Source organism: Lethenteron reissneri, chromosome 61, assembly GCF_015708825.2.
Source record: "Lethenteron reissneri isolate LAM-NWPU_2019-01 chromosome 61, ASM1570882v1, whole genome shotgun sequence".
Taxonomy (NCBI): Eukaryota; Metazoa; Chordata; class Hyperoartia; order Petromyzontiformes; family Petromyzontidae; genus Lethenteron; species Lethenteron reissneri.
In genome coordinates this window covers 4532591-4676769 of record NC_083839.1, presented here as the reverse complement: position 1 = coordinate 4676769, position 144179 = coordinate 4532591, and the positions used below count along the sequence as shown (strand labels likewise).

Sequence of the window (144179 nt, the reverse complement as noted above, 5' to 3'; positions counted from 1 at the left end):
TGCCGGCGAACTACCCAGATGTGTCTTCTTGGTTATTTCGGTAAAGTCACGTAGAAGAGAAGTAATAAAATAATAAAAATAAAACAATAAAATAATTCTCACGACGTTTCGGCCACAACGCAAGCAGCCGTCTTCAGGTGGAGAACACGTCTGTCGAGAAGGCAGTCTGAAAGACAGACCTGTTTTCCACCTGAAGACGGCTGCTTGCGTTGTGGCCGAAACGTCGTGAGAATTATTTTATTATGTTTTATTTTATTACTTTATTACTTTCCTTCTACGTGACTTTACCGAAAGAACCAAGAAGATGAATCCCTGCAGTCACGAAAGCTTTAAATCGAAATGCCCAGATGTGTGTTGGCAAGGACCGGTTTTGACATGCAGTGTCTCATCAGCTGCACGGTCAGGCTTTGCTTGAACCAGTCCTGGTGAACGGCCCAGATGTGTGTTGGCAAGGATCCTCTCTGTTGGACGGCGGGTCCGAGCGAGACACCGAACTGGGTCCTGGCACGCGAACGCAAAACAGTAATCGAGTGTCCTTGTGGAGAATACTTAACTCAACTGTTAAACTGATGGGGTTTTTTTGACCAGGTAAGGCTCCAACTGAGCTGTGTAGGTCTTTTTCAGAAGTCTCCTGCCCAGATATGACAGCCCGACGAAGTGGCTTATCGTCATCACGTGGACATTTATAGCAGCAGCCAAATAATTCTAAACGCGTGGTGGTGATGCTGATTCTCAATGTGGAGGGAAAAGCCGGAGGACCCCGCAGAAAAATCCACGCGACCACGGGGAGAGAGAGAGACGCAAACTCCACATATACAGCAGCAGGCATCAGGGTCGAGATCGAACCCACGACCTCCTGTATACCAGGCGAGGTAGTTAACATCACCTAGCCACCGTGATGATGATGATGAGAGAGACACGCAAACTCCAAATACACAGCAGCAGGCGTCAGGGTCGAGATCGAACCCACGACCACCTGTATACCAGGCGAGGTGGTTAACATCTGCTAGCCACCGTGATGATGATGAGAGAGAGAGACACGCAAACTCCACATATACAGCAGCAGGTATCAGGGGTCGGAATCGAACCCACGACCTCCTGTATACCAGGCGAGGTAGTTAACATCTCCTAGCCACCGTGATGATGATGATGATGAGAGACACGCAAACTCCAAATACACAGCAGCAGGCGTCAGGGTCGAGATCGATCCCACGACCACCTGTATACCAGGCGAGGTGGTTAACATCTCCTAGCCACCGTGATGATGATGAGAGAGAGAGACACGCAAACTCCACATATACAGCAGCAGGTATCAGGGGTCGGGATCGAACCCACGACCTCCTGTATACCAGGCGAGGTAGTTAACATCTCCTAGCCACCGTGATGATGATGATGAGAGACACGCAAACTCCAAATACACAGCAGCAGGCGTCAGGGTCGAGATCGATCCCACGACCACCTGTATACCAGGCGAGGTGGTTAACATCTCCTAGCAACCGTGATGATGATGAGAGAGAGAGACACGCAAACTCCACATATACAGCAGCAGGTGTCAGGGGTCGGGATCGAACCCACGACCTCCTGTATACCAGGCGAGGTAGTTAACATCTCCTAGCCACCGTGATGATGATGATGAGAGAGACAAGCAAAATTCAAATATACAGCAGGCGTCAGGGTCTGAATCGAACCCACGACCTCCTGTATGCCAGGCGAGGTAGTTAACATCTCCCCACATCTCTTGTTGCGTGTAGTCACTTTAAGATGTTTCTTGTTCATGTTTTTTTGTTTTGTTGCGGTTGCACCCGAGTCAAGAGCCGCATGGCTCACAGGGTTATATACCTAATAAATGAAACTGAAAAAAACCCACCGTGGCCACCCGCGTGCAATGCGGGTGTCTCCTGACGTCAGCTACGGGAGAGACGTTTTTTTTTAAACGTCTCTGCAACGTTACCCGCCGCGACGGGCTGAACGTGCGGGGCTTCGTCGGGTGCGACAGCTGAGAGACATACTCTTAGTTTTTTTCGGTAAAGTCACGTAGGTAAAAAATTGTAATTAATAAAAGTAAAATAAAACAAATGAAAAAAAATTCACGACGTTTCGGAAACAACACAAGCCTCCGTCTTCAGGTGGTACCGTCACTGAGAGACAGCTGATGATCAAAGCAGGGTCGAGAACCCCTCTCGGTTCCTCGTCATCGCCCCCCTACCCCCGTGATTGGCTGCCGGGTTTGCCAAACAGTAGCCAATCAGAGATGCCAAAATGCATTTTTGAAATTCAAACGGGGGGGGGAGGGGGGTCCGTTCTTAACACCCCCCCCACCCCCCCATCTGCACCCCCCCCCCAACCTCTCCCCGACCCCATCTGAACCCTGTTTCCACATCCCCCCAGAAATCAGTGCATAATTCGTCATGACCTCTGACCCCCACCCCCCTCCTGCTCAAGTGGTTCGCTCCAGACTCCCTGGCGACCACAATGGGCCGGTCCGTCCTCAGCTCCACGCCAAGCCCCACGTCTGTCTGTGGTTGTCTGTCTGTGGTTGTCTTGTCTGTGGTTGTCCGTCTAGTGTGTCTGTCCGCTGGGGGTCTGCCATCGTGCGTCGCTTGGATGTTGACTGCGGTGTCTGTCCGGCTGTCCCACCCTCTGCATGTCCCGCTAGTTAGACCTATTAACTACTTTTTATTTTACCAGGTAAGACCACACTAAACAGCTGTGTAGTTACTCTTTGGTTCTTTCGGTAAAGTCACGTATAAAGATAAAATAATAAACTAAATAATAGCATACGACGTTTCGATTGCAACACACGCAATCATCATCAGGTATAAATGAAATAGAAACAAAAATCTAACCAGAAACATATAGACAGACATATAAGCAGACAAATATCACAGAGATACATAGAGAGAGAACAAAACATAGGCACACAGAGAAAGAACGTCTCTGTGACGAGGCCTTATTATTTTATCTTTATACGTGACTTTACCGAAAGAACCAAAGAGTAATTCCTGCAGTCACGAAAGCTCCAAATTAAGCTGTGTAGTTCTTATTCAGAAGCGACCTGCCCGTCACAAAGGACGGCTCGACGAAGTGGGATTATCATCTCGTGCAAATTTACAGCAGCCAAATACTCTACATGCCTGATTCTGAATGTGGAGGGAAACAAAAACAGAGGACCCGGATAAAAGTCCACGCGACCACGGGAATAATATGTAAACTTCAAATATATAGCGGGCGTGAGGGTCGGGATCGAACCCACGACCTCCTTCCTGTGTACCAGGCGAGGTAGTTAACATCTCCTAGCCACCTTGATGATGATGAGAGAGAGACACGCAAACTCCAAATATACAGCAGGCGTGGTCAGGCTCAGGATCGAACCCACGACCTCCTGTGTACCAGGCGAGGTAGTTAACATCTCCTAGCCACCTTGATGATGATGAGACAGACACAAACTCCAAATATACAGCAGGCGTCGTCAGGCTCAGGATCGAACCCACGAACTCCTGTGTACCAGGCGAGGTAGCTAACATCTCCTAGCCACTTTGATAATGATGAAACAGACACAAACTCCAAATACACAGCAGACATCGTCAGATTTAGGATCGAACCCACGACCTCCTGTGTACCAGGCGAGGTAGTTAACATCTCCTAGCCACCGTGATGATGATGAGACAGACACAAACTCCAAATACACAGCAGACATCGTCAGGTTTAGGATCGAACCCACGACCTCCTGTGTACCAGGCGAGGTAGCTAACATCTCCTAACCACCGTGATAATGATGAGACAGACACAAACTCCAAATACACAGCAGACATCGTCAGGTTTAGGATCGAACCCACGACCTCCTGTGTACCAGGCGAGGTAGCTAACATCTCCTAACCACCGTGATAATGATGAGACAGACACAAACTCCAAATACACAGCAGACATCGTCAGGTTTAGGATCGAACCCACGACTTCCTGTGTACCAGGCGAGGTAGTTAACATCTCCTAGCCACCGTGATGATGATGAGACAGACACAAACTCCAAATACACAGCAGACATCGTCAGGTTTAGGATCGAACCCACGACCTCCTGTGTACCAGGCGAGGTAGCTAACATCTCCTAGCCACCGTGATGATGATGAGACAGACACAAACTCCAAATACACAGCAGACATCGTCAGGCTCAGGATCGAACCCACGACCTCCTGTGTACCAGGCGAGGTAGCTAACATCTCCTAGCCACCGTGATGATGATGAGACAGACACAAACTCCAAATACACAGCAGACATCGTCAGGCTCAGGATCGAACCCACGACCTCCTGTGTACCAGGCGAGGTAGTTAACATCTCCTAGCCACCGTGATGATGATGAGACAGACACAAACTCCAAATACACAGCAGACATCGTCAGGTTTAGGATCGAACCCACGACCTCCTGTGTACCAGGCGAGGTAGCTAACATCTCCTAACCACCGTGATAATGATGAGACAGACACAAACTCCAAATACACAGCAGACATCGTCAGGTTTAGGATCGAACCCACGACCTCCTGTGTACCAGGCGAGGTAGCTAACATCTCCTAACCACCGTGATAATGATGAGACAGACACAAACCTCAAATACACAGCAGACATCGTCAGGTTTAGGATCGAACCCACGACCTCCTGTGTACCAGGCGAGGTAGCTAACATCTCCTAGCCACCGTGATGATGATGAGACAGACACAAACTCCAAATACACAGCAGACATCGTCAGGTTTAGGATCGAACCCACGACCTCCTGTGTACCAGGCGAGGTAGCTAACATCTCACCACTCCCCGTTCTTGGTAAGGACGTGGGTCGCCGGTTGCGTGAATGCAGGGAGGGGTCAGAAGCCCTTTTCCTTACTGAGTGATGAACCCAAGTCAAACAAAACAATACCCTGGTCTCCGGGGTTATCAGCTGGTCAAACAAATACATTTGGCGGACAGCCACACGCACACATTAGTTGATTGGCTCAAATTGTAAACGTTGTTGATTTACTCTCCAACACACCGGTGGGTTAAAGTAGTAAACTTATTGGCGTTTTGTTTACGTGGCAAATCCCTGACTGATTGGCTTTTTCGGGTGGTGGAGGGTCACGACACGACATTTATACTTCTCTTCTTGGTTCTTTCGGTAAAGTCACGTAGAAGGGAAATAATAAAATAATTAAAATAAAACAATAAAATAATTCTCACGACGTTTCGGCCACAACGCAAGCTGCCGTCCTCAGGTGAAGAACAGGTCTGTCGGAAAGACAGCGTCTGAAGGCAGACCTGTTCTTCAGCTGAGGACGGCTGCTTGCGTTGTGGCCGAAACGTCGTGAGAATTATTTTATTCTGTTTTATTTTTATTATTTTATTTCTTCCCTTCTACGTGACTTTACCGAAAGAATCGAGAAGATGAATCCCTGCAGTCACGAAAGCTTTAAATCGAAACATTCAAGTATTATTCAAGCGGACTACATTTTATTTGCGCACGACCTGATTGCGTTGAACGTGGTGGCCGGGCAAGCGTGCAACCTCGATTCCAGCGGAACCCAAAAAAGTTTCCGGTGCGCCGCACTCAAAGCAGTTGGCGCGCGGTGGCGAGGTCGCCGGATGACTTTCACCGTGACGACCTCTTGACCTCTTGACCTTCAGTGAACTTTCGTGGGTGCGTTGTTTTTTCTTTCTCTCGCAGCAGCAAAAAAAATTAAACAACCCCCCCCCCCCCACATACGACGGCATTGTTTTAGGCTTTTAAATGATCAACTTTGCACCACCCTGTTTGAATTCCTTGATCGGGAGTCAATTGACCTTTCAACAATCCATGGACGGCTCGATCTTGGACGAAGCAAAGGTGGGAGCGACGTCAACATTCGAGTTTAATTTTCCATCAGGGATTAATTTCTCACGGGATATTTTCTAGGGCCCCCCAAATCCCATCCCATTCTCTCTCCCCCCCCCCCCCCCGCCTGCCGGTGCCATTCGAGAAACCTGGCAGGGGGAAATTTTCTGGAGCTCAGCCCTGGACAGCTCCGGGTGAAATGAAGCCCTGGTGTTTTAACAATCAATTAGGAGTTTTAACCGAAGCAGTTGTTACTTCAACGCTAACCGGAACCACGTGTGTCGCCTGTAGACTCGTCTGTTTTTATTATAATCGTTGGTTAATGTTCGCGATGGTTTATCACAGAGTAGTTTGTGTGATGTTACGATTGTTTTTTTGCCAGTGGGGCTTCTGCGGTAGGAGGTCATGGATCGCCAACTCCACCACCATCGGCACGCACACCATCACCAGTCGCGTCACCACCACCACTATCACCACCATCACCACCATCACCACCACCACCACAATCACCACCATCATTAGTACAACCATCACCACCAGCACCACCACCACTATCACCACTATCACCACTATCTCCACCATCACCACCAGCACCACCATCACCACCACCACAATCACCACCATCATTAGTACAACCATCACCACCAGCACCACCACCACCACTCCCATCACCTTCAGCAGCAGCAGCAGCACCATCGCTGCCTGTAAAATACCATCACGGGCACCGACCACCAGTACCGCCACGACCAACCAACAGCGGCCACCTTCATCGCTTGCTTGGTACTTGGACAGGTGACCACCAGGGCTTGCCAGGGGTCGTAGGCTCGGGGTTACCAGGTGGCAACCGGGAGATGTGTCAGCGGTGTCACCCCCTCTCTCCCAATGCATGCTGGGTTTCCTCCAGCCCTCCTGCGGTGTCCTCCCACAGGAAGCCAAACTCTCAACTGGAAAGCAATTCGCCAAATATCCTAAGGTAGCAGTACCCTTATTAAAAAAAAGATTCTTTTGAGACTCATTGAAAGCTGTGTTGGACAAAAAAAAATTTGGCACCATTATTTGGTATCATAATCGCCACCTACTGGTCCTAACCGCGTCAGTGGTTTCATGCATGGTCGGCACGGTTTAAACAATAAATAATGATGGTGATGAGAGGTGGTGATGCCACCACGAGTTTGTGACGGTGGTGGTGGTGGCGGCTGCGGTGTGCATCAGCGTGCGTTGGGTTCGTGAAGAGGTCGATGGAAGGGAAATGTTGGAAGCGCAGGGCGTGGGGGTGGAGCGGTGTGGTTGGGTTGATAATAGTCATAAATGTCTTCTTGGTTCTTTCGGTAAAGTCACGTAGAAGGGAAGTAATAAAAAATAAAACATAATCAAATAATAAAATAAAATTATATTACTTCCCTTCTACGTGACTTTACCGAAAGAACCAAGAAGATGAATTCCTGCAGTCGCGAAAACTTTAAATCGAAAAAAATCATAAATGTGTCGTAACCCTCCACCACCCGACACGGCCAATCAGAAAAAAAGTGTCACGTTGACAAAAGACAAATTAGTTCACCGCTTTAGCCCACCGGTGTGTTGAAGCGTGAAACCACAACATTTACAATTTGAGTAGTACGACGTTTCGCTGGTAATTGCATCCAGCATCATCGGGCAATTCGCCAGAATGGTGAGGCTCTGCTGTGTCTCCCGTTCTTATATAGAGCAGCAGCAGGAGGGTGACGTCATCATTAATTAATGATGACGTCACCCTGCTGCTTATATAGAGCAGCAGCAGCAGGGTGACGTCATCATTAATTAATGATGACGTCACCCTGCTGCTTATATAGAGCAGCAGCAGTAGGGTGACGTCATCATTAAATAATGATGACGTCACCCTGCTGCTTATATAGAGCAGCAGCAGCAGGGTGACGTCATCATTAATTAATGATGACGTCACCCTGCTGTTTATATAGAGCAGCAGCAGCAGGGTGACGTCATCATTAACTCATCAGGTGCAACGATTTGAGGGGGGGGGGAGGGTTATTGTAATTATATACTAGATTAGTAATCGGGCAGTTGTTACAATGCGATCTAAACCCAAAAACGTTGATTATGAATAATATTTGTCGCGAAAGCTTGCGTGTTAAACTAAATAATCATAAAACATGTGAAACGTTGCCCTCTGCCCCCAATCGGCCCGCGCCACCGAATTTTGCCATAACACGCGGCCGTCACTGCCGAGTCGTCGGTGTGCGCCAACGCGACGTGAGTTCGACTTCTTTCGCGCCGTACGTAGCCAACCGTGGTCATCGGAGGTGCCGGGGATAGCGGAGGACGACGAACTAACACGCGCAAAGTTTTTTTTAAATCCTTTATATTAAGTTCGCTTGCTTGCTTGCTTAGGACCGTGCAAATCTTTCGGTCGTTTTTTAACCCACTTCCCGTGATCCAATCGAGCTGACATGTTCCACACAGACTCGTTGTGCGTGACAATTAATGTTCGTGAAAAATGTTTTTTCAAAATTTTACACTTTTTAGGACAAAAATATTATATTTCATTACCAATTGCTTAATGCTGCCATGCAATCGTCTGACCCATAGGTGGCAGCCATCTCAAGTCAGAGAACGAGAGGACTCTAGCCGCCACGCATATAAAGGATTTATAGTGAAAAACTTTGTTTTTACGGGTTATACTTATTTTAAATGTCCCGACGTTTCACTCTGCGTTGTTACGGAAGCTGCCGGAACAACGCGAAGAGCATGAACCACCATCACGCGACCCCCCCTCCCCCCCCCCCCCGGTCATCCCCGCAGCAGTAGCAGCGGCAGCAGCAGCGACGACGGCTTCTGTGCCTGAGCCATCGAACAAAGTTGGCGGTCACCGCATCATCATCATCATCATCGCGCGGCGCTTTTAGATGCGCCGCTTCTGCGGCCATCTGGAACGCTCTCCCCTCGCCGATGTTAGGAAGCCGCTGGGAGCTGCGCACTTTTAAATCATCATCTTGTCTTCTTGGTTCTTTCGGTAAAGTCACGTAGAAGGGAAATAATACAATAATAAAAATAAAACATAATAAGATAACATTCTCACGACGTTTCGGCCACAACGCAAGCGGCCGTCCTCAGGTGAAGAACAGGTCTGTCGGAAAGACCTGGTCTGTCGGAAGATCTGTCGGAAAGACCTGTTCTTCATCTGAGGACGGCTGCTTGCGTTGTGACCGAAACGTCGTGAGAATGGTATTTTATTATGATTTATTTTTATTATTTTACTATTTCCCTTCTACGTGACTTTACCGAAAGAACCAAGAAGATAAATCACGACGTTTCGGTCGCAACACAAGCAATCTTCATCAGGTATCAGGTGGAACAACCACGTCGTGAGAATGGTATTTTATTATGATCTATTTTTATTATTTTATTATTTCCCTTCTACGTGACTTTACCGAAAGAACCACGAAGATGAATCCCTGCAGTCACGAAAGCTTTAAATCGAAATCATCATCTTGGTTGACAAACTCGTCTCTTCAGAACTCCCTTCACGTGTTTGGCGTGTCGCCCTTTCACCCCCGCACCTCCGATAACCATTCGCACGGTTGGTTACGTACGGTGCGAAAGAAGTCGCACGCACGCGCGTACACACAGCGCGGCAACATCACTCCCCCGCTCGCCCTCGCTGGGACGCGGTGGTCACAAATCCACGGCGGGGGTCACGTGGGCAGAATGCCACGTGGGGTGGGGGTAGTGGGCAGAGGTCGCAATCGGGTACCCGATACCCGTACCCTACCCGATACCCGTACCCTACCCGATACCCGGCTACCCGTACCCGGCCGGGTACGGGTAGCCGTTTGCGACCCTGGTGCGGCCGGGTACGGGTAGTCCGTGAGTCACTGGTGAGTCACCGTTTGTCACTCATTTCCCAACGTCTTGTCTCTTCTCACAATTCAAGTTCCTAGAATCAACCCACCCGCGCCTGCAACGTGGCTTCATCCCAGAGGTCGCAATCGGGTACACGATACCCGTACCCTACCCGATACCCGGCCGGGTACAGGTAGCCGGGTATCGGGTAGGGTACGGGTACCCGTTTGCGACCCTGGTGCGGCCGGGTACGGAAAAGGAATCAAAACCCGTTTGCGACCTCTGGTAGTGGGGTCGGAGGTGGGGGGGCTCTCCCCTATGCACTAGGGACAACAATAAAGTGGTCATCTGTTGGGGGGGCCCCCTCCTCGTCTGTGCCCCCCCTTCCTCGTTAGTGGGGGGGGGGGCTCGTCTGTGCCCCCCCCCCCCCCACGCTCTGCCTCCGCTCCGGCAGTACAAATACTAAAATTGGAACGATACAGAGAAGATTTGCATGCTCCCCTGCGTAAGGATGACACGCAAATTCGCGAAGCGTTCCTCTCGTGCGCTCTCGAGTCGCAGCGTTCAGCGAGATAGAAAAGAAAGCCAGCCAGCCCGAGCGGGCGGGCGATCTTAGTCGTCGTGTTATTTTCTCTCTCTCTGTCGTTCTCGAAAGTTGATACCGAGTGCGTTACTGCACAGCCAAGTACTTTAAGTTCACTAGCCTCATCCTACGTACGCAGTTTTGTCCGCCGTGTACCTTCAAGAGACGAAACGGTGTTCGATTATTATATTTTTTGTACTATTACGTTTCGAATTGTCTCGTGCGTGTGTGTTTGTGTGTTTTTTAAAGTACAATATACGGAATGTTGATTTCTCCTGAACGTTCATGTATTTATTTTACCGTGTGTGCGTACACCACGTGTGTCCCCACCACGCGTGTGTATTCAGTCAGTGTTGTGTGTACACCACGTGTGTGTGTACACCACGTGTGTATACAGTCAGTGTTGTGTGTACACCACGTGTGTGTGTACACCACGTGTGTATACAGTCAGTGTTGTGTGTACACACACCACGTGTGTATACAGCCAGTGTTGTGTGTACACCACGTGTGTGTGTACACCACGTGTGTATACAGTCAGTGTTGTGTGTACACCACGTGTGTGTGTACACCACGTGTGTATACAGTCAGTGTTGTGTGTACACACACCACGTGTGTATACAGTCAGTGTTGTGTGTACACCACGTGTGTATACAGCCAGTGTTGTGTGTACACACACCACGTGTGTATACAGTCAGTGTTGTGTGTACACCACGTGTGTATACAGTCAGTGTTGTGTGTACACCACGTGTGTATACAGTCAGTGTTGTGTGTACACCACGTGTGTATACAGTCAGTGTTGTGTGTACACACACCACGTGTGTGTGTATACCACGTGTGTGTGTACCACGTGTGTGTGTGTGTACACCGCCAGTGTTGTCGATTTGTCGTTGCGCAGTAAAACTACGGCAGGTGAGATGTGATGGTGTGGGGGTTGGTTGTGGGGGTTGGGGTTTGGGCTCTTAATTGATCTGTAAATTGGGGGTGTGGGCTCTTAATTGATCTGTTAATTGGGGGGGAGGGGGCACTTGTGACTTGACGGCTCACGACCACGGACAGCTCGTCACGTGAGCACGTGACATTCTCCGCTGTTGATTGCGTTACGGAACGTGACAGTATTTCTTTTTTGTAAAACACGAGAATTGAACACACGGAATGGACGGTAATAAATTTGAAATGGCTTTGACACAGAGTGGTCCCCGTGTCTCCGTTGTCTGTCTCTCTCTCTCTCTCTGCGTTTTATGCCAAATGGATCCGCGAACGCGACACCAATTCCTGACTGTGAGCTAATGGCTCACCCAGAACTCTGACCCTTATCGCTCATCTGACGCTCACCCCGCAACCTCCGATCGGCTCGATTGGCTACGTACGATGTGCGAAAGACCTTCAACTTACATGCGTATGTTGTGTAACACGTACATAACCCTAACTATAACCCCACCTAAGCTCCAAGCCTAACTCTGACCCTAAACATGACAATATGACAGCCAAATTACGCTAACAATGCACTACGCCTAACCGTATCCCATGCCTAACATTGACTGTACCCTAACAATAACTTATGCCAATGCATGAACTTCTTTCGCACCGTACGTAGCCAAGCGCTCCAATCGGAGGTGAGGGGGGGGGACAACAGCACTAAACACATCAAGCAGTCCGAAATAAATTAGTTTTCAATCTAGAGGTGGAAAAGTGCATCACAGCTCTCGGTGACTTCCTAATACCGGGAGGGAAGAACGTTCCAGACGGCCGCAGAAGCGCGTCTGACGATGCGGTCACCGCCGCTTTTGTTCGATGGCCAGTTCGCGTGAGGTTTTCTACTAAGCTCCTTGAGAAACCTTCATGCTGCACGTGCTAATAATCCGATATGTCCTGACTTGTGAGCAAACCTCTATAATAATAACAACAACCCTATGTGTCCTGACATTTCAGCCACTCTGTGTAAATATACCCCAAAAAAAACCTCATTCATTCATTTGTTTCATGACCGATAATTTTCGCCTTTTGGCGTCATCTTGTCCAACACCATGTGAGACTGGGCTCTAAGGAAAGCTGTCTCGGGTGTGGACCAATCAACTTCAAGGACAGTGCATACATTATCAGAGTTGTGTTTTTTGTTTGCATTACGACTGCAGGTATTGTGGTCTATGCAAACATGACTCCTTGTAAAAAAAGGTGTCAGTTTTGTTGCCAGATTAAAGGGTAAAAAAACAATTATCATATTTTTTACTGGCAAATGAGATACCAATGGTGTTTCATGACCCTTCACGAAAGCGGTCGATCCTTCTGTCGGACCGAATCCGCCGGCGGAGGTCGTCTGAGACGTCTCCACTCCACTCTCTCCCCTGCGGTACTCCCACGTCACTGGAGATTGGACAGGAGGGGGGTGGGTGGGTTTTCCACAATTGCGTGGAGAGAGAGAGAGAGGGGGGGAGATATTGAATGTTCTCGTCACCTTCAGAGGCAGAGCCAGTACTAAAAAATGCATGGCAATTCCGCTTCATAAACCAGCCTTATAGATCGGAGTGCACCGGGAGGACCCATGCCACATTTCGAATAGGCGCGGGCAAGCCCGACTGCTACTGATGATATCGAGGCACTGAATGTTGAACCATTGGTGCTGAAACAACAGAAATGCACTCCTTGAATGTCGCGTGGGCTGCTGATAGGATATTCTTAGGTTTTTCCGGTAAAGTCACGTAGGTAAAACATCAAAATTAATGAAAATAAAATAAAAAATCACGAAGTTTCGGAGGCAACACAAACGTCGTGATTTTTATTTTATTTTATTTTCATTAATTTTGATGTTTTACCTACGTGACTTTACCGAAAAAACCTAAGAATATGAATCCTTGCAGTCACGAAAGCTTCAAATCTAGAATTTGCTGATAGGATGTGTAGAAAAATAAGAAATCTTGTACGTGGAGGGACAGGCGTGTGTGCCCCGTGACCTCCTGACACAGCGGGCGTTCGACACTTCACGTGGCCTCAACGTGCACCTAGCCTGGCACAAGCGTCGTGGTGACGTAACCGCCACTTAGTGGCGAATGGCGGTTGTTGTTTCGTTACAATGTGTCATGGTCAGCACGTTGGGCTTGCAGTCCAGAGGTCATCCGTTCGACCTCCCTGCGTTGCATTTGGAACAGTGGTCAAGTTTCTTAAATCCACCCCACTGGCCCAAAAGTCAGGACACATGGTTATACTGGTAGGAACCTCCTGGTTACACCAGCCCACAGGGGATTATTGTGTCCGTCCGTTGTGCAGGGACGGGCTGGGTGGGGAGGGAGGGGCTGGGTGGGGAGGGTGGGGCTGGGTGGGGGGTGGGAGGGGTGGGGCTGGGTGGGGAGGGGCTGGGTGGGTAGGGAGGGGCTGGGTGGGGGGTGGGAGGGGTGGGGCTGGGTGGGGAGGGGCTGGTCACCCCGTGGTGCCCTTATAAAACTCAACGTTTCACCTACTCACGCCGGCTTGTGCCCGCCCTCACAGTCGGCCATATTTGCGGAATACACCACGCCGCCGTTGACCCTGCAGGCCATTGACCGAGCAACCCGACGTTCCTACCAGCTCCCTCCGCAGGAATGTGTTTACACAGGGTAGCCCAAAAATGAGGACACGTAGTTTTTAGTTGCAGTTTAACACACGTCCGCACACACCGTCGGTATAAATGACATCCGTGATGTGTTTGTATGCCTGCATATACGCGTGTGTACCAGTGACGTGTGGTGAGGTCAATGGCTGGGGGGAGGCACTGGCTCGTGTCGCAGCCAGATTCACACGCTGAGGGGGCGTGGCCTCACTGAGGGGGGCGTGGCCTCACTGAGGGGGCGTGGCTTCACCGAGGGGGGCGTGGCCTCACGGAGGGGGGCGTGGCCTCACTGGGGGGCGTGGCCTCACTGAGGGGGGCGTGGCCTCACTGAGGGGGCGTGGCCTCACTGGGGGGGCGTGTCCTCACTGGGGGGGCGTGTCCTCACGGAGGGGGCGTGTCCTCACTGAGGGGGGCGTGTCCTCACTGAGGGGGCGTGTCCTCACTGAGGGGGCGTGTCCTCACTGAGGGAGGCGTGTCCTCACTGAGGGGGGCGTGTCCTCACTGAGGGGGCGTGTCCTCACTGAGGGGGCGGGTCCTCACTGAGGGAGGCGTGTCCTCACTGAGGGGGGCGTGTCCTCCCTGAGGGGGGCGTGGCTTCACTGAAGGGGGCGTGTCCTCACTGAGGGGGCGTGTTAGACACGTCCCCCTCAGTGAGGACACGCCCCCTCAGTGAGGAGACGCCCCCTCAGTGAGGCAGATGTGATAGCTGCCTCCCCTGGTGCTTTTTCATTGCAGTTTCATGACGAGACCAGCGAGCCTACATATCTTCATACACATACGTGAAATAAGTTACCTGGAGTATGGAAGGCGAAGACATGAAATGAAGGGGTCTACAAACATTACATTGGTGACATACTGAGATAGTAACAGGCACGCGCTTATTGCCCGCGCTCCATCCAGTTACGGAGGGGTTGCGCAATCAGAGGGGAGGCTGAGCTCGTCGCTGCCTCACCTCTCGTCTCTTCCTGCATTTGCAGCGGAGCTCCACAAATTTGGCGATTTTGACGATACAAATGATTGGAATCGTACAGAAATGACATTTATAACACAGATCAGTGGAAAAATCTTAATATTTATTTCAGTTAATTCTTTTTTTTCGTAACAGCTATTTCCATTGGAGTATGACCGCACGTCCTTGACGTGTACAGCTCCTTGTTTAGGAAACCCACTGCCAGACGAGTGCCTTCTTTGTCCATCACGGGGGTCTGTTTGACCATACCTCCCCACGCCGGTCTAGGGATTGAACCCAGGTAGCCGGCTTCACGTGGCGGTGTGGAATTGGAGTTGCAGTACGGCACTGGGACAAAGACAACCAAAGACAAATTTAAATTTTTGTTCAATTCATTCCAAGCTTTAAACGTGTTCAAATATCCAATAAATGTGAATTTCAGCAAAACAATCTAACGGCAACACCCCATGCATACTCTTGATTCTTTCGGTAAAGTCACGTAGAAGGGAAATAATTAAAAAAATATATAAAACAAAAAAAAATTCTCACGACATTTCCACTGCCATACAAGCAATCATCATCAGGTGTGAAATCCACAGAAAGAAAATTTGAAAAAAGTTAATGTTCACATTTTCAGGAAATGAACATTGAATTGAGCGTCAGACACAGTAGCTGTACGTGTTTAGCCAGTTGTGGAAACTCCACATTCCTATGACCAGGTCCAAGCCCTTCCACAAGCTTCAGGGCCTCGTCGACCACAATGCACCGCTGGCTACGGGCAGGGAGACAAAGTTGTTGTGCTGCACTTCTATGCTCCCACGTCTATGCTCGCCGCCTTCACAAACCCAACTCCTGTGTCCAGTGCGGTGAAGTGTGGGGCCGTCCATAAATGACGTCACGCACCTAGGGGGGGGGGGGGGCAGACATTTGTGACGATGTGTGACGAGGGGGGGGGGTGAGAAATGTGACGTCACATCAAAATGCGCAAATAAATATAGACAACACGTTCTACTTAATTAAATAGACTTTTAAATAAATGTTTTCTCCTACAACATCAGAGTGCAGCGCCACATTAAATACGCACTACAATGACAATAGTTGAAAGCGATTTGAAGCATGTTTTATTTTTTAAATAAAAATATGGTTTGGGGGGGGGGGCAGAGCTTTGTGACGTCATATTTGAGGGGGGGGGCAGAGCTTTGTGACGTCATATTTGAGGGGGGGGGTCTGACTTTTTGTGACGCCGTGTGACGATGGGGGGGGGGGGGGGGGGTAAAAAATCGTCTAAAATCGCGTGACGTCATTTATGGACGGCCCCTATGGTGAAGCAACCTCGACATCACCCATTTAATTGACCAAATGGCAGCGAATTATTCTAAATAAAAATTTAATTTAAATTATTATAATAATTATAAATATGAATAATATTATTATATTTATTATAATTATAATAATTACATGGGTAATGTGGAGGTTGCGTAACCATTTATTGATAAATAATATTAATCATATTATATTTATAAATAGTTCTTTATAAATATAATAATTATTATTGAGCAACATTATGACGGACGCTTGTGTTGCGGCCGAAACGTCGTGATTTAATTAGTTATTATCATTTTTATTTTATTATTTTTATTTTCTACCCACGTGACTTTACCGAAAGAACCAAAGAGTATATGGATTGCTGCAGTCAAGTTCAAGTTCATGTATTAGGTATAGCCCCGTGAGCCATTCGGCTCTTGAATCGGGTGCAACCGCAACAAACAAAAAACATGAACAAAAAACATCTTCAAGTGAATATGTGACTGAGTACAAACAGAAAATCCAAGAAAAGACAGCAAAATATTGCAGAAAAAAATCACCGTACACCAACGCTGTGTGCAAAAATCCTAGTGGGATGCAAGTCAAACAATAACAACAACCACAAGACAACTTAGATCAAGGCCATCAGTCTAACTCTGTACTACAACAAATAAACATGGCTAAACCAATACACTTTTCGAAAATCACCAAAATAAAGCCATAAAAGTCAAACAACAACAACCACAAGACAACTTAGATTAAGGCCGTCAGTCTAACTCTGTACTACAACAAACAACAACAACAACCACAAGACAACATAGATTAAGGCCATCAGTCTAACTCTGTACTACAACAAACATGGCTAAACCAATACACTTTTCAAAATCACCAAAATAAAGCCATAAAAGTCAACCAACAACAACCACAAGACAACATAGATTAAGGCCATCAGTCTAACTCTGTACTACAGTCACGAAAGCTTCCAATCATTATTGAACACATCGAAGCTACATTATTCCACAATAATTAAACGTCACTCAGTGTATGATGATGCGACCCACAGTACTTTGTCCGCGTGCACGTACGGATGGGGGGCCACTATGTGTCAGTGCGACGTGGTGCAAGCTGAGAGCATAGAGCCATCGATTCGGGAGCGTAGAAGTACAGCACAACTAATTTACACTATGAGATCTATTTTACCAGTGGCAAAATATAGGTTTTTACCCTTTTAAACTGGTACACAACTGACATCTTCATTCAAGGCATCATGTTTGCAATAACCACAACACAAGTAGTCAAAAAAGCAAACAAAATGATGATGATGATGATGATGTGCACTGTCCTTGAAGTTGATTGGTCCACACCCGAGACAGCTTTCTTTAGAGCCTAGTCCCCATTGGTGTTGGACCAGATGACACCAGAAGGCGTACAACTCAAACACAGTGCACTATCAGAGTATTGAGAGCTCGGGGTAAGCATTTACACTATGAGACATCTCTTTTACCAGTGGAAAAATATAGTAGTAGGTGTTTAAAAGGGTAAAAACCTACTACTAGATTTGAAGCTTTCGTGACTGCAAGGATTCATAATCTTAGGTTTTTTCGGTAAAGTCACGTAGGTAAAACATCAAAATTAATAAAAAATAAAATAAAGATCACGACGTTTGTGTTGCCTCCGAAACGTCGTGATCTTTATTTTATTTTAATTAATTTTGATGTTTTACCTACGTGACTTTACCGAAAAAACCTAAGATTATAAAAACCTACCACTAGCACAACGGCTTTCCCAGTACAGTACACCTCGTGAGTGATTAATGTGGATATTGCACGTGGGGGCTTTGTTATTGTGAGTGAGCAAGACAACGTCTCATTATCATTCGGTCACCGAAAGCTTCGTTAATTGATTAAGCTGAAATGATGAAAACTAATCACTTCGATTGGCCTAGTCTCCTCGCACTGATTGGACAATAACGCGTCACGTGCTCGGTGACCGTTGTTACCACGGTAACGGGGGCAGGGGGGAGATGGTAAATTAGCATACGGGTGTGACGTCACGCATGTCATTACACCGCGCGTCAATCATCTGTGGGATGATGTCATCGCGTGTGACGTCACGCGACCTCCACCACGCCCATCTCGCTGTCTATTATGACCACGCCCCATTGCAATGGCTCTGGACCAATCAGAACGCAATGTAATTTCGCTACGCACATAAGTATGGGAGTTTCAATTTCATACATCTGTTAGGAATTCTTCCCAACCCTAACAACAGTATGAAGGAATCGATTCGAGGAGTCGGTATTTTTTTTGGGGGGGGGAATCGGTTAATCGATGAGTTTGAATTCATAGGCGACTAAATTTCGATGTAAAGCTTTCGTGACTGCAGGGATTCATCTTCTTGGTTCTTTCGGTAAAGTCACGTGGAATGGAAATAATAAAATAATAAAAATAAAACATTATAAAATATTTTATTATGTTTTATATTTTATTAATAAAATATTTTATTACGTTTTATATTTTATTATGTTTTATCTTTATTATTTTATTATTACAATTCTACGTGACATTACCGAAAGAACCAAGAAGATTCATAGGCGACGTTTCGGGCAATCGCCCTTCTTCACAGCACGCGTGTAGAGAGGCCATTCGAGAGAGAGACAGCGGATAAGAGTTTGAGACTGCCCCTTATTTATACCATGGGGGCCTGATAAGAAATGACACTAAAATAATTACTATTAAATCAACGTTAAATTATAACAAAATACCTTGATCGATTCCCGTGTATTTTTTGTGTTATGGCAGTGCGCGATAAATTATTTGAAGCGAACGCCATCAATTGACTCGGTGCACATCATCAGCGGTCGATAAATTGGGGAACCAATTAGTGGGGAAGCCAGCATTGGGTTTACCCATGGGAGGGTGGGACTTGCCCCCCGCCATAGCAACGTGGAATTTCCAGTTTGAGCAGAGAGGCAATCTGCCTTTAGGCATAATGGCAACACGATTTGAGTGTCATCAGCCGTGACAAATCCACTGCTGGATAGTCGGTGGGTGAAGGCGGCGGAGGGAGCATAGATGTTTGAACAGAGTGCAGTACAACAATTATATTTTTTCCCTCCACTCATACCGTCGCAACGGCCCTTGTGTTAATCCACTGCTGGATGAGGGCGTGCCGACCCCGTGACCATAGGGGCCGTCCATAAATGACGTCACACGTCGTCACAAAAAATCAGACCCCCCCCCCTCAAATATGACTTCACAAAGCTCTGCCCCCCCCCCCCAAAATAAAACATGCTTCAAATCGCTTTAAGCTATTGTCATTGTAGTGCGTATTTAATGTGGCGCTGCACTCTGATGTTGTAGGAGAAAACATTTATTACAACGTCTATTTAATTAAGTAGAACGTGTTGTCTATATTTATTTAAAGTTGCGCATTTTGATGTGACGTCACATTTCTCAAACCCCCCCCCCCCTCGTCACACATCGTCACAAATGTCTGACCCCCCCCTAGGTGCGTGACGTCATTTATGGACGGCCCCATACCTCACCACACTGGCCAGCATAGACGGGGGACGTGGGGAGGAGGAGGAGGTGGGAGGGGGGGACACATTAATACTAATAAATAATAATACAACTTCACTCTTGTGCACTTGCTTAATTGCTGTACTCTTAAATAATCTATTAGCGCTATTGACATTTGAGTGAACCCAGGTCACCCTTGCTGCTCACCTGCCTCGACAACAAACACGTGACCTTGAAACTCGACTGCTCCGACAACCACCAAATACGTGGCACGAACGCGATAATGGCATCATCGTCATCATCAGAATATGTAAACTGGAGGAATCCGGTGAGCTATGAAGCTCTTGTTTACCACACTCACGTGAGGGTTAGTGGGTCACGTGGAGGTTGGGGGGTCACGTGAGGGTTAGTGGGTCACGTGGAGGTTGGGGGGTCACGTGGGGGTTGGGGGGTCACGTGAGGGTTAGTGGGTCACGTGGGGGTTGATGGGTCACGTGAGGGTTAGTGGGTCACGTGGGGGTTGGGGGGTCACGTGGGGGTTGGGGGGTCACGTGGAGGTTGGGGGGTCACGTGGGGGTTGGTGGGTCACGTGGGGGTTGATGGGTCACGTGAGGGTTAGTGGGTCACGTGGGGGTTGGTGGGTCACGTGGGGGTTGGGGGGTCACGTGGGGGTTGGGGGGTCACGTGGGGGTTGATGGGTCACGTGAGGGTTAGTGGGTCACGTGGGGGTTGGGGGGTCACGTGGGGGTTGGTTGGGTCACGTGGGGGTTGGGGGGTCACGTGGGGGTTGGTGGGTCACGTGGGGGTTGGTGGGTCACGTGGAGGTTGGGGGGTCACGTGGGGGTTGGTTGGTCACGTGGGGGTTGGGGGGTCACGTGGGGGTTAGGGGGTCACGTGGGGGTTGGGGGGTCACGTGGGGGTTAGTGGGTCACGTGGGGGTTAGTGGGTCACGTGGGGGTTGGGGGGTCACGTGGGGGTTGGGGGGTCACGTGGGGGTTGGGGGGTCACGTGGGGGTTGGTGGGTCACGTGGGGGTTGGGGGGTCACGTGGGGGTTGGGGGGTCACGTGGGGGTTAGTGGGTCACGTGGGGGTTGGGGGGTCACGTGGGGGTTGGGGGGTCACGTGGGGGTTAGTGGGTCACGTGGGCGTTAGTGGGTCACGTGGGGGTTGGTGGGTCACGTGGGGGTTGGTGGGTCACGTGAGGGTTGGTGGGTCACGTGGAGGTTGGTGGGTCAAGTTGAGGATTCGTGAAACTCCCCAAACGCCCACTGGGCTGTGTGTGGGGGAGGTGGCAAAGAAGACGGCAGTACAGCAAGTGGGTTCAAGTCGTGGGCCATTGAGCGGCGTCAGCCCCTCGTACGCAGCGCGCTGTTGGACCGTCTCCAGCTTCTGTGCTCTCGTCCCAAACGCATCCCAGACACTCATCCACTTAGGCGACGGGAGTTGGCCAAACATCCGATTAATGCTTGCAAGGCACTCCTGCAAAAAGAAAATATGAATAATAAATTCAGTACTCGGTTGGGGATTTTCGTGATACATGAATGCGGTTCCTGAGATCTTAAGATCGCCTTCTGCTATGTTCATTTGTGAATGTTGAACTTCTTCCGCACCGTACGTAGCCAACCGTGCTATTCGGAGGTGCAGGACAACAAACTATAGGTCTGTGTGTGAGTCTATGGGTCTCTGTGCGAGTCTGTGGGCCTCTGTGTGAGTCTCTGTGTCTCTGTTTGAGTTTATGGGCCTCTGTGCGAGTCTATGGGCCTATGTGTGTGTCTATGGGTCTCTGTGTGAGTCTATGGGTTTCTGAGGGAATCTATGGGTCTCTGTGTGAATCTATGGGTCTCTGTGTGAGTCTATGGGTCTCTGTAAGTCTCTGGGTCTCTGTGTGAATCTATGGGCCTCTGTGTGAGTCTATGGGTCTCTGTAAGTCTCTGGGTCTCTGTGTGAATCTATGGACCTCTGTGTGAGTCTATGGGTCTCTATGTGAATCTATGGACCGTTGTATGAGTCTATGTATGGTGAACTTCTTTCGCACCGTACGCAACCAACCGTGCTAATCGGAGGTGCGGAGAAAGGACAACAAAGGTTCTGCTTCCGCAGGAGCCGGTGGGGCTTTTGCCACAGTGCAGATACCAAACTTTTTGTCTTTGCGAATGTTAATACTGGTAGGAACCTCTGGTTACACCAGCCCACAGGGGATTATTGTGTCCGTCCGTCGTGCAGGGAGGGGCTGCGTGAAGAGGGGAGGGTGGGGAGGGGCTGGGTGGGGAGGGTGTGGAGGGGCTGGGTGGGAAGGGTGGGGCTGGGTGGGGAGGGGCTGCGTGAAGAGGGGAGGGTGGGGAGGGGCTGGGTGGGGAGGGTGTGGAGGGGCTGGGTGGGAAGGGTGGGGCTGGGTGGGGAGGGGCTGGTCACCCCGTGGTGCCCTTATAAAACTCAACGTTTCACCTACTCACGCCGGCTTGTGCCCGCCCTCACAGTCGGCCATATTTGCGGAATACACCACGCCGCCGTTGACACTGCAGGCCATTGACCGAGCAACCCAACGTTCCTACCAGCTCCCTCCGCAGGAATGTGTTGACCGAGACAACTGACCGCTCACGTGACAAACGTGTACGGGTCAGACAAATCAATCAGGAAATAGGGCCAAGGCCTCCCATTGGTGCAGAGAGGCCTCCACGGTGATTGGTCGGCAGGCGAAGATCGAAAGGGATTGGCGTAAAAGACTTGAAAGGTAAAAAAGGCAAGAAGCGAACGGCGTGACTGAAGAAGGATGGTTGCGAAACGTCGTTGGGGAAGGCTCAGGATTGGCCGAAGGGAAGTGGGGTGATGGAAGCTTCCAGAGATGGGGGGGGGGGGGGGCTTAGGAGGTTACAAAAGGAGACAGCGCGAGGAGAGAGGGGAAGTTGGAGAGGAGACGGAGCTCAATTCTCAAGAAGCAGCCCTGGGCAGCCGTTAGTGCTGTGTCTGAATAAAGGCTCTGAAATGTCGCCGCTTGTGTCGGCGTCACTACACCAATAAGACATTCAGAGCATACTCTTGGTTCTTTCGGTAAAGTCACGTAGGTAAAGAAAAATAAATAAATAAAAACTAAATATAAATAAAAGATAACTTTTTTCAATTAATTTTTTTATCTTTTTTCCTTTTTTTCTTTAACTACGCGACTTTACCGAAAGAAGCAAGAGTATACTACAAATGTAGCTACTTGTGCTGCTAGGGAGCCGTCCATAAATGACGTCACGCACCTAGAGGGTGGGGGGGGGGTCAGACATTTGTGACGATGTGTGACGACGGGGGGGGGAGGGGGGTTTGAGAAATGTGACGTCACATCAAAATGCACAACTTTAAATAAATATAGACAACACGTTCTACTTAATTAAATAGACGCTTTAATAAATGTTTTCTCCTACAACATCAGAGTGCAGCGCCACATTAAATACGCACTACAATGTCAATAGTTTAAAGCGATTTGAAGCATGTTTTATTTTTTTTGGGGGGGGGGGCAGATCTTTGTGACGTCATATATGAGGGGGGGTTTGACTTTTTGTGACGCCGTGTGACGAGAGGGGGGGGGGGGGGGGTCAAAAATCGTCCAAAATCGCGTGACGTCATTTATGGACGGCCCCTAATAGCCACGGCACTGGATTGTATTCTCGTCTATGGGTTTTGTATGCGAGTCTGTGGGTCCCTAAGTAAACCTATATGTGAGTTCATAGGGTCCTTATGTAAGCCTATATACGAGTCTATGGGCCTCTATGTGGGTCTACGGGTCTCTATGTAAATCTATACGTCTGCGTGTAAGTCTATGGGTCTATCTTCTTGGTTTTTTCGGTAAAGTCACGTAGAAGGGAAGTAATAAAATAATAAAAACAAAACATAATAAAATAATTCTCGCGACAGCTTATATATTAGCTCCTAGCTTGGCAGTGTCTCATTCTTCACCTGAAGACGGCTGCTTGCGTTGTAGCCGAAACGTCGTGAGAATTACTTTGTTAGGTTTTATTTTTATTATTTTATTACTTCCCTTCTACGTGACTTTACCGAAAAAACCAAGAAGATGAATCCCTGCAGTCACGAAAGCTTTAAATCGAAATCTATGGGTCTATATGCGAGTCCAAAGGTCACGGTAAATGTGTGGGTCTCTTTATAAATCAGCGGAGCTTCTACACAAATCGACCTTTCTCCATATCAATGCATGGGTCTCAATACAAGTCTATGGGTCTCTATATGAGCCTGTGGGGGTCACGGTAGTGTGTATAGTGGTGGAAACAGCTCCTGGCATCCCCACCCCACCCCCACCCCCCTCTGGGCCCCCACGAGCTGCGACGCAGTTGCACCGCCTGCGCACTCACGAGTCAAGCCACGCTCACTGTGGCAGATGTCTCTACCCGATTCCCCGTGCGCCGTCTCAGCGGCGACGGGGCCATGGCGACAGTGATGGAGGCCGGGGGAGTTCCACCTCGTGGTGGTGGGGGTCACGCACGGGGTGGGATGGTGGGATGGTGGGGTTCATAATGTAGATGTTGCGTGTTGAACTTCTTTCGCACCGTACGTAGTCAATCGTGCTCATCGGAACTGCGGGGGGAGGGACAGCAAACGATGGGTCTCTGTGTGAGTCTGTGGGTCTCTGTGTGAGTCTGTGGGTCTCTGTGTGAGTCTATGGGTCTTTGTGTGAGTCTGTGGGTCTGTGTGAGTCTATGGGTCTCTGTGTGAGTCTTTGGGTCTCTGTGTGAGTCTGTGGGTCTCTGTGTGAGTCTATGGGTCTCTGTGTGAGTCTATGGGTCTCTGTGTAAATCTATGGGTCTATGTGTGAGTCTATGGGTCTCTGTGTGAGTCTGTGGGTCTCTGTGTGAGTCTATGGGTCTCTGTGTGTGTCTATGGGTCTCTGTGCGTCTATGGGTCTCTGTGTGAGTCTATGGGTCTCTGTGAGTCTATGGATCTCTGTGTGAGTCTATGGGTCTCTGTGTGAGTCTATGGGTCTCTGTGTGGGTCTGTGGGTCTCTGTGTGAGTTTAGGGTCAACACACGAAACTCACAACAAGCAGTTCTCAAGAGATGAGTTTGTCAATCTCGACGATGATGATTTAAAAGTGCGCAGCTCCCAGCGGCTTCCTAACATCGGACGGGAAGAGCGTTCCAGACGGACGCAGAAGCAGCGCACCTGCAAGCGCGATGACCGGAGTGTCGCGTGATGATGGTTCACGCTCCTTGACGAAATGACCAAGGTGAAATCATGACGATGACCAGTGATGTGTCAAATGAATCACGGCGTGGAGAGGACCAGTGCAGATGTTTATCACCTGTCACTGATGTGAGCCGGGAGTCGAACTCTCACCGTGCCTGGCTCCGCGTACCCTTGCAGCTATCTCGCCTGGTTCAGCATTTTCTTGCTGTGGTTGTTCCACCTGATGAAGATTGCTTGTGTTGCGACCGAAATGTCGTGATTTATCTTCTTGGTTCTTTCGGTAAAGTCACGTAGAAGGGAAATAATAAAGTAATAAAAATCAAACATTATAAATATTTCTCACGACGTTTCGGCCACAACGCAAGCAGCCGTCCTCAGGTGGAGAACAGGTCTGTCAGAAAGACAGCGTCTGAATGCTTGCTTTGTGTCCGAAACGTCGTGAGAATTATTTTATTATGTTTTATTTTTATTATTTTATTATTTCCCTTCTACGTGACTTTACCGAAAGAACCAAGAAGATGAATCCCTGCAGTCACGAAAGCTTTAAATCGAAATTTTACGTCGTGATTTGTTTGATTTTATTTCTACCTACGTGACTTTACCGAAAGAACCAAAGAGTATGATGATATCTGTAATATATAGACAATGCCGTGCCATGTGAATACGGTTTGCTCGATCGATACCAATCATCACAGGGCACGCTCTGAATGATACTGAGAGATGGCACGAGGAAGGAAGAGCACGTGGATTAGGGGGCAAACGCAAGGCAAAGTCATCACTCGAACTGTTCGAGTGGCCAACACCACGCCCGGTCGTCTTTGTCTCTCCGGTTCGCGATGTTTTACACCACACCGCACCAGGTACTCATTTGAGGCTGAGTCGACCTAGGGGAGGCCCAGGAGCGGCTCAGGTAGTCGCTGTGGTGTTGGTGGTGGTCGTTAGCGGGAATCCATCCCGCGACAATCACCACTGCCCTCAATAATCACATACAGTGCGTTATTCTATTTTACATATGCCACAAAATATTTTAGACATTTCCAAAAAATATATAATTTACTGAACATGTTTGCGCAAATAACGTGCACCGCTTCGTGCTGTAAACAAAAAAAATGCGAATAATCGTTCGAATTCTAATTTTGTGCCCAACATTTGTGCTTCAGCAAGATTTAGTCGCAATTATTCCCGGCATTCTACGCGATATTTTTTGCTGCATCTCCCCGCTCCTCCCCAGCATCATCATGGGCATCTTTAGCTCCACCCAGCACCACCACCATCATCATCACCACCACCACCCACCCACACCACCCACCCACACCACCCCCCCCTCCTCCCATCCCCATCGCGTCTTGCGCAAAGATCCGCCGCACAGCACACCCGGCAGACAGAGAGAGAGACGCAGAGGAGACACGGAGACCCACAGAGTCACGTACAATTATTGTCTTGCAGATAATAATTGTATTTAGGCATCATGTTATATGCGGTTGGAGGTAGCTGATTAATTGCCCGGAAATTGCTTGCGTGTTCATTTATTGTTTTTATATTATTATTTCTACAATATTGCTGTTGTTTTTTTGCAGCGTTTTGGTAGCGTAGAGAGAAGGGTAGGGAGAGAGAGAGGCGAAGACGAGAGGCGCTCACAATGGCTGACGCGTCAGAATGCAGCATCAAGGTGATGTGCAGGATCCGTCCGCTCAACGAATCCGAGAAGGTTCGAGGCGACAAATTCATCCCGAAATTCCAGGGTGACGACACCCTCTCCATCGCGGTGAGGACAGAGCGAGCGCGACGCGACGCGACACGACGCGACACACGGATCGGCAGGGCAGGGCGGGCAGGGCATCCTGCAGGGAGACACAAACCCGCACGGATGGGGCTGAAGGGATTAGGGGGCAGGGGGGGGGGATTGGGGGAGATGGGATGGGTGGGAGAGGGATGGGGAGAGAGATGGGTGGGAGAGAGATGGGGAGAGAGATGGGGAAAGAGATGGGTGGGAGATGGAGAGAGGGATGGGGAGAGAGATGGTAGAGAGAGGGATGGGGAGAGAGATGATGGGAGAGGGATGGGTGGGAGATGGGTGGGTGGGAGATGGGTGGGAGAGAGATGATGGGAGAGAGATGGAGAGAGAGATGGATGGGAGAGGGATTGGGGGATGGATGGGGAGATGCAAGGCGAGATTTATATTTGAGGGCTTGGGAGAGGGATGCAGGGAGATAAACGTACGGGGGGGGGGGGGAGGGGGAGAGATGTGGATGGGGAGTGGGGTGGGAAACGATTTAATGGAAACATGAATGTATGGAGAAATGGGATTGAACAGAGGGATGTTAAAAGGATGGAGACAAACGCGAGAGGGGTGGGGAGGCAAGGAGGGAGGGGGATTGGATAGAGATGCAGAGAAGAGGTAATCAGGGAGGGGAGGGATGTGGGCCGAATGGATGGCTGGATAGGTCGCTAGAGTCGGTGGGGTGGGGGAATGATTCACAGGTGAGTGAATGAATGAAGAGGTGACGTAAAGATGCACAAATGAATGAATCAATGATGGGCTCACTGTAGAGAATGTGGAGGGGGAAACAGGGAGGGATGTAGAGCGGTCGAATTGATGGGTGGGGTGGGGAACGACGCAAGAATGAGCGAATGACGTGGAGGACAAAATGGGATTGATGAATAGTGGTAGGCAGAGAGGATGGATGGATGTGGTGGGCTGGTCAGGGGTACGATGAATCAATGTTTAAAAGAGAGAGTAGATTGATTTATGGGTGCACGAATGAAGGAATGAATGAATGAATGGCCGGAGATGCGGGAGTGAACGTAGAGAGGAACGGATGATGCGGGTGGGGTCCGAGAACGGTGAATGAATTAATGGAGTGACTCGATTGATTTTGGCGTGCAAGGATGAATGAATGAATGAACGAGGGGGTCATTGTCGATACGAGAATGGAGGGAGGGATGTGGAGAGTGTGGACGGCTGGGATGGGGGTGGAGAACGATGAAATGGATGAATATATGAAACAATAAGAGGGGGGATGTCATTGAGAGGGCTGGAGTGAGATGACGAGAGCGAAATGAGCGGATGGATGTGGTGATTGGTAGCGATGCATGAAGGAATCAAACAACGGATGTTGTTAGATTCAACGGAGGCAGTGAGGGAGGGATGAGATGGGCGGGTGGGGAGTGAGGCATCGACTCCGAAATGAACGTTGAGACGGAATTAGCGGGTGAGGGAGGTTGGGGAGTGGTGCATAATTTAATTTTTGATTGGCACGAGTTGATTAAGTTGAAGGGATGTATGTAAATTAGACAGATGGGAGGATTAAAGAGAGAGGTGGGGGTGGGGGGGAGAGAATGAAGAAGGATGGATGAAGAACGGAGGATTGATGCACGGGGAGGAATGAATATATGAATTAGGATAAGGGTGGATGGGGAAAGTGGATTGGGTGGAGGGAGAGAGGTACAGATGATTGTAAATAAGGGAGGGGAGGGAGGGGATGTGCTTTTGCAAGGAATGAATGCATGGACGTAGGGATGCACGAATGAATTAATGAACGAATGAGGATGTCACTGTAGAGATGGGAGGGAGGGGAAACTGGTGGATGGGTGGTAAAAAATGATTTAACGAAATGTTAAAAAAAAAAATTACGAAATGATGAACGAAGCAAAGTGCTGAATACACCGAGCATCTTCTTGTTTCCACTGATCGTTTAAAAAAAAGAGAGAGAGATCGCAATAGGAGAGATGGGGTGGATGCAAACGAGACGGGTGATAGCGATGCACACGTTGAGGGAAAACGGTGAATCGAGAGGCGACGTGGAGGATGGGAGGAGATGGATGGATGGATGGAGGCGGATGGAGATGTCAGCGTAAGGATGGACGCCAATTTAGAGGCAGCGATGGAGGGAGTTAACGTGGCACTTCACGAAGAGAAAATACGGAGGGATAGAGGAAGGAAGGGAGGCTGGGATGGAAGAGAGGGATGGATAAATTAGAGGATGGGGGAGGGTGGATGGTGGATTGGTGAATGGTAGAGGTGGCAAGCGGATTGATGGATGGGTGAGTCGAGGGTGGCTGTACCCGCCACCGTAGCCACCATTAAGCAGAAACGTCACGAGCATCATCATCATCATCACCACCATCACCACCACCCATCATCACCACCACCCATCACCACCCATCATCACCATCATTCACTACCACCATCACCACCCATCACCATCACCACCACCATCATCACCACCACCCATCACCACCCATCATCACCATCATGCACTACCACCATCACCACCCATCACCATCATCACCATCATTCACCACCACCCATCATCACCATCACCACCACCATCACCACCATCACAACCATCACCACCATCACCACCACCCATCACCACCCATCGCCATAACCACCCATCATCACCATCACCACCACCATCATCACCACCACCCACCACCACCCATCATCACCATCATTCACCACCACCATCACCACCCATCACCATCACCACCCATCACCATCACCACCACCATCACCACCCATCATCATCACCACCCATCACCATCACCACCCATCATCACCACCACCACCCACCACCATCACCACCCATAACCACCAACCACCACCACCCATCACTACCACCATCACCACCCATCACCACCCATCATCACCACCACCCACCACCATCACCACCCATCATCATCACCACCCATCACCACCCATCATCACCACCACCCACCACCATGAACACCCATCACCATCACCACCAACCACCACCCATCATTATCACCACCACCACCACCCATCACCACCACCATCACCACCCATCACCACCACTCATCACCACCACCATCACCACCATCACCACCCATCATCACCACCATCACCACCATCACCACCACCATCACCACCCATCACCACCCATCATCACCACCACCCACCACCATCACCACCCATCATCATCACCACCCATCACCACCCATCATCACCACCACCCACCACCATGACACCCATCACCATCACCACCAACCACCACCCATCATTATCACCACCACCACCACCCATCACCACCACCATCACCACCCATCACCACCACTCATCACCACCACCATCACCACCATCACCACCCATCATCACCACCATCACCACCATCACCACCACCATCACCACCCATCACCACCACCACTCATCACCACCACCATCACCACCTATCACCACCACCACCACCCATCACCACCATCACCACCCATCACCACCACCACGACTACCACCAATCACCACCACCATCACCACCCATCACCACCATCACCACCCACCATCACCACCATCACCACCATCACCCATCACCACCACCATCACCACCCATCACCACCATCACCACCATCACCACCCATCATCACCACCATCACCACCACCACCCATCACCACCACCATCACCACTACCACCACTCATCACCACCACCATCACCACCACCACCACCCATCATCACCACCCATCACCACCACCATCACCACCACCACCACCCATCATCACCACCCATCACCACCACCATCACCACCACCACCCACCATCACCACCATCACCACCATCACCATCACCACCCATCATCACCACCATCACCACCATCACCACCCATCACCACCATCACCACCACCACCACCCATCACCATCACCACCCATCATCACCACCACCATCACCACCACGATGTTATACTCGGAGACGACTTCGGATATTCGTTACCGGCGTCGGCTGTGAACGGAAAACGAACCTCGGGTCGCCGGGTTCATAGTGCAACCCGCTCACCGATGCGCCACCGCTCCCCAAACACGTAACAAAGACAAAGATCCCCCGTGTAGCCTTGACAGACTGTTGGGGCAAGTGCTGTTAGCGAGCAGCACCTATGAAGGCCGGCACGGCACACGAGGGGGTGGGTGGCCAGCGACACGCCCGGCCGCCTTTGTCTCCCCAGTGGCGATGTTTACTGCACCCCGCACCAGCTACTCGTTTGAGTCGACAAAGACGACATGCGCACACACGTGGTGTACACAGTTACGTACACACTAGAGCTGAACGATTAATCGATTTCAAATCGAAATCGCAATTTGAAACAATGCGATTATCAAATCGCAAAGGCTGCGATTTTTAGCGATTTCAAAAGTCCTATTACTTATTGGAATTGTTTTATTATTGTATTATTACAACTGTATTTATTTAACTTTACAATTGTTCTATGTTTGATTGTTCTATTTCAATTAAACCATTTTTATAAATACATGTTGGGAGCAATTAATATATTTTAAGTTCTCATCGATGCGTTAGAATATATAGAGCAGTTCATATTGAGATGGTATCATGTGGTAATGCTCCATCACATGTTTTAAATCTATTACACGGTGGATATTGAACTGAAGCTTGACTTTAAAAAATCTAATCGTAAATCAAATCTCGATATCTGTCAGAAAATTCGCAATTAGATATCTTCACCAAATCGTTCAGCCCTAGTACACACACACATACACAACAGCCACCACCACAACAACAACCACCACAACAACGATCGTCGTTCAGCTACTAGGCGACGGTGACGTCACCGCACCACTTAGCGGTGACCTCAGCACGGTGCTTGTGCCAGGCTAAGTGCACTTTAAGGTCACGTGGCAGTGTAGAAGGTGACGGGAGAGGCGTCACCGGCCGGCTGACCGAGATGTCTTGAAGATGCCTCCAGAGATGAAGTGAAAAGTTTAATTTCGATGTAAAGCTTTCGTGACTGCAGGGATTCATCTTCTTGGTTCTTTCGGTAAAGTCACGTAGAAGGAATATAATAAAATAGTAAAAATAAAACGTAATAAAATAAAATAATAATATAATAAAATAAAATTATTTCATTATGTTTTGTTTTTATTACTTTATTACTTCCCTTCTACGTGACTTTACCGAAAGAACCAAGATGAAGTGAAGAGTGATTTAATAACGCTGAATTTTATTTGTTGTTAGCCTTGTAAAAATACACATTTTTTCCCTTCAATTTTGTTTTCCTCGTGAAAATATTACTGGGGGAGGCCTCACAGTGTCTGTAGCCCAGGGGCCTACACAATCTGAATCTGGCCCTGGGTGTCCACCTTACCAGGCTGTTTGGGGCAAAGCCTGTGAGCGAGTGGCAGCACCACCACGAGAACCACCACGGACAGTACGTCCGGCCGCCTTTGTCTCCCCAGTGGCGATGTTCGGACACAGCACCGGGTACTCATTTAAAGCCGAGTCGACCTAGGGGAGGGCCCAGGGCGCGTTCAGATGATCGTCACTGGGTGTTGGTGGCCGTGAGCGGGAATCGAACTCGGACACGTGTACACAAATAGACAGACATGCGTACATACAGGGACACGTTGCACACAGAGACACAGAAACTCCTTCACGAATACACAGAGACTCATAGACAAAGCCACACAATCTAGAGGCGTACGGTGTGAGCGTCCTTGGAAGGGGAGTCCTGGGGATAGATAACACAAAGATAACATAAAGATAACACAAAGATAACACAAAGATAACACAAAGATAACATAAAGATAACACACAGATTACACAAATGTGACATAAATATGCCATAAAGATGACACAAATATAACACAAAGATAACACAAATATAACATAAAGATAGCATAACGACAACATAAAGATAACATAAAGATAACACAACGATAACACAAATCCCGTTCTCCTCCTCTTTCGCCTCAATGCTGGACGTCTGTAAAACAACAACAAAGTGCTTTATAGCGCATCGGATTCCTCCAGAATAAATAAATATTCTGATTCTTGGACGCTCCCAAGGTCACGCTGCTCCCATTTTCCTATCTGCCAGGCGCGCGCTTCGACCCCTCTTCGTGCTCATCAGCAACGCCGTAGCCGCTCACACAGCGGCCACGCGTACGGGATGTTCGTGTGTACCGGTGGTGTACATTGCATCGGGGGGGGGGGGGGGGGGGGAGCGGTGGTGCAGTGGTTAGCGCGCTGCGCTCACGACCAACCCGGCGAGCCGAGTTCGATTCCCGCTCACGACAAAAGTATAAATCGGTGTTGATCGTCCGAAACGGGTTTAGACCACCACACCCCCTCGACGCAGCCTTAACATGAATATCCCTACCTGGTACGGCGTGCAAACATCGGCACCCGGGGGGAGACAAAGGCGGTCGGGCGTGGTCGCTGGCCACACCTCTGCGCCGTTCAAGCCTCCTTCACGCGTTCTCGCCAACAGCCTTTGTAGGCTACACGGGGGGCCTTTGTCTTTGGTTTGCAATGCTGTGGTCCTTGCACCAGCACCGCCCAATTAATTCCATTATAAGAGGGCAGCTTTGACTTGAACGGCTCGTTCATTAGACGCCCGGACCTTCCTATGCAATCAGGATGAACGTTTTCTCCTTATTCAAGCTCATCGGTGAGTCGTACCCAGACAGCCACAAGACCGTCAAGTACAGCTCGGATTGATTGCTGTAGCCGTCTTTAATTTAACACATTAGGCTTTCGCCACCAATATCATTCACGACAAAGTGTGTTTGTTGTTGTTGTTGTTGTGTTAGATCTGGTCAATGTGTCGTTACCACCCTCCTCCACCCGACGCAGCCACATTGAGTGTGGTTCGTCACGCTGTGAACAGAACGCGCCCGTGATTTCCCACTTCAGCACCACCGCTGCGATGGAGAGCAACTCCCCCCAGACAGAGAGAGAGAGAGTCAACACCAACTACTACTACGACTACAGCCTTACTTTTCACTACTCTCATACTGGCAACAACAAAACAACGGTCTCCACGATAACCCCACACCCGTTTACTATTCTGGCCAATCGCCTGACCATGCTGCTGCTGGTGGAAGAGGAGCGCCTTGACAAAAGAATTTGCAAGGCGCTCTTCTTCCACCTCCAACCCAGCTTAAATATACGCTCCAAGCTTGGCAGTGTTTCATTCTTCACCTGAGGACGGCTGCTTGCGTTGTGGCCGAAACGTCGTGAGAATTATTTTATTATGTTTTATTTTTATTATTTTTTTACTTCCCTTCTACGCGACTTTACCGAAAGAACCAAGAAGATGGAATCCCTGCAGTCACGAAAGCTTTAAATCGAAAAATACAAGGCATCATGTTTGCAATAACCACAACACAAGCAGTCAAAATGCAAACAAAAAGAAACAACTCTGATAATGATAATGCTATGCACTGTCCTTGAAGTTGATTGGTCCACACCCGAGACAGCTTTTCTTAGAGCCTAGTCTCCATTGGTGTTGGACCAGATGACGCCAAAAGGCGTACATTCAAGGACAGTGCATATCATTATCAGAGTTGTTTCTTTTGGTTTGCATTTTGACTGCTTGTGTTGTGGTTATTGCAAACATGATGCCTTGTATAAAGGTGTCAGTTTTTGTACCAGTTGAAAAGGGTAAACACCTATTACTACTTCGATTTAAAGCTTCTTTCGTGACTGCAGGGATTCATCTTCTTGGTTCTTTCGGTAAAGTCACGTAGAAGGAAAATAATAAAATAATAAAAATAAAACATAATAAAATAATTCTCACGACGTTTCGGCCACAACGCAAGCAGCCGTCCTCAGGTGAAGACCAGGTCTGTCGGGGAGACAGCGTCTGAATGAAACAGCACCTATTACTATATTTTGCCACTAGTAAAGGAGATGTCTCAAAATGTAAAACTTGTATGGGACTGTCGTTTTTAATGGAACGGATAATCATAATAATAATACTGTGACGTCACCGAGTCTCCCACGTGTTCACCATCGTCATCAACACGTGGCCTGGAATCATCTCCAGGTGGTCTCCAGAGCCAGGAGGCGGCTCGTTTCCCGCGGCGTCGTTGCAAATTCCCAGAAGCATTAAACACGTTTTGAAGCACCCTGTCTATGCTACGAAGAAGGGTCATTGCCCGAAACGTCGGGAAATGACCCTTCTCTTTAAGGGCCATGCGGTGATTATTGACGAGCGCGCGTGGTGTTGTTTCGGGCAATGTGCCTTCTGCACGGCGCACAAGAGAAGCCAGACAGAGAGAGAGATGTGGAGTGCACGAGAAATGGTTTTGGGAGGCGAAGCCCTGGGAAACGCATCCGATGGACACATTTCCGATAAGAGTATTTGTTCCATGACAATGCAGATGCAGTGCCACCCCCTCCCTCCCCCCCGGAATAAATGGGCTTACGTCACCCCTGCAGGCACGAAGCTGCACTATCATCAAAGAACAATGATGCCCCCCCCCCGTTTAGACTTAACGCAACCTTTGGGAGGGGAGGGGGTGAGCGAACACCCAACGAAGGCTGGCACCTTGCCACACGAGGGGGTGGGTGGTCAGCACCGCCGTTGTCTCCCCAGTGGCGATGTTCACACACCGCGCGCTGCACTGCACACCGGGCCAGGTACACATTTGAGGCCGGGTCGACCTAGGCGAGGTCCAGGAGCGGTTCAGATCAAGGCTGTAGCCATGGAGACAACATTGGGGGGGACGAAATCTTCCAGGGTGTCTGGGGGTCCCAACCCAGAAAAAAAATATCTAAATTTGAAAACTCATTTCCTGCCTCAAATATTAAAAAAATTACTAACGCATGAGATGGACTTTTTATTTATTTTTTACAATGTGGAATAGTGTATTGTATTATACTCTTAGGTTTTTTCGGTAAAGTCGCGTAGGTAAAAAATGAAATTAAAATTAATAAAAGTAATAATAGAAATAAAATAATACAAAATCACGACGTTTCGGAGGCAACACAAGTCTCCGTCATCAGGTGGGACCGTCACATCTAAATTTGCTGTATCAAGTTAATTTTTTACCTACGTGACTTTACCGAAAAAACCTTAGAGTATGAATCCTTGCAGTCACGAAAGCTTCAAATCTAGAATGTATTGTATTACATTGCTCTAGTTTTTTTTCTTTTTTACCACTTCTTGTTTCATTGTATGTAATGGCAGAGATTAGGGATTAATAAAGTACAACCATAACCTCAATCATATAAACAGAAATCTACGCATTGATTTATATGAAGACGAGTCCAGATATTGTGGCCAAGGTTAAGCAAATTGCTGTTTTCATTTACATAGCATAGCAATTTTTTTAAAGCAATATATTGGAGGGGACATTTATTATAATTACGGCCTTGGTTCAGATGATCGCCACGTGGCGTTTGGTGGCGTTAGTTGTACAGTACCGTGTGTGCCCCCACACCTAAGTGCATGAATAACAACGCCACACGAGGCGAGCCATCTGCTCCACCAGAGCAGCTCGCTGGGAGTGCGAAATCGATCTTGCCAGCAGCCAGGCATCGACTGCAAGCCAACACCACTGGGCCGGTTTTGACATCCAGTGTCTCATCAGCTGCACAGTCAGGCTTGGCCTGAACCAGTGCACGTGATCTTCCCAGAAGTTTGTAGGCGTGGCCTGGTTTTGACATCCAGTGTCTCATCAGCTGCACAGTCAGGCTTGGAGTGAACCAGTGCAGGAGATCTTCCCAGATGTTTGTAGGCGTGGCCTGGTTTTGACATCCAGTGTCTCATCAGCTGCACAGTCAGGCTTGGCCTTAACCAGTGCACGTGATCTTCCCAGAAGTTTGTAGGCGTGGCCTGGTTTTGACATCCAGTGTCTCATCAGCTGCACAGTCAGGCTTGGCCTTAACCAGTGCAGATCTTCCCAGATGTTCGTAGGCGTGGCCTGGTTTTGACATCCAGTGTCTCATCAGCTGCACAGTCAGGCTTGGCCTGAACCAGTGCACATGATCTTCCCAGAAGTTTGTAGGCGTGGCCTGGTTTTGACATCCAGTGTCTCATCAGCTGCACAGTCAGGCTTGGAGTGAACCAGTGCAGGAGATCTTCCCAGATGTTTGTAGGCGTGGCCTGGTTTTGACATCCAGTGTCTCATCAGCTGCACAGTCAGGCTTGGAGTGAACCAGTGCAGGAGATCTTCCCAGATGTTTGTAGGCGTGGCCTGGTTTTGACATCCAGTGTCTCATCAGCTGCACAGTCAGGCTTGGCCTGAACCAGTGCACGTGATCTTCCCAGAAGTTTGTAGACGTGGCCTGGTTTTGACATCCAGTGTCTCATCAGCTGCACAGTCAGGCTTGGCCTGAACCAGTGCACGTGATCTTCCCAGAAGTTTGTAGGCGTGGCCTGGTTTTGACATCCAGTGTCTCATCAGCTGCACAGTCAGGCTTGGCCTGAACCAGTGCAGATCTTCCCAGATGTTCGTAGGCGTGGCCTGGTTTTGACATCCAGTGTCTCATCAGCTGCACAGTCAGGCTTTGCCTTAACCAGTCCTGGTGATCTTCCCAGATGTTTGTAGGCGTGGGCCGGTTTTGACATTTCGTGTTTCATCAGCAAGGACCTTCTGTTAGTTGCGTGTCCTTGGTGCGACGTTGAATTATATAGTAATATACACGATACAGTTATATGGTAATACACGCTACAATAGCCACTGTCGTTATGGAGAATAGTAATGACGAAAGAGATCACCATTATACAGGACAGCAGTGTAATACTTTAAATTTAATACACAAAATCGATTTAAGAATCGATTTGCAACTTTAAACCGATCAAAGGTGTGTGCCCTGCAGACCTCCACAGATGATAGGTGGTGCTACTCGCTAGCAGCACTTGCCCCAGCGCGCCTGTTGGAGGCTATACGGGGGACCTTTGTCTTGGTTACGGGCGCGCACCACCACTGCTGCTGTGGCCGCAATGCTGGCCTCAATAGGTGCTCGCTAACACTGCCCCACTTGTGTTGCGTCTCTGTGGTTGTGTGTGTGGTGTGTGTGCAGGGAAAGCCGTACATCTTTGACCGCGTGTTTCCACCCAACACCACTCAGGAGCAAGTGTACAACGCGTGTGCACGGCAGATCGTGAAAGGTACGTGCGCATACACACACATACACACACATACACACACATACACACAACACACACATCGACAACAACAACCGCCATTCGCCACTAAGTGGCGGTGACGTCACCACGACGCTTGTGCCAGGCCATGTGCACCTTGAGGCCACGTGAAGTGTCGAACGCCCGCTGGCAGGAGGTCACGGGGCAGACCCAGCAGGTGCCACGGGTTGACTGACCGAGATGACTGGCTGATGCACCACCTGTGCCCCCTACTGTACCAACTTGCTGTGCTTTAGCCACCCGGCGCTCCGCTCGTTGTTGTGATCATCGCTCCTCCGCCCTCCGTTGTTGTTGGAGGGCGACTGCCTCCAACTGACCAGTAGCAGCGTCCTTCACGAGCCTCCTCCACAGAGGCCGATCTTGACACCGCTGGTACCAGTCATCGGCAAGTCCACTCAGCTCCACGTCCTCCTGTACCACATCACTCCATCTCTTCTCTAGCCCATGCCGCGCCCGTTTAGCCCCCTCGATCCGGCCGAACAAAAGCTGTTTAGGCATGCGGTGGCTGGGCATGCGGGCTACATGACCCAGCCAACGCAGCCTTGCCTGCCGGAGGAGCTCACCGATGGGACTTTGCTCAGATCTTTCAAGGATTTGTGAGCTCCTCACACAATCCAGCCTGGTTAAACCCAGGATGGATCGTAGGCAGGCCAGCCTAAATGTTTCCAACCGGCGAAGATACATACACACATACACACACATACACATACATAAACATACATAAAAGATCCCCCGTATAGCCTTAACAGACTGTAGGGGCAAGTGCTGTCAGCGAGCACCTATGAAGGCCGGAACGGTACACGAGGGGGTGGGTGGCCAGCACCACGCCCGACCGCCTTTGTCTCCCTAGTGGCGATGTTTACACACCGCACCAGGTACTCATTTGAGGCTGAGTCGACCTAGGAGAGGCCCGGGACCGGTTCAGATAATCTTCACTGGTGTTGCCAGTGAGCGGGAATCGAACCCGTGTCGCCGGGTTCATAGCGCAGCGCGCTAACCGCTACACCACCGCTCCCCACTGTGTACACTCATACACGTGTCTACACGTGTATGAGTGTACACAGACACACACACATACTCACGCATAACTAGAATTACATTTCGATTTAAAGCTTTCGTGACTGCAGGGATTAATATTCTTGGTTCTTTCGGTAAAGTCATCACGTAGGAAAAAAAACCAATTAAAATTCTCACGACGTTTCGATTGCAACACAAGCAATCATCATCAAGTGTGAAAACTACAGCAAGAACATTTTAGCTGAATTACATGTACACTCACACACGTGTACACGCACCTGTGCAGTACACGTACCTACAACAGTATTCACCATCAAGTGGTGGTGACGTCGCGCACAGCGCCCCTGCCAGGCTAGGTGCACTTTAACCTCTGCGGGTGAATGGGACAGGCCCTGACAGACGCGTGTCCGCCTGTGGCTCTGTGTCTATGCTCTTCATTGTCCGTGTCTCTGCTTGCCTGTCCCATGTTGTCTCGTAGCGTCTTTTGTCTCTCTGCCAGTATCTCTGTCTCTCACCACGTGTCTCCTGCCCATTGTCTCTGTCTCTCACCACGTGTCTCCTGCCCATTGTCACTGTCTCTCACCACGTGTCTCCTGCCCATTGTCTCTGTCTCTCACCACGTGTCTCACCACGTGTCTCCTGCCCATTGTCTCTGTCTCTCACCACGTGTCTCCTGCCCATTGTCTCTGTCTCTCACCACGTGTCTCACCACGTGTCTCCTGCCCATTGTCTCTGTCTCTCACCACGTGTCTCCTGCCCATTGTCTCTGTCTCTCACCACGTGTCTCCTGCCCATTGTCTCTGTCTCTCACCACGTGTCTCCTGCCCATTGTCTCTGTCTCTCACCACGTGTCTCACCACGTGTCTCCTGCCCATTGTCTCTGTCTCTCACCACGTGTCTCCTGCCCATTGTCTCTGTCTCTCACCACGTGTCTCCTGCCCATTGTCTCTGTCTCTCACCACGTGTCTCCTGCCCATTGTCTCTGTCTCTCACCACGTGTCTCACCACGTGTCTCCTGCCCATTGTCTCTGTCTCTCACCACGTGTCTCGTCCTCCTGCCCATTGTCTCAGTCCACCCGTGTGTCCGCCGAGTCTGCCTGTCGCTATTTGTCCAAGCGGCCACGGCACCCATCCGTCCATGCTCCCCCCGCCTGTCTGTCCGTCACTCGTCGTCCGTCCGCCTTTGTCTTTCTTTGTCCGTATCCCGTCACATCGGGAGACCTCACCCACCACCCCGGTGGAGGGACAGACACGAGCACAGATTCCCCCTCCCCCCATGCCCCCTCCATCCCCCATTACCCCCCCCTCCATCCCCTCCATCCCCCATTCCCCCTCCCCTCCACCCCCCCTCCACCCCCCCTCCATCCCCCATTACCCCCCCCTCCATCCCCTCCATCCCCCATTACCCCTCCCCTCCACCCTCCCTCCATCCCCCAACACCCCCTCCCCCCTCCCCATCCTAGCTCATTAGCAACATCTCTTCAGAGACCCTGACGTCGCCATGGCAACCCAAAGAGCTCCCACTAATGGACGATTTGGGAGGCACCACTTATTTATTTATTTGCTTTTATGCAGCCCGTCGCGTGGTCGCCACGGTGACGGCGATGGTTTCGGGAGGGTGGGGGGGAGGTTTCGCAGGGGTCACGGGGGTCACGGGGGTGGCTGGCATTGGACCCAAGCCGTCACAGGCGAGGTCGTGCGTTTGAGTTCGAATCGCGTTCTCGAACGTAACGCGAACAGGCCCACACTCGCGCAGAGACCCGTAGACTCACACAGAGACACACAGACTCACATAGAGACCCGGAGACTCGCACAGAGACACACAGACTCACATAGAGACCCGTAGACACGCACAGAGACACATAGACTCACACAGAGACCCATAGACTCACACAGAGACCCATAGACTCACACAGAGACACATAGACTCACACAGAGACCCATAGACTCACACAGAGACCCATAGACACGCACAGAGACACATAGACTCACATAGAGACCCATAGACTCACACAGAGACCCATAGACTCACACAGAGACCCATAGACTCACACAGAGACACATAGACTCACACAGAGACCCATAGACTCACACAGAGACCCATAGACTCACACAGAGACCCATAGACTCACACAGAGACCCATAGACTCACACAGAGACCCATAGACTCACACAGAGACCCATAGACTCACACAGAGACACATAGACTCACACAGAGACCCATAGACTCACACAGAGACCCATAAACCCGCACAGAGACTCATAGACTCACACAGAGTCTCATAAACTCACACAGACCCATACTCACACAGAGACCCATAGACTCACACAGAGACCCATAGACTCACACAGAGACCCATAGACTCACACAGAGACCCATAGACTCACACAGAGACTCATAGACTCACACAGAGACACATAGACTCACACAGAGACCCATAGACTCACACAGAGACCCATAGACTCATACAGAGACCCATAAACTCACACAGACCCATACTCACACAGAGACCCATAGACTCACACAGAGACCCATAGACTCACACAGAGACACATAGACTCACACAGAGACCCACAGACTCACACAGAGACCCATAGACTCACACAGAGACCCATAGACTCACACAGAGACCCACAGACTCACACAGAGACCCATAGACTCACACAGAGACCCATAGACTCACACAGAGACCCATAGACTCATACAGAGACCCATAAACTCACACAGACCCATACTCACACAGAGACCCATAGACTCACACAGAGACCCACAGACTCACACAGAGACCCATAGACTCACACAGAGACCCATAGACTCACACAGAGACCCACAGACTCACACAGAGACCCATAGACTCACACAGAGACCCATAGACTCACACAGAGACCCATAGACTCACACAGAGACCCATAGACTCACACAGAGACCCATAGACTCACACAGAGACCCATAGACTTGCATAAACTGGGTTGTGCTTAATTTGCCAAATTTCTGGCTCTCTGAGAACGAAACTATCGCTGGTGACGGGCACCCCTCTCGTACGGCAGAGCGGGTGAGGCAGTGCTGCCCGATACTGTGTGTGTGTGTGAACTAGAGTGTCACGTGTAGAAGGGATCTCGGAGCTAACTCTGTGATGTCCACTTCCGCGGGCCGTTCTCTGCTCACGCGGAGGCGTCCACGCCGCTTCTTTGTCGTCGTGATGCCATGACGACGATGACGACGACGATTGTGATGGCGACAATGACGACGACGATGATGACGACAATGATGACGATGATGACTGATGAAGACGACGATGATGACGGCAATGATGACGATGATGACGACGACGACAACGATGATGACGACGATGACGATGATGACGACGACAATGATGACGATTTCGATTTAAAGCTTTCGTGACTGCAGGGATTCATATTCTTGGTTCTTTCGGTAAAGTCACGTAGAAGGGAAATAATAAAATAAAACAATAACAATTCTCACGACGTTTCGATTGCAACACAAGCAATCGAAACGTCGTGAGAATTTTATATTTTTGATTTTCATTATGACGATCATGACGACGACGACGATTATGATGATGATGACGACGATGACGACGACAACGATTATGATGATGACGACGATGACGACGATTGTGATGACGATGACGAGGACGATGACAACGATTATGATGACGACGACGATGATTATGATGACGACAACAGCGGCGATCCGGGGATCAAAGCCCGGAGATTAAAAAACAAAATTGTCTTTAAATTAAAAAAGAGGTGGCGGCGGTGGTTAGGCTGATGGCGATAGTGATGGCGGTTCGTGTGTGATGTCGTGATGGTGTTTAGTCGGTGTGGCTTTGTGGCTGTTAGCTCAGCCTCAACACGAGTACCCGGTGCGGTGTGTGGTAAACATCGCCACTGGGGAGACAAAGGCGGCCGGGCGTGGTGCTGGCCATCCACCCCCTCGTGTGCCACAGTGCCGGTAGCCTTCATAGGTGCTGCTCGCTGACAGCACTTGCCCCTACAGTCTGTTGAAGGCTACGTGGCCGGGGGGAATCTTTATCTTTGTGGCTGTCACCATCACTTAGCGGTGAACGGTGGATGTTGTCGTGCGTCTGCCTCTTGGCGCGTACATTGTCTGTGTGTGGCTGCTGGCGTGTGTGTGTGTCAAGTTCAAGTTCATTTATTTGGTGTAGCCCTGTGAGCCATTCGGCTCTTGAATCGGGTGCAACCGCAACAAACAGAAAACTAAAACATGAACAAAAAACATCTTAAAGTGACTATGTGCAAACAGAAAATTCAAGAAAAGACAGCAAAATATTGCAGAAAAAAAAATCACCGTACACCAACGCTGTGTGCAATAATCCCAGTGGGATGCAAGTCAAACAACAACAACAACCACAAGACAACTTAGATTAAGGCCATCAGTCTAACTCTGTACTACAACAAACAAACATGGCTGCGGGTGTCTGTGTGCAGATGTCCTTGAGGGATACAATGGAACAATCTTCGCGTACGGACAGACGTCGTCGGGCAAGACGCACACGATGGAGGTGAGAGTCACAATCCCCTTGACTGCAATCGGATTAGCGTCTGAAAGGTTCCTGTAAGCCCCCGCATCTTCGTGCTCCGGTAGGAAGTGTAATCTGATTCGTATGTACGTGTGTGTGTGTGTACATGTGTGTGCGTGTACATGTGTGTGTGTATGTGGGGAGTGGTGGTGTAGTGGTTAGCGCGCTGCGCTATGAACCTGGCGACCCGGGTTCGATTCCCGCTCACGGCTAACACCAGTGACGATTATCTGAACCGGTCCTGGGCTTCCCCTAGGTCGACTCAGCCTTAAACGAGTACCTGGTGCAGTGTGTAAACATCGCCACTAGGGCGACAAAGGCGGTCGTGCGTGGTGCTGGCTACCCACCCCCTCGTGTACCGTTCTGGCCTTCATAGGTGCTCGCTAACAGCACTTGCCCCTACAGTCTGTTAAGGCTACACGGGGGATCTTTGTCTTTTGTTGTTGTGTAGAGTGAGTAGGTTTAATCGAACTGTTCAATCGAGCTTACAATGTATGAATCTTGCGCACCCGTGATAACCTAAGAGTTGTGCATTTATAAATATACTCGCTGAGTGTAACGTGCAGATTCATAAACCGTGAATCCAGTTGTTTTTTCTTATAATTTTGAACATGCAATCACTGACTCATGGAATAATGTCAACTTTTAACGCTGCCCTGATGATGATGGTGCTGATGATGATGGCGCTGATGATGCTGGTGCTGATGACGGCGATGATGACGGTGCTGATGATGATGATGGCACTGATGATGATAGTGTTGATCATGATGGCGCTGATGATGACGCTGATGAAGATGGCGCTGATAATGATGGTGCTGATTATAATGGCGCTGATAATGATGATGGCGCTGATGATGATGGCACTGCTTATAATGGCACTGATGATAATGATGGTGCTGATGATGATAGCACTGATGATGGTAGCGCCGATGATTATGGTGCCGATGATGACGATGCTGATGTTGATTGTGCTGATGATGATGGCGCTGCTGCTGATGATGACGCTGATGATGATGATGGCACTGCTGATGATGATGGTGTGCAGGGCAAGCTGCACGATGGGCACCTGATGGGCATCATTCCCCGCATCGTCCAGGACGTCTTCAACTACATCTACTCGATGGATGAGAATCTCGAGTTCCACATCAAGGTACAGAGATAAAGATCCCCCGTGTAACCTTCACAGACTGTAGGGGCAAGTGCTGTTAGCGAGCAGCACCTATGAAGGCCGGCACGGCACACGAGGGGATGGGTGGCCTAGCAACTACGCACGCCCGGCCGCCTTTGTCTCCCCGGTGGCGATGTTTACACACCGCACCAGCTACTCATTTGAGGCTGAGTCGACCTAGGGGAAGCCCAGGACCGGTTCAGATAATCGTCACCGGGGTTGGCGGCCGCCGTGAGCGGGAATCGAACTCGGGTCGCCGTGTTCGTAGCGCAAAGCGCGCTAACCGCTGCGCTAACCGCTGCGCCACCACTCCTCACAAACAACACAGACACGCATGCACGCAGACTACACACCGTGTCAACCCATCACGGTTCACTCCGTATTCCTGTGCAGGCGAATCGAGTTTTCAGGTCCACACGGCGCACAGCCGTTTCAATACGGGCAACAGAAATAAGTTTGTGTCTTTGTTTGTGTTTCTCCCTTGTGGTGATGGGACTTTGTAGGATGAACGTTGAGATGTATAAGGGGCACGGGGTGACCACTAAGGTGTGAATTGGTTTGTAATAAGGCAGGGCACTGACAAGGGGTTGACAGGTATGAGACTACCCAGTGGACGAGCTCATCACCGTCACGTGACCTCTTGCCCCCCCCCCCGTACAGGTCTCCTACTTTGAGATCTACATGGACAAGATTCGCGATCTCCTTGACGGTGAGAACGTCATGCGGTGGTGCCGGTGGTCGTCGTCGTGCTGATGGTGATTGTGGTGGTCGTGCTGATGATTGTGGTGGTGCTTCTGCTGATGGTTGTGCCGCTCATACTGCTGCTGATGGTGATTGTGGTGGTCGTGCTGATGATTGTGGTGGTGCTTCTGCTGATGGTTGTGCTGCTCATGCTGCTGCTGATGGTGATTGTAGTGGTCGTGCTGATGATTGTGGTGGTGCTTCTGCTGATGGTTGTGGTGCTCATACTGCTGCTGATGGTGATTGTAGTGGTCGTGCTGATGGTGATTGTGGTGGTCGTGCTGATGATTGTGGTGGTGCTTCTGCTGATGGTTGTGCCGCTCATACTGCTGCTGATGGTGATTGTGGTGGTCGTGCTGATGATTGTGGTGGTGCTTCTGCTGATGGTTGTGCTGCTCATGCTGCTGCTGATGGTGATTGTAGTGGTCGTGCTGATGATTGTGGTGGTGCTTCTGCTGATGATTGTGGTGGTGCTTCTGCTGATGATTGTGGTGGTGCTTCTACTGATGATTGTGTCGCTCATGCTGCTGCTGATGATGATTGTGGTGGTGGCTACGCTGCTGCACGCGGCTGCCTGTAAGCGCAGATGGGACGTGAAACTCCCTTGCCGTGGGCGTCGAAGAGGCGGTGTGGACTAACCTCCATCTCTAATCGTCGAGGTTGTTTTTGGGTCAGGTCACGTATATAAATATATAATCGTGTTATCATTAAACCCACCACTACCCCGACACAGACAACCACGAATGGTTCGTCACGTAAACAGAACGTGGTCAATTCGTCACTAGTATAGCACGCGCCGGTTGTGTGCTGGAGAGCAAATCCACAACATTTACAATCTCAAGTACCATATTTCGCCAGTAATTACAGCTAGCATCATCATTACTATGATTACTGGCGAAACGTCGTACGCAGATCGTAAATGTTGTGGATTGGCTCTCAAACTCACAACCGTTTAGTGCTGTACTAGTATACTACATTATACACGACACTACTATACACTACACTATACACTACACGACTATACACTACACTATACACTACACTATACACTAGTGCTGTACTAGTGACAAATCAGCCACGTTCTGTTTACGTGACAACCCTTACTAGTTGGCTGTGTCGGGTGGTGCAGGGGTTTAACGACACATTCATATATTTACATGATCTAACCCAACATAATTACTCTTTGGTTCTTTCGTTAAATAATAGCATACGTATGCTATTATTTAATTTATTATTTTATCTTTATACGTGACTTTACCGAAAGAACCAAAGAGTTATAACCTTTATTATGGATGATATTGGTCGCGAAAGCCGACTAGCACGTGTTCTCCATCTGTTCCCCATCGCCCGCTCGGGGTTTCCTCCGTGTGCTCCAGATTGCTGCCACCTGTAACGTCTCGTTCATTAGCGATGGGGGAGGGGGGGGGGCGGTGAGGGTTGTGTGGAGGCTGGAGAGGAGCGGTAGTCGCGTCAAGCGTGTTCATGTGCATGTGCTGTACGTGTGTGAACAGGTGGGTGCGTGAACGTGTGCTGTGTGTGAACGTGTGTTGTGTGTGAACGTGTGTGTGTGAACGTGTGTGTGTGAACGTGCGTGTGTGTGTGTGTTCCCGCTCACGGCCAACACCAGTGACGATTATCTAAACCGTTCCTGGGCCTCCCCTAGGTCGACTCAGCCCTAAATGAGTACCTGGTGCGGTGTGTAAACATCGCCACTAGGGAGACAAAGGCGGTCGGGCGTGGTGCTGGCCACCCACCCCCTCGTGTACCGTTCCGGCCTTCATAGGTGCTCGCTAACAGCACTTGCCCCTACAGTCTGTTCAGGCTATACGGGGGATCTTTGTTTTTTTTTGTGTGTGTGAACGTGTGTTGTGTGTGAACATGTGTTGTACTCATTGGTTTTTTCGGTAAAGTCACGTATGTAGAACTAAAATAAAATAATTAAAATAAATCACGACGTTTCGAACGCAACACAAGCACTCATCGTCAGGTGGAAATGGGGTGAAACACACAGCAAGGGAACACACAGAGGAGGGACACCACGTGCACAGCACACAGAGAACGTCAAACTGCACGTGAGCATCACGTGACGCAAACCAGTCGGCCAACAACACAGTGAGACACTAACCTGGTTGACCACGTATTTCACAAAGACTGCCGAATCTCTCGTGTTCATCATCCGGGCTGAACATGCCAACGTAAAACAGAGGACAGGGACTCGTGAACAGACACGAGGTACATACACAGAGAAGACACACAGGGAACGTGCATTGCGTGTGAACATGCAAGTGCGTGAATGTGCGTGTGTGTAAACGCGAGTGTGAACACGCGTGTAAACGTGCGAGTGTGAGCGTACGTGCGTGTGTGCGTTTTTCAGTTTCCAAGACGAACCTCTCCGTTCACGAGGACAAGAACCGCGTGCCGTACGTCAAGGTACGGAGCGCTGTGTCACTGTGCCGCTGTGCCACGCAGCCCGCGAGCGTTGTGACGTCGCAGCCAATCACAGCCCGCGAGCGTTGTGACGTTGCAGCCAATCACAGCCCGCGAGCGTTGTGACGTTGCAGCCAATCACAGCCCGCAGAGTGTTGTGACGTTGCAGCCAATTACAGCCCGCGAGCGTTCTGACGTTGCAGCCAATCACAGCCCGCAGAGTGTTGTGACGTTGCAGCCAATCACAGCCCGCGAGCGTTGTGACGTTGCAGCCAATCACAGCCCGCAGAGTGTTGTGACGTTGCAGCCAATTGCAGCCCGCGAGCGTTGTGACGTCGCTGCCAATCACAGCCCGCGAGCGTTGTGACGTCGCTGCCAATCACACTCCCGCAGAGCGTTTCTCTCTCACAGTGCTCGTGTCGGGTGTAGCATTTGGTGCGATGTGGCGATGTGATGCTGTGTTCACGCGGTATGTTGACGCGTGGCCGTGGCGATGGCGATGTGTCGCTGTGTTCAGGTGGTGTGTTTGTGCATCTCGAGTCACTATTTCGATGTGTCACCGTATCACCGTGTCACCGTATCACCGTGTCACCGTATCACCGTGTCACCGTATCACCATGTCACCGTATCACCGTGTCACCGTGTCACCGTATCACCGTGTCACCGTATCACCGTGTCACCGTATCACCGTGTCACCGTATCACCGTGTCACCGTGTCACCGTGTCACCGTGTCACCGTATCACCGTGTCACCGTATCACCGTGTCACCGTATCACCGTGTCACCGTATCACCGTGTCACCGTATCACCGTGTCACCGTGTCACCGTGTCACCGTATCACCGTGTCACCGTATCACCGTATCACCGTGTCATCGTATCACCGTGTCACCCTATCACGGTGTCACCGTGTCACCGTGTCACCGTGTCACCGTGTCATCGTGTCACCGTATCACCGTGTCACCGTATCACCGTGTCACCGTATCACCGTGTCACCGTGTCACCGTGTCACCGTATCACCGTGTCACCGTATCACCGTATCACCGTGTCATCGTATCACCGTGTCACCCTATCACGGTGTCACCGTGTCACCGTGTCACCGTGTCACCGTGTCACCGTGTCACCGTATCACCGTGTCACCGTATCACCGTGTCACCGTATCACCGTGTCACCGTATCACCGTGTCACCGCGTCGACGTCTAGGGCTGCACGGAGCGCTTCGTGTCGAGCCCCGAGGAGGTGATGGACGTCATCGACGAGGGGAAGTCCAACCGGCACGTCGCCGTGACGAGTACGCGACACGCACACACGCATGCACGCACATGCACGCACACACACGCACGCACACACACGCACGTGCACACACACACACCACACACGCACACACACGTACACACTCACATGCAAACCCACACACACACACACGTGCACACACGTACACACACACGCACGTACACACACACACGCACACACATGCAAACCCACGCGCACACACACACACGTGCAAACGCACGCACACACGCGCGCGCAGATCCCCAGTGTAGCCTTTCTCAAGCCTGTTGAGGGATCCGTGGGTGGCCTGGTGTCTCTGTGCGCCGTGGCAGACATGAACGAGCACAGCTCGCGCAGCCACAGCATCTTCCTCATCAACGTGAAGCAGGAGAACGTCGAGACGGAGCAGAAGCTCAGTGGCAAGCTCTACCTCGTCGACCTGGCTGGCAGCGAGAAGGTGAGATGGCGTCGTCGTCGGGATCGGTGTCATCGTCGTCGTCGTCATTGTTGTCATCGTCGTCATCGTCGTCATCATCATTGATAATTGGTTTTTTACCCTTCTATCTCGCAACAAAACTGACAACTTTTTTTACAAGGAGTCATGTTTGCATATACCACAATACCTGCAGTCAATGCAAACAAAAAACATAACTCTAATAATGTATGCACTGTCCTTGAAGTTGATTGTTGAATCAACTTCAAGGACGGGACAGACCCAGGTGCCATGAGTTGACTAACTGAGATGACTGGCTGATGCATGAACTGTGCTCCTCACTGTGCCAACTCGCTTTATCCGCCCGACACTCCGCTCATTGTTGTGAGCGTCGCTCCTTTGCCCTGCATTGTTGTTGGAGGGCGACTGCCTCCAACTGGCCAGTAGCAGCGTCCTTCACGAGCCTCCTCCATAGAGACCGATCTTGACATCGCTGGTACCGGTCATTAGCAAGTCCACTCAGCTTCACATCCTCCAGTACCACATCACTCCATCTCTTCTCCAACCCTTGTCATGCCCGTTTAGCCCCCTCGATCCAGCCAAACAGAAGCTGTTGGGCATGTGGTGGCTGGGCATGCAGGCTACGTGACCCAGCCAGAGGAGCTCACTAACAGAACGGTGGAGATCTTTCAAGGATCTTTGAGTTCCACACACAATCCAGTCTGCAGGTTAAACTCAGCATGGCTCGTAGGCAGCTGGCCCAGCCTGAATGTGTCAAATCGGCGCAGATGTTCCTTCAACGGGGTCCACATTTCGCAAGCGTAGAGACGGGGAGGGCAATGGCCGTGGCCGAGAAGACCCGGAGCTTCGCGTGGAGCGGTAGGCCAGGTAGCAGCTGATGTGAAGACAATGGAGAATGGGAACGCCTCCACTCTCTCCACAACTACGGGGAGTGAAGGGAGCGGGAAAATATCACTGGTCAACACACTTTTTCTGACATAAGGTATTCCAACGGTTTTAAGGTAATTTTGGGGTGCTGATTCCAAATCTGGCATCAGTTTTTGAGATATCAAATATTGCATGTTCAATAAAAACTGCAGAAGAAAAATATTAAATAAATGTGGATATCTACATAAAATGATATTATAAACACACTATCCTAAAATACAGCACCATATTTTAACACTAAAGCAGTCACTGACTCGCAACAACTTGCAATCATAAGTGACAGAGGTAATTTCGGGTAAAATCAATGAAAATGGGGTATGCCGATTGTATAAAAAATAGAGCAAATCTGAGATCAGATTTGGAATCAGCACCCTGAAATTAGTCTAAAACGGCTGCAAAAGTCCAGGCCAGAAAAAAAAAGTTTTTTTGTTTTTGACCAGTGTATTTAATGACATAACATACCCGGGCATGAGCTTTGTGGTGTTCTGTTTTGTGTGGGGCTGATGGGTGAAGGCCCCATCTCACGCTCCGTAGAGCGGAGCAGCAACGGCATCGCCTCCGGGTCGTAGGGGTCGCCGCTCGCTCACGGCGGCACTTGCCCCGGCGGTCTGTTTGAGGCTACGCAGGTGACCTTTGCCTCTGTGCGCTCCCTGCCGTGTGTTGTCCGCGCCAGGTGAGCAAGACGGGAGCGGAGGGATCCGTCCTGGACGAGGCAAAGAACATCAACAAGTCGCTCTCCTCGCTCGGCAACGTCATCTCGGCCCTCGCCGAGGGCACGGTGAGCTCAGCTCTGCACGGGGTCACTGTCAGGGGTTAGGGGTTAGCGATAGAGCTGGGGTCAAGGGTTAGGGATAGAGCTGGGGTCAAGGGTTAGGGATAGAGCTGGGGTCAAGGGTTAGGGATAGAGCTGGGGTCAAGGGTTAGGGATAGAGCTAGGGTCAAGGGTTAGGAATAGAGCTGGGGTCAAGGGTTAGGGATAGAGCTAGGGTCAAGGGTTAGGAATAGAGCTGGGGTCAAGGGTTAGGGATAGAGCTGGGGTCAAGGGTCAGGGCTAGAGTAAGGGAGGAGTGATATTGCTAAAGTTAGGGTTGGTGCTAAGGTTATGGCGAGGGTGAGGGTCAGGACCGGGTGTTTTAAGATCACTGGGCATGGTTGCTGGCCACCCACCCCTCCCTCACACGCCGTGCCGGACTTCATAGGCGCTCGCTAACAGCCGCTTGCCCCAACAGTCTGTTGAGGCTACACGCTGGGCGGGGCGGGGGGTGGTGACGACCGTTGTCTTTGCGTCGTCTTTGTCTGCAGAAGACGCACGTGCCCTACCGCGACAGCAAGATGACGCGCATCCTGCAGGACTCGCTGGGCGGCAACTGCCGCACGACGATCGTCATCTGCTGCTCGCCCTCGGCCTACAACGAGGCCGAGTCCAAGTCCACGCTCATGTTCGGCCAGCGGTGAGGCACACACAAAGACAAAGAGTCCGCCCCGTGTAGCCTCAGCAGACTGTTGGGGCAAGTGGCTGTCGGAGAGTAGCAGCACACGAGGGGGTGGGTGGCCGGCGGCAGCACGCCCGGCCGCCTTTGTCTCCCCAGCGTCGATGTTTACGTGACACACCGCACCGGGGAGTTGTTTGAGGCTGAGTGGACCTAGGGGAGGCTGAGGAGCGGTTCAGATAATCGTGATCGGTCGTGATGGCCGTGAGCGGGAATCGAACTCGGGTCGCCAGGTTCGCAGCGCAGCGTAGCGCTGACCGCTGCACTGCTCACACACAAAGACAAAGACCCCGCCGTGTATAGCCTTAACAGTCTGCTGTGGCAAGTGCCGTTAGCAAGCAGCACCTATGAAGGCGCGCACACACACACACGCGTACAGCTGTGAGGGGCGACACCTGCACACACACACGTACAGCTGTGAGGGGCGACACCTGCACACACACACACACGCACAGCTGTGAGGGGCGACACCTGCACACACACACACGCGTACAGCTGTGAGGGGCGACACCTGCACACACACACACGCGTACAGCTGTGAGGGGCGACACCTGCACACACACACACACGCACAGCTGTGAGGGGCGACACCTGCACACACACACACGCGTACAGCTGTGAGGGGCGACACCTGCACACACACACACGCGTACAGCTGTGAGGGGCGACACCTGCACACACACACACACGCACAGCTGTGAGGGGCGACACCTGCACACACACACACGCGTACAGCTGTGAGGGGCGACACCTGCACACACACACACACGTACAGCTGTGAGGGGCGACACCTGCACACACACACACACGCACAGCTGTGAGGGGCGACACCTGCACACACACACACGCGTACAGCTGTGAGGGGCGACACCTGCACACACACACACGCGTACAGCTGTGAGGGGCGACACCTGCACACACACACACATACACGCTATAGCGGGCCGCGTGGGCTGTGTGCGCAGGGCGAAGACCATCAAGAACCAGGTGAGCGTGAACCTGGAGCTCACGGCCGAGGAGTGGAAGAAGAAGTTCGAGAAGGAGAAGGACAAGAACAAGGGGCTCAAGATGGCCGTGACGAGGCTGGAGGCCGAGCTCCTGCGCTGGCGCAACGGTGCGTGACGGCTCGTGACGTCGTGACGACGACTCGTGACGTCGTGACGACGACTCGTGACGTCGTGACGACGACTCGTGACGTCGTGACGACGACTCGTGACGTCGTGACGACGACTCGTGACGTCGTGACGACGACTCGTGACGTCGTGACGACGACTCGTGACGTCGTGACGACGACTCGTGACGTCGTGACGACGACTCGTGACGTCGTGACGACGACTCGTGACGTCGTGACGACGACTCGTGACGTCGTGACGACGACTCGTGACGTCGTGACGACGACTCGTGACGACGACTCGTGACGACGACTCGTGACGACGACTCGTGACGTCGTGACTACGACTCGTGACGACGACTCGTGACGACGACTTGTGATGACTCATAACTGCAAATGACGACGCCGTGACCTCTCCCCGCGACCTCTCCCCGCGACCTCTCCCCGCGACCTCTCCCCGCGACCTCTCCCCACGAGCTCTCCCCGCGACCTCTCCCCGCGACCTCTCCCCATGACCCCTCCCCGCTACCTCTCCCCACAACCTCTCCCCGCGACCTCTCCCCGCGACCTCTCCCCACGACCTCTCCCAACGACTTCTCTCCTCTAACCCCTCCCCGCAGGCGAGTCGGTGCCCGAGAGCGAGCAGCTGGACGCCAAGGAGCGCCGCAGCCTGGAGGCCATGACGGTGGACAACGCGCCGGCGTCCGGGGGCGGCGGCGGCGGCGGCGCCGACACCCCCACCGCGCCGGCGGCCCCCGCGCCGCGCATCGGCGACGCCGAGCGGATCAAGTACGACGACGACATCCGCCACCTCTACAAGCAGCTCGACGACAAGGTGAGGGGTGGGGGGGGGGTGCTGTGGGGGGTTGGGGTGGCGGGCCAACGGGGGGGAGCGGTGGTTGGATATAGGTCGGGGGGCACGGGAACACGCGGGAATGACGTCACGCCCATGTGGGAATGACGTCACGTTCACGCTGGAATGACGTCACGCCCACGCTGGAATGACGTTACACACACGCGGGAATGACGTCACGCATGCGAGAACGACATCACCGGTGAAAAGTTTTGTTTTTATTATTGTGTTTATAATCATCATAATATCTCGTTATTTATTTATACTACAAGAGCCGGGTACAGAGCACGAATGACGGGGAGTCGTCGCGGGGTCTTTAACATCACCATCATTGACGATAACAATGACGGTGATGATGATGATGACGACGACGATGACGACGATGATGACGACGATGATGACGATGACGATGATGACGACAATGATGACGATGATGATGATGATGATGTCGCCCGCTCTGCTCAGGATGATGAGATCAACCAGCAGAGCCAGCTGGCCGAGAAACTCAAGCAGCAGATGCTGGATCAGGAGGAGGTGAGAGCCGTGGGCACACAAGTGGCGGTGGTGTCTTCGATGACAATGATGGTGACGATGCTGACGATGGTGACGATGGGGATGATGATAGTGATGACAATGGTAATGGTGACGATGTTGATTGCGATGGTGATGACGATGGTGACAGTGATGCTGACGATGCTGATGACGATGCTGACGATGACGATGGTGATAACGATACTGGTGCTGATGGTGATCGTGATGACGAGGATAATGATGGGGATGATGATAGTGATGATAATGGTGATGATGCTGACGATGGTGATGATGATGACTATGCCGATGACGATGCTGATGACGATGGCGATGATGCTGATGACGATGGCGATGACAATGCTGGTGAAATTGGCGATGACTACGGTGATGGTGATGACGATGCTGATGACGATGCTGATGACGATGACGACGATGCTGATGACGATGCTGACGACGATGGTGATGACGATGGCGATGATGCTGATGACGATGGCGATGACAATGCTGGTGAAATTGGCGATGACTACGGTGATGGTGATGACGATGCTGATGACGATGCTGATGACGATGGTGATGACGATGCTGATCATGGTGGCGGTGTTGTCTGGGCCGCGTCTCAGCTGATCGCATCGACGCGCCGCGACCACGAGGGCGTCCAGGAGGAGCTGTCGCGGCTGCAGGCAGAGAACGAGGCGGCCAAGGAGGAGGTGAAGGAGGTGCTGCAGGCCCTAGAGGAGCTCGCCGTCAACTACGACCAGAAGTCGCAGGAGGCCGAGGATCGCGGCCGCGACTACGCGGCACTCAGCGAGGAGCTCGCCCAGAAGATCGTGCGTCGACGCGCCGTGACGACGATGATGATGATGATGATGAGCATGATGATGACGACGACGATGATGACGATGAAGACGATGATGGCGATAATAAAATAATAAAAATAAAACATAATAAAATAATTCTCACGACGTTTCGGCCACAACGCAAGCAGCCGTCCTCAGGTGAAGAACAGGTCTGTCGAGGAACGTCGTGAGAATTATTTTATTATGTTTTATTTTTATTATTTAATTATTTCCCTTCTACGTGACTTTACCGAAAGAACCAAGAAGATGAATCCCTGCAGTCACGAAAGCTTTAAATCGAAAGATAATGACGATGTTGATGATAATGTTGATGACGATGACGATGATGATAACGACGTGATAACGACGTGATGATAATGACGTGATGATAATGACGATGTTGATGATGATGACGATGTTTAATGACAATGACGACGAAGATGACGATGATGATGTGATGGTAATGACGATGTTGATGATGATGACGATGTTTAATGACAATGACGACGAAGATGACGATGATGATGTGATGGTAATGACGATGTTGATGATGATGACGATGATGACGTGATGATGAAGTTAATGATGATAACGACAATGATGCAATGACACGACGACACGATGTTACGCGATAAGATGACATGATGATGATGACGATGGTGGTGATGACAACGGTGACCATGACGACGGTGGTGATGACGACGGTGACGACGGTGACGACGGTGATGATGACGACGGTGACGACGGTGACTATGACGACGGTGGTGATGACGACGGTGACGACGGTGATGATGACGACGGTGACGACGGTGACTATGACGACGGTGGTGATGACGACGGTGACGACGGTGATGATGACGACGGTGACGACGGTGATGATGACGACGGTGACGACGGTGACTATGACGACGGTGGTGATGACGACGGTGACGACGGTGACGACGGTGATGATGACGACGGTGACGATGACGATGGTGACCATGACAACGGTGACCATTATGACGGTGACCATGACGACGGTGATGATGACGACGACGGTGATGATGACGACGGTGATGATGACGACGGTGATGATAACGACGGTGACCATGACGACGACGGTGACGACGACGGTGACGATGACGACGGTGACCATGACGACGACGGTGATGACGACGATGGTGACGATGACGACGGTGATGATGACGACGGTGACGATGACGACGGTGATGATGACGTCGGTGACGATGACGTCGGTGATGATGACGACGGTGATGATGACGGTGACCATGACGTCGGTGATGATGACGTCGGTGATGATGACGACGGTGACCATGACGACGGTGACCATGACGACGGTGACGATGACGTCGGTTACGATGACGTCGGTGTGCGCAGAGCTCCCTGGCGTCGAGCGAGGCCGAGGTGCAGCGGCTCCAGGAGACGAGCAGCCACCACAAGAAGCGTGTCACCGAGATGCTGTCGTCGCTGCTCAAGGACCTGGGGGAGATCGGCACGGCCGTGGGCAACAGCGACATCAAGGTCCACGACCCCCCCCCTCACTCACTCACTCCTCACCACCCCCCCCCCTGCTCACCACGCCCTGCTCACCATGCTCTGCTCACCCCCCCCCCCCTCCTCACCCCCCCTCCTCACCTCTCCCCTCCTCACCTCCCCCTTCCTTCTCACCCCCACCCCCTCCTCACCACACCCTGCTCACCCCTCTCTCCTCACCCCTCTCTCCTCACCCCCCCCCCCTGCTCACCACGCCCTGCTCACCCCCCCTCCTCACCCCCCCTCCTCACCCGCCCCCCCACCTCCTCACCCCCCTCCTCACCCCTCCCTCCTCACCCCCCCTCCTCACCACGCCCCCCCCACCTCCTCACCTTCCTCTTACCGTGCCGTACCCTCTGCTTGTCCTGTCTTCACTGCCCCCTCTGACTCGGTCTGACTTGGCCTCACCCCTCCTGCCCTCGGTGCTGCCCTCCGCGCATCCGCACGCGTCCGTGTGAGCACGTGTGTGCCGTGTCTGTGTGTGCCGTGTCTGTGTGCCGTGTCCGCGTGTGCCGTGTCCGCGTGTGCCGTGTCCGCGTGTGCCGTGTGTGCCGTGTGCCGCCTTCGCGTGCGCGCCCCCGGCGGTGTTGACGGTCCCCAGCGTCCCCGGCGTCCCCGGCGCTAACCGGTGCCCGCGTCGCCGTGGCCCGCAGGCGGCGGACGCGAGCGGCATGATCGAGGAGGAGTTCACGGTGGCGCGCCTCTACGTGAGCAAGATGAAGTCGGAGGTGAAGTCTCTGGTGAAGCGTAGCCGCCAGCTGGAGGCCACGCAGGGCGAGTGCAGCCGCAAGGCCGAGGCGTCCGAGCGCGAGCTCGCCGCCTGCCAGCTGCTCATCTCGCAGGTGACGCACCCGCACCGCCGCCGTCGTCGTCGTCGTCGTCATTATCGTGCCGCCATCGGCCTCACCGCCACCATCACTGCCACCATCACCGTCGCAATCACCATCGCCGTCACCACCACCATCGCCATCACTGCCACCATCGCCGTGACAATCACCATCGCCGTGACAATCACCATCGGCCTCACCATCACCATCACTGCCACCATCGCCGTGACAATCACCATCGGCCTCACCGCCACCATCGCCGTCACCACCACCAGCCATCGTCATCCAACTCGTACACGCAATTGGGCTGAACCTTTCACCGCGCTTGTACCCCCCTCCCTCCCCCCTCTGCCCCCCCCCTCTCCCCCCCCTGACCCCCCCCCAACCCCACAGCACGAGGCTAAGATCCGCTCGCTCAGCGAGTACATGCAGAGCGTGGAGCTGAAGAAGCGGCAGCTGGAGGACGCCTACGACACGCTCAGCGAGGAGCTCGCTCAACTGCGCGCTCAGGGTCGGTCCACCGAGCCCGTCACCGCGGACACTCGTTGCCGCGGAGACCTGTCGCCGCGGAGACTCGTTGCCGCGGCGACCAGTCGCTGCAATGCATTGTTGTCCTTCCCCCGCGCAGCCGATTAGCGCGGTTTGCTACGTACGGTGCGAAAGAAGTTCCACCTACATATGTTCAATTATGTTCAGAATGGTGCCTGGTTGCCACGGCACCCGGTTGATGTGATGTCGGTTGCCATGGCACCTGGTTGCCATGGCATTGTATTGTCATGACGACTGGTCACCGCAATGCCCTGCGGTTAATGGCACGTATGTTGAACTTCTTTTGCACTGTACGTAGCCTTAAAGCCTTGTTGCCATAGCAACTTGTTACCTTGGTACCCAATAGCCAAAATGGCTCATTGCCATGGCAGTAAGTTGCTGTCGCGCCTTTTCACTATGGCCCATAGTTATCATTCTACTTGGTTGCCATGGTTTCTTTGTGGCAACGACACCTTGGTTCCACCACACCCGGTTACCGTGACACCTTGTTGCCACGGTCACTGTAACGATCGCGTTCCCATGACCACCAGTAGCCATGCCGTCATGTTTCTATGACTACTGGTTGACATGACTTCCAGTCGCCATGGTGTCTCGTTACCAGGAGGCATCGTGTTCTGATGATGGTTTTAATCACACCCTCCTCCTCACCCTCCTCCTCACCCTCCTCTCCCTCACCCACCTCCTCACCCTCCTCCTCACCCTCCTCTCCCTCACCCTCCTCCTCACCCTCCTCCTCACCCTCCTCCTCACCCTCCTCCTCACCCATCTCACCCTCCTCACCCTCCTCCTCACCCTCCTCCTCACCCTCCTCCTCACCCTCCTCCTCACCCTCCTCCTCACCCTCCTCCTCACCCTCCTCCTCACCCTCCTCCTCACCCTCCTCTTCACCCTCCTCCTCACCCTGCTCCTCACCCACCTCACCCTCCTCACCCTCCTCCTCACCCTCCTCACCCTCCTCCTCACCCTCCTCCTCACCCTCCTCACCCACCTCACCCTACTCACCCTCCTCACCCTCCTCCTCACCCTCCTCACCCTCCTCCCCCTCCTCACCCTCCTCCTCACCCACCTCCTCACCCACCTGACCCTCCTCACCCTCCTCACCCTCCTCCTCACCCTCCTCACCCTCCTCCTCACCCTCCTCACCCTCCTCCTCACCCTCCTCACCCTCCTCACCCTCCTTCTCACCCACCTCCTCACCCTCCTCCTCACCCTCCTCACCCCCCTCACCCTCCTTCTCACCCACCTCCTCACCCTCCTCCTCACCCTCCTCACCCTCCTCCTCACCCACCTCACCCTCCTCCTCACCCTCCTCACCCTCCTCACCCTCCTCACCCACCTCACCCTCCTCCCCACCCTCCTCACCCTCCTCACCCTCCTCACCCACCTCACCCTCCTCCTCACCCTCCTCACCCACCTCACCCTCCTCCCCACCCTCCTCACCCTCCTCACCCTCCTCACCCTCCTCACCCACCTCACCCTCCTCCCCACCCTCTTCACCCACCTCACCCTCCTCACCCTCCTCCTCACCCTCCTCACCCACCTCACCCTCCTCACCCTCCTCCCCACCCTCCTCACCCACCTCACCCTCCTCCCCACCCTCCTCACCCTCCTCACCCTCCTCCTCACCCTCCTCCTCACCCTCCTCCTCACCCTCCTCCTCACCCTCCTCACCCTCCTCACCCTCCTCCTCACCCACCTCACCCACCTCACCCTCCTCACCCTCCTCACCCTCCTCCTCACCCACCTCACCCACCTCACTCTCCTCACCCTCCTCACCCTCCTCACCCTCCTCCTCACCCACCTCACCCTCCTCACCTCCTCACCCTCCTCACCCTCCTCCTCACCCACCTCACCCACCTCACCCTCCTCACCCTCCTCACCCTCCTCCTCACCCACCTCCTCACCACCCTCCTCCTCCTCACCCTCCTCACCCTCCTCCTCACCCTCCTCCTCACCCTCCTCCTCACCCTCCTCCTCACCACCCTCCTCCTCCTCACCCACCTCCTCACCCACCTCACCCTCCTCCTCACCCACCTCCTCACCCTCCTCCTCACCCTCCTCACCCTCCTCCTCACCCTCCTCACCCTCCTCCTCCTCACCCTCCTCCTCCTCACCCTCCTCCTCACCCTCCTCACCCTCCTCCTCGTCACAGAGAAAATGCACGAAGTGTCGTTCAAGGACAAGGAAAAGGAGCATCTGGACAAACTGCAGGACGCTCACGAGATGAAGGTGGGCTCCTCAACCTCTACCCCTACCCCCCCTAGGTCGACTCAGCCTTAAACGAGTACCTGGTGCGGTGTGTAATCATCAGCACTGGGGAGACAAAGGCGGCCGGGCGTGGTGCTGGCCACCCCCCCCCCCCCCGTGTGCCTCACCAGACCTTCACAGGTGCTCGCTAGCAGCACTTGCCCCAGCAGTTGGTGAAGGTTACACGGGGGATCTTTATCTCTGTACCTTGATGTGGAACTCGAGATTCTCATCCATCGAGTAGATGTAGTTGAGACGTCCTGGACGATGCGGGGGATGATGCCCATCAGGTGCCCATCGTGCAGCTTGCCCTGCACACCATCATCAGCAGCGTCATCATCGGCACCATCATCAGCAGCAGCAGCAGCGCCATCATCATCATCAGCACCATCTTCATCAGCATCGTCATCATCGGCACCATCATCATCAGCGCCATCAGCAGCACCATCATCAGTGCCATCATCATTAGCGCCATCTTCATCAGCGGCATCATCAACGCCATCATTATCAGCTCCATCATCATCAGCGCCATCATCATCAGTATCATCATCAGCTCCATCATCAGCGCCATCATCATCAGAGATATCATCAGCACCATCATCATCAGCGCCATCATCATCAGAGATATTATCAGCATCATCATCAGCGCCATCATCATAATCATCAGCACCATCATCAGCGCCATCATCATAATCATCAGCACCATCATCAGCGCCATCACCATAATCATCAGCACCATCATCAGCACCATCATTATCAGAGATATCATCAGCACCATCATCAGCGCCATCATCATCAGCACCATCAGCACCATCATCATCGGCGCCATCATCATAATCATCAGCACCATCATTGGCACCATCATCATCGGCGCCATCGTGAGCACCATCGAGGGATCGTCGTCTTTGCTTGCTTGTGGCAGAACGCCCTGGAGCAGCAGATGATGGAACACCGCGAGAGCCACCACAAGCAGCTGTCTCGACTGCGCGACGAGATCGACGAGAAGCAGAAGATCGTGGACGGACTCAAGGAGTGAGTGCTCGCACGCACGCACGCGTGTGTGCGTGCATGTGTGTGCATGTGTGTGAGTATCTGTAGGTGTGTGTGTGTCTCTAGAGTGTGTGTCCATGCGTGCGTGTGAGTACGCACGTGTGTGTGTGTGTGTCTGTAGGTGTGTGTGTGTAGTGTGTGTACATGCGTGTGTGTGTGTGTGTACATGCGTGCGTGTGAGTATGCCCGTGCGTGTGTGTGTGTATCTGTAGAGTGTGTACATGCGTGCGTGTGTGCATGTATCTGTAGAGTGTGTGTACATGCGTGTGTGTGTGTACATGCGTGCGTGTGAGTACGCACGTGCGTGTGTGTGTGTGTGTCTGTAGAGTGTGTACATGCGTGCGTGTGTGTGCATGTATCTGTAGAGTGTGTGTGCATGTATCTGTAGAGTGTGTGTGCATGCGTGTGTGTGTGTATCTGTAGAGTGTGTACATGCGTGCGTGTGTGCATGTATCTGTAGAGTGTGTGTGCATGCGTGTGTGTGTGTGTCGAGCGACGTTGTTGCGTCACCCCTCGTCGTGTCGCGTGGCGCGTGCAGCCTCAACCAGAAGCTGCAGCTGGAGCAGGAGCGGCTGCGCTCCGACTACGAGAAGCTAAAAAGTGAGGAACAGGAGAAAAGTCGGAGACTCCATGAGCTCACGTACGTGCCTGCCTCCGCCTCGCCACCCGCCATGCAGCACCGCTACCCAGCACTCACCACCAGACACTCACCACCCAACTCACCACCCAACACTCACCACCCAACACTCACCACCCAACACTCACCACCTACCACCCAACACTCACCACCCAACACTCACCACCAGACACTCACCACCCAACTCACCACCCAACACTCACCACCCAACACTCACCACCCAACACTCACCACCTACCACCTAACACTCACCACCCAACACTCACCACTCACCACCTAACACTCACCACCCAACACTCACCACCCAACACTCACCACTCACCACCCAACACTCACCACTCACCACTCACCACCCAACACTCACCACCCAACACTCACCACCCAACACTCACCACCCCCCCAACACTCACCACCCAACACTCACCACCCAACACTCACCACCCAACACTCACCACCCAACACTCACCACCCACCACCCAACACTCACCACCCAACACTCACCGCCCAACACTCAACACTCACCACCAACACTCAGCACCAAACACTCACCACTCACCACCCAACACTCACCACTCACCACCCAACACTCACCACCCAACACTCACCACCCAACACTCACCACCCAACACTCACCACTCACCACCCAACACTCACCACCTGCCACTCACCACCTGCCACTCACCACCTGCCACTCACCACCCCCACCCAACACTCACCACCCGCCACTCACCACCCACCACCCACCACTCACCACCCACCACTCACCACCCGCCACTCACCTGCATGCTGGCATCACGACATGGCAGGCTGCATGCCGACCATCGTGACCACCGGGGCGACCTCCGTCGACTCGTGGCGGCGATCCTCGCGCTGGCGGCAGACGCATTGCGCCGGGATCGATCCCTCCCAAATCGAGATGCAAACGATCTACAAATTTGACCTGATGGCTCTATAACTTCTTGGTTTTTTTCGGTAAAGTCACGTGGGTCAAAAAACGAAATAAATGAAAATGAAAACAACTAAATTGTCATTTTTATTTATTTAGTTTTTCACCCACGTATGGGTCCTTGCAGTCACGAAACTTCAAATCTGGAACTGATAGTTCTAATGGAACGAACTCGACAGAACGAGCATCGTGTGTGTGCGTTGAACTTCTTTCGCACCGTACGTAGCCCAACGGTGCAGGGGGAGGACAGCAAACTAACCGACACACACAAAAAAAGTTCTAAAGAAATTCGTTTTACCAATTTAGATTTAAAAATGGATTGCTCTTCAGTGGGGCGTTCCGCACGATACAAATGCAGACAGACAAATGAAACGTTAGACACTAATAAGGCGATGCCAACTCAGACAAACATCACGATGCTAGCGAGACAATGCGATCAAAACGAGATGATAAAAAAAACAAGAAAATATTTCTCAGTTGATTGTATCGCGATGGGAGGTCCCGCGGTGGGTCACATGCTCAACCCACAACCAACAAGCTTCCACATTGCATGGCAAAAGCGTGGCATGGCATGGTGAATGAGGTGGCACATCGCATGATACGGCGCATCGCACGTCATGGCGCTACGTTGACATGTTGCTGCTCAGTCCGTGCTGGGCTCGGCACACTTTCCAACCCTACCGATGATTTCCACTGCTCCACCGGTGGTTTTCTGCCCCGCGGTTGTCTGGTGGAGCAGTGCTAACGGTGGAGAAGTGAAAATCTGCTCCGCTATTGTCTGGTGGAGCAGTGAAATCGCCTCTCGTGGTATCAGGGGACCTTGCGAGGTGGCTATGGCTTGGGGGGGAGGGGGCTTCATCCAGCAGTGGATTGACCATGGCTGACGATGCCGATGTTCGGATTTGAATGTCGGGATGCGGTTTAAATAATGATAATGATCCTTAAAACGTTGTAAAAGTGGTGCATTTTTATCTGTAGGTCTCACCAATGCGCCACCATGTACGGAAAGACAGTAAATACATGGAATGGCCAGAAGTCATGGGGGGGGGGGGGTGGGGGGGTAAAAGGCCAATTTACTCATCCACTCACTCACTCACATACTCACTCGCTCACCCACTCATTCACTTACTCACCCACTCACTCACCCATTCATTCACTTACTCGTCCACTCGCTCACCCACTCACTCACCCACTCATTCACTTACTCACCCACTCACTCACCCACTCAATCACTTACTCATCCACTCACTCACCCACTCGCTCAGAAACAGCTGGGCAAAGGGCCATAGCTAGTGGTGGCTAAAGGCCAGTTTATTCACTTACTCACCCATCCACTCACCTATTCACCTACTCACTCACTTCCCCGCTCACCCACTCACCGAGTCACTCATTCACCCACTCACCTACTCACCCACTCACTCACCCACTCACCTAGTCACTCATTCACCCACTCACTTACTCACCTACTCACCCACTCGCCCACTCACTCACTTACCCACTTAGTCACTCACCTACTCACTCACCCATTCACCCACTCATCTACTCACTCACTCACTTACCCACTCACCCACTCGCTCAGTAACAGCTGGGTAAACTGCCAGAACCAGTGGTGGGCAAAGCGCAGTCTGCAGCGGTGACTTTTCCAGAAGGCACTTCAATCTATCTTCTTGGTTCTTTCGGTAAAGTCACGTAGAAGGGAAATAATAAAATAATAAAAATAAAACGTAATAAAATAATTCTCACGACGTTTCGGCCACAACGCAAGCAGCCGTCCTCAGGTGAAGAACAGGTCTGTCGAGAAGACAGAGTCTGAATGAGACACCCCAGGCTTGGAGCGTCTATTTAAGCTGGGTTGGAGGGGGGAGAGCGCCTTGACAAAATAATTTGCATAATCGAGCTCATCACTCCGGTTGTCTTCACTAGCGAAGCCAAACGCGTTCCAAAGCCTCGGAGCTCCACTGGCACAGGCTGGGGGGGGGGGGGGGGGCGGTGAGGGGGCTCATCCGGCGGACAACGGCGCGATTCGGCGAGGTTTGGAAAATACTTCGTGCCATCGTCATCGCACGTTGTTGTGGCATGCTGCGCGTGTTCCCGCATGGCGCGTCGCATTCCCGTCGGCGCGCTGCGTGGCCGCGTGGCCGCGTGTCGCCCTCATCGCTGTAGCCGGGGAGTGGCGGTACGCGGCCCGTGACCCCGCGGTTTGGAAGCGAGGGTTGGCGTATCGCGCAGAGATGTGTTAAGCTCCCCAAAGCCTCTGCGAGGTGGGGGGGGGCACAATATGGCCGTGCAGCGAGCGGGTTCGTGAACTTTGCTTGCAATCTTCACGTGTTCATGCGTGTTGTAGTTTTGCACACAGTGGTTAGCGCGCCGCGCCACGGAACCCGTTGACGAATATCTGAACCGGTTCCGGGACCTCCCCTAGGTCGACTCGGCCTAAAACGAGTACCTGGGTGCTATGCGATGGCATCACCAGTGGGGAGACAAAGGCGGCCGGGCGTGGTTATGACCACCTAGCCCTCTCGTGCGCCGTGCCGGCACGTCACAGCTGCTCGCTAACAGCACTTGTCCCAACGGTCCGTTAAGAGGCTATACGGGGGATCTTTGTCTTTGTGCGTTCGTTCGTTTGTTGAACTTCTTTCGCCCCGGACGTGGCCAACTACACTAATTGGAGGTGAGGGGTTAGCGCAACACCCGGTGACGATTGTCTGAATCGGTCCTGGGTCTCCCTTAGGTCGTCTCAGCCTCAATTGAGCACCTGGTGCGGTGTGTAGTAAACATTGTCACTGGGGAGACAAAGGCGGCCGAGCGTGGTGCTGGCCACCCACCCCCTCGTGTGCCACAGTGCCGGCCTTCATAGGTGCTCACTAACAGCACTTGCCCCAAAAGTCTGTTAAGGCTACACGGGGGATCTTTGCGTTTGCGTGATCACGCCTGTGTGTGTCCACTTATGTTGTGCCGACATGCATGTCTGTGTGTATGTGCGTGTGTGTCTGTGGGTGTGTTCATGTCTGTGTGTCCCGTGTGCATGTGTGTGTCTGTGCTCGTGTGTGCGTGTGTTTCTTTGGGTGTGTTCATGTCTGTGTGTGCCCGTGTGTGTCTGTGTGCACGTGTGTATCTGTCGATGTGTTCATGCCTGTGTGTGCGCGTGTGTATGTATGTGTCTATGCTCGTGTGTGCGTGTGTGGGTGTGTTCATGCCTGTGTGTGCCCGTGTGTGTCTGTGTGCACGTGTGTGCACGTGTGTGCATGTGTATCTGTCGGTGTGTTCACGCCTGTGTGTGCCCGTGTGCATGCATGTGTCTGTGCGCGTGTGTGCGTGTGTGGGTGTGTTCATGCCTGTGTGTGCGCGTGTGCATGCATGTGTCTGTGCGCGTGTGTGCGTGTGTGGGTGTGTTCATGCCTGTGTGTGCCCGTGTGCATGCATGTGTCTGTGCGCGTGCGTGTGCGTGTGTATCTGTGGGTGCGTTCACGCCTGCGTGCGCCCGTGTGTGTCTGTGCGCGTGTGCCCGTGTGTGTCTGCGGGTGTGTGTGCGTGTGTGTACAGACTCCTGCAGGACAGACGGGAGCAGGCCAGACAGGACCTTAAAGGATTGGAGGAGACCGTGGTACGTTTAGTCACAGCAGCAGCAGCACCATCATCATGCAGATTCTCACTAATTGTTATCACAACCACCTTCATCATCACCATGAGCTTCTCAATAATCATCATCACAATCGTCATCATCATCATCGACTTCTCATCAATCGTCATCATCACAACCACCTTCATCATCATCACAACCACCTTCATCATTATCACCCTCTTCATCAGCAGCTTCTCATTAATCGTCATCAACACAACCACCTTCATCATCATCATCACAATCATCATCACAACCACCATTATCATCATCATCACAACCATCATCATCAGCTTCTCATTAATCGTCATCAACACAACCACCATCATTATCACAATCGTGATCATCATCACAACCTTCGTCATCATCATCTCACTAATCATCATCATCACAACCACCATTATCATCACAACCATCATAATCAGCTTCTCATTAATCGTCATCAACACAACCACCATCATTATCACAACCGTCATCATCATCACAACCTTCATCATCATCATCATCTCACTAATCATCATCACAACCATCATCACAATCATCATCACAACCACCATTATCATCATTACAACCATCATCATCAGCTTTTCATTAAGCGTCATCAACACAACCACCATCATCATCACAACCGTCATCATCATCACAACCTTCATCATCATCATCATCATCACAATCATCATCACAACCACCATCATCATCATCACAACCATCATCATTATCATCACAATCATCATCACAACCACCATCATCATCATCACAACCATCATCATCATCACAATCATCATCATCACAACCTTCATCATCATCATCATCACAATCATCATCATCACAACCACCATCATCATCATCACAACCTTCATCATCATCTCAGTAATCATCATCACAACCGTCATCATCATCACAACCTTCATCATCATCATCTCACTAATCATCATCACAACCATCATCATCATCATCATCACAACCATCATCATCATCTCACTAATCATCATCACAACCATCATCATCATCATCACAACCATCATCATCATCACAACCGTCATCCTCATCACAACCATCATCATCATCATCTCACTAATCATCATCACAACCATCATCATCATCACAACCATCATCATCATCATCTCACTAATCATCATCACAACCATCATCATCATCATCACAACCATCATCATCATCATCACAACCGTCATCCTCATCACAACCATCATCATCATCATCTCACTAATCATCATCACAACCATCATCATCATCACAACCATCATCATCATCTCACTAATCATCATCACAACCATCATCATCATCACAACCATCATCATCACGCAGCTTCTCACGAATGCGGTGAGCGCACCGCTCGGCGTGTGCAACTCACACGCGCAACGGGACTCGGCAACCCTCTGCCCTGCCTCCCGCCACAGGCGAAGGAGCTCCAGACCCTGCACAACCTGCGCAGGCTGTTCGTGCAGGACATCGCCACCCGAGTCAAGAAGGTCAGGAGTCAGTGCCGGGTGAAGCTGAGTGCGGGGCCTGTAGCATGTGATGTTATAAAGGGGCCCTAAATTAAAAAAAAAAACACAAATATTAAAACACGAAATTTTTAACTTGCATAGTAAAGTAATTGTATTTTTTCATTTGCTATACAGCCAGATATTACGACAAAATCGCTCACCTTAAACACCCGGTCTTGATTTGAAGCTTTCGTGACTGCAGGGATCCATACTCTTTGGTTCATAAAAGTTTAAGGCGGTATAGTACTATAGTGATAGAGCAAGTGCAGAATCACTGAACCGGAATCGGTAGCTTGAAAGCATTTAGGGCGGGGCCTTGTAGCTACTACACATGCAGCTACTGCACGTGTAGCTGCTACACGTGTAGCTGCTACACGTGTAGCAGCTGCTACGCGTGCAGCTGCTACGCGTGTAGCAGCTGCTACGCGTGTAGCAGCTGCTACGCGTGCAGCTGCTACGCGTGTAGCAGCTGCTACGCGTGCAGCTACTACGCGTGCAGCTACTACACGTGCAGCTACTACACGTGTTGTAGCTACTTTTGCTACGAGGATGATCTGGCACTGTCAGGAGGTCACGAGTTTGCGGGTCATTGGGCCGGGGGGGGGGGGGGGGGGTCGTGCAATCAGAGGGCCCTTAGTTCGCCAATCATCCCCAACGTAGGACCGCAGAACTCGGGCAATTGTTGACGTAGTCTTAATTTTGGAGCTTTCGTGACTGCAGGAATTATTCTTTGGTTTTTTCGGTAAAGTCACGTATAAAAATAAAATAATAAATTAAATAATAGCATGCTATAGCATGCTATTATTTAGCATGCTATAGCATGCTATTATTTAATTTATTATTTTATTTTTATACGTGACTGACGTAGGTTTCTGGCTGCCTTGCCACTCGTCGGTGGGTTTCTCTGCGCCTCTGCCGCTCCGTGTTTCTCTCTCTCCGAGAGTGAGAGGCAATCGGTGCGCCATTAGAGGTTCTATGAGGAAGCTACTGGGAGCTCTGCACTTTTACATCATCTAGATTGACAATGTAATTTCTTTAGAACCGATTTTTGTCTCGTTAGTTTGTTTTCCTTCCCCCCCCCGCCCCGCACCTCCGATTGGCACGGTTTTCTACGTACGGTGCGAAAGAAGTTCAACGTACATACATTAGTTTAACACGTAGACTTTCGCGACCAATATCACCCGTACTAGAAGTTTGTGGGGTTAGATCGCGTAAAGATAAATGTGTCGTTAAACCCGCCACCACCCGACGCAGCCCTGTTGAGGTGTTGCGAAGTGAGTGGTGATTTTGTCCACCCCGGAAGGATGATGATGATTGTTTGGCTGGTGTCTAACAGAGATGGAAGCTGATAACGCAAGATAACTGATGATGATGGTGATGATGACAGTAACAGTCATGATTCTGATGTGAATGATTATGCTGCTGCTGATGATGATGAATGTTTGGTTGGTGTGTAACAGAGATGGATGCTAATGGCACAAGAGGAATGATGATGATGCTAACGATTATACAGATGGTACTGACTATAATGATGGTGATGATGCTGTTGATGCTGCTGATGATGCTGATGATAATGATGGTGATGATGAGATTTATGATGATGGTGATGATGACGATGATGATTATAATAATGCTGATGATGATGATAACGACTGATGATGCTAATGATGGTGATGATGGACACAGTGATGAATCTGACGTGGATAATGAATGTGATGACGCAGTTGCTGATGATGGAGGGCGATGATGATGGCCGTGTGTGTCTGGGTTTGTGTCACAGACAGCAGAAATGGACTCTGATGACACCGGAGGCAGCGTGGCTCAGAAACAGAAGATTTCCTTTCTTGAGAATAACCTGGAGCAGCTTACAAAGGTGCACAAGCAGGTAAGCCCCGGTGTTGCCGCACCTCTCCAGGGCTGTGGTCTATGACTACCTCCAGCACCACCGCTGTGGGAGCCAACCTGAGGCCCTCTCTCGTATCCTACTCCCTCACCTGCCTCCCCCTCCATCTCTCCCCCACCTCTCTCACCGATCACTCTCCCTTCAATCTCTTCATTCATTCATTCGCTCGTTCCCTTCCCCCCCCACCCTCCCCTACCCCCCACCCTCCCCTACCCCCCCCACCCTCTCCTACCCCCCCACCCTCCCCTACCCCCCCACCCTCCCCTACCCCCACCAACCCCCCCTCCCCTACCCCCCACCCTCCCCTACCCCCACCAACCTCCCCTACCCCCACCAACCTCCCCTACCCCCACCAACCTCCCCCCCCACCCTCCCCTACCCCCCACCCTCCCCTACCCCCCCTACCCTCCCCCCACCCTCCCATACCCCCACCAACCCTCCCCACCCTCCCTTACCCCCACCAACCTCCCCCCCCCCCACCCTCCCCTACCACACTCACCCTCCCATACCCGCCCAACCCAACCCAACCCTCCCCTGCCCCCCCCACCCTCCCCTACCCCCCCAACCCTCCCCTGCCCCCCCCCTACCCTCCCCTATCCCCCCAACCCTCCCCTGCCCCCCCCCCACCCTCCCCTACACCCCCTACCCTCCCCTGCCCCCCCCCACCCTCCCCTACCCCCCCTACCCTCCCCTATCCCCCCCACCCTCCCCCCCCCCCCATGTCTCCCCTCTCCTCCATGTCTCCCACTTCTCTGTTGCTGTCTCCTATTCCATCTCTCCCCCTCACCTCGTCTCTCCCATCGACCCACGTCTCTCTCTCTGTAACATCTCCCCACTTTCTCTCACCGCTGCTTCCACCTCCTCCCCCCCCCCCACCCCCCCGTCTACTCTCCAACTCTCTCCAACCCACAACGAACTCTCCCTCCTCACCATCTCTCTCCCACCTCTCCCTCCCATCCATCTCTTTCCTTCCACCCCCTCCCCTCTCTCACCTCCCTCTGCCCTTGTCCCCCTCCTTCCCCCCTCTTTCTCATCTCCCCCCTCATCTCCCCCCTCTTCTCTCCCCATCTCCCCCTCCATCTCCCCCCTCATCTCCCCCCTCTTCTCTCCCCATCTCCCCCTCCATCTCCCCCCATCTCCCCCTCCATCTCCCCCCTCATCTCCCCCCATCTCCCCCTCCATCTCCCCCCTCATCTCCCCCCATCTCCCCTCCATATCCCCCCTCATCTCCCCCCATCTCCCCCTCCATCTCCCCCCTCATCTCCCCCCCATCTCCCCTCCATATCCCCCCTCATCTCCCCCATCTCCCCCTCCATCTCCCCCCATCTCCCCCTCCATCTCCCCCCCATCTCCCCCTCATCTCCCCTCAATATCCTCCCCATCTCCCCCTCCATCTCCCCTCCATCCACCCTCCATCTCCCTCCATCTCCCCCCTCATCTCCCCCCTCATCTCCCTTTCATCTCCCCTCCATCTCCCCCCATCTCCCCCTCCATCTCCCCCTCATCTCCCCCCATCTCCCCCTCCATCTCCCCCCTCATCTCCCCCCCATCTCCCCTCCATATCCCCCCTCATCTCCCCCCATCTCCCCCTCCATCTCCCCCTCATCTCCCCCCATCTCCCCCTCCATCTCCCCCCCATCTCCCCCTCATCTCCCTTCCATCTCCCCTCCATATCCCCCCATCTCTCCCCCATCTCCCCCTCCATCTCCCCCTCATCTCCCCCCATCTCCCCCTCCATCTCCCCCCTCATCTCCCCCCCCATCTCCCTTCCATCTCCCCTCCATATCCCCCCATCTCTCCCCCATCTCCCCCTCCATCTCCCCCCCACCTCCCCCCCATCTCCCCCTCAATACCCCCCCATCTCCTCCCCATCTCCCCCTCCATCTCCCCCCATCTCCCTTCCATTCCCCCCCCCCCCATCTCCACCTCCCCCCATCCCCCCCATCTCCCCTCAATATCCTCCCCATCTCCCCCTCCATCTCCCCTCCATCCACCCTCCATCTCCCTCCATCTCCCCCCTCATCTCCCCCCTCATCTCCCCCCCATCCCCCCCCCATCTCCCTTCCATCTCCCCTCCATATCCCCCCATCTCTCCTCCATCTCCCCCTCCATCTCCCCCCCACCTCCCCCCCATCTCCCCCTCAATACCCCCCCATCTCCTCCCCATCTCCCCCTCCATCTCCCCCCATCTCCCTTCCATTCCCCCCCCCATCTCCACCTCCCCCCCATCCCCCCCATCTCCCCTCAATATCCTCCCCATCTCCCCCTCCATCTCCCCTCCATCCACCCCCCATCTCCCTCCATCTCCCCCCTCATCTCCCCCCTCATCTCCCCCCCATCCCCCCCCATCTCCCTTCCATCTCCCCCCCATCTCCCTCTCCACCTCCCCCCCACCCCCCATCTCCCCCTCCATCTCCCCCCCCCACCTCCCCGCATCTCCCCCTCCATCTCCCCCTCCCTCTCTCCCCCCCCTACCTCTCCTTCCACGTGCCCCCCTTGCCCCCCCCCCTTGCCCCCGCCAGCTGGTTCGTGACAATGCGGATCTGCGCTGCGAGCTTCCTAAGCTGGAGAAGCGCCTGCGCGCCACTGCCGAGCGCGTCAAGGCGCTGGAGGCTGCGCTGAGGGAGGCCAAGGAGAGCGCCATGCGCGACCGCAAGCGCTACCAGCACGAGGTGGACCGCATCAAGGAGGCAGTGCGCACACGCAACATGGCGCGGCGCGGACACTCCGCGCAGATCGGTGCGTGTTACCCGTGTGTGTTTGTGTACGATCTGTGTGTGTGTACGATCTGTGTGTGTGTGTGTACGATCTGTGTGTGTGTGTCTACGATCTGTGTGTGTACGATCTGTCTGTGTGTGTGTACGATCTGTGTGTGTGATTTGTGTGTGTGTGTGTACGATCTGTGTGTGTGTGTGTACGATCTGTGTGTGTGTACGATCTGTCTGTGTGTGTGTACGATCTGTGTGTGTGTGATTTGTGTGTGTGTGTGTACGATCTGTGTGTGTGTGTACGATCTGTGTGTGTGTACGATCTGTCTGTGTGTGTGTACGATCTGTGTGTGTGTGTGATTTGTGTGTGTGTGTGTTCACGATCTGTGTGTGTGTGATCTGTGTGTGTGTACGATCTGTGTGTGCAAAATCTGTGTGTGTGTGATCTGTGTATGATCTGTGTGTGTGTGTGTGTAAAATATGTGTGATCTGTGTATGATCTGTGTGTGTGTAAAATATGTGTGATCTGTGTGTGTGTGCACGATCTGTGTGCGCACGCGCCTGAGTGCGTGCAGGTGCGTGATTGTGTGTACCCGTGCGTGCGTACGCGACTGCGGCTATGCGACAGCGCCTGCGTGGTTGTGATCGTGCTAGCGGTGACCCTCGCGTGAACGTGTCGGTGATTGTGTGTCAATGATTGTGTGTCAATGATTGTGTCGATGATTGCGTGTCGATGATTGATTGTGTCGATGGTTGTGTGCCTCCGCGTGCCGTCCCGCACAGCCAAGCCCATCAGGCCCGGCCAGCACCCCATGGCCTCCCCCACTCACCCCATGATCCGCGGCGGGTCGGGCTGCCTCTACCCCCACCGTGACTCCAGCGGAATCCGCGGCGGTGCTCGCCCAGACAAAATGTGAGCCCCCCCACACCCTCCCCTACCCCCCCCCACCCTCCACTACCCTCCCCTAACCCCCCCATCCTCCCCTACCCCCCCCCACCCTCCCCTACCCCCCCCCCACCCTCCCCCCCCCACCCTCCCATACCCTCCCATACCCCCCCAACCCTCCCCTACCCCCCACCCTCCCCTAACACCCCAACCCTCCCCTGCCCCCCCACCCTCCCCTAACACCCCCACACTCCCCTAACACCCCCACACTCCCGTACCCCCCCACCCTCCCAAACCCCCCCCCACCCTCCCCTACCCCCCACCCTCCCCTACCCCCCCCCACCCTCTCCTACCCCCCACCCCCCACCCCCCCCACCCCCCAACCCCCCACCCTCACCTACCCCCCAACCCCCCTACACCCCACCCCCACCGTCCCACCCCCCAACCCCCTACCCACACCACCCCCCACCTTCCCACCCCCCTACCCCGCCACCCCCCCCCACCCACATCTCCACGGGGAAGACAAAGTCAGGTGGGCGTGGTGCTGGCCACCCACCCCCTGATGTGCCGTGCCGGCCTTCATCAGCACTCCCAAACCGCACTTGCCCCAACAGTCTGTTTGGGCTACACGGAGGATCTTTGTCTCTATCTGTGTGTGTGTGTGCGCGTTCCAGCAATGGCAGCAGCCACTGTGGCTACGAAGCGGAGGACCCGTCCAAGCTGCTGCTGTGCCAACAGGAGGCTGCCGCCATCTGAGCACGCACGCACGTACGTCCGCTGAACTTCTTTCGCTCCGTACGTAGCCAACCGCGCTGATCGCAGGTGACAGGCAGCTAGCGAGGGAAAAACAGGAGGACCCGGAGAAAAATCCACACGACTATGGGAAGAGAGACACCACAAACTCCAAATATACAGCAGCAGGCGTCAGGGTTGGGATTGAACCCACGTCCTCCTATACCAGGCGAGGTAGTTAACATCTCCTAGCCACCGTGGTGATGATGATGAGAGAGAGAGACACGCAAACTCCAAATATACAGCAGGCGTCAGGGTCGAGATCGAACCCACGACCTCCTGTAGACCAGGCGAGGTAGTTAACATCTCCTAGCCACCGTGATGATGATGAGAGAGAGAGACACGCAAACTCCAAATATACAGCAGGCATCACGGTCAGGATCGAACCCACTACCTCCTGTAGACCAGCCGAGGTAGCTAACATTTCCTAGCCACCGTGATGATGATGAGAGAGAGAGACACGCAAACTCTAAATATACAGCAGCAGGCGTCAGGGTCGGGATCGAACCCACGACCTCCTGCATACCAGGCGAGGTAGTTACCATCTCCTAGCCCACGCTGCCCCTACAACCACCACTACGAGGTCACATCAGCCCCTACACAAGATGAAGACACAGCCGCAACGATTAATCCCGAGTTGTGTCTCTCCTTTGTCTCTGCAGGAAACGAACATATCCGACCAGACCCTGACCGCAACCCAACTCACCCCCACGTCTCTACCCACACACTCACCCGTCTACCCACTCGCCCCTCTCGCCAGACCCGTACTTACCCACCACCGCCCCCCCTCCCCCACCACCGGCACCGTCAAAATATATATATTTTAAGACCGATCGACCAACGCTGCGCTTCGCTGGATATACCCATAATGCAACGCGGTAACGGCGAGGAGGAGGAGGAGGAGGTCGACGAGGTGAGTGTCGCGGTGACCTCTTTACGGGCGATCACCACCTCCCCCCCCCCCCCGCCGCCTCGTTTAAACGCCAGCGCCGCACGCCTTAGCGAGTCAGTGCGGCGACCCCCCCCCCCCCTGCCCCCCCCCCGTTAACGGTAATGAACGGCGCGCTCTGAAGACGGCCCACGACGCGTCCGTCCAACTCCTCACGCCGGTCCGCGTTCGCGTCGTCGTTTTGTGTACGCGCGTGTTATTTATTTTTATTTAATTTGTACTTATTTTTGGGGGGGTGGTGGTGTGGAGTTGGTTGGGTGGGCGAGTTGGGGTGGGGCGTTAATGTAACTTTAGCGTTGGCGAGATTTTGGGCGGGGGGGGGGGCACGGGGGTCGGGGGTCGGTTGGCGGTGACAAAGTTCTGTGGCACCGCGATGACGATGACGACGATCACGACGACGACGACGGGAGGATGACGGAAGAGAGACTACGAACGACACAGAGAGATGAGGTCACCTGGCGGTGCCGAATCTCAACAGGGTCTATCGCCTGGGTTAAATCAAGCGACGATTCCATCATTCGTACCGTCAGCCAGACGGACGGTCGATCGGTGCACCGCAAGTCAAACAATTATTTGGTGATGCTGCTGCTGCTGCTGCGTTGGCCATAGTGCGCAACGCAACAGACTTGGCGCGTTCCGTGTCGAGAACACTTTGTGCGTGGGGCCTCTATGGGAAAGATATTATCAGAGACGATGTTGCGGGAAATGGGCCTCTTTTCACGCGTGACAGAGACGGACCGTTACCGAAAACGTTGCCGATTTGACATCTACAGTTAGACTCTTCGATTATCGGCGCTAATGACGGGTAGGACGGCCGCGCGGATAATTCAACATCGCGGATAATCCAAAAATAAAAACTTTTCCGCGAATCTCGATGCCAAAAACCACTGATATAGGTATAAATTTCGTTCAATTGAAGAAAATTTACTTGGAAAAATATGCAACTACTGTACTGGAGAGGCGATCACGTGGGTTTCGGATTCACCGGAGCAACATATTTGTTCGGTATTCTTTGGGTCTTTCGGTAAAGTCACGTAGATAGGTTCAAAGAAAATAACAAAATAATTCAAAACTACAACGTTTCGAACTAGGACGTTTCGTTGTGTTGCGATTGAAACGTCGTAGTTTTTTGTTATTTTTTATTATTTTCTTTGAACCTATCCACGTGACTTTACCGAAAGACCCAAAGAATATGAATTCCTGCTGTCACGAAAGCTTTAAGTCAATATTTGTTCGGTTTAAGCACGTGACTTGTGAAAAACATTTACAAGAATAACAACGTTGCGTGAACTATTTTTAGATTATTAATCTGGGCTTAAGGGGAAATCCGCGGGTTATTAATTCATGTCAAAATCTCAGGTGCACAGTTAATCCGCAAATCGGATAAACCGCACGCCAATAATCGAGAGTCTACTGTATAGATGAAAGCCACAGTGTTATCGATTAATGTGTTGAGTAAAAATAACAAAAAAAATCGATTCTTCAATCGAATTCTGGCCCTTGCGATTTGCCACAATTTCATCGAATCGCCCCAGGAAGTCGAATCGGTACACGCCTGCTACAGAGCTACGTGTGCATGTTGAACTTCTTTCGCGCCGTACGTTGCCAACCTTGCCAATCGGAGCGAACAGCGACACATTCACAGCAGCGACCCGTGCCGTCTCTCGGTATTGCAGCGGGAGAACGCCCATTCCTTCGCATCGGCGGTGAGCGACATCCCAGTAACGCGTGCGACGTCGGGCCAACGTTGCCCGCTTACTGGGATTGTTAACGATGATGACCCAAACAGCGCCACCACTGACCCCCCCCCCCCTCCAAATACTGCCCTCTGTACATATATGGATAGCTGTTAATGGTATTTAACACGTAGTGAGCGTGTGTGTGTATGTGTGTGTGTATGCGTGTGCGCAACCGGTTCTGGACCTCCCCTGGGTCGACTCGGCCTCAAATGTGTACCTGCTGCGGTGTGTAAACATCGCCACTGGGGAGACAAAGGCGGCCTGGCGTTGGTGCTGGCCGCCCGCCCCTTCGTGTGCCGTGCCGGCCATCATAGGTGCTGCTCGCTAACAGCACTTGCCCCAACAATCTGTCAAGTCTCTAGGGGGGATGTGTCTTCGTGTGCATCAAAAACCACAACGCAGCGGTTCGTGGCACTGCGCTCCGGACCCGGTGACCCGAGTTCGATTCCCATCGATGGCCAAAAATCGGGTGGCGATTATTATCCGAACTCAGTCCTGGGCCTTCCCCCTAAGTCGACTCGTCGTCAAATTGAGTACCTGGTGAGGTGTGTAAACACATCGGCACCGGGGGAGACAAAGCCGGCCGGGCACGGTGATGGCCTTTGCTCGCGCGTTGTTCCGGCCTTAATAGGCGCTCGCTAACGGCACTTGCCCAACAAAGGCGGCACGGGATCTTAGTCTCTGTTGTTGGCAAAAGCCAAAACACTCATGCGTACGCACGCACATACGTAGACACGCACGCAGCACGCGCGTTTGTGAAACGTCGGTGGAACGGACGTTTGTGTGTGTGCGCGTGCACCGTTTGTAACGTTACGTTGTTCGGTTATCGCTGTCGTAATTGTCGATGTCACCGTTAATTTTATCTCTGCCGCCCGCCGCCCGCCCTTCCATCCCTCCCTCTAATTGTGTCATTACAGGACGGGTAGCTTCAGGTATAGCTTATACATAAACACAGTACATACCAATAATAATGATATTATTATTATGATGAATAACAACAACGGTGAATATTATTCGTGTGTGTTGGCCGTCGCGACCACCGCCCGGCCACCGCTGCTGTTGTGTATGATATTAACCGTGTCGCTGGCAGGCGTGCGTCTACTCAAGAGGGGTCCGTCTCGAACCGAGAACATTTCAAACCACCCTTCACCGCCCCCCACGATTTCAAATCCAAAGGCAGCGCCGCTCACAGACACGCACCGCACGCACATGCACGCCCCCCCCCCCCCCCCCCCCGTTGAGCCGTCGGTCGCGTGAACCGAACCGTTCTCGGAGTCATCGCGCAACTCAAACATCGGTTGCCGCACGACTGCTTTGTCCACGTCTGACCGAGGGGTCCCAGCACGGAAATTGCAACGGCGCTGTTCCGAGGATTGCATAACGGATTGCGTAACGAACGCGTCGCTGCGAAACCACCAAGTGGATCGATGCTCGTCTCGACTGCGAGCGGGCAACCGGTTGCGCGCACCGCTCACAACCGGTTGCAGGGACGTCCGCATTTAAGGGATTCAATTGCGTGCAACTCATTGCATCGGCGAGGACCAGGCTTAAATGGTCGACACGATTCCGTCTGTTTCGGAGCAGGTGATCCGCTTTTAGCTTTGGGCGAGGGGAGTGCGTTGGCAGGTGAGAGGGGATTGCAGGGCAGAATGAATGACCACATCGGACTGATGGCAAAACTGCCTTGTCGCATTGACATGATCTGGCGTCATCTCAGTAACCGGAGCCGAACCGTGAGTCCTTGTAAACGCGCGCTTCGATGCCCGAGTCAACCGTGGGTGAGTTTTTGCAAAGTGCACTCAAAGGGTGTCATGGGTGCTGCCACCCCCCACTCGTGTGCTCGGGTTTGATTGGCCGGTGGGGAAAAAGAGAGCCACGCCCACTTTCGGTTGTCCAATCGGCGTTGATTTTGAAACGAGACCTCATCTTTGAGGCCATGACCAAGTATGTAGGGTCCTGAATTTTGACTCTGCAGCGACGATCCGCTTGCTCTCAGTAATTTGTGTGCGACATTGAATCCGATTGATAGAGGCGTCGATTACGGTTGAATTGGGCTGAACTCCGAAACTTTGCTGAATACATTTTTGGCCGGAGTGCGATTTCACATTAGCCGATCGTTACGATTGCCAGGGACCGATGTTATCGCTTTGGAAATGTTACCCCATTCCATACAGTAAAACGTTGGATTGCGAGCGTAATTCGTTCTGGAAACGTGCTTGTAATCCAAAGCACTCGTATATCAAAGCACTCGCATATCAGTTGTGATCACGTGACGCTCGGCAGACAAAGCGTATACACGTACTGCTCGTATTGCAAGACCTCGCTCGTTTATCAAGTTAATATTTATTTAAAGTTTTGCTCGTCTTGCAAAACACGCGCAGACCAAGCTACTCGCAATCCAATGTTTTACTGCGTTTGACTTCATCAGCAGGGTCAAAAACACAGGATGGTAGGACAAAGGAGAACTCAGGCGATTTCAACTTGCTCGAGTATATCACAATTATCAAACGTAAGGCACGTCATAATGCAATCACAGCTAAAAATGTAACCTTACACTCGTGTGAAGGAGAGCCGACACAAGATTGCAGGGGGGTTCGTCTTTTAATCCTTTCCTCCCCATCCACACCTGTCCCCAGCCATCCCAATCTGGTTCCCGCCAAAAGCCCCCTTCTTCCCTCCCATTCTCCCCTTATATCTCCTCGATTGCCCCTCCCACTAACCCCCCTCCTATTGGTGGGAATCCTTCCCCTGACACCCCCTACACTCGTGAAACGTATGCATATCCTTAACTGTGCGTGCAATGAGGCTGTTTTAAAATATAAGGTGAAACATTTTTTATTGAGGATAATGGAAGAAACAAAACTATGAACTATGCAGATGAGACAAACGATGAGTGATGCAAACCAAAATTCGACGGAAAATATTTGACTGTTAAATTCAATCGCACCCCAACCCTCACCAAATTGCAACTCAATTGCAACTCAGTTAAGCTGCAAGTTGCCGAGGGGGAAGGGTTTAATCGTTACGTAACGAGGCTAAACAATGCCATAACGCTAAACAAAACACAATTCAAACTCTTTGGGTCTTTCTGTAAAGTCACGTAGATAGAAAAATAATAGAACACGACGTTTTGATCGCAACGCAGGCAATCTGAAGACGATTAGTATGAATTCCTGCAGTCACGAAAGCTTTAAATCAAGATTTAAAACGCAATTCGTTTCAAATCTAAATTCCATAAGCTACGACTCTCTAGAGAGTGTATCTCTAAAGCACCCTCGAGCTCCCTCTAGCGGAGGCCCATCCACCGGCAGCGATATTGCAGGGCTGCACCTTTTGCCCTTCTTTCACATCGCATCGCAGCATTTGCCAGCCGATTCGTCGTCGACGGCTGGCGGCCTAAACGCACGTGCCACGTGTCTATCCTAGGGGTTCCCCCCCCCCACCACCACCCCGCATTTCTCCCCCTCCCCGGAGCGCGCGTCTCCTCATTGGCAACCGTTCTTCCGACGGCACCTGACCAACCAATCAGGGAGCTTCGGAAACCAGTCGATTCTCCAATCAGGTTTTGAGCCGCCCGCTCCGGGGGGGTTGGAGGGGGGGGGAGGGGAGACCGCCCGTGTGGCTGCGATCGACCAATCGGCGGCAGCCTGGCAGCGGCCGATCAGCCAATCGGTAAGCTGCTCTGCGTTTGACATTCTAATCGCTGCCCTGTGAACCCGGCCACCCGGGTTCGATTCCCGCTCACGGCCAACACCAGTGACGATTATCTGAACCGGTCCTGGGCCTCCCCTAGATTGACTCAGCCTCAAATGAGTACCCAGTGCGGTGTGTTAACATCGCGACTGGGGATACAAAGGTGGCTGGGCGCGGTGCTGGCCACACACCCCCTTCGTGTACCGTACCGGCCTTCATCGGTGCTCGATAACAGCACTTGCCCCTACAGTCTGTTAAGGCTACATATGGGGGATCTTTGTCTCATCGCTGGCAATGCGATGTTATTGAATTGCGATAATCAAGTTAGGAAATGTCACGGATATGCATGGATTGCCCAAACCTTTCCAACGTGCGTTTGCCTTCGGAAGCGTTGAATTGGTAGTCGAGAAGCCGACGGGTAACACTTGGCGCGAAATGCGTTTTTCACATTTGTGAAGTCCTTTTTGCTTTGGTAGCTGTCTCTAAATACTGGACAACCCCTTCATTCAAGTTGGCTTCATTCTTCTCTGAGGCTGGTTGGTCCCCAACAACGCAACTTTTACACTCAAGTTTAGTGTCGTATCGGATCAACTTTACGAAGGTTATCTCTCTAAAGTTGTGGTGATGAAGTGTAAGCCACTTCACCAAGCTTATCTTTGGTGAAGACTGTGTGCGTTGCGATGAGAAAAGTTTTGTTGGTCTGATGTGGCCTCGTAGTGGTAGGAGAAGTGTGGGCGCCACGGTGGCTAGGAGATGTTAACTTCCCCGCCTGGTATACAGGAGATCGTGGGTTCGATCCCGACCCTTGACGCCTGCTGCTGTATATTTGAAGTTTGCACGTTCTCCCCGTGGTCGCGTGGATTTTTCTCTGGGTCCTCAGGTTTTTCCCTCCACATTTAGAATCACGAGTTTCGAGTGTTTGGCTGCTATACATTTCCACGTGATGGTAAGCCACTTCGTTGGGCTATCAAATTGTGGCCAGGTCGTTTCTGAAAAAGAGCGACATAGTTCAGTGGATCTTACCTGGTAAAATTTAAAAAGTAACAAAGGACTTGGGAGTAAATGCTGCAGTAGTGGCCTCTACCCTCCGTCTCATCCTCAGCCGTTTTCCTACCATCTACCCACAGCCGCCAACACATCGTTCTCCAATCACGGTCCTGCCGAAAACAGGGGTGGGAGAGGACTTTCAAATATCTTTGGCAGGCAATCACGCATTACAACATAACCGCCTTTTACCACTAAGTGGCGGTGACGTCACCACGGCGCTTGTGCCATGCTAGGTGCACGTTAAAGCACGCACACAGGCACACTTCTGCCACGTCCGTCATTGCAAGAGGGCCCTTGCAGTCACAAATTTGACTTGAGCGTGCCAACATGAGAAATGTCACGTTGTTGCCAGGTCTAAAAATCTTTCCCCCCAGTACCCGATCAGTTCGGCTTAAGACGCTGGCAGTGACTGATAACGAAAGCTTCTAAGTGGTAAGGCCTCAGGTGGCCGCAGTTAATGAAGTCACTGGCCATAGGTTCCTCCAGCCGCAAAGTCTGGGCGAGTTCACAGAGAGACAGCGTGCGACTATAATCCGGCCTGCGACATTGCTCGATGCGCGACGTCGCCCACTGATGGAATAAAAGGAAGATCGGTGTTGCCAGTTCCTTAAAGCGACAAGTCTCCGAACGACACCTCAAGTCGCTACATGTCGACGTTCGCACGTGGTTAGAACCGCTGGACCAACGTTGATCCAACGTTCCATCCATGATATAGTTTTTTTTGGGTTAGATCGTGTAGATATTAATGTGTCGTTAAACCCGCCACCACCTGACATGGCCAATTAGTAATGGGTTTGTCACGTAAACAGAACGTGCCAATTCGTTACTAGCACAGCACACCGGTTGTGTGTTGGAGAGAAAATCCACAACATTTACAATCAAATCCCAAAAAACTATATAATGGATGATATTGGTCGCGAAAGCCTCCGTGTTACAACCAACGTTCCATGTTGACTGGGTAGATGTCACCCATTAATCGTCACTTGACAATCGAAGCCGATCGTTGATACCTGAGCAGCAAACCTATGAACGGGATCCTGAATGCACCTTGAATCATTCCAAACAAAAAAACAAACCTGCGCCGTCGTCTTCGTTCCCGAAAAATGTCGCGAGATTCTCTTCGGTCGCATCGATAGAAACATCGAGACGAAAAAACTCGCAACAACAACATCTAGCGGTGACAACCAACAACATCAAAACTCGCCGAGTTGGCAACGCGCTGAATATTTAAACGGATGTACGGGGGGGGGGGGGGGCGGTGGAGGATCGAGCGAGAAGTGGCGAGGCTGCGGATGGGTGGATGAGGGAGTCGCCTCCGATGGACTCATCCGCTGTCTGTCGCCGGGAGGTGTCGCAGGACGCGTGAGCGACAGTGAAACCCGCTCTGTCGACAGAAACGAACGCCGCTGCTACGCGTCCGACGTTGCGGTCGTGGGGGTCATCATCATGGATCATCGTGATGGATCATCATCATAGATCATCGTGGGATCATCATAGATCATCGTGATGGGTCATCATCATAGATCATCGTGATGGATCATCATCATGGATCATCGTGGGATCATCATAGATCATCGTGATGGATCATCATCATAGATCATCGTGATGGATCATCATCATGGATCATCGTGATGGATCATCATCATGGATCATCGTGATGGATCATCATCATGGATCATCGTGATGGATCATCATCATGGATCATCGTGGGATCATCATAGATCATTGTGATGGATCATCATCATGGATCATCGTGGGATCATCATAGATCATCGTGATGGATCATCATCATAGATCATCGTGGGATCATCATAGATCATCGTGATGGGTCATCATCATGGATCATCGTGATGGATCATCATCATAGATCATCGTGATGGGTCATCATCATGGATCATCGTGGGATCATCATAGATCATCGTGATGGATCATCATCATAGATCATCGTGATGGATCATCATCATAGATCATCGTGATGGATCATCATCATAGATCATCGTGATGGATCATCATCATGGATCATCGTGATGGATCATCATCATAGATCATCGTGGGATCATCATAGATCATCGTGATGGATCATCATCATGGATCATCGTGGGATCATCATAGATCATCGTGATGGATCATCATCATAGATCATCGTGATGGATCATCATCATAGATCATCGTGATGGATCATCATCATGGATCATCGTGATGGATCATCATCATAGATCATCGTGGGATCATCATAGATCATCGTGATGGATCATCATCATGGATCATCGTGGGATCATCATAGATCATCGTGATGGATCATCATCATGGATCATTGTCACGGCGAGACGCGTCGATGCGCTGTGACGAGAGAGAGAGAGGCCTGCCCAGAGTACACGTACTACTACTACTAACTACTGTTCTGTATAGCACTGCATGTAGCCCATGCTTGATGATGGATAATGGACAAGCCTATATCCCCCCACCCCCTGGTAGCCGTTAGTTCATCCCATGCGTTATAGCCTGTGACCATGATGTGCTGGTTCAGTAAAGATTGATGATGATGGATAATAACAATAAAAAAATACATCATGATTCAATCTCTTGCTTGCGAGTCGTGTATCTCGGCATCGCTGTGTGCGGTAGGAATGATTGTTCGAACCCGCAACTCCGATTCAGCGCGGTTGGCTACGTACGGCGTGAAAGAAGTTCAAAGTGCGCACGTGCAGATTGCTGAGCGACTGGAATCGACGGGTTTACCGCGCTCGACGCTGCAAACGAAGCAGCCGAATTAGCCGTAAATAAGTAAAATATTTAAACTTTTTAAAAAACACGCTTTAATGAAATGTACTAGTAATGGAAGAACTCCACGACTCCATGAAGTGGCCCCGAAGCTTGCCATAACCTAAGGGACCGTGGTGATTTACAGCCAACGTTAGTTGAGCGTGGACAATTAGACCCAAGGCGAAACATATCAGAAAAAAAATGTTTACAAATATTTTTTTAATGATAGCTTATAGTATTGTCATTAGTATGACATACGTATACCAAGTTTGCAGTCGATACCACATTGGATAGTGGGTTAAAATTGAGTTACAAGATTTGAGGATACAACAACAACAACAGTGAGTTAATAGCAAGCGTGGAGCCTCAACAGACTGTCGGGGCAAGTGCCGTCAGCAAGCAGCACCTATGAAGGCCGGCACGGCACACGAGGGGGAGGGTGGCCAACACCACGCCGGTTCAGACAATTCGTCACTTGGTGCCCACCGTGAGCAGAGATCGAACTCGGGACGTCGGGGTCGGAACGCAGTGCACGAACCGCTTCTACACTCACTGACAAACATGCACACAAACATGCAACACACACAAACATGCAACACACAGACATGCACACACACAACATGCAACACACAGACATGCACACACACAGACATGCAACACACAGACATGCACACACACCAACATGCAACACACAGACATGCAACACACACAAACATGCACACACACAAACATGCATACACACAAACATGCAACACACACAAACATGCACACAGACATGCAACACACACAAACATGCACACACACAAACATGCATACACACAAACATGCAACACACACAAACATGCACACACACAAACATGCAACACACACAGACATGCAACACACACAAACATTTACACAGACATGCAACACAAACAAACATGCAACACACACAAACATGCACACACACAAACATGCACAGAAACATGCAACACAAACAAACATGCAACACACACAAACATGCACACACGCAACACACAGACATGCACACACACAGACACGCAACACACACACAAACATGCGTAGTGTCTTGAATCACGGGCGAATAACCTCCTTTGAGACACACACTGTTTATTATCTTCCTTCGACACGGTCCCTAACACACAAGGGGGTATACGGTCCCCTTACCTGCTAACATAAGGAGGTGCAGCCTCCGGCTTGGCGGGAACTACACACAGCCGACCTGCTAACCTAAGGAGGTACAGCCTCCGGCTTGACAGGACCTACACACAGCCGACCTACTAACCTAAGGAGATATATAACCTCCGGACTTGGCGGGAACTACACACAAGTCTACCCGCTTAACCTAGTGTCCTGCGGCTGGGACCTAGGGGAGGCTAGCTGACCCACCGCTGGCTCGGTGGGTCCCTGACCTCTGGTCACGCAGAGCCTCAGCCCTGAGAAGGGCTGGAAGGCTGGGACCCAGGATCCTGCCTACCCAGGACCTATTCTCCCCTGACCACTGGAACACTGAGCCTCAGCCCTTAGCAGAGGTCGCAACCGGGTACCCGATACCCGTACCCTACCCGATACCTGGCTACCCGTACCCGGCCAGGTACGGGTACGGGTACCTGTTTGCTACCCTGGTGCGGCCGGGTACGGGTAAGGAATCAAAACCCGTTTGCGACCTCTGGCCCTGAGAAGGGCTGGAAGTCTTGGTCCAGGTTCCTATCTTCTTCAGCTCGGGCTTCGGTCTTCGTGTGGGGAGAACTGAGCCGGAGCTCTCAGCGCTCTGGCTTTTATACCGGTTCGTGGCTGGGCTTGTCCAATCACAACGCTGCTTTGTGGACCCTTCTGATTGGTTCTTCCCAATCTGTCGTCATAATCCTCTTTGACCTTATCTGACCCTCTTTCACCTTATCTGACCCTTGGCCGTTTGTCTGGCGGGAATCTGTGATTTCGATCAGCTCTCACCTCTCCCTGACCCCGACCGTTTACCGAGGGAGGCAACGCTGCACCGTAGGTCAAAGTTCAAGTTAATTTATTAGGTATAGCCCTGTGAGCCATTCGGCTCTTGAATCGGGTGCAACCGCAACAAACAAAAAACAAAAACATGAACAAGAAAACATCTTAAAGTGACTATGTGCAAACAGAAAATGCAAGAAAAGACAGCAAAATATGGCAGAAAAAAGGTCACCGAAGAGTGAGTAGCTATCACCTCTACACATGCAACACACACAAACATGCACGCGCTTTGCAGCATCATCAGTAGTTATAGTATTTATACTACTATTTATACTGGTAGGAACCTTCTGGTGACACCAGCCCACAGGGGATTATTGTGTCTGTCCGTCGTGCATCCAAAAATGGGAGGGGTGGGGCTGGGTGGAGAGGGGAGGGTGGGGAGGGGCTGGGTGGGGAGGGAGGGGCTGGGTGGGGAGGGGAGGGTGGGCTGGGTGGGGAGGGTGGGCTGGGTGGGGGGTGGGAGGGGTGGGGCGGGGTGGGGAGGGGCTGGTCACCCCGTGGTGCCCTTATAAAACTCAACGTTTAACCTACTCAAGCCGGCTTGTGCCCGCCCTCACAGTCGGCCATATTTGCGGAATACACCACGCCGCCGTTGACCCTGCAGGCCATTGACCGAGCAACCCAACGTTCCTACCAGCTCCCTCCGCAGGACAATGTGTTTGTCTAGTAATGTTTTTGTTTTGCATAGTGGTTTAACACGTTTATTTAAATTATTTAGTTTTTAGTTTATTTGGCCTACAGTAACAGTGTGTATTTAATTAGTGCTGCACCGTATCTAGTTTTGAAAAATAAGATAGTTGTACCATTTCTGGTAATAAAACAGGTGTTAAGAAAGGGTAAACCCGCTTCTTATATCTAATATTTTTGATACTTGCAAAAAGTGCCCATAGATATATTTTGTTGAGGTGTACCTAACCCCATTATTTAGGGGCCGTCCATAAATGACGTCACGCGATTTGGGAGATTTTTGACCCCCCCCCACCCCCCAACGTCACACGACGTCACAAAAAGTCAGACCCCCCCCCTCAAATATGACGTCACAAAGCTCTGCCCCCCCCCCCCCCCCAATTAAAACATGCTTCAAATCGCTTTAAACTATTGTCATTGTAGTGCGTATTTAATGTGGCGCTGCACTCTGATGTTGTAGGAGAAAACATTTATTACAAAGGCTATTTAATTAAGTAGAACGTGTTGTCTATATTTATTTAAAGTTGCGCATTTTGATGTGACGTCACATTTCTCAAACCCGCCCCCCCTCGTCACACATTGTCACAAATGTCTGATCCCCCCCCCCCCAGGTGCGTGACGTCATTTATGGACGGCCTCTAAGGTAGGGCACTGATAAGGGGGGTTGACAGCTATGCACTTTGATTGGTGAGGTGTGCAATTCAAATAAAGTGTCACAAAGTGGGGGGGGGGGTCTCGATTTGACGAAGTGATGTGTTTTGCGAGTGTGTGGGTCAATGTCGTGAGGAGCGGTGGTGCAGCGGTTAGCGCTACGAACCCCGGCCACCCGAGTTCAATTCCCGCTCACGGCCACCAACGCCAGTGACGATTCTCTGAACCGGTCCTGGGCCTCTCCCCTAGGTCGACTCGGCCTGAAATGAGTACCTTGTGCGGTGTGTGGTAAATCTCGCCACTGGGGAGACAAAGGCGGTCGGGCGTGGTGCTGGCCACCCCACCCCTCGTGTGCCGTGTCGGCCTTCACAGGTGCTGCTACTCGCTAACAGCACTTGCCCCAACAGTCTGTTAAGGCTACTCGGGGGGGGGGGATCTTTATCTTTGTACGTACGTTGAACTTCGTTCACACCGTACGTTAGCCAACCGCGATAATCGAAGGTTCGAGGGAATCGTCGAAAGCCACAGCATCACCCATCACGACACAAAAACTACAAACCGCTCACTCCCCAAAGCATGATCGATCCACGAGCATTCAAACACAAAGCACAAAGTTTAACACGTAGTAAGTAGAAGGAAAATAATACAATAATACAAATAAAACATAATAAAATAATTCGGCGTTGTGGCCGAAACGTCGTGAGAATTATTTTATTATGTTTTATTATTTTATTATTTCCCTTCTACGTGACTTTACCGAAAGAACCAAGAAGATGAATCCCTGCAGTCACGAAAGCTTTAAATCGAAACGTAGTAAGGCTTTCGCGTCCAATATTACTCATAAGGTTTTTTTGGTAAACACAACTCAAGTTCAAGTTCATGTATTAGGTGTAGCCCTGTGAGCCATTCGGCTCTTGAATCGGGTGCAACCGCAACAAACAAAAAACTAAAACATGAACAAAAAACATCTTAAAGTGAATGTGACTGTGCAAACAGAAAATCCAAGAAAAGACAGCAAAATATTGCAGAAAAAAACACCGTTACACCAACGCTGTGTGCAAAAATCCCAGTCGGATGCAAGTCAAACAACAACAACAACAACCATAAGACAACTTAGATTAAGGCCATCAGTCTAACTCCGTACTACAACAAACATGGCTAAACCAATACACTTTTCGAAATCACCAAAATAAAGCCATGAAAGCAACTGTCGGCAGTTGAAGAGCATGCTTGTCAACAAGGACACTCAATTGATGTTGATAACGCTGAAATGTTGCGTAAAACAACGGTAATTATTACTGGCCGAGACTAATTGGAGAATCTATTGAAATTTAGAGAAATTCAAATAATTTTAACCGCTCTGACACAGGGTTAGTGCGGCCTGGAAGCGTATTATTAAGCAATACATCTTACAATTATCATTCCTTACTAGCTTTTTTTACCCGTCTAATGGACGGGTGTATATTCAGTCCCTCCAGAAAAACGCGGAGTTTTTTGGTGATTGTTGCGGGCAAAAATCGTTGATTATGCGGCACGTTTTCTTAAAAAATGCGATTAAATTGCGGGAACTTGCAAAAACTGCGGTTTGATGAAAAAGAGAAAAAAAAGTGACTCCCCCAACACCCTATTCACTCGGCTACTACTTTAATGTAAAGAGTAATTTCTTATTACTTCCTATGATAAGCAAGCATACTACATCACAGAAAGTGCTGGGAATATTTAAGTTCTCATCTTGTTTTATTTCAGACCTTAACAAAAAGATGGCTCAAACTTACAAAACATTGAGTCGAACAAGTTCTGTAGCTTTACAAAATGAATATGCTACAACTTCTGTAAAAATGAATAAATAAAATATTAAAAAATAAAATGTGTGCTTCCTGTTTTACAGAGGTAGCTATACAAAACAGACATCTTCTGTTAAAATAAGTGTTTTCAGTGCACAGTAACGTAAGCAATACAGTAACAGTACAGTCTTACAGTAATGTAAATGTACATACTACTAACAAAAAAGTGCAATCTTACAACTGTAAAGTTGCATAAACTCCTGAATAAAACTAACTACGTAGCCTCTAACACTTCATAACGTTCCCATGGCAACAGGGGAAATGGCTGCGCTTGTGTGAAGTAAACGCAACATTTTTCAACTTTCTGCTAAGATATATGTGACTTTTTGCAACGAAAATGCGGGGATTATGAAATCATGCAAGCCCGCATATTTTGCGCGCGGAAATCTGCAATTTATGCGGCGAAAGTGCGGCGTATTTGAAAAAACGCGCCCCCCGCATAAATATGCGGACTTTGGCTGATTTTGCATGGAATCTTGCGATCGCATAATCGCGTTTTTCTGGAGGGACTGTATATTGCAGTAAATCTGAAATATTCAATTTAACAAAATGTTCAGCTTATGATTATTAATGAGGGGGAGGGGTTGCACGACATTTTGCAAGTCGTCTGGATACCACCAAAGATTTGTCCACGAGGCCATACAGATATAGAAACACAGACATAACTTCAACAGAGAAGATGGATTCAAAGTGAGCCATCATTGGAAATATGTGATTAACCATGTTAATGACATGTTAATGGCATGTTAAACCTCAACCGCCACTCTCCCCCGCTGCCTTTAGTACCACCATCACTTTTCGATTTAAAGCTTCTTTCGTGACTGCAGGGATTCATCTTCTTGGTTCTTACGGTAAAGTCACGTAGAAGGGAAATAATAAAATAATAAAAATATAAAACATAATAAAATAATTCTCACGACGTTTCGGCCACAACGCAAGCAGCCGTCCTCAGGTGAAGAACAGGTCTGTCGATAAGAGTCACTCAGACTCTGTCTTATCGAAACGTCGTGATTTAATTGATGTATTTTCATTTATTATTATTTATTTAAATTTTTTACCTACGTGACTTTACCGAAAAATAAGTATAACCCATAAAAACAAAGTTTTTCACTATAAATCCTTTATATGCGTGGCGGCTAGAGTCCTCTCATCCTCTGTCTTGAGATGGCTGCCACCTATGGGTCAGATGATTGTCTGCCAGTATTAAGCAATTGGTAATTAAATATTTAATTTGTTTTCCCTAAACAGTGTAAAATTTTAGAAAAAATTTTTTACGAACATTAATTGTCTCGCACAACGAGTCTGTGTGCAAAATGTCAGCTCGATTGGATCACGGGAAGTGGGTTAAAAAACGACCGAAATATTTGCACGGTCGTAAGCAAGCAAGCACGCAGCACGCAAGCGAACTTAATATAAAGGATTTAAAAATCTAAGGATAGTGGAAATTTCCACGCGCGCATGAATATTAATGAAGGGGGGGGGGCCTCTTTTGCAGTGACGTCATGCACGGATGTAGCCCTGTGCTGCGTAGATTTATTTTTCACCGTCACTTTCTGTAAAGAAACGTCAAATTTGAAGCTGCTTTGCGTAAAAAAATTATTTAATTCGGCAAAACCTTCCTCTGCGTTCGTGTAAAAATCCACCCACTCATGAATATTAATGAGGGGGTGGTCCTCATGTAGAGTGACGTCACGCGGGGGGGGTGGGCCTCATGTGGAGTGACGTCACGCCAGTGGGGGGGGGTGGTCCTCATGTAGAGTGACGTCACGCGGGGGGGGTGGGCCTCATGTGGAGTGACGTCACGCGAGTGGGGGGGGGTCTCATGTGGAGTGACGTCACGCGAGTTGGGGGGGTGGTCCTCATGTGGAGTGACGTCACGCGAGTGGGGGGGGGTGGGCCTCATGTGGAGTGACGTCACGCGGGGGGGGTGGGCCTCATGTGGAGTGACGTCACGCGAGTGGGGGGGGGGTCCTCATGTGGAGTGACGTCACGCGAGTGGGGGGGGGGGGCCTCATGTGGAGTGACGTCACGCGAGTGGGGGGGGGTGGGTCTCATGTGGAGTTACGTCACGCGCGGGACGGACAGACATTGGCTGATTCTAGTCGGTATAATAGAGGGGGGGGACACATACTAATTAATTGATTACTAACCAATTATCTAATTACTAATTAATTAATTACCAATTATCTAATTACTAAACTGTCAACTAATTAATTACTATTATATGACGTCATCCTGGGGCTCTAATTAACATCAGAAGCAGGTGGATGGCTTCACTATTGCGGTAAATCACCTGATGATGAAGATGCTGATTAATGTAAGTAGCAGCAGCGACACATCACGATAATCAAATGGTGTTAAAATTAATAACTTTAATGTTTTTAGCTACGTGACTTTACCGAAAAAAACTAAGACTATGAATCCTTGCAGTCACGAAAGCTTCAAATCTGGAACAAATGGTGAACGTTGTTGATTTAAATTTCGATTTAAAGCTTTCGTGACTTGCGGGGATTCATCTTCTTGGTTCTTTGGGTAAAGTCACGTAGAAGGGAAGTAATAAAATTAAACATTATACTTTTATTACTTTATTATTTCCCTTCTACGTGACTTTACCGAAAGAACCAAGGAGTTGTTGATTTACCCTACAAACACACCGGTGGGCTGAAGTTGTCGACTAATTGGCGAGTTTTACTTACGTGGCAAATCCATTATTAATTGGCTATGGTCGGGTAAGTGGAGGGTTTTGACACAACATTTATACTTAACTCGTCGCAACGAGAATTACAACGTGAATTATTAAAATTAACAAACTTTAAAGGCTCACGTGGGCTGAATGATAACAACTCAAAGGGTCCGGATGGGCTGAACAAATGTGATTTAAATTAAAAAATCGCTCTTGATTTTAAGCTTTCGTAACCACACTCCTTGGTTATTTCGTTAAAGTCACGTAGGTAGAAAAATTGTAATCAATCACGACACAAGCAACTTTGTATAATAATAGATTAGAAACGTCGTGATATATTATTATTTAGTCACTCATACGTGTCAATCCATTCGGTTTAACCTCGTATCTGTGTACAAGCAAATCGAGTCTTCAGGTTCATACGGCGTACAGCAGTTTCAATACGGGGCAACAAAAATACAGAATATAACAAATAAAAATAACAAATGAAGTGTTTGTGTTTCTGCCTTGTGAGGAGACTTTATAGGATGAACGTTGAGATTATAAGGGGCACGGGATGACCAATAAGGTGTGAATTGACCTGTAATAAGGTGATGATAAGTCGTTGACAGGTATGATATACAGTTATGTAAAAGTATGAACAATGTAAATCGGGGATATAAGTAACGCGAGTTTTAAACTTGATTCTTTTAACTCAAACTTATGCATAACTCAGGATCAATCAGAGGCACGTCTGCTTAACTGATAGCACGACGCTGATGTAAATACAGATTTAGTGACGTTTCGGGCAATGGTTCATCTGTATTGCCGTTAAGAAGGCGTGTGTGTGATCAAAATTTTAAAGTTATTTTATACTCCTGAAATGAAAACACTGAGGAAAAATGTAGACTTTAGATGTGTGTCTACTGTATAATAAAAGATTAGTTTATTTTTTAAAGAGGGTTAACGAAATTAACTTTTTAAAAATATATATATAAACTTGGACTCGCCCACGTGACCGAACGCTCGTTTTCGCGGGAAACCTGAACATGGCGGCGTCCGCAATGTTTACGTTTTTGTGCAGCGAGTGAATCAACAAAAACAAATTAAACAGCCACAAGTACAACATCGGAGGTCGTGGACGTCGTCGCATAGGTGGGCGATGCACCCACAGCGCATTTAAACACTCGCATACACTTTGTTTATGTCTGTTTCGAGAATTGGTTAGGCCTACGCGGGAGCCTCGGTATTTCCTGCTCTGGGTACCGAGGAAGGGCAGCTTTGGTCCGCAGGGTTGGGACGGACGCAGGGGGTCCTCTTATCGGGGTTAAACACTTTCAAAAAGTGTAAGTTTCTTTCCTCAAATTAACCTGGCGCAAGACATAACAGTCGTAAAGTGTTAAACCAGTGACGGAAACTCCATGTTACTGTGACGGGTACAAGTATAGCCACATGTTTAGAGAGTGAAGCGGTGACTCCGGTACTTAGCACTCATTTCAACAACCCGCTATGACCAGCTGAGTTAATTCTAGATTTGAAGCTTTCGTGACTGCAATGATTCATATTCTTAGGTTTTTTCGGTAAAGTCACGTAGGTCAAAAAAAAACATTAAAAGTAAAATAAAAAAAATCACGACGTTTCGGAGGCAACACAAGCTTCCGTCTTCAGGCGGTGCCGTCACAGCCACGACAGCTGTATCAAGTAAATGAGAGATTGCAGAAGCTACCACTCCGTTTATATAACTTAACTCAGCTGAAGACAGCTGAGTTAAGTATGGTCACAGTATGACGGACATGGCGGGGGTAGGCCTTTGTCCAGCAGTAGATTAGCAAGGGGATGTTTAGCGTAGGTCAAAAAGGGATTTGGAGATACGTGAGCATTTTATGCAAACTTTGATCATTGAAAAGGAAACGGATTGCGTCGGTCGTAGCGCACTAGCAAGTAAAGCATATTACAGCTTGTCACTTCCTTAATACATGGAAAAGTCTTATACAAAATTATCTAATCTGGCGACCTGTAGATAAGGTTGGTGAACAATGCAAAGATGAAACCTCTAATGCAGTACAGTATATGTAGCTACAGGTCGTAGCAACGAGCTGTGGGAGCAGTACATCAAGTAGGTTCCTAACAGATTACAGCTACATCTGGTACAGAGCTTATCGGAAGATAATTGTCATTTCCTATCGGACGATAAGCTATGGAGGATGAATGCATAGTTGAAGGCTCTTGAAAGAAAACTTAAACGGCGATGAAAATGTAAAGTTTTGTTGATTATTCAGACGAAACCTTGGCATAACCAGTTTAGTGATTTTCCGTGCGCTTCAGCAGTGTAGTAATCTAATTCTGGATTTGAAGCTTTCGTGACTGCACGGATTCATACTCTTAGGTTTTTTCGGTAAAGTCACGTAGGTAAAAAATAATAATTAATGAAAATAACTCAATGAAATCACGACGTTTCGGAGTCAACACAAGTCTCCGTCTTCAGGTGGGACCGTCACAGCTACATTTACTTCATTTTATACAGTAAATTTAGCTGCGACGGTCCCACCTGAAGACGGAGACTTGTGTTGCCTCCGAAACGTCGTGATTTAATTTAGTTATTTTATTTTATTATTATTTTTACCTACGTGACTTTACCGAAATCACCTAAGAGTAGTGTAGTAATCTGTTTTAAATATGATTTAAATCAGTTGTGTAATTGCTGTATGACGTAACAGTAAAGGTGCAACTGCTCGCCTACGACACTGCTCGAGGAAGAGTTGCCACTCGAGGGAGTTCTAGAGCAGTGGTTCTTAGCCTTTACTGCAGACGTGCACCCCTTTGGTTCTCAATCTTAAAACAATTATGTTAATTAATACATAGGTTTGATGAAACAAAGTAGTTGTACTTGCGTGTCCGTGTTTCGATGATTGTTTACCTTCTAATAAAAGCTGGAATGTCTTGAACCCCCAGAAATGGCATGTCACACCCACATGGGGTGCGTGCAGCCCAGGTTAAGAACCACTGCTCTCGAGAGTTGAATATGACGGGCTCTCTGAGCCATTAACTACCCAGGGCAGTGTTGGAGAATGGTAAAACTGTCATTTTATTTAAAAGATGTTCACGTATCTGACCCTTTCACATCTCTGCCGATGCCTCGATTCTCACTGAGTCAGATATGTGATGTTGCACTGCGCTTAAAATGTACTGTAATCGCTCAGTTTCTGCAGTTAAATATACTGATGCATTGAGATTCCATATCAATAGCTGTTTTAGCATTTGGCCGAACGCAATAACTGGGCGTGTTTCACCTTTATTGAGGCTTTTTCAGTCAATGTTGGTGCTGCGATTTTCTGAAAGAATGTGTTCCATTTGTTTTGTTTTTACAGGAATTAAATAAGCACCTCCAGTAGCTACAGGGCTCGCATGACCCATTTACAAACAATACGCTTGCACAATTTAGATTTATATAGGGTACAGATGCGACCACCTCTCAAGCTGCTGTACAAGAACAGCGAGCTCATTTATTTCATATAAAGAGGCAGTCAGTCTTCGGCAGAGGACAAATGGAAAGTTTTGATCCTGGACATGATCAATGGCAGGGTAGCATGTGTGACTGGTGGAAGGGGAGGGTAGCAGAGGGGAATGGGCGACCTCCCACTGGGTGAAGGTAGACTGGGAATTCAATAGAAGGCTTAGTTACTGGAGTGGAGAGTGCACGGAGAAGAGTAATGAAATGGGACAGGAGAGGTAGGAGAGTGATGGGAGGAGGGGATTAGACTGAAATGAGAGGGGAGAGGTAGAGTGTGTAAAGTTGAAAAACAACTGTTAATTTATATTTTAAAATGTCTGTTATTGTTATACGTTATTATGACGGAAACTGTGGTCAGCCTTGTGGTAGGAAGTTTCACTCAAGAGCTGGCGCATGGGAAACTGGGGAATTGGTGAGAGGTGGTGTAAAGCATGATTTGTGAACCTTTTCCTTGCTGAGGGCTAAGTAGGACTTCCAAATGCTTTTGGTGGGAAACTACACATTAATACACGCATTGGTTTTATCTAATAATAATGCGAAAAATGATGATGGTTCACGTTTTCAGGTGACTGAGTGTGTCAAGATTAGAAACTCTGTGTTGCCAGGTTGAAAATAGCCCCCTTTTAGTACTGTACTCTATTAGTGTGTCTAAAATTGTGATGATATAGAAATAATTGGAGGTATAAAATTGTAACTAATTTTAGATATATCTCGTATAATAAATATAATTCCAACGACTCTCAATCCTCTAATGGATTTAGGTTTCCCCATGCCATGTTGGTCATGGGTTTTCTTTACCATGCTTCACATTGGTCAGTGCTGGTTGGTGAAGATTGGGGCAGGACCTGTTCTTATATTTCTTGCCACTGATGTTTGCCACGGCCGGGCATCAAACTCGAATCGTTGAGTTTATAGCAGAGTGCGCTAACCAGAAAATAGTGAAAATGTTATTAATATGCAATTAAAAAAATCTCAATTATTTTTTCCCCCTCTTGACATTTTTTTTTAGCCGGGTGCGCCACTGACACCGGCCACTGGATGCGTTAGGCCATCCGGTGAGTGACTGGTGAGTGACCGGTGATCGTGCGAAGCCGTGCCAGCGTGGGCAAGGTGAGCGGTAGCACGGACGAGACGGTGAACCGCCGGCATGGAGGCGCGCATTCTGCGTGTGCGGCAGGTGCTAACCCTGATGGAGCAGACGCTGGAGTGCCCCATCTGGTGAGCGGACACACACACACACACCAGTCTCTACTCTGGTCTCCTCACAATGATGCAGACAAACTGGTCTTTGATGGGGGTGTCTGGATAATAGTAGACCGGCAGACTGGTCTGCATTGGGGACTCTAGACAATGATAGAATGGCAGACCCATCTCCGACGTGGTCTCTAGACAATAATGTACTGACAGACCTGCCTTTGCCGAGGTCTCTAGAAAATGGTCTGGACATAGAGTCTCATTGGTAATGTAAACTTTAACAAAAGTATGACGCGAGTTTAACATCAAACGTTTAACAACTCGTTCTATGAAACGCACGTGTCTCACGAGGGTGTTTTCGAAAAAATTTTCACTGTATGACGTTTGGCTTTTCGGCAGCCTGGACATCATGAAGGAGCCCATCTCAACCAAGTGCGATCACCAATTTTGCCGGTGAGCCAGGGAGTTGAGGATAAACGGCGGCTCTGGCCACAAACCAGCGACCACAGCTTGCCAATGGTAGAGATTAGGCGGATTAAATGGGTGGTCAACATGATTTGTTAAGTTAATTTCGCAGCCTTTGTGGCGCAGATGATACAATAAAAAAACTATGAAGAGCACATTGTTAAGTGTTCCAATTAAACTAGCATGTTTTATACAATATAAAGACAAAGATCCCTGTACAGCCTGAACAGACTGTTGGGGCAAGTGCTGTTAGCGAGCACATGTGAAGGCCGGCACGGCACACAAGGAGGAGGGTGGCCAGCACCACCCAGTGGCGATGTTTACACACTGCACCCGGTACTCATTTGAGGCTACCTAGAGGAGGCCCAGGCACGATTCAGATAATTGTCACTGGTGGTGGTGGCTGTGAGTGGGAATCGTACTCGGGTCACCATGTTTGTGGCTCTCACACGCACGTGGGATATCAAATTTTTCCACAACGCTCTCGATTTATCCAATTATGTTATGAGTATTTGGAACACACCCACGTAAGCTGAACATGGGTTTCCTCCCCGTTCCCTGTGCCTGCAGCTTCTGCATTCTGGAGCTGTTGGAAAAAAGCAAAGGTCCTGCACTGTGCCCGATGTGCAAGGAAACAGTCACCCGGAGGTACGTGCTCACCCACCCGCCGGCTCACGAGGCTGCTCCCCTGTTCGCTCAGCCACTCACCCACCCCATCTGTTTGCCCGCCTATCCACTTGATTGCTCGTTCACCCGCTCGCCTGCTCGCTCACCCTGTCGGTCACTGTCGTCACGCCAGGTTATGTAATGCTTACGTTCGACAGTGAACAGTTTTGAATTAACATCTTGCGGAAAGGCGTATCAAAACTACAAACTGTTAGGCGACTGTGCACGTGCAGAAGCTGTAGGCCACTCGCAGCAGCTGCGTGCAACTTTACGCGGACACCCATCACACGAAGCGCAATTTCTGTTGTCCTTCCCCCGCACCTCCATTTAGCACGGTTGGCTACGTACGGTGTGAAAGAAGTTCAGAATAAATACACCATTGTGCCATTACACGATCGTGGTCTGGCAGTCGCGCATTTTACGCTTGTTGCAGAGGTTCACAGTTCGAATCTGGCAAGGGCTGTGATGAATATTGCCGGTGTACTAACCAGAAAAATACTACACGCCGTCTGCTGCACAATGAGTGTAAAACATCCTGTTGTACGTATGTATGTTGAACTTCTTTCGCACCGTACATAGCCAACCGTGCTCATCAGAGGTGCGGTGTATGTTTGTTGACCTTCTTTCGCACCATACGTAGCCAACCGTGATAATCGGAGGTGCCTGAGGCCTACCCCTGCATATGTTACATAATTTGCACCGCAATCGGCTGCCTTGGTCTTCCCATTACTGATGTATACACACCACACCATATTCTCATTGTAAGACCTAGAATAGGACCAGTTTATATATTCACCACTGATGTTATGGACCCCTCACTTGGCAGCTGTGGCTATCTCCTACACCGATGGATACATAAGACTAGCCCAGAGTAAAGCCACGGTAACCCATCTCAAACCGTGCACCGCATATTAACCACCAGTGCCCGCGTCAATCATTGTTCGGCAGAATTTCAGATCTTCACCATGAGGATACTCCTGAAGCCGTCACCTGGCTCACTCGCCAACCTCGACGCAAACGTGTAAACGTTGCCGATCAACTTCAGCCACGTGAAAGACTATTCTTTTCCACCCATCGCCACTCCCATCGCCACAGACACCGTCACCATCACCCGTTTTGCCTACCCGCTCTACCACCTGCTCTCCGACCTCATTCACCGGCTTGCTCGTCCGCTGTCCGATTGACGAATGAGATAATGTCTGCCTGTGCCGACCGCCCCTCCCCCACACCCCAATTCAAGGAGCTTGCGGGAGAACCCCATGTTTAAGCAGATTGTGGCTGGGGTGCAGCGTACGATGCAGGCGTTTCAGGAGGACACAGGCCTCCAATGTGAGTTTATCTCCCCGCACACCACCCCATCATCATCACTTGTTATGTATACCGCACCTGCCATGCAGTATGTTTCGTGGCACCTTGACGCATGGAACCCCCAGTGGCAACTTCCCTGTGCAGCACAGGTTTTTCTGCCTGTAGCGGAGGGCAATGTTGCTTTTTGGCTTTTGTTAGTTAATTAATTTAAGAGCAAATTTGTACCGTGACCAAATAAACCACACGTCCGACTTTCGTTTGAATAACGACATGGGATCTTTAATGTCCGCCGTTAACCGGGGTGGCTGATGGATGTAAACCACGAACCTCTGCAACAAACGGTGAAGACGATACCACTCGGCCGTGTCATCTGCTTGGTGCTGGCTACGCACATACCACATGGAAAAGTCAAAGTAAAAAAAAAAGTCAAACGAAAATCATGTCAGCTTCATAATTGTAATGGGAAGGTTGAGAGTTCAAATCCTGTTTTGGGGGTTAACTCGGCCCTTTGTCCCGAGTGATTTGATAAAACGAGTGGTTGTCCTATGGATAGACCCGGCCCCGCCATGTAAATGTATTATTTCAACCGCCGGCTCAGGACTGTAAACAGGAGCGGAGCCACCACCTCATTGCTCATATGAGCAGAAAATCGCTTCGAATTTTTGACGAGACGCCACTCAAAAACAAAAATGTTACCGTCCTTGTTGTAAAAAAACACATTCCTGCGGAGGGAGCTGGTAGGAACGTTGGGTTACTCGGTCAATGGCCAGGGTCAACGGCGGCGTGGTGTATTCCGCAAATATGTCCGACTGAGGGCGGGCACAAGCCGGCGTGAGTAGGTTAAACGTTGAGTTTTATAAGGGCACCACGGGGTGACCAGCCCCTCCCCACCTAGCACCACCCCTCCCACCCCCCACCCAGCCCCTCCCCACCCAGCCCCTCCCCACCCTCCCCTCTCCACCCAGCCCCTCCCTCCCCACCCAGCCCCTCCCTGCACGACGGACACAATAATCCCCTGTGGACTGGTGTAACCAGGAGGTTCCTACCAGTAAAATAACTAAATATATTTGTCAACACTGTGCACTTAAAATAAATAAAAATATAGCGGAAGTTTCGGGGCATGACCCTTCTTCATAGCACATAGGTCAGAGGGATATGGTGGATAATAAGAGTTGGGAGCCTGATAAAAATATATTATAAAAAATGTTTTCAGATGACCACTTCGTTTGTATTAGCACATGAATAGTTACCTACTAGTATCTTTTAAAAGTTATAAGATGTTGCTGGCACATGGTATTGCAGATGATTTTCACACGCACGAGTGGATGCGTGGTATCGCGAGCGAGAGTAAAAGTCGTTAATCTTCGCCATCGTCCGGTCAAAGAAAAAAAACGTTTCAAATTCCTCATGTCACCAGTCACTGCAGCGCCTGGGCCACCGGAGGTGTCGGTGTGGGGGTCCTCGGAGCTCAACAGGCGTCCGCGCGGCTCCAGACGCCCGCGTACGCTGGATCAGTCTCGCGCTGGCGCCAGCAGTCTTTTAGAAACTGTCTCCTCCCGCCCGAAGAGACAGAGGGCTCAGCTGAGCTACGTAGAGTTAGGTGTGTGATACCGCACTGCGCCGCAATGAACTGCACTGGGCTGCAATGCACCATCATGCATTGCACCACATGGCATCTCACGCCGCAGTGGAATGCATTGCATGGCGCCCTGCACCCACACTACACTGCACTGCACCCTGCACTGTACTGCATTGGACCCCAATGCATATTGCACAGCAGAATTTACCACACCACATTGGAAACTGCATCACGCTGCTACGCATCACATAGCACCGCACCATATTGCACTGCACCGCGCACTGCACAGCATCACAATGCACTGCACTGTACAGCATCACAATGCACTGCATTACAACACAACACACAACATTGTCGGCCAGTTCTTTAACTTTTTCATATGCCTTTATCATGGTAAATGGTAAAAAGTGTAGACCTACAATTACATGTTTATGCCACTGCCTGCAGAAGGGAATGAGTTTTCATCCTTGCGTCTTTAGAGATTTGAATAACAGTCGATACCTACTGTACACTATATACTGCAAGATCTGACCATGTCCGTCCGGTGCTCGCTGAGCTGCGTTGGCTTCTGGTTGCCAAACGAACACGTAAGGTCGCAGTGATTACACACAAAGTCCTTGCCACAAATTAACCACGACACTTTGCTGATCTCATCAAGGAGCATCAACCATCACTTGAACTCCGGTCATCCTCGCAGCAGCTTTTGGCTAACCTTCGAACAAAGATGGTCCACCGCATGGCGCGCTTTCATATGCGATTCTGCGGCCGTCTGGAGCGGTCTTCCTTCTGATATTAGGAAGCCAAGGGAGCTATGTACTCTTAAATCATCTCGATTGAAAAACTCGTTTCTTTAGAACTGCTTTTGGCCTTTAATTTGTTTTCCTTCCCCCGCAACCTCCCGATTAATATGGTTGGCTACGTACGGTGCGAAAGAAGTTCAGCACACATATGAGGGGAGGCTACTCTCGGCTCGCACGTTATGCATATGACGGCGTAGCGTTCACGCTTATAGTCTCCTTAACCTTGCGTTAACCGTTACATCCCTGCAGTACCCCCGCCTCTCGTTCCGATTGATTGTCGTTTCGATTTAAAGCTTTCGTGACTGCAGGGATTCATCTTCTTGGTTCTTTCGGTAAAGTCACGTAGAAGGGAAGTAATAAAATAATAAAAATAAAACATAATAAAATAATTCTCACGACGTTTCGGCCACAACGCAAGCAGCCATCCTCAGGTGAAGAATGAAACACCACCAAGCTTGGGGCGTATATTTAAGCTGGGTTGGAGGGGGGGAGGTGGGAAGAAGAGCACCTTGACAAAATAATTTGCATATCAAGAGGAATTTAGCATATGGAAAATGCGTAGGAGGTGGGCGGGGGGGGGTTTCAAATTAATATTATGCCCGTGCATTATGCAGGATTAGCAGCATCAAAGGGAGGGGGAAGGGGGGTAGCATTAACAAAGGAAAGGAATGTTAAAGAACCAAGAAGATGATTGTCGTTTGTTGTGTTCCAGACCTGGACTCGTTGTCGGATGATGGTGAGCCTTGGATCATTGCTGTTGCTGCAGAGGATGGGTTGAAGAGGTAAGGGCTTAGTGAGTGAACATTTTGCAGGAATGTACAGTAAAACCTTGGATTGTGAGTAACTTGGTCTGCGAGTGTTTTGCAAGACGAGCAAATTTTTTAAATAAATATTAACTTGATAAACGAGTGAGGTCTTGCAATACAAGTAGTATGTGTACGCTTTGTCTGCCGAGCATCACGTGATCACAACTGATATACGAGTACTTTGGATTACAAGCACGTTTCCGGAACGAATTATGCTCGCAATCCAAGGTTTTACTGTACAGGTAAGTTGTGTTCTTCTGATGCAGTATGTGTGTGTGTGTACACGAGCGGAAGCGGTAGTGTAGTGGTTAGGGTACTGCGCTTTGAACCCGGCAACCTAAGTTCGATTCCCGCTTTCGACAAATAACAGTGGGAAACATTTGAACTGGTTCTGGGCTTATCCTAAGTCAATTTGGCCTTAAATGAGTGGCTGGTGCAGTGTGTAAACACAATTACTGGAGAGATTAAGGTGGCCGGGCATGGTGTTGGCTACCCACCCTCTCATATAATTACATGGTAAATTGTTAATAATAAAGGTTTTTGGGTTAAATCGCGTAAGTATAAATGTGTGTTAACCCTCCAACCACCCGACCACGGCCAGTAAGGTTTGTCACGTAAACAAAACGCGCCCATTTGTTACTACTTCAGTCCACCGGTGTGTTGGAGAGTAAATCCACAACATTTACAATTTGAGTACGACGTTTCGCTGGTAATTACATCCAGCATCATCGGGCGATTTGCCAGAATAGTAAATTGGTTTGAGAATCGTCAGGCTGCTGCTTGTATCGTTGGCGTTGCTAAACATTAAGCAAGAATTGGCAAGGTGTGGTGGCATCAATGCTTTTGGCCTTGATAAAATCTGGATGATAACATCATGATGGGGAGCCGTGGTGGTGAGATGTTAACAACCTCGCCTGGTATACAGGAGGTTGTGAGTTTGATCCCGACCCTGAGTTTGCATGTTCTCCTCGTGGTCGCGTGGCTTTTTCCTCCGGGTCCTGCTCTTTTTCCTTCCACATTTAGAAACGTGCATTTAGAGTATTTGGCCACGATAAATATAAGGTCGCCTCTGAAAAAGAGCTACATAGCTCAGTGAGCCATACCTGGTAAAATATAAATAATTGAGTTAGTTTAGTAATGATATCGCCCGCTCGTCTATGCGTGCAGTTCATCGTTCCGGCGATCTCGAGCGCAGCTTGGTGGGGACACGACGAGTGACAGCGCACGGAAAAGGGGTGAAGCGCCATCAGCGCCGCCCCCACTCGCTGGCGAGTGGTCACGTGACTCGACGAGCGTCGCTGGCGACGCCAATCCCAACATGAAACCCTCGTCCGGTTCTGCCGCACCGTCGGGGAACGCGGCTGCCATGGCTCGACAAGATGATGCAAGCTCACCGGCACTGGCAACTGTGAATGGCGAAGTCACCGAAGAGGTCAAAGTCGCGGCGCCACCAGCCAAGAAATCGAAGCGCATAGGCATCCGGAAGGTGAAGGAGTGGCTGCAGAAGATAGGATGTTGCTGGTGAACCCAAATCCGCGTCTACAGACCATGTGGACGGCGCTGATGAAGACGACGATGAGGATGGCGGTGGTGGTGGTGACATGGCTGATGGTGGCGGTGATGGCGCTGCAGGCAGCATCTCTGGAGGCTCAGAGCGCACGACACTACTGGAGGATCATTCAATGGAGGTGTCCCCGGAGCCGGTGGATGTGCCATTGATGGAGCTGGAGAAGCCACTGCTGACTATGAACCCCGGGGACCGGCTTTTCGGCAAGCGCTACGGCCGACAGCACAAGCTGCTACCGCGGGCACGGGTACGGGCGGCAAAGCGCAGTCGTGGGGCTTCGGCACCAGTCTGTGCTTCTATAGACGTCGCTGTTGATGGTGCTGGTGGTTCTGGTGGCGTTGTTCATGTGGTTGGTACTGCTGGCGCGCCTGACGATACCATCGTGGCGGAGATGAGCCAGGTTGCGGCGAGCACGCGCCCTCCGAGCACCGGCAAGGCTGTGGGGAAGCGCCGGCCTCGCCGATCCACGGAGCTGTCTCCGGAGGACTTCATACGGAGGGAACCTCCAAGCGCCGTAGCGTTGACCACCGGCTCCGTGCACGCTGTCCGTGAGGATGGCGGCATGCGGGGAGGCACGACAAGACCCAAAAGGCGAAAACTTAAAAATGAAGCATCCTCTCACACGAAGAATGAAGCTCCCCCGCACCAAGGGAATAATGGTTTGCCCCAAGAACAAAGGGGGAATAATGGGGTACCCCTACAGCAAAGAGAGAATGGTTTTGCCCTTCAGCCAGATGCATCTCCTAAGCAGGGAGGAGAGAACGGCCCATCCCTACCACAGGATATAAACACTTCTCCCCTGCAGCAGGCAGTGAACGAGACGCCGCTGCAGCCACAGCAGCAGCAGCCACGACCGCTCAGAAAAAGCACGTCGGCACAGAAGCGTTTGGCCGCTAAGGCTCACCGGTATCACTCAGTGGGGGACGGCAGCAAGAGCCGGCGCCGTTTGGAGCTGCAGATTGGTGGCCCAAGCCATGTCAGCTGGGTGCCGGCCACCATCGAGAGCTTCAGCAGCAGCGAGGACGCCCGGCGGAACTCCCCGCTGCAGGCCAACAAGCGCCGCCGCTCGCTGGGGATTCTAGGGAAGGACGTGCGGCTGGCAGACAACGACGAGGGTCTCGCTCACCCGCGAGTGACTCCTCCATCCGCCGAGGTCGCCGACGACGGTGCAGGTGGCCTGCACAAGAACCGGAGCGTTTCGCCGGGCCAGAAATTGGCGTGGCTGTGTGACCACAAGTGCCATGGCTCCCCGTCGGTCGTGCCAGAGACACCGTGCACGCCCGCGCCTCTCCTCCTCGTTGCTGCCGGTGCTGCCGGTGCTGCCGGTGCTGGTGTCGTCACGGCACCGGCGCCGGCGAGGAGGTGCGACGTCTGCCTAGAGAGGATGCCCCCCAGCGCGGTTACCGCGGGGTCGACCGTGGCTTCCCCGCAAGAAGCTCACCGCGCCCGCCACGCTCTCCATGGAACCGCCACCACCGAACCAGAGCACAAGCCGGGCAGCAAGGACGCTGACTGTTGCGGTGCCGAGGTCTCGCCGAACGACACGCCGGATGGCCTGCTGGTGCTGCCGGAGGAAGGTGCGGAGCAAGACGGCAGGGTCTCGGAGGGCGGCCGAGAACATGGCGGCGATTGCGCGGGGGTGATGGCGGTGACACTGACCCCGGCGGAAACTCTTGTGGAGCGAAGAGGTGGCCCGGAAGAGGCAAGCGGCAGCAATGGCAGTGTGGTCGAGAACAGCCAGTCGCTGCTGCACCCTCGGCTAGAGCGCTCGGGGACGGAGGAGAGAGCGACAGGTGCTGGCGAGGCCTTGTCGCTGGTGGACGTTTCCATTGCATCGCAGGTGCAGAAGGGGCTGACGCGCAGCATGTTAAATTTGCAGCAGGAACCAACTCTAAATAAGTCAGACTTGCAGCTGGAATCAAAGCAAGATAATTTCGACCCCCAGGAGGTACGAACGCAAGATAAGTTCGACACGCACCAGGAAACAACACCGTACAAGTTAAACCGGCAGCAGGAGCGAACGCAAGATGAGTTATGCCCACAACGGGACCTAATGCAATATAAATTAAACACGCATCAGGAACTAACACCACCTGATTTAAGCGCACAACAGGAACCAATGCCTGATTCATTGCCTCAGCACCAGGAGCCAATTGCGACTACATTGATCCCTCGGCAAGAATCAATGGGCAATGACCTAGACTTGCAGTTGCAGCAGCAGCAGCAGCTAAACGAAGCTGCAAATGTTCCACGTGAGGTGAAAGATGTAAGTAAGGGCATGGGGAGCGTGGAGGATGGCGTGGTGAGCATGGAGGATAGCGAGGTGGACACCCAGGTGGCACTCCTCTCTTTCCTGCCCTCCAAGAGACGCTCGTTCCGCTTGGTGAGTCCCGGCGCCTCTCACCAATCCGAGACCCACCGGACGGGAGAGCACCAGACCAGCACCCACCGGGGCGGTGGTAACCAAGCCGAGACTCGCGGAGCTGATGAAAAACAAACCATCTCTCGTCAGACTGGTGATAACCAAACTATTATTCCCCCAAACGGTGATGATCGAACTGGAGATAACCAAACTACCATTCACCAGACTGGCAAGCACCAAATCATCTCTCTCCAAACTGGTGATAACCAAACCATCACTAACCCAACCGGTGATAATCAAACTGGAGATCACCAAACCATTTGTCGCCAGACTGGTGATAACCAAACTAGTAATCAGCAGACTGATGTTAATCAAACCATCACTCACTCGGCCAGTGATAATCAAACTAGTGATAGCCAAACCAGCACTTACCAGAGTGGTGATAACCAAACCATCATTCACCAAATTAGTGACAACCCAATCAGCACTTCTCAGACCAGTGATATTAAAACCAGCATTCACTTGACCGGTCATGAACAAACCAACAGTCACAAACCTGTTGCTAGCCAGAACAACGCTCACCTGGCAAGCTTGCCATCACTTAGCGCTGATGAAATCGTCCACGGTAACCGGCTGACGAAGAGAACCCGTGCCGGCAGATGCGCGCGACGCTCTGGCTCCTCCTGGCGCTCATCCCCACCGTCGCCCGGCCGAGACGACACACTTCGGGGGGGCGCCGGCAGTGGCGACGAGTCAACCGACACGCTCCAACTTCAGCACGGAAAGGCGCTGTCCCTCCCGATTCCGGCCAGTGATGCGATGCTTAGTCCGAGTGGCACAGACAGCACTCCTGACATCATCATGCCCACCCAGCGAAATACAACCGACCGTCGGCCCGGTTCGTTGGCTGCGCGTAGCCATACCAGCGCAATCACCAGCAGCCAGGAAGATTCCAGTGGTCGACCGTCCATCTCGACAATGGCCGACAGCCAGCCGAAGAAAGTAATCGGCAGCTCGCAGCTGCTAACCTGCGGTCAGTCCGATATGCTGGCTGGCAGCGGCACGGGTGCGGGTCTTGGGCAGCGGCGGTCGCTCACTGCATCTCGCGGACAGCCGGAGGTGAAAGCGGTCAACAGCTCGCCGTCCATAGCTGTTGACATCGGTGTCAGTGACTTGGCGGTCGCGGCCGTGAGCAACTCGCCGCACGTAGCTGCTGCGCGAGATCGGAAGCGGTGGCGGCGGCGGCGGCGGATTAGAGTCATTGTATCATCGTCATCGTCGGACAGCGACTGCGAGGTGAAGCTGCCCAGCCTTGGTGTAAAGGTGAAGTGGCAGCAGCAGGGGGGCATGTTGGCGAGCCCGCGTGACAAAGGAGGACCCCGCACGTCCCCCCCCACGGGCAGCACCCTCCCCGCGTCGTCCCCTCCGCTCAGTCAATGCTCGACTGCGTCCATGGATCTGTTTGAGTCGGAGGGCTCCGTGTGGGGCCGGCATGGGCCAAGCAGCCCTGGCGATCGAGACGGCGCCGAGGGGCGCGCGGAGGTCGCAGAGGCCACGGGGTTGACGACCTCTGCCGGTCGTCGGCGACCTTTGAACGGTGATCCTGAGTCAGGTGGGGAGGGCAACAACGCAGCAGAGCCAAGGTCAAGGAGAGGCAAGGATTTATTATTATTATTTGAGCTTTCATAGTTTGAGATGACCGTATATTCTTTGGATGCTAAAACCTCTGAAAAATAACACGCACCCCAAAACTAGTGCCCGCTGTCGTCAGGTGGGACCGTCACAGCTAAATTTACTGTATCAATAAGTAAATCTAGCTGTGACGGTCCCACCTGAAGACGGAGACTTGTGTTGCCTCTGAAACGTCGTGATTTAATTTAGTTATTTTTCCATGTATTATTATTCTATTATTATTTTTTACCTACGTGCCTTTACCGAAAAAACCTAAAAGTATGAATCCTTACAGTCACGAAAGCTTTAAATCTAGCCTTAATAGGTGCTCGCTAACAACACTTGCCCCAACGGTCTGTGCTCGGTTACACGTGGGATCTTTGTGTTTGCTCGTGCGTTCGTGTGCGAGTCAGACGGCATTTTGGAGAACGAGAGCGAGTCGACCGTCATCTGGACATCTCAGGACGTTGACTCCGAGGTGAGTCCTAGCCACGTGGCTTGGTCCCGCCACCTAGGTTGACTCAGCCTACAATAAGCCTCGCCTCAAATGGCAGGGCTGGTGCTGCGGCAGTACACCAAGAAGAGCGCTTTCACGCACCCGGAGATCAATTCTCACTTACACATTTTCCAGAACGCCAAGTCATACGTGCGAACTTCGGCCCGGTTTGTGGGATTTGTGTGCATGACAATTTGTCATCATTATTATTACCGGCATAAGGCACTACTGCCAGAGTGCAAGGTACGCCTATCCATTATCATCCATACAATACACTACCCGCCATTTGCCGCAGAGTGGCGGTGATGTCGCCACGGACGCCTGCGCCAGTCTATAATCACTTCACACAACGTTTCTTTTGCACATCCGTGCATGAGAACACAGACTGAGAATATTTTCTTGCTAAATTAAACACCACCGGTATACTGAGAATGGCCAAAAAAAGTAAAGGTAATTGGCTATAAATGTTTCTAACAAGACTTACTCACTTCATTGACTGGCTGACTGCTTTAGTTGACCAGATTTGGAAAAAATAACGACAGGCAGTCGCTGACTTGCGAACATCCGCACTTACGAACGAGCTTCCATCATGATAATTGTTTTTTACCCTTCTATCTGGCAACAAAACTGACACCTTTTTTCAAGAAGTCATGTTTGCATAGACCACAATACCTGCAGTCGGAATGCAAACAAAAAACATAACTCTGATAATGTATGCACTGTCCTTGAAATTGATTGGTCCACACCCGAGACAGCTTTCCTTAGAGCCTAGTCTCCATTGGTGTTGGACCAGATGACGCCAAAAGGCACACAACTCAAAGACAATGCACCATCAGAGTATGAGAGCTCGGGGTAAGCATTTACACCATTGAGACAAAAAAAGGTGTTAGTTTTGTTGCCAGATAAAGGGTAAAAAAAAATATTATATTTTTCTACTGGCAAATGAGGTCCCAATGGAGCTTCCATCATATTTATATCTTTAACCATCCGACTCGCGAACATGCACTTGAGAACTGAGCCGCGGCAACTATTTTGGTTCAGAAAATTAACTAATTTACAAATCTCTTCTCCTTTGTGATTTGAACAATGCTTCCCTTTTTTGTTGAACCGTAACACATTTTATAACGCTCACCGTGTATGTGCATTTAAATACGGTACGTTATTGTGTTCCGACTTGCGAACCGTTCGACTTACAAACGGGTCTCAGGAATGGAACCCGTTGGTCAGTCAGGGGGACTGCCCGTACATGAAATCCACACAACTAAGATTCGACTCAAAACGCCACGTGTTGTTGTCGACTAGATTAAGACTACGACAAAAGTAAAATATAAAGTCTCGCTAAACTAACGCTGCCTCCAAACCCGTTCCTTCCCGTCTCCTCCCGCTGCAGATGAAGCAGGAGCTGATGCGGAACCTGCACGAGATGGGGGACGAGATCGCCGCTCTGGAGGCCGCTCTGGAGGAGGACCAAGACGACTGCCTCCCCTTACCTCCCTCACCTCCCACACCTCCCTCGCTTTGCCCTCGGTGGAAAGTCGGCTCGCGCGGACGGACGGCCGCCCAGACCTTGCACCGGGATGACGGAAACGGCGGCGGCGAATTGGCCGGCGCCGTCGACCGTGGATCTGCAGGACACGGCGGTCGCAGTCGGGCAGCCGCCTCCTCGTCGTGGGAGACCGAGCGCTCCGACACGCTCTCGAACGCCCGGTGCTACGTAGACACTGCTGCCTCAGGCGGCAGCGGTAGCGTTACTTTTCCCGGTGTCGCTCACCGTGCGGAGAGGCTCGTTGGCGTCAGCAGCGCGGAAGAATCCAGCGGGAATCCTCGGCGCTTGTGCCTCGTCGCGTCCGGGCTGAGCAAGCAGGATGCGGTGAGTCAGCGCCATGTCGTGAGGGTGGCTGAGCAGCCCCCCTAACGCTAAGCCCTCCTCTACTGATGGCTCAACCCTCTTTTTAAATCCTTTATATTAAGTTCACCTGCTTGCTTGCTTACGACCGTGCAAATCTTTCGGTCGTTTTTTAACCCACTTCCCATGATCCAATCGAGCTGACATTTTGCACACAGACTCGTTGTGCGTGACAATTAATGTTTGTGAAAATTATTTTTCAAAATTTTACACTTTTTAGGACAAAAATATATTTAATTACCAATTGCTTAATGGTGCAATGCAATCATCTGACCCATAGGTGGCAGCCATCTCAAGCCAGAGGACGAGAGGACTCTAGCCGCCACGCATATAAAGGATTTATAGTGAAAAACTTGTTTTTACGGGTTATACTTGTTTAATTCTTAGAGTTGAGCCAAAACACGTTGGTCCAGTATTTAACTCCAGTTAAATTCTATAATTTGATCTTGACGAGCTCTCCGATCTTACCCTTGGGTTGTACCCACCACAAACGTATATAACCTTTGGTTGCAGTAGCTCTCTTGCTACATCTCTTCCTGCCTCACCTCTTGACTTTAAATTTAATATCAACGCATTCCAACTAAGTTTCAAAGTGTTGTCGCCATAGCGCATGACGTGTCGCGTCATGCGCTATTGCGTCATCTCTTTGTGCGGCTACAAATGGCGCATTATTTTAATCTCTCTGTCCGTGTCTCTCTGCCTGTAACAGGGGTCACGATATCTTTCCTAAATGATGATCCAATATAAACAACATTTTAGTGTAACGTGTTGTTCGTAGGGACTCGCCCTGTACTGGAAACCGTCCGAATTGACAACGTAAGCCTTGTCAGCCAAGGCGATGATGATGGTGATGATGATGATGTCGTAACGCGCGATGTCGCAAGATGATGTCATGCGTGTGTCTCTTCTCACCTCATGACGTCATTACGTGAGATCGTCGTCAACTCTTGCCCGAAGCGACACTTCAGCAGACCTCGAATGTGCCAACGACACCACCACCTGATGCTGATTGCATGGCTCGCAACACCTCGATATCCAAGCTTCACTTTTCGCACAATCTAGCTACGCCAGAAGCCAGATTGTTGTTCCTTATTTTAAACTCTCTACGGTGGAGAGATGTTAAGTACTTTCCCTGATATACAGGAGGTTGTGGGTTCCAACAAGGACCCCGACGCCTGTATATTTGGATTTTGCATGTTCTCCCAGTGGTCGCGTGGATTTCTCTCCGTGTCCTCCGGTTTTTACCTCCACGTTTAGAATCGACGTGCGTTTAGGTTTATTTGGCTCCTGTAAATTACCGCATGATATGCCACTTCATTGAGCTATAATTTGGTCGCTTCTGAAAAAGAGCGACATAGCTCCAGCGGGCCTTAGCTGCTAAAATAAAAAAAACATGTTTAAATAGTAAATAGTGTGTGTGTGTGTCTTTGTCCAACAGCTGGTGGTCAAGCAGTTTGTGCATAAGACCGGCGGTTCCTTCCAGTCGCACTTCTCTCCTGAAACGACTCACGTGCTCATGCAGACAGGTGCCAGCCTTCGACAGGCCCCCCTCCCGCACCACGCACACACGGCTCACCGCCCGCCAGCCATTCTCTGGCCACCGTTGGGTAAAGCTGTAACGGCTCGCTCCGCTCACTCGGGATTTAGACGAATTGTCTCATAATGTAAACGGTGAACTATTTAGAATTGGCGACGTGCACAGTTTTCATTCGCCCCGAGAAAGAAGAGGGAGAGGATGGTTCATAGGCGCGGGAAACCCGAGACGAGGGGGAAACCAACCAGAACCGGTGCCAACGTTTGTCCAAGTTCTTTGGTCCTACATTGGGACGTTTGGTCACCTTCATCGATGATTCGCTTTATGCATGTGGGAGGAAACCGAGTGGCCGGAGAAGACCCACACGTGCTCAATCCACCGGAAATGCATCCGCTTGCTCTGCCGCCATCGTACCCTGGCAAGCCGGGAGATATGGTGACCTTCACGCACATGGGTAGGGGGGGAGGGAGTTTGGTCAATTGGTGTTATCCATCAACCCAAGATTCGGGACTGCAATTCGCTTCAAGAAGCGGTTCTTTTTCAACATCGTGCTGCATTGTAGCGCCTCTTGTGGCTGCAGGGATCTTTGTGTTTGTATCAAGAGTGTGTGATTGTTATTCTGTGACAGTGTTGCGATTGCGTTTGTTTGACAGTGTGTGATTGTGGTGACGTCACCACCTGCCACTCGGTGGCAGACGGTCGTTGTTGTTGTCGTTGTGATTATCTGATCGTGTGCGATTGCGTTTGTATGACGGTGTGTGATTGTGTTGGATCACCATGTGTGTTCAGGCGCCACAGTGAAAGCTGCGTTCTTGTCCTCGTCGCTAGGTGGCAGCCTGGTTTGCGAGCGCACGTTGAAGTATTTTCTGGGCAACGCAGGACATTGCTGGGTCCTCACCTTCTCTTGTAAGCAAGCACGCCGCCTCACCTATGACCCCTCCACGCGCTCTGAAATCTTGACCATGGGTCCCTGACCTCGCGAGAGAGGAGTGTTGTTGTTCAGCCAGACTTAGTGCCTAAATCGCAGGGTGGTGGAAAAGCAATTGGCAAGTGTGCGCCAATGTTTGCGCCAATGTTTGCCCGTGCCATAGCTCACATCTCGTCCAGTCAGAGTCGAGACTAAAGTTTATCCATTCTCAAACGAGCTCTTGTCTCAATTGGCGGCCCTCAGCCAGTGGTAAAAACTCCACATTAACATGGCAGGAGCCATTCTTGTCATGTTGACCATTATGGCACGGACGAATATTCCACCAAGTGGTGCTGGTTTCTCTGGATTATAAAATGCTCTGGAGAAGTAAGACGCGCACCAAAACCTGTGCCCGGTGTCTTTAAAGTTGTTACAAATCAAGTCGCACACACGCACCAGATTGTAAGTGACACTCCTAACTTTTTTTTATTACAGAGAAAAAAGTGTGTCTTATGATCTGGAGAATGTGTTACCTCTGTCTGCCTTGGTTTTTGCGGTTATGCCATACGGAGCTTCGATGCTTTTTTGGGTCGTGCCACGTGTTTTTCCAGCACGATGTCCGACGTTCCGCTCCGAGTTCTTGAAGCTCCTAGCACGGGGAGCGAATCGTCGGACATAATTTTGAACAGCTCGCGGAGAGCCGCTGCTTATTTGATTCACCCTGGATGAGTGATCGGCTGAGTTGACCCGCGACCTTGATTTGAACTTGAATCTTGCCGACCTAGTATGCAGCCAATTAGTAAGGTTTGTCACGTGAACAGAACGTGCCAATCCCTTACTAGTACAGCACGCCGGTAACGTTGGAGAGCAAATCCATAACATTTGCAATCTGAGTACGACGTTTTGCCGGTAATTACAACTAGCTTCATCAGGCTGTCGTCTCTCGTGCTGTTGCAGGGGTGGAAGAATGTCTGCGTCAAGGCTGCGTCGTGGATGAGGTGAGTGTGGGGCGTTTGGTGCAGCTCAGCTGTGTGTGCGCGTGCGGGACATCTCTGAAAAAGAGCTTCATAGCTCATCCGTCCGGATTAATAATGATACTGAAAGATTCCGAATACCCTGTGAGTCTATATACATAAGCATGGGTATGTGGTGTTTGTGGGTCAAGGTTCAAAATATTTGACCTTTGCTTGTGCGTGTTTATTAATACCCTGGGAGTATAGAGAGACGTGTGGGCCTCTCGTCTTGGGGCTCTAGCCGTGTGTGTGTGGCACAGTAAGAGGCACAGGTGGTGCATCGGTCAGTCATCTCAGTTGACCCATGGCACCTGGGTCTGTTCCGTGACTTCCTGACAGCGGGTGTTCGACACTTCACGTGGCCTGAATGTGCATATAGCCTGGCACAAGCGCCATGTTGACGTCACCGCCGCATAGTGGCGAATGGCGGTTGTTGTCGTGTAAGCCTTTGGTCTTTGTCTATTTATGAGTGTTTCTTTGAGTGTTTGAATACTTTGAGTCTATGGAAATAAGCATGTATCGCTCGTCGTAGTGTGTCTGTCAATGTAGTGTAGCAGTTAGCGTGCTGCGCTATGAATCCGGTGACCCAAGTTCGATTCCCGCTTACGGCCAATACCAGTAACAATTTTCTGAACTGGTCCTGGGCCTCCCCTCAGTCGACTGAGCCTAAAATGAGTACTTAGTACTGTGCAAAAACATCGCTACTCGGGAGACAAAGGCAGCTGGGCATGGTGCTGGCCACCCACCCCCTCGTGTGCCGTTCCGGCCTTCATAGGTGCTCGTGAACAACACTTGCCCCAAAAGTCGGCTAAGGCTATATGAAGGATTTTTGTGACAACTATGAGTCTATGGATGTAAGCATGTATCACTGCTCTTCGTGTGTTTATGAGTGCGTAGGAACCCAGAGAGTCTACAGATGTTTCATGATATAACCCTTTGCTCTCTGGTCTGTGCGATTCCCCGCAGGTCCCGTTTGAGATTCAGGGCGACGTAGTGAATGGTCGCGACCACCTGGGCCCCCGTCGGTCACGGCTTTCAACCCTGAAGGTGGGACCTGATGTCTGACCTTAGACACCTATCCCTTATCCATAGCCCTTACCCTAGCTTCTGCCCCTCAACCGCTAGCCGTGGCTGCTAGCCCTAGATTCTAACCCTGAGTACAGGGATTGGCAACCAAAAATAACAATAGGAGCAATTTTTTTTCGAATTCGGTAAAAAAAAATTTAAAAGCCGCAATGTGAATGCCTGCATATGTTACGTCACGAAAGCAGTCCGTAAAGTGCAGCGTGCGGCTCCTGAGCTGCAGCTTGCCGACCCTTGCCCTTGTACCTGGTCCGAATTTAAGCTCGCCTCACGCGTGGACCTGGGCGGGTGACACGGTCTAGCGCAGTGGTTCTTAACCTGGGGTGCACGTACCCCCTGGGGGTGCAAGATGACCTTTCTGGGGGTGAGAGAGATGGGCAGATTTTTTTCGAAGGTAAATCATTGAAACCCAAATTAAGCACGGCACGCAAGTCCAACTACTTGTTTCATCAAACCCCATGTACTTATTAAAATTATACAAATTCTTAGGTTTTTTCGGTAAAGTCACGTAGGTAAAAAATTTAAATTAATGAAAGTAAAATAAAATAAAAATTCTTACTTGATACAGCAATCGTGCTGTGACGGTTCCACCTGAAGATGGAAGCTTGTGTTGCCTCCGAAACGTCAATTTTTATTTTATTTTACTTTTATTAATTTTAATTTTTTACCTATGTGACTTTACCGAAAAAACCTAAGAATATGAATCCTTGCAGTCACGAAAGCTTCACATCTAAAATTATACATGTTTTTTAACGATTGAAAACCAAAGGGGTGCAAGGCTGCAGTGAAGGTAAAGAACTACTGGCCTAGCGGTAGCGCATTCGCCGTTTGTTGCAAAGGTTCGCAGTTGGAAACCAGCGGCTGCCCCTTATTATTTCTGCGGCGTGTAATAATGACCATGGTGATACTACGCGCCCTCCACTTCACAGTGGATGTTAAAGATCTCCCGCTTCGTCATTCGCAAGAGCAAGGCAAGAATGCGTGCCGGCGTCGGGGATCTAAATTTGCCAGCTTGGAAAGTTACGCCATTAATCAGCCGTGCGTATTCTACGCGCGGTATAGTCTGGCAAGATTAATGCTCCGGGTCACTCTTAAATATGAAACAAAATCAACTTGAACTTCTTACCTTCCTCATCCCTCAAATACACCCAGCCGTGCTAGTTACCCAAACTAACCACCAACCCTATTCTTCTTCTTGGTTCTTACGGTAAAGTCACGTAGAAGGGAAGTAATAAAATAATAAAAATAAAACATAATAAAATACAATTCTCACGACGTTTCGGCCACAACGCAAGCAGCCGTCCTCAGGTGAAAACCAGGTTTGTCGGGGAGACAGCGTCTGAATGAAACAGCACACGAGCTTGGAGCATATATATTTTGTCGAAGCGCCCTTTCCCCCCCTCCCAACCCAGCTTATATATATGCTCCAAGCTCGTGTGCTGTTTCATTCAGACGCCGTCTCCCCGACAAACCTGGTTTTCACCTGAGGACGGCTGCTTGCGTTGTGGTCGAAACGTCGTGAGAATTGTATTATTATGTTTTATTTTATTATTTTATTACTTCCCTTCTACGTGACTTTACCGAAAGAACTAAGAAGATGAATCCCTGCAGTCGCGAAAGCTTTAAATCGAAATTTAACCCTATTCTCTTAACGGATAAGCCGAGCTATGATTTACCTCCCCTCGGATGATGTTTACGCTAACATGAAGAATTAGCATTTGTTGGGCACTGTAATGCCGCAGCATTTCATCGCACCTTGCATCGCATCACACCTCAATCATTCCAATGCCCAGGCGTCTCGAGTAGTTTCTGTTTCAGTCTAAGGGACCCCCCCCCCTAATGGCAGCTGTCCCTGTGTTGCACAAGGTGAATGCAGCGCCGGCCTGTGTGTCAGTAGTGGGCGATTGTTGGTGTTGGTTATCAACCCTAGTACCGCGTGGTTGTCAGCTTTGTGCGGGGAGGTTGTGTGTATGTACTGAATGAACAGTGAACTTCTTTCACGCCATACATAGCCAACCGTGCTAATCGGACGTGCGGGGGAAGGACAACAAACTATTGGTCTTTGTGTGAGTCTATGGGTCTCTGTGTGAGTCTATTGGTCTCTGTGTGAGTCTATGGGTCTCTGTGTGAGTCTATGGGTCTCTGTGTGAGTCTATTGGTCTCTGTGTGAGTCTATGGGTCTCTGTGTGAGTCTATGGGTCTCTGTGTGAGTCTACGGGTCTCTGTGTGAGTCTATGGGTCTGTGTGAGTCTACGGGTCTCTGTGTGAGTCTATGGGTCTCTGTGTGAGTCTATGGGTCTCTGTGTGAGTCTATGGGTCTCTGTGTGAGTCTATGGGTCTGTGTGAGTCTATGGGTTTCTTCGTGAGTCCATGGGTCTCTGTGTGAGTCTATGGGTCTCTGTGTGAGTCTATGGGTCTGTGTGAGTCTATGGATCTCTGTGTGAGTCTATTGGTCTCTGTGTGAGTCTATGGGTCTCTGTGAGTCTTTGGGTCTCTGTGTGAGTCTATGGGTCTGTGTGAGTCTATTGGTCTCTTTGTGAGTCTATTGGTCTTTGTGTGAGTCTATGGGTCTCTTTGTGAGGCTATGTATGTGTGTTGAACTTCTTTTGCACCGTACGTAGCCAACCGTGCTAATCGGAGGTGCGGGGTGAGGGAAGGGCCGTTGTGCTGTGGCGAGGGCACACGGTGACGCGCATTTGTGCTCTTGTTTTCCCGTCCCAGCTGCTGCGAGAGTATGAGATCTGCTGCTACGGTGCCTTTAAGGACATGACCAAAGGTAGGTTTTGGTGTGGGGGGGGGGGTGAGCTTCACACATTTCGCAAATTTGCATCTCGCTCGGAGTTTGGGAACGTCGCGTGACGATTGAACGCGTCTTAACGGAGAGGCGACGTCGCCCGCCGACACGCCGCGAGAGACACCACTGTTGGCAGGGGAAACAAAAAAGGCTGATGTGATATTGTGTTAACGGTGCCACTTGTTGGTGTTGTCGTGTGACTGAGCATTGAAAACAGGTTTGATTTGGATCATCCCACATTTGGTATATTTAGTCTCATTTTCAGATTTTTCAGATGAGTCTTAAAATCCGGAATGTGTCGCGAGTAGGCAAGGCAGTAGCCCCAAAGACCACGGCGTTTTTAAGTTTGAGTCCTTTCCCCGCCCCTCTCCTTAGACTGTTCTATCGGGGTCTCATCTTGAGACGGAGTATCCGTTGAGATCTCTCGCAGAGCAGTGCGATCCATCGTGTTCAGAATCAGAATCTTCGTGTATCCTGGAGGTGGAATCTGATGAGCTATGAAGCTCTCTTTCACAGATGTCCAGTAGGGACGTGTCAGCGAGTTACATCAACAGAGAGTATAAAAAACGATATAAGAGCAAGATAGAGAAAAGGTGATGAAGTCGCTGCGAATAAATAAATAAAATATATAAGTGCAAATTGGACAAGGAAATAGATACCTGCGGATTTCAATACAAGCTTGGGCAAGGCAGCAAAACAACGAAAAACGGTCTGAGACCACACCTAAGACCACGCTGTGTTGGAGAACAGCTCACAGAACCGGATATCACGTTTCTTAGGCCTTGTTTGAGATTTATGGGGACATAGTAATCCCAACAGGGGTACTGGGAGGCATTCATCCAGCGGTGGATTGACAAAGGGCGGTCAATTATTTATGTTGGCAAAGGTTCAGCTAATTGAGCGGTGGCCAACGTGTGGTTCACGATCCGTGGGTGGCTTGCAAAATATTTATTTTTTGTGGGATTCAACGCAAATCAAAGCAATCACTGACGTAAGCAGACAATACAACATTTTTTGTGAGCGGCTGATGACAAAAACCCCCGACTGAGAATTAATAGATAAAAAATATATACATTCTACCAGTAGATGGCGCCTTGTATATTACATGGCCCATGCTTTCTTGGTTCTTTCGGTAAAGTCACGTAGAAGGGAAATAATAAAACTAAAACATAATAAAATAATTCTCACGACGTTTCGGCCACAACGCAAGCAGCCGTCCTCAGGTGAAGTACAGGTCTGTCGGAAAGACGGCGTCTGAATGAAACACCACCAGGCTTGGAGCGTCTATTCATTCAGACGCTGTCTTCCCGACAGACCTGTTCTTCACCTGAGGACGGCTGCTTGCGTTGTGGCCGAAACGTCGTGAGAATTGTATAATGTTTTATTTTTAATATTTTATTATTTCCATTTTACGTCACTTTACCGATAGAACCAAGAAGATGAATCCCTGCAGTCACGAAAGAAGCTTTAAATCGAAATCTAATTTTATTTTATTATGTTTTATTTTTATTATTTTATTACTTCCCTTCTACGTGACTTTACCGAACGAACCAAGAAGATGAATCCCTGCAGTCACGAAAGCTTTAAATCGAAATTTAATGGTCCATGCCATTCGGTTAATTGTTGGTCAGAGCTTGCTGGCTTATCACGAGCCACTTGAGATCCACCAAAATGGATCGCAGTGCTGAGTTTGAACCTCTGCGAAAGCCACAGGCTGGAAAAATAAAACGACCACCACCTCCAATTCGCACCTCTGATTTGCACAGTTGGCTATGTACGGTGCGAAAGGAGTTTGACATACATACCATCACCACTGTCATCTTCTTAAGTTTTTTCGGTAAAGTCACGTAGGTAAAACATCAAAATTAATAAAAATAAAATAAAGATCACGACGTTTCGGAGGCAACACAAGTCTCCGTCATCAGGTAGGACCGTCACAGCCAGATTAGCTGCATCAAGTTAGGCAATGATTCAAGATGTAATCCCTTAAAAGCGAGTTGAGGGGGGAGGAGAGGGGGGGGGGAGCTCATCAGAATGTGGTAGCCAATGAATGGAACGTATCGGGAGGGAGGGGGGCGGGGCCAAAAGGGTGTCCAATGCGTTGGCGTGTGCAGTAGTTTGTCTCTTGCGCACAATCGCTTCCACGCCGTCGCCCACCCTTTTGGCCCCGCCCCCCTCCCTCCCGATACATTCCATTCATTGGCTACCACATTCTGATGAGCTCCCCCCCTCTCCTCCCCCCTCAACTCGCTTTTAAGGGATTACATCTTGAATCATTGCCTCACTTGATGCAGCTAATCTGGCTGTGACGGTCCCACCTGATGACGGAGACTTGTGTTGCCTCCGAAACGTCGTGATCTTTATTTTATTTTATTTTTATTAATTTTGATGTTTTACCTACGTGACTTTACCGAAAAAACCTAAGAATATGAATCCTTGCAGTCACGAAAGCTTCAAATCTAGAACCACTGTCATCATCAATAATTGCAGATATATCTATGTGTGTATGTTGAATTTCTTTTGCACCGTACGTAGCAAACGGTGCTAATCAGAGGTGCGGGGGAAGGCAACAAGCTAAACACAAAAAAGCAGTTCTAAAGAAATTCGTTTTTAATCCCGATTTAAAAGTGCATAGCCCCAGTGGCTTCCCAATATCGGAAGAAACAGCATTCCAGATAGCCGCAGAAGCGCATCTGAAAGAGCTTAGCGATGCGCTTGACTGTCTTTGTCCGATGGCGTAGCCAATATCTATCCACTGCTGCGAGGATGACCGGAGTTTGCCTGATGGTTTATTCTCCTTGACGAGAACAGCAAGGTATTGTGGTTCATTTGTGGCTCATTTGTGGCAAGCACTTTGTGCGTAATGAATGCCGAATAACGGGCGAGGACCTGTGTGTTTGTGTGTCGCACAGCGCAAATTGAGTGTCTGGTTCAGATGAGCGGAGCCGTGCTTGTCAAGGATCCGAGTGCTTTCTCCTTCCATCCGGTGAGTGTTCCTGGTTCTGTGCCTTCCCTCCAGAAGCTGTAGCATCATCATCATCATCGAGAGCAGCAGCGGTAACATCTTCATTGTCATTATTAGCCGCAGTGACATTGTTATTGGCAGCTGTAGCATTGTCATAATCGTCATAGGCAGCAGGAGCATCATTGGCAACACCTTCATAATTGTTAACATCATCTCCGTCATAATTGGTTCTTTACCCTTCTATCTGGCAACAAAACTGACACCTTTTTGCAAGGAGTCATGTTTGCATAGACCGCAATACCTGCAGTCATAATACAAACAAAAGAACATAACTCTGATAATGTGCACTGTCCTTGAAGTTGATTGGTCCACACCCGAGACAGCACATTATCAGAGTTATGTTCTTTTGTTTGTATTATGACTGCAGGTATTGCGGTCTATGCAAACATGACTCCTTGCAAAAAGGTGTCAGTTTTGTTGCCAGATAGAAGGGTAAAGAACCAATTATCATATTTTTACTGGAAGTGACCGGTACCGCGCGTACCCTGGCCCCATTTTCCTCCCCATTGTAGCCACTTTTCATCACCTCGCTGCCTCGCCAGCCGATCGTTTATGGACGAGTCAACATAGGGGGGAAGGCTCTGCCACGCTCGTATATACCGCTTACTACGGGCGCTGTGCATCAGGACCAGGAATCGAACCTGGGAGGGCTGGCATTGTAGCGCGGAAGTTGAACCTGCGACAACAACAACGCTTGGCAGCCTTTCTACGTGCACAGAACAGCCACCAATTTGCGGCCGAATGGCTGTGATGTCACCACGGGGCTTATGCCAGGCTAGGTGCTCTTTGAGGCTTTCACGTGAAGTGCAGAAGGCTGGTTGGCTCGCCGGCAGGGGGTACTGGGACAGACCCAGGTGTTATAGGTTGACTGACTGAGATAACTGACAGATGCACCACCTGTGCCCCCTACTCTGCCAATTTTAGAGCACACGCACACACACGTGCACATACATGCATGTGCGTTCTTAAGGCTTTAGCACGACGTGTGTTCCACGCACGACCGCGACGTTTTTATATTTTCCGCTTTACCGGTGGGCGGTTTGCGGTGTCGGCTGAAACGGCGAATTGTCTCTCGTTCCCCCGTTTACTCAGTCCTCTCCCATCTGACGTATCCCGCATCGATAATTACATTTCACCGGTCCCCTGACGAACACTATACTATTGGTTTCATTGTGTTACTCTGCCCCCAATAACAGCGGCGAATATCTGGATCGGTCCGGGGCCTCCCCTAGGTAGACTCGGCCTTAAATAAGTACTTGGTGCAGTGCGTCCACATCAGCACTGGGGAGACAAGGTCATCCGGGCATGGTATTGGCCACCCATCCCACAATGTGCTGTGCCAGCCTTCACAAGTGCTTGCTACCAGCTCTTGCCCCAACAGTCTGTTAAAGGCTATATGGGGGATATGTGTGTGTGTGCAAGTTGCCTGTGCACGCGTGTGTACACGCATGTGTACATGCGTGTGTTTTTTTGTGTATGTGCAGAACTTTGTGCCGCTGCTGGTCGTGCAGCCCGACGCCAACGCGGCCAGCATGGACTTCGCAGGTAAGCGAGCATTTTTCGATTTAAAGCTTTCGTGACTGCAGGGATTCATCTTCTTGGTTCTTTCGGTAAAGTCAAGTAGAAGGGAAATAATAAAGTAATAAAAATAAAACATTTAATAATTCTCACGACGTTTCGGCCGCAACGCAAGCAGCCGTCCTCAGGTGAAGACCAGGTCTGTCGGGGAGACAGCATCTGAATGAAACACCACCACGCTTGGAGCGCCCAGCTTAAATATACGCTGCAAAGCATGGTGGTGTTTCATTCAGACGCTGTCTCCCCGACAGACCTGGTCTTCACCTGAGGACGGCTGCTTTGCGTTGTGGCCGAAACGTCGTGAGAATTATTTTATTATTTTTATTTTTATTCTTTTATTACTTCCCTTCTACGTGACTTTACCGAAAGAACCAAGAAGAGGTATGTAAGCGAGCAGGCCACACATTCCGCTGCAGCGCGGAACCCACGGCCCCAGCTTGACTCGCACTGCGACGTCAGGCCGCTCCCGTGCAATCCTCGTTGACGCTTCGGCAGAAGTCTGACTGAGCCTCTCGTGCCGTGACGCTGCCTGCTGTGTGCCTCCGTGTTCCATTCCTGCTCCTTGCGTACATGCCGCGTGCTGTCCCTCACATCCACGTACCGTCTCCCATAGACTCCGCGTGCTCTCCTGACCACTGTGTGCTATTGCTCCCCTAACCTCCCCAGACCACCATGCTCTGGTGATTCGTAAGAAAATCGCCGCCATTCACGCTTGAGATTCCATTCAAGAATCCAATTTATATTTCAGCATTGCAGTGACCGGGTTAGCACCTCTAGTAGGCTGCAGGTGTGACACGAACCCATTACGTGCAATGTATCAGAATCGAGAGCCATTCAAGCTTGACCCACGCATCCTAGGAATCGATCAACGTTTCATCCCAGCCCTGCTGTGTCGTCTCTCTTGGTGCAACGTCTCTCGTTATCTCCTTGAGCCGACTCTTAACTCTGTGTACTGCCTTGACTCGGCGGTGCCGTCCTTGATCTCCCTGTGCCCCCCCCTGACCCCCTGCGACCCCGCCCCCACAGCCCTGCACCGCCTCTACAGCGCCCAGATCGTGACGCGCGAGTGGGTTCTGGACTGCATCGCCACGCACCGTGTGCGTCTTCTCAACACGTACCTCCTGTCCCCTCACACCGCGCCTCGCCGGGAGTCCCCATAGCCGCCCCTCACCCACCGCCGCCATCCCGAGGATGCTGTCCGTCGACCCCCAGCGACGACTGCACCCCCGTCCCCTCTCCTCTTGTCCGTCCGTTCGATCGATATTTCCTTTGGAGCTACGCGATTGTTAGTCGTACCCTTCTCACCCTGGTTGCCCGCCACCAGACCGAAGGATTAACGGTAACGTCCTGGGCCAATTTTTTTTTTCTCGCTGAATATTTTCCGGGTTTCCCGGTATCGATGGGAGTGGACGTCCACGTGAATCGTGGTAGGCACGGCCATCACGAGAGGTATGCTAGATGTTGGTTTTGCTGGGTCCAGGTGTATTTTGCGTTTAGACAAACGAAGCTGAAAGTCTTAAGTTCTGCTTGTAACGCCGGGAGACGTGTTTCACGTGTCGGTAGGACGGCAGGTCGTGCCGATAGTTTGCGAGAGAGTGTCCGCTGACTTGTGGGAAAATCACCACGGTCGTTCGTGTACGGTGCGATGGTGGAAACTGTCGTTATGTGTGCCCTGGCTCTATACCCAGGGGTGTTATCCCACTCTTTCCTTCACTTGAATGTGCGTGTTGTATATTAACCTTAAGTGGGTTTTTTGTTGTTGTTGCTTTATTTAATTTGTAATGGTAACATTTGATTTTTGTGACCAGCAGAGGCTGAATAAATCTCAGGACTCTTTTGTATTTTCACGAAGGGGTCTTCTGTGGGATGTTTGTTCATTTTCTCGTCCTGTGTTTTGTTTTTCTCTTGCGTAGGATGAGAATACTTTAGATAGGACACAAAGTTTTAAACAATCTGTATAGATAGGTCAGCAACCTACTTTATATCTGCACTGCCACATTCAGACCATGTTGCAGCCTTGGCGGGTTGAGGCTTGACCACACGGTTTCTGACCACAAATCCCTTGCGACCAGCACACAAACATTCCTTTAATCTAGCAGTGGCTCGGCCCAACGGTTGTAAATTATAATGATCTAATACCTCTTTCTTTGCTTCACTTGAATGTGTTTTGGTTCTGTCTGGCTTTTGTCATTTTAGTGACTCAAAGGTCACTCTTTGCAAATGGGACACTAAGCCCTGGTCTCTTGATTTTTCACTCCCGGGTTATGCAAAATCAACTTTGAAACTGTGTGCCGATTGTCAGTGATTCCGTCGGATTTTCTGAAAATCCGCAGTTTTTTCTAGGCCATTTAACATTTTTTCTTGCTAAATATTGCCCAAGAATGTATCTTCTTGCCAACACGTGGATAATGCCAACCTCGAAATCATGCACAGTCATTATTAGTTGGGCAGAAGTTGTATGGAGTCTCGGGTCTCCGTAATCGGTCACCGGATAATAAGTAACTGGATAATCATTCTGCCTCTTCGTTTGCTGTCGTATGGCGCCTTGCAGAGATAAGTAAATTATTTTTTGGAAAGGCAACAAGTGTTTTAAAATTGTCTACGTTCTTTTTGCCGTGCTAGATTGAATTACTTTGGTGCTACCGTTACAACAATAATTACTCATTTACCCAGGAATGTCATGCTGAATTTGAGGACCCCCATTTGCAGGAGGGCTCCTGTGTTTGGTGGATGTTTGGCCAACACCCAACGACTTTGAATGTTCTTAGCTCTGGGAAGGAAACTGGGGAACCAAAAGGAAACCCACACAGAGTGGGGAACGTGCAAATCCCACGCAGAAAGGTACCTGCGTTGGGAATCAAACCCCAGGTGCTTCTCGTTGTGAGGAACACTGCACTTCCACCCCTGTCCACGTTTCACTGGTCTAGGTCAGGGGTCGGGAACCTTTTTGACTGGGAGAGCCATAAAAGCGAAACATTTCTAAATATATTTCATTGAGAGCCATATAGTATTTTTTTACGTATAATAAGTTAAATATGTCTTAGTTTTAATGCGACTTCTGGTGCTGCATGGTTTTGCTGATGGCCTTGTGTTGTCTGGTTCATACGACGTGGTGAGGTTGAGCTTCATGCAGGCGTGACCCGTGAAATTTATCTTCAAAACTAATTTCTGTTAACTTTAAAATGAACGGTATTATTCAGCAAATATCACAAGTATTTTAAAATCAGTTCCAAACTGATTTTTTATTTTATTATTTTATTATTTTTTTCAACTCAAAATTGTATGGGAGCCATATGCCATCACTGGAAAAGCCGTATATGGCTCGCGAGCCATAGGTTCCCGACCGCTGGTCTAGGTGAACAGAATCGGACTAAGCAGGCAATGTATCCTTCCCATGTGTGTCTCCACGTAAAAAAAACTAAGATTGTTTTACATATCGCATCAGTAGCACGGCCTTCTGAGAGTGCATACAATCTTCTTGGTTCTTTCGGTAAAGTCACGTAGAAGCGAAATAATAAAATAAGAAAAATAATAAAATAATTCTCACGACGTTTCGGCTACAACGCAAGCAGCCGTCTTCAGGTGACGGCTGCTTGCGTTGTAGCCGAAACGTGAGAATTATTTTATTATGTTTTATTTTTATTATTTTATTACTTCCCTTCTACGTGACTTTACCGAAAGAACCAAGAAGATGAATCCCTGCAGTCACGAAAGCTTTAAATCGAAGTGCATACAATTTCAGCAGAAATGGTTCGACACAAGCAAAACTTTGAATTCGGTGTCTCTTCAGCAGAGTTCAGCTTGCTTGAACCAATATGCCGGTGAACGGAAGAGTTTCGTATGTGCTCCATCGGTCTGCTCCCACAGGCTTGTCTCTGTAATCAATTACCGGGTCGAGAGTTACTGGCAAATTATTCTCCTCTCGGTTAACTCGTCACAGTGTATGTTGGCTTCAGTTGACCCGCGTATGCACTTAGGCACAGAAAAGAGCACCTGGGGTGCGTGAGTAAACAAGACGAGGATTTGTGTTTTTTATTTGAATGAAATTGGCAACGAAGTGCATCTCCGTGAAGTCGGCAACAACAACAGCAGCAGCAGAAGCAACAACGCCACAACGACCATTGTACAGACGGCACGTGAGGCAACGACGACAACAACTGCATTTGCTAGATTTCGTTCAATCTGGAAGTCCCTAAGTGTGTTAGTGCTCTAATTTAATTTCTACGCGGCAAATATTCACTTGAGCTGCCAGTTGCAACCGCAAATGGCACTAAACCCTCGCTTATTTTGATTTGGGTTAAGGCGCAGCCCCCGCAATTGCTCCCTCACGCTGCTGCTGGCGGAAGGGCCTCCGAGTAGAGGGAAGATTTCGGGCGCTCAAACGCGAGGATATTTGCATCCCCAAGTTTTTATGCACCGGTCAGATCTCGGAGAAGGTAGGAGCTACAACCCAACAACCCACACTTTACCCCAGCACCTGCCGACAAAATAAACTGTCGTGTACGCAGTTTATGATAACTGTAGAGTGGACAGGTGGCGGTGTGAAGTGTGCGGGATTTAAGGAAAATTGCACCATTGTTTCAACGAGATTGAAAACTTTTTTGACAGTTTTTTGTGTGTGTTGACCTTCCCCCGCAGCTCCGATTAGCGCGTTTGGGCTACGTACGGTGCGAAAGCAGTTGAACGTACAAAAGCCACAGCTTCCGTGCCGGTAGATCGGGTAGAACTGGCGACCCCTGGATTTGCATTTCCGGCGGACTCACCGCGACACCACGGCACGGACAAATCAAATGCTGGAAGCGCTCGCGGGGAAGAATTATTGCCGTTACGCTTGAGTGAGTTTTCAGACTCGCATCTGAAATCCGAAAAGATCGCAAACAATTGAACGACGGCCGATGCCTACTGTGCGCTATATGCGAGTGGTGGCAAAGGCCTCATTATGAACCGTCCGCGATGACCTAACACACTCGATGTAGCGTGTCCTTAACTCTAAACGCTCAACAACAACAAAATTCGTTAACACAAACAGCACAATCGATTCAGTAAAGTACAGGACTAGTATAATCACTTTGCATTGCTCAAGAGGACTGAGGCCTGTTGGTGGCTTGGGAGAAGCCTTCATCCAGCAGTGGAATGATCATGGCTAATATTGATTTCCCTGCTCAAACGAGCATCTATGCATTGGTGCTGCTCATCTTCCGTTGACAGCCCAGAGCCGGTGGTGAAAGAGGTCAGATCGGTGAACAACCACGTACCAATGCTGCTCTGAGTGTGGTCGGTTAATTGGTCAGGGTGGATTTGTGACGGCCGGTTATGCGATGCTGTGCTTGTATTAAGACTCGCTTTCAATAGGGGTTCTGGTTGTGATATTTGGCCAAATATTATTTTGTAAAAGTCAGCATTGTATCCGGGCCGATAATATTGATTGCAAATGATGGGACTGTGTCGTGAAGGCGTAGGCTTATAAACCGTCGTAAATATAGAACATTTTTTTATTTAGTACGTTTTGAAATAATTCGTCACGATTTTAAAACGCATGTTTTTTGTGCATTGTCCTGGAATCGCAAAGTCGTGTAGTACATTCGATAGCTGCTTTTGCATTACACCACAATAACTTAACTTAATAAGGCAACGTCGCAAAAACACGAGTATAGGTAACGTATCGCATCAACACACGAGCCCGGCACTTACCCGGGTTTCACTGAGATACGTTCTAGCTTAACTAAACAGTGTCGGGGACACGCATTTAACCCCCTCTCTCCGTCTCTCTCGCTCATCTTGGTCTCTTGAACCAATGCCACACAAAGACAAAGATCACCCCCCTCACCTCCCCATGTAGCCTTTGAACAGACTTGTTGGGGCAAGCGCTGTGAGCGAACACCACTGTGAGTATGGCAAGGCCCCGACCGGTGGGCGATATGGCGACCACCATGCCCGGCAATCTTTTGCCTTTCCGCAGCGCTGATGATTTCACATCACACCGGGGTACTCGCTCAAGGCCGAGTCGACTTCGAGGGAGGGGGCCGGGACCGGGTCCTCAGCAACAGTGCGATAACAGCCCTGCCACAGCTCCCAGACGCTTTGCTCGACGGGGAGAGAAACGAAGAACGCCGGACACGCGCGGGTGCCCTGCGTCGCGTGCACGTGCACGAGCACGTGCCCTCAAGTCGGCAAAGTTCCATGGCCACCGCCCTCCTCCTTTGAGTTCGTCCGTTGCATCTCCCTGCGACCGTGTCAATCGATTTACGCTTTCTTCTTTTTTTTCCCGTTCCGTCGTCTTTGCCTCGTTCGCTCGCTCCGTTTTTTTTCCACCCGTCCCCGACGGCGGCCGTGGCCGTTTGTCGAGTGTGCAGGCGGTGCAACTCCGCTAGGGTCCCCCATTGGGGGGCCCGGCCGGAGGGCGATGGCGTGGATGTTGGGTTACAAAACAAACGGGGGGGGGGGGGGGAATTCCCCGCTCCTCTCTCAGCTCCCCGTGTCCCCTCTCCGATCGGTCTTGAGCGGAGACGTCCTCTCTCAACCACCCACCCCTGATGCCACTCTAAAGATCTCCCGCGCTCGGGGATTACATTCAGTCGGCACACCGAGTCCAATATACCTCCTGCCGCGATGGCAACGATTAGTCTCGTGCAGCCTACTTTAATACTTCAACTTACCGGTGATCCAGCACACCTCTTGCTATGGCTATGTCTAGACTCGTCACTGGCCACTTCGGTGAGGAATTAAGCCCTGCCCAAGCCGTCGAGGGTGAGAGAAGCTTTAGGCCTGCCCGCTAGGGTTGCCACCCGTCCTGGTTTTCCCAGGATCGCCCCCTCTGTTTTTTCTTTTGAGACAAGCTGTCCGGGGTAATCTGTCGGTCGTTCCAGAACAAAAAAAAATAACACTAAGAAGTCCTGGCTTTTGTCAGCTGTCTGACAACGGTACACCCCGAGACAATGCGTTTACCTTCCCCCCCCTCTCTCTCCGGCATTGCCGCACGTACTCCCTCCTATATAATAAGTCCCGTTTATTTTTTTATCCGATATTTAGAGAGCGCAGGCAACTCTACCGCCTACAAAGCCGCCCCCGCTCGCCCGCGGGGGCCTAGGCCAGCTTGTGGTGGCGCGTTCCCGCGTCGAGCAGGTGGCGCAGCGTGTACGGCAGCAGCGCCAGCGCGCTGAGCGGCACCAGCAGGCTCTTGCAGAACGTAAGCACGTAGAACGCCAGCTCGTCGTCGCTCGGCACCTTGACCCCGTCGTACAGCCTCAGCGTCACCACGGCGGCGATCGCGCAGGCGGCGCGGAACGCCGGCGCCTCGCCGCGGGCCCCCGCCAGCGCGTCGCGATGCAGCCCCGAGTTGAGCGCCAGCCCCGTGCCCGCCAGCACGCCGAGGTTGCGCACGAGGCCTGCGAAGGGCGTGCTGTCCAGGTGCACCCACTCGGGGTGCAGGCACCACTTCTTGGCGAAGGCGACGGTCCACAGCAGGTCGACGCCGACGGCGAGCAGCGCCAGGTAGAAGCCCAGCGCCAGCGCGAAGAGCGCCGCGCTGGTGCCCACGTAGCGCGAGAGCGGCGCGTCGTGGATGCAGGACACGGAGCCGAAGAGGTCGGCCACCGCCATGCCTGTGCGAGTGTGTTGCGGGGGAGCAGAACGTGAGCTCGCTATGACGGCGCTTGTCCCCAACAGTCTGTTAAGGTATTCATTTTCGTAGGTTTTTTCGGTAAAGTCACGTAGGTAAGAATTTAATAAAAATAAAATCAAAATCACGACGTTTCGGAAGCAACACAAGCGTCCGTATTCAGGTGGAACAGTCACAGCACGATTGCTGTATCAAGTGAGAGAAGTTACAGGAAAACCGTATTTGTATATATACTGGTTGAGGGGTGGGAGGAGCCAAGGTGGGCTCTGAATATTATAAAAAAAAAATCCAGGGCCTACCTTGGCTACTCCCACCCTCAACCAGTATATATATAAAAATACGGTTTTCCTGTAATTTCTTTCACTTGATACAGCTATCGTGCTGTGACTGTTCCACCTGAAGACGGAAGCTTGTGTTGCTTCCGAAACGTCGTGATTTTTATTTTATTTTTAGTAATTTAATTTTTTTACCTACGTGACTTTACCGAAAAAAACCTAAGAATGTGAATCCTTGCAGTCATGAAAGCTTCAAATCTAGAGTCTGTTAAGGCTACACGGGGGATCTTTGGTGATGCGGCGGTTAGCGCACCGCGCTACGAACCCGGCGAGCCGAGTTCGATTCCCGATCACGGCCGCTACCAACACCGGTGACGATTGTCTGAACTGGTCCTTGGCCCTCCCGTAGGTCGTCTCGGCCTCAAATAAGTACCTGGCGCGATGTGTAAACGTCACCGCTAGGGTAATAAATGCGGCCAGGCGTGGTGCTGGCCACCCACTCGTGTGCTGTGCCACTTGCCCCCACAAACTGTTAAGCGTATATGGGAAAGCTTTGTGTGCGAGAGCACGCGTGGCGTAAGCGAATCGGAGGAAAACCTTAGAGGTGCTCTCTGGATTCATGTTACAGAAAAATAGGTTGCGTCAAAATTTGGCTCACTCAAATTCTAGTGCGCATAATAGCATGATAAGCTTACAAAGTAAGTAGTCTTATTTTAATCTCGTGTATCTCTCCCGTCATCTCACTACATAGACCTCTTGTCTACAGTTCTTCACATTTCACTGCATCGCTTACGTGGCCTGCATCTCTCTATACTCTGAACTCACGACATCTCAAGTTTTTTTGGAGGGCGAGAAGGATGAGAAAGATGGGGATGACGAAGGAGGAACAGGCATAGGAGGAGGCAGTGGAGAAAGGAGGACGATTGGGTGGAGGATGAGGAGGTAGTGGGGAAATGAGATGAGTCTGATGAAGAGAGTGAAGACGAGGATGACGATGTGGAGGTTGAAGAGAGAAGGATGAAGACGAGAATGACGATGTGGAAGATGACGATGAGTTGGATGAAGCGATAAGGGTGCCGACGCGGTGGAGGAGGGTTTCGATGAGGGTTGCGATGAAGAGGAGGAGGCGGAGGATGAGTTCCCACACGTACCGGCGAGCGCTCCCAGCAGGACTTGGTGTGGGAAGTGCGCGGCGACGAAGAGCCGGGAGATGCCGACCCCGAGCTGCACGACGGCGAAGGCGCTCCAGAGCGCCGCGCCGAGCCAGCGGCGGGTCGCGGGCCCGCGGGCCGCCACGGCGCGCGAGTCCAGCAGGGCCTTCACCATCACGTACCACACGCACGCCGAGCCCATCGCATGGCCCGACGGGCTGCCTGCATCGTGCGGGGCGGGTGGGGTGGGGTGGGGGGACACGCGAGCACACGTGAGATACTGAATCTGAACAAGTATAACCCGTAAAAACAAAATTTTTCACTATAAATCCTTTATATGCGTGGCGGCTAGAGTCCTCTCGTCCTCTGGCTTGAGATGGCTGCCACCTATGGGTCAGATGATTGCATTGCAGCATTAAGCAATTGGTAATTAAATATAATATTTTTGTCCTAAAAAGTGTAAAATTTTGGAAAAAAAATTTCACGAACATTAATTGTCACGCACAATGAGTCTGTGTGGAAATGTCAGCTCGATTGGATCACGGGAAGTGGGTTAAAAAACGACCGAAAGATTTGCACGGTCGTAAGCAAGCAAGCAAGTGAACTTAATATAAAGGATTTAAAAATGTAGACTGGAGGAATCCGATGAGCTCTGAAGATCTTTTCCACATTTTCTTGGTTCTTTCGGTAAAGTCACGTAGAAGGGAAGTAATAAAATAATAAAAATAAAACATAATAAAATAATTCTCACGACGTTTCGGCCACAACGCAAGTAGCCGTCCTCAGGTGAAGACCAGGTCTGTCGGGAAGACAGCGTCTGAATGTCTTCACCTGAGGACGGCTGCTTGCGTTGTGGCCGAAACGTCGTGAGAATAATTTTATTATGTTTTATTTTTATTATTTTATTACTTCCCTTCTACGTGACTTTACCGAAAGAACCAAGAAGATGAAACCCTGCAGTCACGAAAGCTTTAGATCGAAATCTTTTCCACAGTTGTCCAGCGTGGGCGGGTCAGCGAGTTGCAACGTCAAACAATGCAAAGAGGCTCCCTAGAGACAAAGATCCCCTGTATAACCTTGGCAGGCTGTTGGGGCAAGTGCTATACTCTTAGGTTTTTTCGGTAAAGTCACGTAGGTAAAAAAATAAATAATAGAAATAAAAGAATAGTGATTTATTATTATTTTATTTCTATTATTTTTTCTATTATTTATCCCCATTATTTATTTATTTTCCCCTACGTGACTTTACCGAAAAAACCTAAGAGTATGAATTATTGCAGTCACGAAAGCTTCAAATCTGGGGCAAGTGCTGTTAGCGCCGATGAAAGCCGGCACGGCGCACGAGGGTCTGGTGTCTCCGGCACCATGCCCGGCCACCTTGGTCTCCACGGTGTCGCTGTTTACACAACTCCGGGAGGTACTTATTTAATGCTGATTTGGCATACGGAGTGCCCATGACCACCAATAGATATTCAACTGATGATGGCCGTGATCGGGAATCGGAATATGTATTGATACCAGAGGAATCCGATAAGCTATGAATTTTGGCAACTGGGTTCGCAGCGCAACGCGCTGACCGCTGCACCACTGCTCCCCCACATAGATACACCACGCTGCGTGTTGGTGAAGGGGTGGTGTGTGGGGGAGGTGGAGGCTTGCTCACCTGGGCCCGTCTCGCAGGTGATGGGGAACTGCTGCAGGTAGGGCACGGTGCTGTTCACGTAGAAGGTGGTCTCGTGAACCCACCAGTAAGGCCGATGTCCGAACAGGATCCTTCACAAGGGACATGATGACACGTGGCATGAAGGTGACACGACGCGGGAGACACGCTTCTGTGTGTGTTTGATCCCGATTGAATCATTGGTTGGTGCATTTTTTGCATTGGGATGTTATGGCCAATACCAGTTGGTACGTTGTTTAGGACATGGGAGGAAATCGCAGAGCCCAGAGGAAACCCATTGGGAACAGGGCGAGAATGCACAAACTCCAGGAATCGAACCCAGGTGCTTGTTGCTGTGAGGCAGGATTGTTCCCGCTGCACTGCCTGACTGCCGACCCTAAAAACTAAACTACAAACTATATGTTTCGGGTCTTTCGGTAAAGTTACGTAGATAGGTTCAAATTAATAAAAAATAAAATTAAAAACGACAACGTTTCGATCGCAACACAAGCGGTCGCCAGGATGACGACGATCGCTTGTAGTTTTTTGTTTATTTTTATTAATTTGAACCTCTCTACGTGACTTCACCGAAAGACCCAAAGAATATGAATTCCTGCCGTCACGAAAGCTTTAAGTCAAGATTTAAACTATAAACTTGATTTTTTTATTGTTACCATGTAAGGCCCACTGAGCTATTTAGCTCTTTTTTCAGAAGCGACCTGGCCACAAACAATAGCCCAAATTAAGGTGGCTTATACTCGCGTGGAAAACGTCCAGCATCCAAACACTCAACGTGTGACGTTCATTCTAAACGTGGTGTGTCGCGAGCGTTGTTGGCCACCGTTCATCACCCGCAGGATCTCACCACTTGGACATGAGGTTGACCCAGTCTCCCAGCACGGCCGCCCACACCATCCTGATGCCCACGTCACGGCGCAGGTAGAAGCAGATGGGGAAGTAGACAAGGAAGGCCGTGCGGATGTCACCCACGTTGGACATGAAGTCGAGGGTGTGCTGCTGCCCGCTGAAGACGCTCTGCACGTGCTGGATCACGGACACCTCTCCGCCGTGGAGGCGTTCCATGGCTAACCGGTGGCCTGGGAAGGATGTGGGGAGCTGAGGTAGAGAGCCTGGGCTGAAGATGAGATCGAGCTGGGGATTGAGTGAGGATTGCACTCGGCTTCTTGGTTAGGCAAGACCGCTAGAGGCTTAGAATAGGACTGGTCTGGGTTGGAGATGAGTTCAGACTGGACTTTGCTGAGATAGGATTGGGTCTGTTCTGCGGTGGTTGGGGATAGGCTGGGCTGCAAACAACAGCGACACACCACACGTGGCCACTGATGAGTTGTGAGACCTGACACGGGACAAAGACCTGGACAGTCACACACAGGGGTGGGGGTGAGGGGGGAGGGCAAGGAGGTAAATGAGTACGTACGTTGCGTGTATGCGACGAGGCTGAATTGTGGGCTTGATCTACTCTATAGCGCACTGCGCTATGGACGCGGCGTGTAACGTCAGCGGCGAGCGATGATGATGATGATGTCTGAACCGATTCTTGAAGAATGGTCAAACACACGTCACGCCGACACGGCGTGGGGTGACCTTCATCCACGCAGTGGATTGGCAAAGTGCTGAATATCTTTTTCTAGATTTCAAGCTTTCGTGACTGCAAGGATTCATATTCTTAGGTTTTTTTCGGTAAAGTCACGTAGGTGAAACATTAAAATTAATAAAAGTAAAATAAAATAAAAATCACGACGTTTCGGAGGCAACAGCTGTCGTGGCTGTGACGGTTCCACCTGAAGCCGGAAGCTTGTGTTGCCTCCGAAACGTCGTGATTTTTATTTTATTTTACTTTTATTAATTTGAATGTTTTGCCTACGTGACTTTACCGAAAAAACCTAAGAATATGCTGAATATCTATACTGATAGATATGTATATATATAGAACACGTAGGCGTTCGCGACCAATATCCATAAGAGGGTGTGTTAAATAATCCAACCGGTAATGGATACCCATTGTAATGTATATACACTCATTAACCCCCCCCCCCGGCCTTCTCACCTGAAGGGCTCAGGTGACGACATATTTATCCGCTGTCTATTTAAGAACGAAACAGGAGGAGGATGTCTCCACTAATGTGGCTGTCGGCTGATGAAGCCGGTTGTGATTATTGGCGAAACGTCGGAACTCGGATTGTGAATGTTGTGGATTTACTCTCCAACACACAACCGGTGGTGCTGTACTAGTACACTACATTATACACTACACTATACACTACACAACTATATACTACACTACTATACACTACACTATACACTACACACTAGTGCTGTACTAGTAACGAATTGACCACGTTCTGCTTACGTGACACTAAACATTGGCTGTGGCGGGTGATGGCGGGTTTAACGGCACATTTATATATATACGTGATCTCACCCCAAACAAAACCTATTATAGATGTTTGTATTTCTACAATAGCCTACGTGGCATATACCGTATTCTCCGGATTACGAATGAATAACGAAATAATAATTAGCACTGCGTGTGGCCTAAAAATTCGTAAATATATAATTGGCAACGGTTCGGGCAATCGCCCTTCATTGTAAATCGGTCAGAGGGGGAGTGGGTGACACGAGTTGGAGACTGCACTTGTTTTACACCATGGAGCCGGATAACAAAAAAAACATTAAATGTCTAATGACCAGTTTTTACAAACGGCATGTGACTAGTAACGCCATTGGTAACATACGGGGCAAGCCATTCAACACCGTCACATACACAGTACGACAAAATACACTTTTTTTTTAAATATTCAAAGTAAAATCAAACGTTCTCAAACAAAGGGTGTTCGTATAAGACGCTCCGAAAAGGAAGACGCACCCCAAATCTTGTGCCCGGTGGGTGTCAAATAACGCACACACCGGAGTATAAGAAGAATACAGCACGTACATAGGGGGTCCATCCTAAACCTTGGAACAGTTTTAAATACCCGAGCTCAACCCCCGCCTGCTCTGATGAGTCCTGTGTACCTGATACCGTCGATGCAGACTGATAACACCGTCCAGAATGTCAGCGACGTGAGAATGTGGAATAAGAAAATAAATGTTTTATAACAAAAAAATATACGGTGGGGGGGGGGGAGTGCGTCTTATCATGGGCAGAAGTCAGAAATAATTCCCCACCGTTATCGTGCTCCGCTTGTTACGTTATCCATGATGACACTCGGACACATTCGGCGATGTGAAACAACACCGTGGCGCGGTGTTCAAAACAGGTAAAACAACAACAAATAGGCGACGTTTCAAACAATGGCCCTTCTTCAGAGCGAGCACATGCGTTGTTTAAATCGCGCTTGTGCGCCACTGCCGACGCAGCAGAATGACTACATAATTGATGTTAATTATCTCCCCAGCGGTATTAGAATGGCTGCAACAGCAGTCAAGAGGATCGGCAAGTCGCTTTTGTTAGGGTAAAGTTGTGGGTACGAAGCCCAATTAACTGCAGAGGGTCCCTATAGGAGGGACCCTTCCGACAGCAGTGGCGTGAGTAATCAGTTGCAAGACTGCGCCTCTGCACACAACACTGCACGTGTTGCGCACAATGCCCACCTTAATAGGCGCTCGCAAACAGCGCTCTCGATCGACCTCGATTCTGTGCGGCTGCCGATACAAATCCAATGGACCATATAACGTGGCAACTGTTTCAACCGTGCATTTGGAGGCGCGTGGGTGAACGAGGTGGGTGTGATGGATGGATGGATCTGCAATTCACCAACTCTCAGACGAAACAACTGAATGGCGAAATTGCTCAGAACTGAATCTCTCAGAAGAAGTCATAAACGGGCACACGAAATCACGATCACCACCATCATCATCAATAGCCCCATGAGATGTGTGCAAGCGAACACAACTCACCCTTTCGCGGCACCAGATGTGATGTTGTTGATGCTGCCGCCGCTAAGTATTGCTCTACCACAATACACCAATTACAATAATGACACAAAAAACTAAAATAACCCGACGTTTCCGACGAGGCGCCTAATTCAGGAACCACTGCAGAAAGCCCTCGCTACGCGCAGTGATGGAACTCTGAAGCGCTAAGACTTTGACGGCCGTCGACTCGTCCTGTGGGTTGATTCCAGCTGTGGCTCTGTGCACGCAGACCTCTGCCCGACTGGGAGCACAGAGACCCTTTATATAGGAGCCGTGTTGACGACGACGAGAGGGCGAAAGGGGAGAGGGAGGGGAGCGCTAAGTGGTGGTGGTGGGGAGATGGGGAGTGGGGGCTGTGGGGTGAGCAGAGGGGGGTGGTGGAGGGAGGGAGGGAGGATGAGGTGAGAGCGGGGAGGGGCAGAAGGTCGCTGGCATGGGGAGACAAGTCGAAGTGCGGTCGATACGGGGAGACGGGCAGAGTAAGGATGGGGAGTGAAGGCAGCAAGAGGAGGGAGTTCACGGGGAGACACGGACGGAGGGGAGAGGTGGTGAAGGGATAGAGAGAGAGAGCATGACCACGCTTTCCCACCTGATGACGGACGCTTGTGTTGCGCCCGAAACGTCGTGATTTATTTTCTTTTCTTACCCACGTGACTTTACCGAAAGAACCAACGCGTATGGATTCCTGCAGTCACGAAAGCTTCAAATCAAGATTGGATAGAGAGAGGTCAAACGGGGAGGCATGAGCGGAGGGAATGAAGTGAGACACAGGGAGCGGGGAAGATGCAGGCTGGGGAGAGGATGGAGTGACATGAGACGTGGGGACAGGGGGGATGGAGAGACAGGTGAGGGTGGGTGGGTGGGGGGTGAATGGAGATTTGATGAAATGGAGGTGGAGAGGGGAGGGAGCGATGGGGGCAGAGGAGAGAGAATCGGCTTTAAGTTAGACACGGGGAGAGGCGAGAGCAGAGGGATGGGACGGTGAGACAAAGACGCCAGGGATGTAAAGACGAGGAAGGGAGGGGTGGAGAGTCACGGGGGAGGGAGTGAAGGGGGGAGAGTCAACGGGGAGCCGCAAGGAGGGAGTGAATGGGAAAAAATATTTTTAAAAATTAAAAAAGAGATAAAAGGAGAGAAGAGAGATACAGAGGAGGAGGAGGGGAGGGGGGGTCAGTGAAGATTATCAATGGAGAGACACGGGGGGAGAGGAGTAGGCGACAGCGGGAGTGGAATAATTCGCTGTCCCTGCCCACCCACCCCGGACGGCCGTGCTGATGTTTGTGCAAGTTAACGCCGACCCGCGGATGAGCGCCGAAGAACACGGCGGCGTGTCCGAGTTAATGATGAACTGATGTCCCCGAGAGAGCGAGAGAGAGCGAGCGAGAGAGTGAGCGAGAGAGCGAGCTCGAGAGCGAGCGAGAGATGGGGGTTTTACATAAAGCCAAGTTTAAAAAACAAAAAATACGAAATGATGAACGAAGCAAAGTGCCGAATACACCGAGCATCTTCTTGTTTGCACTTATCGTAAAAAAACAAAAATAAAAAATATAAAAAAGAGAGGTAGGAGGGAGAGGGAGGGAGAGGGGGGAGAGACACAGCACGCAGGGCGACAACAATGCGGCCAAAAACAACACAAACAACTCGGAACCTCACGGGAACACGGACAAATAACCCACCCACCCCCCACCACCATCGTGTTAGCCTTCACAGACTGTTGGGGCGCCTATGAAGGCCGGCACGGCACACGAGGGGGGGGTGGGTGGGACAGCAAACCACGCCCGGCCGCCTTTGTCTCCCCACAGGGCGGTGTTTACACGAACCGCATAAGGTGCTCATTTTGGGGCTGAGTCGACCTAGGGGATGCCCGGGACCGGTTTTACGATGTTGGTGGCCGTGGTCGGGAATCGAACTCAGGACGTGGGGTTCGTAGCGCTAACCGCTGCGCCACCGCTCCTTCCCGGGTTAAAAACAAAACAATGCAATTCAAGATTTGAAGCTTTCGTGACTGCAAGGATTCATATTCTTAGGTTTTTTTCGGTAAAGTCACGTAGGTAAAAAATTAAAATTAATAAAAGTAAAATAAAAATTAAATAAAAAATCACGACGTTTCGGAGGCAACACAAGCTTTTTAAAATTTTACTTTTGTTAATTTAAATTTTTTACCTACGTGACTTTACCGAAAAAAACCTAAGAATATGGAAACAATGCAATGCCAAACAAACACGGAGGACGCAAACAACAAGCTAAATGGGGGGGGGGGGCTCGTAGAACACACGGAATTATAGCGAGAACAACAATCTCCGCCAAATATCACGGCACGGACACCGCGCGTAACGAAGATTTAATAAAGAATTTAAAAACTTTGTTTTTAAATCCTTTATTAATATGCGTGGCGGCTAGAGTCCTCTCGTCCTCTGGCTTGAGATGGCTGCCACCTATGGGTCAGATGATTGCCTGCCACCATTAAGCAATTGGCAATTAAATAGAAAAAAAAAATCCTAAAAAGTGTAAAGTTATGGAAAAACGAACAACACAAACAAACAAATACCACAACAACACAAACAACACAAACAACACAAACAACACAAACAACAACAAACAACACAAACAACAACACAAACAACACAAACAATGCCGCCGTGATGTTCGCGTGTTCTCGGTGGCCCCAACACAAGCGCCTTCACTCGGGGCAGCTTTATCTGGTACCAGATTGCGTGTACGTAGTTGTTGTTGTGGATCTAAGACTCTGAAGGGGTTTTTGCTACCCAAGTTATCTTATCTCGCCGAGATAATGGCGTTTACCACCGTCACCTTCCATCGGGAGGTTTTAAATACGAACTGGCACGTATACAGGCCACCACGTTCAGTGTCCTTCATTGAACCAGCAGCAGCAGCAGCGGCATCATGTAAATAATTCATTCTTGATTTGAAAATCAAATAAATCACGAAAATCAAATAAATCACGACGTTTCGGGCGCAACACAAGCGTCCGTCATCAGGTGAAAACTCAATTCTCTCCAACTGCTTTTTTAATATTTTTATTATTTTATTGTTTCCCTTCTACGTGACTTTACCGAAAGAACCAAGAATTTGAATCCCTGCAGTCACGAAAGCTTTAAATCAAAATTAGATTTTTGGGTGTTTAATTTGTTGTCCTTCCACCGCATCTTATGTGGACTCAGCCTCAAATGAGTACCTGGCGCGGTGTGTAAACATCGCCACTAGAGAGACAAAGGCGGCCGGGTGTGGTGCTGGCCACCCACCCCCTCATGTGCCGTGCCGGCCTTCATAGGTGCTCGCTAACAGCACTTGCCCCAACAGTCTGTTGAGGCTATATGGGGGATCTTTGTCTGCGGGTCTCTGTGCGAGTTTGTGGGTCTCTGTGTGATTCTGTGGGTCTCTGTGTGAGTCTGTTGGTCTCTTTGTGAGTGTGTGGGTCTCTTTGTGTGCGTGTCTTTGTGAGGGTGTGGGTCTCTTTGTGTGCGTGTGGGTCTCTTTGTGTGCGTGTCTTTGTGAGGGTGTGGGTCTCTTTGTGAGTGTGTGAGTCTCTTTGTGAGTGTGTGGGTCTCTTTGTGTGCGTGTGGGTCTCTTTGTGTGCGTGTCTTTGTGAGGGTGTGGGTCTCTTTGTGAGTGTGTGGGTCTCTGTGTGAGTTTGTGGGTCTCTGTGTTAGTCTGTGGGTCTCTTTGTGAGTGTGTGGGTCTCTGTGTGAGTGTGTGCGTGTCTTTGTGAGGGTGTGGGTGTCTTTGTGAGTGTGTGAGTCTCTTTGTGAGTGTGTGAGTCTCTTTGTGAGTGTGTGGGTCTCTGTGTGATTCTGTGAGTCTCTTTGTGAGTGTGTGGGTCTCTTTGAGTGTGTGGGTCTCTTTGTGAGTGTGCGTGTCTTTGTGAGTGTGTGGGTCTCTTTGTGAGGGTGTGGGTCTCTTTGTGAGTGTGTGGGTCTCTTTGTGAGTATGTGGGTCTCTTTGTGTGTCTTTGTGAGTGTGTGGGTCTCTTTGTGTGCGTGTCTTTGTGAGGGTGTGGGTCTCTTTGTGAGTGTGTGGGTCTCTTTGTGAGTGTGTGGGTCTCTTTGTGCGCGTTTGGGTGTCTTTGTGAGTGTGTGGGTCTCTGTGTGAGGGTGTGGGTGTCTTTGTGTGGGTGTCTTTGTGAGGGTGTGGGTGTCTTTGTGAGTGTGTGGGTCTCTGTGTGTGTCTTTGTGAGTGTGTGGGTCTCTTTGTGAGTGTGTGGGTCTCTTTGTGTGCGTTCGAGGCGCTCTGTAAGTCTGTGGATCTCTGCGTGGCTTTGGCTGGGTAGGTGCAGGACCAGCTTGTGCACCAATCACTGGGTCCGATTGTTGCATCGCAGGATTGATCATGGCAGATGTCTGATGATGATGAAAACAATGACAACAGCAGGAGAAGGCAGTGAACGATCAGAAGAGGAGGAGGATGATGATGATAGTGTAGCAGCCATGATCAAACTCGTAAGAGGCAAGCTAAGGATGTCACGGTGGCATGATGCTAACTCCATCGCCGTGGGTTCGATCCGACTGAATCGTGTATATTTGGGAGTTTGCACGTTTTTCCTGCGGTCGCGTGGATATTTCTCCTGGTTCTCCGATTTTCCCCTCCACATTTAAACGTCAACGTTGCGTTTAGGGTATTGGGCTATTGCTATAAGTGTCCACGCGATGATAAGGCCCCCTTCGTTGAGGTCTCATTTGTGATAGCTAGGACGCTTCTGAGAAATAGCTCTACAGCTCAGTGGGCCTTGCCTGGTGAAATAAGAATAGTTGAATAGTTTTAGTTCAGTTTCATGCGCCATGCTCTCTCATTTTGGTGATTTCGAAAACGTTCTTTGGTTTGGCCATGTTTGTTTGTTGTAGTACGGAGTTAGACTGATGGCCTTAATCTAAGTTGTCTTGTGGTTGTTGTTGTTTGACTTGCATCAGCGTTGGTGTACGGTGCTTTTTATAGAATATTTTGGCGTCTTTTCCTGGATTTTCTGTTTGCACATAGTCACTCCAAGATGTTTTCTTGTTCATGTTTTTTTTTCATGTTTTTTGTTTACTGCGGTTGCACCCGATTCAAGAGCCGAATGGCTCACAGGGCTACACCAAATAAATGAAACTGAAAAACTGGAACTCTAAGAAAGGGTTTGCAAACGGAGCAAAACAACAACCCAGGGTCATAGGTCTGGCCTCAGGACCTGTTCTCCCCCACCCCTGATCCCATCGCTTCTCACGTATCCCACCCCCTGCCTCCCCTCCCACCCCCGCCCACCCCCTCCCTCCCCATCTTCTACACGCCGCACCCATCGCAGGCCATCTGTACAAGCCAGCTGGGATGTTGATGACTCCTCGAACAATAGAAATAACCTCCTACCTAGGGTTTGACTCCGAGCATTGCTGTGTATTATCATCACGTGATCGGCGTCAGCAGTAGCAGCAGCAGCATCATCATCTACTCGTGTATTTATTTATAATCGTAATTAGTATAGTTATCATTATTAAGTAAGGGGGCGGAACGACTTTACCGCCGTGTGGAATGCCAGTTGAGTAATCTGCAGGTATATTTTCTCGCGTCAAATATGGGATGTTTGGGACAATGCTACTTGCATTGTGTGGTTACGTTTGCCTGAAAACTATGCAATCATCACCACCACAACGACCACCGATACATGCACATATAAGCAGAACTAAGTCAATACGTAGAAATGTTTTAGTCCGTTTACACGTAGGCTTTCGCGACCAATATAACCCACAATAGATGTGTTTTGGGTTAGATCGCGTAAATTTAAATGTCGTTAAACCCGCCACCACCCGACACAGCTAATTAGTAAGCTTTGTCACGGAAACGGAACGTGGCAATTTGTTACTACTACAGCACTACCCCGGTTGTGTGTTGGAGAGCGAAGTCGTCAATATAAACAAATTATAATAAAGTATAGACGTGCACATTGCAACAAGAACATATACATGCCTGTCGATTTTTCAACACCAAATGCAAGCTATGGGGCAAGGCAGCAGAAAACAACATTCCAGACCACACCAAGACAACAACACCAACAGTCCCAGACAACACCAACAATTCCAGACCACACCAAGACAACAACAACAGCCCCACACCACACCAAGACAACAACAACAGCCCCACACCACACCAAGACAACAACAACAACAGCCCCACACCACACCAAGACAACAACAACAACAGTCCCAGACAACACCAAAACAACAACAACAACAATTCCAGACCACACCAAGACAACAACAACAGCCCCACCCAAGACAACAACAATAGTCCCACACCACACCAAGACAACAACAACAATAGCCCCACACCACACCAAGACAACAACAACAATAGTCCCACACCACACCAAGACAACAACAACAATAGCCCCACACCACACCAAGACAACAACAACAATAGCCCCACACCACACCAAGACAACAACAACAATAGCCCCACACCACACCAAGACAACAACAACAATAGCCCCACACCACACCAAGACAACAACAACAGCCCCACACCACACCAAGACAACAACAACAGCCCCACACCACACCAAGACAACAACAACAATTCCAGACCACACAAAGACAACAACAATAACCCCACACCACACCAAGACAACAACAACAATTCCAGACCACACCAAGACAACAACAATAGCCCCACACCACACCAAGACAACAACAACAATTCCAGATCACACCAAGACAACAACAACAATAACCCCACACCACACCAAGACAACAACAACAACAATTCCAGACCACACCAAGACAACAACAATAGCCCCACACCACACCAAGACAACAACAACAATTCCAGATCACACCAGACAACAACAACAATAACCCCACACCACACCAAGACAACAACAACAATTCCAGATCACACCAAGACAACAACAACAATAACCCCACACCACACCAAGACAACAACAACAACAATAGTCCCACACCAC

General features: G+C 50.4%; 4 protein-coding genes and 1 non-coding gene across 6 annotated transcripts; 4 read left to right on the top strand and 1 right to left on the bottom strand.

Annotated features, from left to right (window-relative positions):
- Positions 1–10110: 10110 nt before the first annotated feature.
- LOC133358419 (U6 spliceosomal RNA) lies at positions 10111–10216 on the top strand. Its single transcript, XR_009757062.1, has one exon. It is a non-coding gene; the product is annotated as a U6 spliceosomal RNA (small nuclear RNA).
- Positions 10217–26259: 16043 nt separating this feature from the next.
- Positions 26260–84290, top strand: LOC133358325 (kinesin heavy chain-like). The gene is made up of 28 exons (XM_061576591.1): positions 26260–26276; positions 26367–26554; positions 37567–37654; positions 43181–43254; positions 44318–44422; positions 45101–45149; positions 47556–47611; positions 48808–48895; positions 49209–49333; positions 50931–51035; positions 51560–51708; positions 52713–52861; positions 53479–53693; positions 54177–54245; positions 54863–55069; positions 56456–56599; positions 57265–57453; positions 57832–57949; positions 60140–60216; positions 61157–61266; positions 61823–61924; positions 66411–66471; positions 67905–67976; positions 69775–69879; positions 72420–72636; positions 73389–73518; positions 74166–74259; positions 74946–84290. The coding sequence occupies exons 2-27, from the start codon at positions 26429–26431 to the stop codon at positions 74245–74247; spliced, it is 3012 nt and encodes a 1003-aa protein (XP_061432575.1). The 5' UTR covers positions 26260–26276; positions 26367–26428; the 3' UTR covers positions 74248–74259; positions 74946–84290.
- A 7557-nt stretch (positions 84291–91847) lies between these two features.
- Positions 91848–104184, top strand: BRCA1 (BRCA1 DNA repair associated). 2 transcript variants are annotated; one of them, XM_061576692.1, is made up of 8 exons: positions 91848–91977; positions 96843–97051; positions 97427–97480; positions 98063–98140; positions 99399–99487; positions 100884–101066; positions 102558–102627; positions 103819–104184. In XM_061576692.1, exons 2-8 carry the CDS (start codon positions 96981–96983, stop codon positions 104174–104176), a joined length of 903 nt encoding a protein of 300 aa, XP_061432676.1. In that variant the 5' UTR covers positions 91848–91977; positions 96843–96980; the 3' UTR covers positions 104177–104184. The 2 variants fall into 2 exon arrangements, with proteins under 2 accessions (XP_061432676.1, XP_061432675.1); XM_061576691.1 differs by lacking the exon at positions 91848–91977 and adding an exon at positions 93356–93477.
- LOC133358319 (uncharacterized) lies at positions 104184–124425 on the top strand. The gene is made up of 11 exons (XM_061576578.1): positions 104184–108234; positions 108665–108729; positions 110138–110617; positions 112092–112179; positions 113016–113093; positions 114052–114092; positions 115074–115154; positions 117912–117966; positions 120897–120970; positions 122494–122554; positions 123614–124425. The coding sequence occupies exons 1-11, from the start codon at positions 104253–104255 to the stop codon at positions 123745–123747; spliced, it is 5139 nt and encodes a 1712-aa protein (XP_061432562.1). The 5' UTR covers positions 104184–104252; the 3' UTR covers positions 123748–124425.
- A 2179-nt stretch (positions 124426–126604) lies between these two features.
- On the bottom strand, positions 126605–137471 carry LOC133358373 (glucose-6-phosphatase 2-like). The gene is made up of 5 exons (XM_061576678.1): positions 137210–137471; positions 134157–134663; positions 133295–133404; positions 131632–131853; positions 126605–130188 (listed from the first exon to the last, which is right to left on the bottom strand). Exons 2-5 carry the CDS (start codon positions 134372–134374, stop codon positions 129671–129673), a joined length of 1068 nt encoding a protein of 355 aa, XP_061432662.1. The 5' UTR covers positions 134375–134663; positions 137210–137471; the 3' UTR covers positions 126605–129670.
- Positions 137472–144179: the final 6708 nt, after the last annotated feature.

Coding starts and splice junctions, on each gene's coding strand:
- LOC133358325 (XM_061576591.1), top strand. CDS start 26,429: ATGGCTGACGCGTCAGAATGCAGCATCAAGGTGATGTGCAGGATCCGT. Junction 45,150..47,555: donor GATTCGCGATCTCCTTGACG/GTGAGAACGTCA, acceptor TGCGTTTTTCAG/TTTCCAAGACGAACCTCTCC. Junction 69,880..72,419: donor TTACAAAGGTGCACAAGCAG/GTAAGCCCCGGT, acceptor TGCCCCCGCCAG/CTGGTTCGTGACAATGCGGA.
- LOC133358319 (XM_061576578.1), top strand. CDS start 104,253: ATGGCTGATGGTGGCGGTGATGGCGCTGCAGGCAGCATCTCTGGAGGC. Junction 117,967..120,896: donor CTTTAAGGACATGACCAAAG/GTAGGTTTTGGT, acceptor TGTGTCGCACAG/CGCAAATTGAGTGTCTGGTT. Junction 120,971..122,493: donor GTGCTTTCTCCTTCCATCCG/GTGAGTGTTCCT, acceptor GTGTATGTGCAG/AACTTTGTGCCGCTGCTGGT.
- BRCA1 (XM_061576692.1), top strand. CDS start 96,981: ATGGAGGCGCGCATTCTGCGTGTGCGGCAGGTGCTAACCCTGATGGAG. Junction 97,052..97,426: donor ACGCTGGAGTGCCCCATCTG/GTGAGCGGACAC, acceptor GCTTTTCGGCAG/CCTGGACATCATGAAGGAGC. Junction 97,481..98,062: donor TGCGATCACCAATTTTGCCG/GTGAGCCAGGGA, acceptor CTGTGCCTGCAG/CTTCTGCATTCTGGAGCTGT.
- LOC133358373 (XM_061576678.1), bottom strand. CDS start 134,374: ATGGAACGCCTCCACGGCGGAGAGGTGTCCGTGATCCAGCACGTGCAG. Junction 133,405..134,156: donor GTCAACCTCATGTCCAAGTG/GTGAGATCCTGC, acceptor TCCCTTGTGAAG/GATCCTGTTCGGACATCGGC. Junction 131,854..133,294: donor CACCTGCGAGACGGGCCCAG/GTGAGCAAGCCT, acceptor CGCACGATGCAG/GCAGCCCGTCGGGCCATGCG.